A 102889-nucleotide genomic window follows, 5' to 3' on the forward strand; every position below is an offset into this window, starting at 1 on the left:
CATTTGTAATTAAGCACCAAGAAAAAAGAAAAGAAAAGTACTATGTTGTTGGATGAGTGAAATAGTAAAAAAGTAATTAAGCACCAAAAGTACTTTTGGGAGAGGAAAAACTAAAAATTTCAGCCAAAAGTAACTTGTTTAGCACAGCTTTTCTTCCAAAAGTACTTTTGGAGTCAGAAGTATTTTTTTAAGCAATGAAGAACAGGCCCTTAATCATCTCTGTTTCACATATGATTGAAGTTATGCAACATCCTAGTGCAATCAAACATTGTTTATTTTTTTTGATACTTTACTAATGTGATGTTTGATGTTGTTAATATGATAAATATTTTTTTACATCGATAAATGTCTTTTCAACCACATTTCAAGGCATTGAATATCACATATTAAATAGTTTGCGAGCTATCTTTTATGCCTATGTCTAGTATCATTCTTTCAAATGGTATCCTACTCTTCCATATAATGCAATAAAATATTTTCTATTTGCACAACTAACATCGACTTTATAATATTTGAATTTACAATCCAATTAATCTATCACTTTAATTATAAAACTTAAATATACTTATTTTTATAATATGCAAATTAAGTAAAAATAATATAAAATCTATAAGGTGTAACCTTTATAAGAAAGGCTTTATAAATTGTCCAAAAATAAGTTATGATTAAAAATAACAATAACATTTTCTCTACAAATAAGTATATTATTTTTATAATATATATATCATGAACATTGAAATAATAGATTTATTGGCCATAAGTTTTTATACATAAATATATTATAGCACTTTTATAGCATGTAAATTATTTTTATAATAAATTTATTGATCATAACTTTAGAATTTCCTGGGATTTAAATAATATAATTTTTTTTCATAACTTTACAAAAGTTATGTTGTCAATGGATAGAGCATAAATAGGGTTGTAGTTGTCAGTGGTTATGTGGGCACGACAACGAGTTATTCTCATCAAAAGAGGATAATTTACAAAACTCATACACAAGCACGAAGAAGAAAAACACATTGGCGTTTCATTATAATCAGGTAATACATTTTATTCATCACCACCAAAAGCGGTGACCCTGTTGTTATAACTTGTGACAGAATTGGGGTGTAACAAATTATACTAACAAGGTCAACACCTTCGGTGAAGATGGACAACACAATTTACTTGATTATACTGGAAGACCCATTGTGTTTTCCTTCCTTGCACTTATGTATGGGTTTTATGACGCATGCTTATCTGATGAAGAGAATCTCGTTGTCGTGCCCACATTAGCACCGTCAACTACGACCCCGATTATGCTTTATCCTTTGATAATCTCTGTAAACTTGAAACCTTAGTTACACTTCAACCCGAGATGGTACAATCACCGTCAACTTAGACCTCGAGTTGTAAAGCGGTCCTAACTTCTCAGGTGATGGCTTTAGTGTGTCACTCACGAAAGATATTGGAGGAAATGTAGAAATTGCGAACTCAATGACTTTAGTGTACCACTTACAACCAAATCTAATATTCTGGGTTAAACAGCCCCATAGACCCGACCAATGAGTTATTGGCGGAGCATACTGCGTAGACTTGAGACAAATGACCTGTGACTGTGAGAGATTTCAAAAGCTTCGTTATTCATGCACGCATACAATTGCGGCATGGGCCTCAGCACGTGTAGATTGCATAACCTATGTTGACGAAGTTTACAATCTTTAATGCGCGTATAATGTTCGAAAATCTGAATTCCCACTTGTCCCAGATGAAAACATGTGGCTGCTTACCTCGTATGGTCCTTTTGAGTTGGTATCGGATAAGAACTCATGGCGTAAGCCAAAAGGTTAGCTGAACTCAACTCGAATACGAGACAATATGGATATTCAGAAGCGGGGAGACACAACAAGGTTATGCAGTTACTGTAGGAGCTCAAGGCATACGAAGCCAACATGTCCACACAACCTAGAAACATATTGAAGAAAAGCTAATTAAAAGACTAACTCATGCAATGAAAACACAAACCAAAGTTTTAATCTTTTTCCGTACCTTTTGAGCAATTCTTTGCTCTCTCAAAATATTGTATTGAACAAATGGGCGGAGAAAAACTTAAATGAAAAAGTAACAGAAATAATTGTAAAATTTAAACTCACAATATGATATGGTACAAAACAAACCAATTTAATAAGCAAATTTCGTATATTGTAAATAAGTGTACATTTGGGATGTAAAACAAATATTCAATTTGAAAAAATTACAAAAAAAAACATAATCATCGGCATCCCGAATGTCTATTGAGTATTTGGTTGAAAATAATGAAGTTTAGAGGGATTTATATAGAAAGATTATTGGCTTTTGGAATCATTTTAGCCATTAGAAAAGTTAACATTGAAATTGTTACCGAAAACACATTTTCAAGAGAGAAAATAAAAACACATCGTACTGAACGCAGTTTCATCTTTATTTCCAAAAATAACGTACATAAAAATAATAATTTCTTAAATAATTTTATAAATAAATTTTTGGGCATATTTGTAAAATTCTGCCCCACCCAATTTTATTCTCGGTATTGATTTTAAAAATATATATAAAATCAAGTTAATTTTCTTATTTGCAGTAATTTTATCTTTGATCTTATATAGAATAAATTTGATATATATATATATATATATTAAGATTTATAAATAAATTAAAACTTAAAATTCAATTTAATTAAAACACTATTCAATTTTTTTGAATATTTTATATAATTATTTTATTTAATATATTTTAATTAATTAAAACACTTAACTAATAATATTAATTCCTTTAAAAGATAATATTATTACATTTTATTTGAATCATATAATTTCGTTCCTAATCTTTTTGTCACAATTTACTTATTAAATTGTTTTGAGAACTAATTTTGATGCAAATTTTCTTAATTACTCTTTTGATTAATAATAAACATTTACTTTATATTAATAATATTCCAAAACATTTTCCGTTAAAGTGAACTATACTTGTAGTAATTTCTTTTTGTCATCCAACAATTAATATATATATTTATTTTTATTTAATTATTTAATTTTGTCATTTTGGTCATCACCTAGTTAACGGTGGCAACTTTTAAAGTTGTCATAATAACAATTTAACTCTCAACACTTATACACTGTGTCAATTTAATATTGATTATGAAAAATCTAACCCTAAACATTTACACATTGTATAATTTAGTTTTTTACAATTTTATTTTTCTTTGTGATCTTTTCACCTAAAAAGCTAAAAAATAAAATTATCAACTAAAATGATTGAAAATATACACATAAAAATCTAAGGTAATAATTTTCATATTTTCTCATTCATTTAAAATTTCTCCTCAATGCAAAAAAATAACAAACAAACCATATTACACAATGTGTAAATATTAAAGGTTAATTTATTTTAAAATCAAGACTAAATTGAGATAATTTATAAATATTGAGTGTTAAAATTACTATCAATATTATCCAAATGATGATTAAAAGGACAAAATTAAATTATTAAGTTACCATTTACGTAATTAAATTACCAATAGTTGAGTGGTAGTGTGTACCACGTAGTTTCCTCTTATCGAATAGTAAGCGGTGGAACCAATAATTTAAGGCCTATTTTTTTTTCTTTTAAAATTTAAAGAAATTATTATTGAATAAAACAATTGAAAAATAAAATCTAAAAAATCCCACCCATAATTTACCTTGTTCTCTGCTTTCGTTTCAGATTCCAGATCTGATCAAAGAACAACCAAACAAACAGGGTGAGAAGCTAAACCTAAATTTTTCTAAAAAGGAAACCGATGCTCAAATTTCTTTTCATTTATTTATTTCTGTTTGTTTCCTGAGAAAATCCTGATTGTATTCGATCTGTTTTTTCCGCTTTATGCTCTAATAACATGGCGTTATGCATTCGCGAACTATATTTTTTCCGCTTTATGCTTTGACATGGTGTTGTACATTCCGGGTCGATATTGTATGATGAAACGTTAGGCATTTGGCTTTCTTTTTCTTTTTTTCTTAAATCTTCTTGAAAATGTTTTTGAATCTCATTTATGTAATTGCATCTGGCTTTTTTAGATCTTTTGTTGATGATTTGCTTGTTAAGTTTCACATCAAACAGAAAATTTCAGCTCAATGTGAGACTTTGAATCAGATTGGATTTGGGTTTACTAGCGGGCTATTCTTGATTAAATGACATTTTTTTAATGGGAATCCTACTGCATTATGTGTTGGATTTTACCTAATCTAATCTGTAATTAGTTTCATTTCTGAAACTTGAATTGAAGTTTGGGATTTTGTAGATAACCATGTTACTTTGGAAACATTAAGTAAATCCATGTCAGAACTCACTTTGAGTCCGAGCAATATACGTAAATGGTTCTTGTTAATTTTTTTTTCAGTTTATAACTATAGATCTATTGGTGTTTACTGGAATATTTGTTTCTCCATGAATTAGTTGCTTAGAAGTCCCAAGTTAGAGAACATGGGTCGTGGAGTCAGCAGTGGTGGGGGACAGAGTTCTTTGGGTTACCTTTTCGGGAGCGGAGAAGCTTCACCTCCGAAACCAACCAATGTCACGAGTACTGGCACCACCAGTAGTGAAGTTCCTCAGAAGCAGATTGAGGTTGTGAAGGAAACCGTGCAAAAACCGACCACTGCTTCACCATCATCGGGTGATGCTAAGGAGATCCCTGCAGGTGTTCCAGGGAGCAAAACGAACAACTATTTCCGAGCTGATGGCCAGAATTGTGGCAACTTTCTTACGGTAGAATACTAGTCTCAATTCTCTTTAAATGGTGACTTAGTAATGTTTAATCAAATGTCTGCAGTTGATCTACACAAAGAATTGATGAATTACATTTTGCTTAAATTTCACCATCTATAATATCATACTCACTTTCAAAAATGATGCTAATACTTTATGATTGTCTATATCTCATATATAATTAGAACAGAAAGAAAAAATCACATCTGGCAATTATGTTCTGCTTTGCAGTTTGCATAAAATTAAAATCATATGCTGAAGCTCCTAGATGAGTTCATTTGACATAAATGATTAGGAAATAAAATGTTAGGATTCAGGAGGAGCATTTCCTTTTTTTCTTTTCTCTAACTAGGAGTTTTGAGACTAATCCCTGTTGGGCCAAAAGTGTATAAGGTAAAGCCCTCTCAACAAGCGTGCTTCTCATATTGGATTTTTGAGTCTTTCTATTTTTTCTGCGTATATTTTCAATCAAATTTTAGCTAAGAAATTTATTTTTTAGCTTTTTAGGTGAAAGGGTCATAAAGAAAAGCAAAATTGCAAAAAAAAGACCAAATTACACTAAGTGTAAATGGTATGATTTTTCATAATCAAGACTAAATTGACATAATGTATAAATATTGAGGGTTAAAGTTGTTATTATGCCAACTTTAAAAGCTGCAACCGTTAGTTAGATGATGATAAAAAAAGGATAAAATTGAATAATTGAGGAACCATTTTGTGACTTTTCATAGTCAGGTGACCGAAAAAATAAATGTACTAATAGTTGAGTGACTATTATTATAGTTGACCCTAAGAAAAAATGTTTTGGAATATTTAATATACAGTAAATGTTTATTAGGGGTGAGGTCCTCACCACCTCAACTGACTGTTGGTTGACCTCTGTTTATATTTAATATAAAGTAAATGTTTTGGAATCATAATCTATTGTAGGGAAGTTGACCTCTGTCGCCAGGGGTGGATCCAAAGGGTAGGATCCTCGGCCTGGTTAAAAAGAAAAAAAAATCATTTTGGCCCCTTTTAAGAAATAATAATTCAATTTTGATATTTTTAACATAAACTCTCAAGTTTTATAAATTTATCTTGACCCTAACACAAAATTTCTGACTTCATCCGTGTTTATTACTAAATTATGAAAGCTTGGGTCAGGGAATTGCCAACTTTACATTGTTTTCCCTTTCTTCGGTTATATGATTTAGCGGTCTGAACTTTGCGTGCACCAGTATCATGTAGGGATATGGATATGAATATCCGTATGCTGAGATCAAAATTAAATTATAAGTTTTTATCATCGTATTAGCTTATAATTTTATAGTTTCTAGCATGCCCCTCAAAGGGTTTTCTTGTTACTTATGTTTGGCAAAATCATGCATGCATCACACATGCTTATAACATTCATGCTTAAAATTCGATACCATTTATTTTCTTTGAAGTAATGCATAAACTAAATAATTGGATAACTTTGTCTGGGCAGGAGCGCCGGACAACTAAGGTTCACGCCGCGCCTGGCGGTGGGTCTTCCTTGGATTACCTGTTTGGTGGCAGTGAGAAGTGATATGTGAGATATTAAATGTTGGAACCACTGCTTATGGTTGTCCTAAAAGGTTTGGGACAGAAAATATTTAAGTATAAACAATATGTTGGTTTCCCTTCCATCCTGGACTTTCTGGAAACTTCAAATTAAGCTTTTTCCTATCTAAGCAACTGCTTACTATTAGTTAACCATGCTTATCCAATCCTTTCATCAAGTGTTATAAGTATCTTTTATCATATATTAAAGTAATATATTCAAGCAAAAATGGAAACTTGCTTACATGGGGGCGCATATTTGTGATAAAGTGGTATGTTTTATCGATTTGAATATTAATGTCTGCTGTCTAAATTTTTTTAATTTTTTAAGGGTGTTTTTAGTTGGGTGGAAAAGTGAAGGATTGAGAGGAGGAAATGGAAAAGTGGGAAGAGAATAATTTGAGTGTGCTAAGGAATATAAGTGAGAGGAAAGAAAATAGGAGGATGATTATTTTTCATCTTAATGTATTAAAATTAATTTTTTTAAATTGAAATGATAAGAGGAGAGAAAATGAGAAAGAAGTATATGCTAGTTTAAAATTATGTATTTTTTAAATGTTTTATTTTGTTTTGTTTTAATTTTTAATTCTATCAAGTAATGGTTCGAAAGAAACATTTTTGTTATTTTATTTTTTGTTTTTCTTATCAAGCACACTTATGGAATGGTCTATCTTTCTATTCCTTCAATTTTTTCCACTCTACCAAGGAAAATTTTAGGGTGTGTTTGTTTTGGGTAGAAAAGTTGAGGGATAAGAGAAGGGAGTGGAAAATTGGAAAGAAAATAAATTTAAGTGGACTTGATAGAGAAGAAAATATTTCATTCTAACACATAAAAGAATTTTTTTCAAGTTGGAATGATGAGAAGAGAAAATGAGAAAGATTTATATGTTAGTCCAAAGTAAACTAATGCATTTTTAAAATTACTTTTTCTTCTATTTTTTATCCTTCCTATGAAGCATGCTTATAAATTTTATTTTTATTTTGTATTTTTATCATTCAATTCTTTATCTTTTCAATTTTCTTTTCATTCTCCCACGCAAATGCCTATAGTCTTTTCATTCAAGGAAGAAATATACAAATTTTCTTTTAATTTTGATAATCTTAAGGTCTTACTTTTCATTTCTAATTTTTGAAAAATATAGTTGCTGAAACGTAAAAAGATTTGTTGACTTCGTTTTATTTAATGAATTAAACTTGGTTTGGTCTAAAAGGTTGTGATTATTTTTTGTTCTCATAGTTTTTATATGATTAAAATTTTCATCATAGTTCTCACTGTTTTCCATGATGCAAGTTTAGTATACTTTTAATAAATTTGCAGATTAAAATTTCTCATAAAAACAACAAATTTGATTCCGCCGGCAACATCCAATGGTATTACTAAATTGGTTGTTGACAAATGGCTGCCAATGCAAGCCCTATAAGGCTATTAAACCATATTATTTCTAGTAATAAATGTATTTTTTTTATAACAGAAAATTAGGGTTTTAAAGATTTCCTCACATTCACATCCACCGTTTCTTTTTTTCTTTTTTGCCTCATTTAGGGGTTTTTCCTCTCTTGAAAAGCTGCTCTTCTTAAGGTTTCCCTAAGCTTCTCCAATTTGCTGATTGAATTAGACATTTAGGAGTTAAGAAAGGTAGTAAAGTATAATTGGCAATTTTTCAGTAATGACTAAACTGAATTTTATGAAATAGGAGCGAGTTAAGGTGCGATTTTCCTATTAAGTAAAAAGGGACTAAAATTGCGAATAATGGCTGGGTTAAACTGTGATGATATTATATGTTGGAAGAAAAAAGTTATCGACGATTATGAAGCGAGTAGGTGTTAGGTGTCATTTGGTGGATTAAGGTGAAAAGTGAGTAAGGTGTTAGCTTAATTAAACAAGCTTTACATTTCATGCTTGTTTTCTTAGTGGACAATTGAATGGAGCAAAAGAATTAGCCAAATTTGCTATCATTCGGTGGAGAAAGAAGAGAAAATTTACAACAAAGTTACTATCATTCGATCAAGGCGAAAAAGGTAAGAAGTTTGCATAGCGCTTAATTTTTTATGAAAGCTATTCTTAAATTTATGTAAACTTGATGTTGTTAAAAATTTAAGGAAAGCTAAAGCAATCATAACTAAGGTCCTAAGAGAGTAAAGGTGAGAAAGTTGGTCATTACAAGTTTGAATTGCGTAAGTTTTATCCAGAAACAGTGCTAAATATTAAGGAGGGATTATAGCTCACTTTAAAGAGAGAATGAAATGAAATGCTAAATAAAAGATTGAGAATGAAGTGTAGGGAGGTTTGGCTATTCTAGAGTCGTTTGAAATAGAACTAGTTGGTTGGTTAAAGATTCTATTAGTTGGTTAAATAATAGTTTCTCTCATTCTATATGTGTATATATACTCTCTTCTATCTCAATAATATTCAAGCTAAAATTTCTGATTCATTCATGAGTAAACAAAGTGTGTATTCTTGCATTTGTATGTGAGTTACTTTCATGGTATCAAGAGCTCTTTTCTAGGTTGCTTTTTGTTGTGCTTGATGGCTGTAACTTTGCATGATGTGTCTGCCAATGAAGCAATTTCTCCAAGAAATTCTGCTCCTGTTCACAAATCCTCGTCACTATGTTTTCCAGATAGAGAAAGGGTCCACCGAGTTGTTCAATCTTTCCCTCGCCATGATACAGGGAAGCTTAAAGATGATACTTTTGTTCAATGGCAACATCAACTGAGGCTTATCATCGATGGATATGGACTTACTCACTACGTCAATGGTACTATTCCAACTCCATCTCGATTTGTGCCGGATTAGAAAGGGAAGTTGATTTATAACCCAGGCTTTGTATCTTACCATCAACAAGATAAACTTCTTGCATCTTGGCTATTATCCACAGTTAGTGGCGATCTTTTATCGCATTTTACAAGTGCCAACACAACTCATGAAGTATGGAGCACGACGTGCCATTTGTTTGCCGCAGCTTTTAGTGCCAAGATCTCTCAGGTCTATGAAGGTTTTTCGGTGGCTGCCCCGAACCTTAATGCTTTTTCTCCTCATGGGTTTTCATCACAAATTCATTTGTCCTATGGTCCGTTTTCCCATGTTTTATCTGCTGGCCCATTATCACAAGCTAGCCTCATGGCCCAAGTGAATCAGGTAACTTATTTGCCAAAGTCGAGTGGGTCAATGACATATGGGCCTCCTACTATGTTTGGGTCTGTTGCTCCGCCCTATGGGCCTGCTGTTATTAGTTCTTCTGCACTTGCTTTGCCCAATTCTATTGGGCCTTGTTTGTCGAATGTTGCTACTGCTGGGACTTATTTGCCGGATACTGCTGGACTAGTAAATGTTTCGTCCAACCAACCTATGTCTTTCCTATCTACCTCCACCGAAATGTCTGTTTGGTACCCCGACTCTGGTGCTACAATTCACGTCTATCATGAGGCTTCCATATTGAGTAATACGAGTGAATATTCAAATAAAATTCCTCTCCTTATGAGTGATGGTTCTTGTGCTACTATTGCGCGCTTAAGCCATAGTGCCATTTCTACTTCCCGTAAATTATTGCACTTAACAATTGTGTTACATGTACCTACTATTCGTAAAAATTTACACTCGATTTCTCAGTTTGCTCAAGATAATAATGTGTTTTCATCCATTTTATTGTCTTGTAAAGGATATACATACCAAAGAAATTTTGCTTCGAGGCCACACACATGAAGGATTATATCAGTTTTCTCCGGTGTCTTCTTCCGACAATATAGGTTTAGTTCAAAGTTCTGACATTTCTCTCCATAATGCAGAATTGGGCATTAGTTCTTCCTTGACTACTAAGAGTAATTTATTTGAGTTGTGGCATCGCCGACTTGGACACCCGTCGTTGAGTATTCTCCAGTTTCTTTTACAATCTTGTAATGTTTCTGTTCCTACTAATAAAATGCAACATGTATGTTCTGATTGTCAACAAGGGAAATCACACAAGTTACCATTTTCGGCTTCTACCATCGTGTATCATCATTCATTTGATCTAGTTGTTTCTGATCTATGGGGTCCTGCCCTTGTTAGTTTCGGGACTAGTTGGTATTATGTTTCATTTGTTGATGTTTGTAGTAGATTTACATGGTTGTTTTTCATTCAAAAGAAATATCAAGCTGTTGATTGTTTTATGTGATTTCAAAAATTGGTGAAAATTCAGTTTGGCAAAGACATAAAGTAGTTTTAAAGTGACTGGGGTGGTGAATTTCGCCCATTTACTTCCTTGTTGGCTCAACATGACATTATCCATTGTGTTACATGTCTACACACATCCGAGCAAAATGGGATCGTCGAACAAAAGCACTGTCATATAGTTGAAGTTGGGTTTACATTACTAGCTCAAGCTCATTGGTATTGGGGATATGCCTTCTCATATGCTGTTCATTGATAAATTGGTTGCCCACTCTAATTTTTCAAAACCAGTCTCTGTATTCGGTGCTTTATGGTACTTATCCAGAATATAATTACCTTAATGTATTTGGGGGTTGTTGCTACCCGTACCTTCAACCGTGTAATCAACATAAATTGGAGTTTTGGTCCCAACCGTGTACTTTTCTTGGCTATAGCTTTCAACACAAAGGTTATCACTATCTTGCTTCAGATGGACGGATGTTTATTTCTTGACATGTGGTGTTCGATGAGGATCACTTCTTGTTTGCTGCTTCTAGTGCTCCATTGACATCTCCAACGTCAGATCGAGTTACCACATTTTGCCCTATCATTCACTCCTCTTTTTCACTCAAGGTTTCCTCAAATGTTGCTCCATTGATTCAACCGAAGGTTTCTTCCTTCGAGCCAGTCCCAACCACTTTATTTCAGAACTTGAATCCTGATGCCTTCCAACTATGCTAGTCCTTGTTTCGACAGTAACTTCAACACTTCCTCTCCTACACAAGTAGTTCTCGTTTCTATTGATTATCTTCAGCCTTAGCCTGTCAATACTCATTCTATGGTCACTCGATCGAAGGCAGATATCTTTAAACCGAAGGTGTTGACAGTTGAACTTACTAAACAAGAGCCTCATAATACTGATGAATCCTTTTCTAGTATGAAATGGAGGATGATTGCTCAGGAGGAATATGATGCTTTGCTTCATAACAACACTTGGGCTTTACTTCCTTTACCTCCGAGACGAAAGACAATTGGTTGCAAATGGTTTTTTAAAATCAAACAGAATCCGGATGGTATAGTGGTTCGCCAGAAAGGGCAGTTGGTTGCCAAAGGGTGTTCTCAAGTTCGTTGGTGTCATTTTCGTGAAACATTAACAGTGCGTTTGGTTCGCTGTATTGGATTAGAGGTGTATTGGATTAGAGGTGTAATAGCAAATCAACTGTTTGGTTGAATGTAATGGAATAGAGGCGTAATAGTAATCTTGTGTTTGGTTGAATGGAATAGAGGTGTAATAGCATAATGGAAAAAACTAAAATGACTAGAATACCCTTAGCATAAATTTGTTTTGGTAAATGATTATTGTTATTGTTATATAAATTTTAATAAGGTTATTATTATCAATAATAAATATTTTAATCATATTTAACCATAATTATTATTAAACCCATTTTAATTAAAATATATAATTTCATAAAATTCTTAATAATTAGCGAAATTTGTTTTGGTAATTATTGTTATTGTTATTTAAATTTTAATAAGATTATTAATATCAATAATAAATAATTTAATCATATTTAAACATAATTATTATTAAATATATTATAATTAAAATATATAATTTAATAAAATTCTTAATGATTAATATTCTTATATGAATTTACTCAAATCATAATATATGATCTTGTAAAATATAAATTAACATAATTATTATTAAATATATTATAATTAAAATATATAATTTAATAAAATTCTTAATAATTAATATTCTTATATGAATTTACTCAAATCATAATATATGATCTTGTAAAATATAAATTAACATAATTATTATTAAATATATTATAATTAAAATATATAATTTAATAAAATTCTTAATAATTAATATTCTTATATGAATTTACTCAAATCATAATATATGATACTGTAAAATATAAATTAACATAATTATTATTAAATATATTATAATTAAAATATATAATTTAATAAAATTCTTAATAATTAATATTCTTATATGAATTTACTCAAATCATAATATATGATACTATAAATGAAAATTTGAAATAATTAATATTAAATATATTTTATTTAAAATATATGATTTAATAAAATTTAAAATAATTATAACTAATAAATTATATTTTATGAATTTGTATAATTTAAAATAATAATTATTACATATAATTTAATAATTAATATTAAATTTCATAAAATTCTTGATAATAAATTTTCAATTATGAATTTATACAATTTAAAATAATTAATATTAAATATAATTTAACAGTGATATATAATTTCATAAAATTCTTAATAATAAAATGTTCTTATATGAATTTACTAAAATCAATATATAACTTGAGAATTATATTCTGCATAAACATAATTAACTTATATTAAGAAAATGTTAGATGAAAATGAAATTGTACATCATAATCCATATGTTATATAGTTTTACAACATGAAAAAGTTTGAACATTGATATTTAATGGTGAGAAAGAAATCTTCTGACCCATTCCAATCGGGCAACAGAAGGTAAACTAAAGAAAACGATCATTTGAGTTGGATGATCGGGAATTTTACTCAAAGCATCATACCGCTGATCGTTGGTTAAACCTTCAATTGACCATAAGGCTGAATATAAATTTGCAGCTTTCTCTTCCATCTTTTCCTCTGACTTCTGCTGAACTACCACCTCGGAGGCCATAGTCCTACTGATTTGATCGCCAACGGCCTGGATTTTTTCCCCCAACAAAGTGGCAGCCTCCTCAAATGAAGAATACACATTATCACGAGCATCAGATTTCTTCTTTCTGTTGTTTGAAGATGAGGAACCCCCTTGGTCTCTATCTCCTCGCGGATCTGTGCGAAACATCCATGTCGTCTAAAGAGACGTCGACCATGATCATAGAATGTGTTTCTCTCTTCATTCATATCTCAGTAATACGTTCATCCTCAGATGTATTTCTTCAAGAACATCGCAATTGTTTGAGCGTCTTTCCTGTTCGATCTCTTGCGTATATCGCGAGAAGTGGTTGTAGTAAGGAAAAACGATGTCCGAATCGAGAGGCTTCTTTGTGACTCTAAAAAATGAGGAAATCATATTAGTTATAAGTTTTGTAAAAAACAAATAAATACTTGATAATACATTTTACCTTTACATAGGATTCCTAAAGCGCATCTTGACAACAACGAGTACGCTTATGCTCGTCCCAACCAAAACCACTGTTGTTTTGGCCATTAAGCATATCGTAGACGACTGACCATTCCCTTTTTAGGCACCTAATCCGAGATTCAATATTTGGTTTCGCCTTCAACATTGCTCTTGGTAAAGCCTTTTCTAGCATTTTCTCTAGCTCGTACAAATAACCGGCTTTGAACCCGGTATCAGCATTAAATGTTCCTACATTGTGCAAATCCACCATGCAAGAAACCAAGGCTGCATCCTCCTCTGGAACCCATTTTCTTTTGCTTCCTCGAGAAGCTTGAGAAGAAGCACCCGTTGGTGGAACACCTGACATATTGTTCTTAAGAAAAAAAAACAAATTAACATTATTTACTATTTTGAATATCATTTAATTGTTGGTGAACAGTTTATAATATTATATCGGTAGTTCAATACTAAATTTAAATTTATAACACATACTTAATGAAAAGATAATTACATTATAATTCAACAAAGTTTAGTACAATACAAAATTTTAATCAAAGACCACCAAAGTTTCATAAAGTAGATACATAAAATAACATCAACAAATCAATTCAAACTGAATTTGTCCCTAAACCTAACTAATTTTTAGATGCTTGCCATTCATCGAACATTTGGTTGGCTAGTTCCATCCTCCAAGTTGCCCAAGCATCCGATGGATGAATATTTGTGATATTCGGTTCATCGTCATCCACCACATTAGTAGGTAATCCTTCTCCCACCTCCGCTTCAATGGGATCAATACTCATATGGGTTCGAATAAAATTATGGAGCAAACAACATGCAATAATAATTCTATTGTGCACCCATACAGGATAAAACGATGGACTCCTAAGTATTCCCCATCTAAGTTTTAATAAGCCAAAGCATCTTTCAATGACATTACGTCTTTGAGGCATGTTTCATATTAAAAAACTCTTACGGAGAACTTGGCTGATAACCCTGACGCCACTCGTTCAGATGATATCGCTGTCCTCTAAATGGTGCAAGAAATCCCTCACAATTTGTGTATCCAGCATCAACTAGATAATAACAACATATAAAATAAATTGGCTAAAAAATGATTAATTCAGCAAACAAAGTTTGATCTTAATGAATAATTCAAATTCCTCTAAGTATACACTGTACCATGAGGAACTTTTAGTCCATGTCTTCTACTAATGGCATCTCGAAGCACCCGTCCATCGGCAACTGAACCTTCCCAACCAGAAAGAACATAAACAAATTGCATCTCAGGTGTACAAACACCTAGCATATTTGTTGCTATGTCACATTTTCGGGTTCGATATCTAGGTTTATCAACTGTTGGCACCCTAATCTTTATGTGGGTTCCATCAAGAGCACCTAAGCAATTCTATATCACATGATATAAAACCTTGTGTTAGAATACTAATTTAAACCTAAGTCAACTAAATGTTGTACAAGCTATATATAAAACTCAGTCTACTACCTTAAACCATTTTCACCTTGTGTCAGAAGAATCAGCTGTAATTGGCTCCGGCTTTTTAAATAAGACATCTTGTAAGTGTATGACAGCATTTAAAACACTATGAAATGCTCTGCTTACAGTTTCCCCGGACCTTCTAAAGTGATGCTTGATAACTCGATTTTTCAGGTGATGGGAGATGATATGTAAAAACATTGCTACTTGCTCATCAACAAGCATGAACCTTGACGACTTCAATCCCCCTATCGATTCTAACATCTCACATAGTTTAAAAAAGGCAGTTCTATTCATCCTAACTTGTTCAATACAAGTCTCGTCACTAGCATATACAAGCCTCTTCACATAATCCCATTTTGTATAAAAATCTAAGGTATATGACCTAATCCTTGGTCTATAAGTCTGTAGGCTAAGGCTAGCACCCATTCTAAACAAGAACCAAATCGCAATTCTACAGATTTCTAACCATATTGTCAATGCAAGACCAATTCTTCTACGCCTCACACTTTGTGCAATTAAAGGCAGACGAGCCATTACTGCAACATATTAAAATTAGAACACACTATCAATGAATTGAAGTTGCAATTACACATTATCAAATAAAAATAAACAATACAAATTTAGAACACACGAAGCAAAATGGTATCTACTAAATGATATCGTTGCAACAAAGTTAGATATTTTGGTTGGCCACATTTTAAAAAAAAAAATCCTAATTATTAATAAATTGTATTACTAAATAATTAGAAGGTTAAAAAGTGAAAAGATTTTCTAAGCAACATTATTTTTTTGGATTGTATGAGGATTTGCTTTAATGATCTTCTTTCTCTTGTTTTAAAACTTTTATAATATTTTAAATTTAAATTGAAGTTATTAAAATATTAAATTTCGTGATTTTTAATAAAATATTAAAGTCCTTATTTTAATTATTGATTAGTCCTTATTTTAATAAAATATTAAAGTCCTTATTTTAATTATTGATTAGTCCTTATAGCAATATAATATTAAAGTCCTTATTTTAATTATTGATTAGTCCTTATTTTAATAAAATATTAAAGTCCTTATTTTAATTATTGATTAGTCCTTATAGCAATAAAATATTAAAGTCCTTATTTTAATTATTGATGTAATTTTTAAAATCAAATGACTCAACTAAAATTATTATAGAATACAACTTATTTTAAAATATACATTTTATCAATGAATGTTTAATTTTTTTTCAATTTTATTTTCCGAGTTACAAGATCCCATTAGCTATAAATAATGTTACATTTTATCGATTATATTAGAATTTTAACTTCCACTCTCAAAATAACTTTTATTATTATAATTTATGATTCATAAATTTGTTAAGAAATGTATAAATAATTTAATCAACAATTATAACTTAAATATGGAAGCTCCACTTTCAAATAAATTTATCAAACAAGACACTAATTGCAACATGTACTGATTTCTTGAAAAGTTGTTTGAGTAAAGATATCATTGAACTTTGTCAAGATTTTAAGATCGAGCAAAATCTGATTCCATTCGAAAAAGATAATTCAAAATTAGATTTTCATCAAATCAAGTTATTCAAAAATTTCAAGTTAACTCAAATAAACTGTTTGAGCTTTGATTTCAAGTCAAATTAAAATTTTACAATTCAAATAATTCGAATAACAAATTGGAATAAATGCTCTTTTCGTCCCTGTCAGTATTGAAAATGTATAAATTGGTCACTCTCTCAGCAAAAATGTAACACCCTTAACCCTTATTAATAACTTTTTAAAACTAGTCATGACCCACAACCGAATAACTAAGATCAAAATAACATATACAATATTGAACTTTTCAAAGAACCAAAAATTATACCTTTTATTTATTTACTAACTTGTGCACATACACATATAAATGTGTGCCACTTACCATTTCTCAAATCCATAATCCAAGTAAATTTATACATATACGGTCATTATAAAACTCTCAAACCATAGTAAGTATGTGTTTTCATGATATTCACCAAAACATATACTTATATATATGTGTCATTAGTAATTCATGCTTTAGCCGATTTTACCATTTTATCTATTAAGGCAGGTACATGCTTATGAAATATAAACACCAATCCAAATCACATAGTCCCATACATCTTCTAAACAAGTATGTTCAAATTTTCCTATTTATTAAATACTATATTCCCAAATACCGAATGATCTCATATCAATACCTTAATTAACTTAAACCACTGTTGCACCAAACATGTACAACTTGAATAGCAATTTATTGAACTATACATACAAGTTATCGATTAACATATGAATTTCGGCCTAAAACTTACAAATTCATAAATTGCATTTCACCTAAAACCATGCATTATATCACTCAAAAGGAATCAAGTACAAAACCAAATATATATACTTACCAACTAGCATTCTTCCTCTAACAAAAAATAGTTACATTTCCATATAGACACAGATTTGCCAACTTCACATGATACTGAATTTTAACAAGAGAAACGGCCATTCTTTAAACCAATCATCCATCATTTTGATTATATTATAACAAAAGACCACTTATCACACACACCCACACAAAATTCCAAACACATGCTTTCAGTTGTTTCACGCTCTTAGGAGAATACCCTAAACACTATGTTCGAATCTTGTCATCCGTAGAAAAATCAAAATCAACAATTAACACAATTAATCAGAAGACTACAAGTTTGCACATTATTTTGAGCATTACTGCCATTGATAAGCAATCCAGGCAGCAATTAACATAATCAATCACGCGACCGGAAAGCAAGAAAAAACAGACTAAGACGAACTCAACAACCATTCAGAAAATTTGCTCAGAGCTAAGATCTTTTGAGCTCTAATGCTTAGTTACCAATAACAAATTAAATTATTAAATTCCCTTGCACTTAAAATAGGAGAATAAAGATTTAACAAGCATATAGAACCATCATGATCTACCAGATTAAAGATAAAATAGAAATTGGAGAACAAAGAAACAAAAATTGACATTCCCATCAGGCAATTAGATCAAAACAAGAATTAAGCAAAAAAAACAAAACAAAACCCATTAAAACTAACAAAATCAAGCATACCCAGATCAATAAACATGAAATCAAACACGATAAAATGGAGATCCAAACGAGTTATAACCCAAAAAACTAGCCAAAAACAAAAGTTACCTTCAAAGAGAATACTCCTACTAGTATTGGAGATAAAAAAAGGACTCGAAAATTACAACAGAACAAACAAAAATCCAAGATTAGAAGAGAAGAGAGAACAAAAATCCGACTATTGTTTTCAAAGGATTGTCAGTCCTATGCTGATGAATAAAGACATACATGCATAATTTTCCCTACAATATCCATAATAACAATATCAACAAAAAACAGTATGCATTTCGGGTAGCCTAACCAACAAATGTTCCTACATTTCAATCACACCCGTCCATCCAAACAAAAAAACTATGGAAAACTAACCTGTTAATCAGCAAATCGGGGCACAATGAAGAAGAACCTGTAATGAGAAAAGGGGAAACCGATTAGATAAAAACAATAGAAAAGGTTGACCTCGAATTCGACAGAGAGGAAAACTAACCGATGACGCAAATCGACAGAGAGCAAATCGACAGAGAGCAAATCGGCCGAAAAAGAAAAGAAATGAAACGAGGGGAGCAAGCTTGAAGGAACGGAAGAGGAATACAGGGGATAGGGGGAGGGTAAAACAGGGAGGGTTTGCTGAAGCCGTTCCTAATCTGGGCAGAAGGGGGGGAATAGAAATCGGTGCTTTTCACCGATTAGGAAAGTAACGGGATACACGCGTATTAGCAATACGCTGAACCAAACGGCGGATTAGAGAGGTATTATGTGGGGCCCATCGATTAGGGGTGTATTGGCATAGCCAATACACCAAACCAAACAAGCTCTAAGTCTAGTAGTCAAACCTGCTACAATTCACACCATTCTGTCTATTGCGATCACTAAACAGTGGCCATTGCAACAAATTGACGTGAAGATTTAAATTTATCTAAAACCCTAATTAATCTTATGAAAGAACTTAAGAATCGAAATTAGAACCCCTAATCAAGTCTTATGAACCATAATTAATGCTTGGAAATGTTATTGCTCAAAAGGCTTGTCTATCTCTATCTATATACAAATGAGGAAGGGTGTATTCCTTTATATAGGCTAAGGCCCTCTGATCTTACAACTAGGATTTAATACATTTGATGATTAAGATTGAGTCTCTAGAACATTCTCTACAAGTCTATACTTGCCTAGGCTATTATAGAGATTTTGAAATGTTCTACTTGGTTCCATAAGGTTTAGGTCTCTTTCTTGGACTTCCGAACTTTTTCGAGCCTTCTAGACTCTTTTGATGTGTTCTAGAAGTGTGCGTTACATTCCTAGAGACATGGGTGTAATAAAGCCTATATATAATGAATCCAAGATTAGCATTAACTAAGAATATGTATCCATTATTGTTATATTTAATTTTATAAATAAATTTATATTTTTAAAAAGTTATATTTCAGAAATATATACTTTTTAATGATATTTCATACATATATTTAAATAAATACCTATAAGAGAGTGATGTCGTGACACTAAGAGTCAGAATACTCAAGGTCGTGACATTAACTCCCCCAGGTCACAATACCGAAGTTGCATGCTTGATTCCTTTGTTCTTATCCATCAGTTAAGTCCTTGAAAGTGCATCAAACATATACTTGTAACAGAATTAAGAAAAAGCGATAAAAAGACTCGAACAATACTCGAAAACAAGCTCTTTAGGTGTGGAAAGAGATTAATTTGTCGTATTGAAATACAACGTATCAACAACTTAGTACTAGTTAAACATAAGGTAATTAGTGAGTCAATATTTTCTTACATTTTACTTTGCATGTAAAAACCATCAAGGATAAGTACAAAATGATATTAATGTGAATAATGAAATTTTATTTAAACCAATTTGTTCAAAAAATTAAAAATATATATAATGCAAAATTATACTAAAGGCACTGGATCTCAATAGCCTATTAATTGATTATGTTTATTTTGTGTCTTATTATTATTATTTTTAATTGTATTCATTGTAAATTTTCATTCACTTTGCATCATGAACTTAGGGTGGGTTTGGATGGGCAATTGGGTGCGGTGCAGTGCGTTTAGTTTACTATTTGTCTCACGCTACAGTATCGCTACAGTATCTAATCTCACTACCACTGCTGTTTTTACAATAACCGTAGGTAAACGCATCGCCCATCCAAACTCACCCTTAATCCTACACCTAGATCTGATTTACTAAGAGGAGTGGCCTTGGGCTTTCGTGTGGTCTTTGTTACCACATTAGTTCGAGGATCATTTCATGGTTAAGACTTACTTAGCGTTCGTGTGACACTATCACTGCATTCGCTATAGACGTATTGCCACCCAATAGTTAACTTTTATAAAGGGGAACCCATTCGTCAACAAATGATGTTCTTTTAAACTTGGACTTCTTGCATTGGAGTTAGTTGAAAGCTAACCTATAGTAACTATTTTAGTTTTTAAAACTTAAATTTAAGAGTCGTACCCTGCCTTTGTAGCTAAACCCTACCAACTCATCTTCATTCCTTTAATGAAATTGTTTTACTATATTTTTTTCTTCTTGTTACTAGAATATTGCTTTTGTTTTGCTAATTCATTTGTGTTTTTGTCTTTTTTTTTGTGCTTGTATCATTTTACATCCATCATCACAACATTCGAAAAATATTAAACCGGTCTACTTTCGACTCATATCAATTTTAGGGGAAATTTTTTAATACCATGTAATCACACTCTCCAACATGAGATGTTTGGTTTAAGAAACAAACTCCATGTTATTTGAACTTTCAATAATAAAATTTAAATGTAGCATTAAATATAGATAATTCGAGAGTGTATATTTTAATGGGAAATAGTTTATTAAATCGTAACATATTTAAAAAAAAACAATCTTTTTATAATAATCTATTGCTATTTAAAATCGTCGAATCACTTAATACTACAGTGAAGAGATTTGAAGAGGCCTAAAAGCATCACCAAAAGGCCATACGATTGCTAAATTAGTATTGGCATTACCAAAAGACTTTAGTTTCATTAATTCGTAGCGTTAGGCTTGGGTGTTACGCTAACAAATGCCTGAATCAACTCTAACAAGCATGTTAAGAGAGCACACAAACAACACTTTGAGAGTTGAGAAATTTCTTGGAAGTGTTATTTTTGAAAAAAGTTGTCTATCTCTATCTATGTACGAACGAGGGAGGGTGCCTTCTATTATATAAGTTAATGCCCTTTGATCTTAAGACTAGGATTTGATACATCTGATGGTTAAGCTCACGTCTTTAGAACTTTATCTACATTCTATACAAGTTTATACATGGTTAGAATATTTTAGAGTTTTCGAAATGTTCTACTTGGTTCCACAGGAATTAGATCTCTTTCTTAGATTTCTAAACTTTTTTAACCTTCCAAACTCTTTTAACATGTTCTAAAACTATTTACCACGTTCCGAAAATATTTGAGATTTTTTTTTAAGAGTGCTCCATTTTGAAATATTGATGAGACATGTGACTCGTAAAGTCTATGCCTAATGAATATGATATTAGCATTAGATTGGAGTATGTAACCATTATTGTTATATTTAATTTTTATTTTTAGAAAGTTATATTTCATAAATGATATTTCATATATATATAAATAATTATGTATATAAGGGTAGTCGAAGGGAAATCTTCAGATTATAGCTTAGATTCTAAACTATTACTCGATTTTCAAATAATGTAATTCAATCATTAAAATATTAATATAATATTAATCAAAATTTTTCATCAACCAAATCCATTTTCAAAACTATAGAATACTTACGGGATGTTTAGTTCACTGTAATGGGTATGCTATTACAGCCCTATTTCGTGGGCCCCACCTATTCTGTCGTTTGGTTGGGTGTAATGCCCTATTACGGGCTTATTACATTACCCCTATTCAGTGCAATTTGCTACTTTCTATTCCCGAAGGAAAGCTCAGTTTTGCTTCCGTTTTGTTTCTCCCAATTTCTTCTGCCCTATTTTACCCTCCCAACCCGAAAGCCACCTCCACCCTCTCCCTCGCAACATCAATCAGAACCACCCCTTACATTTTCCTTCTTTTGTTCCTGAAGGTAACTACGATCAAAACTAGAGGATCGGCCACACCAAAAAGTGAGTTTTTCTCAAATCTGATAACTCCCCCTCTTTTTTCCCGCAATGAATCAATTCAATTAATAATTTTGAGGCCCATCAATTTTTCTGCTTGTTTATTGTTTAAGTTCCAGGAAAATCGAAGAGGCCTCATTGTTTTCCAGCAGGAACTAGAGCTCTGACAAGGTTTTTGATCTCAAAATTCTGACAAGGTTGCCTGTAAGTGGGGGTGTTTCTTTAACTTCAAACCTTGCAAATTGAGTCTCTTGTTTTAACTTTCTTGTTTGGTTCTTGATTAGGTCTCAAGATTTCCTTGATCTCCATCCTTTCTGGGTATGTTTTGAATTCCTTTTTGTCTGAAACTTGTAAAAAATAGTGTTTGCTTTTACCAATTGCATTGGTTTATTGATTGATTTTCATAGAAATTGAATGGTGTTGTTTGGTTTTATTGAAATATGGATCCCTTTTTGTTCATCCTTTCTGTATGTCTTCGATTCTTATATGGCTCCAACTCTTCATTTTTCTTGAAATTTTCGTGTTCGACATGTTTTTAGACATGGGTTCGGGGTATCAAACATTTATACCCGAATCTGAGCAACATAACTTTGATGTGCCTGTGATAATATTTTGTGTGTTTTATGTAAATTTTCTGAATAGTCTTTCTATTTTTAGTTGCAACATATTCTTGCTTAATTTTGGATATTCCGTGGACTTTGTTGTTCGGTTCTTGATTGGCGTCAACTTCGTTTGCAGTAATTCTTGATTTTAGTTTATGCACATGCGTCTGAGCGATTCTTTGCAGTATATGTAACTGTAATATTATTATGGTCAATTGAGATTAAAATAAGCTCTATTGGCTATGAGTGCATGAGTTATGGTTGAATTTGATTAAATGAAGCATCTTATTAAATTTCTATATTTGACTCTAAAATTTTACATTTAGCTGATATTAACATCTCTGTAGTGACTTATCCAAATCATCTCTGCGCAAATTATGCAGCACCTTTCAGCTAAGCATTGTTATGATTTATGAGGCTTAACCAGAAGGTATTGATGTTCTATGTGAAATTTTATAGGTAAGAGCTATTAGCTACCGATTTGCTCCAGACATAAATCGTTGGCAAGCTGAAGCTCTAGTTGCAATTCAAGAGGTTGGTTAACTTATCCAATCTTCTAAACTAAAGAAAAATTGTAAGACTTCAAAATCAAATACAGAGAAACACAGTAAAACACATATATGCTGATTTTTTGCATATGGTTGTGGATGTGTTTGGTCTGTTATAAATCATGCTTCCTGACCTCCATATTATCATGAATGCATAATATTCACATGCAAATTATTTTACCCTTATTATCATGTATGCATCGGTTGTCCATAAAATGAACTTGCGTCGAGTGGTATGATTATGCTAAATTGCTAATTTCCATTTGCAGAATTGAACTGTATGATTATGATGAGCTGTAGTCTGTTCAGTTTGTCATAGATCATTTGAAAATAAGTAACATATATTGTCTTTCTGGTCTATGGTATATGCAGCAATTCATCATGTGCATTTTTTAGGCTATTAGTGAAATATGTTGTTAGATTAAGCTGTGTTGTGGATCCTGTGAGTTGTACATGTTGCTTTTGTTGAAGAGCCAAGCCTTTTTCATTTTCTGTGCTGTCATATTGCCATGTATTCACATACAAGCCTTCTATATTCTTCTTATTTCAGGGGCTATAGATTTTAGCAATTAATTGAACTTAATTTTAAAGCACAAGTTTGAATGAATTCCTTCTATTTTGCTTGTTTGTATGCATGTTACTTTGGTTTTGCTGGAATTCTTTGTTGTGAATGTAAGGGATATAAGAAGACGTTTGATACCTCTGTTATAAGCATTGGCTTAGACGATAAAGTGATAGATGTTGCTCCCTTAAGGAGTTATATTGACCATGATGAGTATTTAAGGCATCATGGGCTCAATTACGATAATTCATCATTTAGCTCAAGTTTCGGTGTCTATGAGAACTATATGTTCTGTTTTTTTATGGTTTACTCCATAGTAATGTTTTTCTTTATATTTTGTAAGTGGTGATGTAATAAGTTGATTTTTATTGGTATTGAAAATTTTGAATTTGGGATCAAATTTCTTAAGTTGAGCTAGTTCGAAAATTTTAATCGAGCAATTACAAGACCTGTACGAAATTATAGGATCAAACCACTAGTGATTACTTAGATGAGCCGTTAGATATAATACAATGAATAAATTGTAAGGTGATTAAAATTGAAGGAATTAATTAGAAATATTTTATTAAAATAAAACTAATTAAATGTGTATATTCATATACAACGATTAATTAAAAATATTTTAAATAATTAAATTTAAAATATTATTTTAATAATATTACAAATATATATCAACTTTTGAACCATTATAAATTAAACCCAATCCAATCATGAGTAAATAAAATAAAATAAAAATTGGATCATTAGATCTAATCAAGTAAACAACTTGATTAAAAACCAATTATTCAATATATTAGTGGTAAAAAATTTCAAATCCACATTGAAGTTGAGAAACAATCACTTTATTCTTAATTTTCATTTAATAATAAAAATAAATAATGAGACACATGTTGATTTCATAATTTTGGTTGTGGTACCAAATAATAATCATAATTAAAATTAATTAAAATGCTGGATAAATTACTTGTATAGTGGATTTTTTTATTTTGATAAGATTAAAAAATCATATTTAAAAGATGCAAAATGGTAGTAGTTCGCCTTGGTTGGCTTGTGTCAAATGATATTAGGTTGGTCTGTCCGATATGAATTTAAATAAAATAATTTTAAAATTTATTTTATATAAATTTAATTAAAATGTTAATATAAAACTATATATTTTTAATATTTTAGCATTTTAAGAAATTTAAATGAAGTTTTAGGTGTCTCAAGTTGAGTTCCAAATCGAGCTTAAGTACTAATTATTCATTGTTGTTATGATTGAAAGTGCTTTTAAAAATTGTTTAAAGAAAAATGTGGTTTGTTAATGTTAAATTTGTAACATTGTTGTCAAAAATATGGTTAAATGTTAAAATGTTCTTCTTAGAGATGATAGTGTAAAGTAAAAATAGTTAAGTTACATGAGATTTAAATAATTTAATACAATGATACAAGAGATATAAATTTTAAATATTTTTTAAGTAATTAATATAAATTGCAAAGATAATTTTAATTTCTATTTTTCGCTTCGTAAAGATTCTAAATCTATATTGTTCATTTTTCTTTGATAGTGTGTTATTGCTTCCTATTGAAGCGGCTTGTTTGATTGCTTCCTCCACCCACAGTTGAGCGTCTTCTTTTCACACAACCACTGTAAGTTCTTTGGCAATAAAATTATTTAATTTTATTTTACTGTTATTGAAATTATGATTGGAGAAATGTGACCCTTTTAGTACGATTTGACAATATGGAACACATTAATATCTTGCAGTAATGGCTCGCCTGCCTTTAATTGCACAAAGTGTGAGGCGTAAAAGAATTGGTATTGCATTGACAATATGGTTGCAAATCTGTAGAATTGCGAGTTGGTTCTTACTTACATTGGGTGCCAGCCATAGCCTACATACTTATAGACCAAGGATTAGGTCCTATATTTTAGATTTTTATGCACAACGGGATTATGTGAAAAGACTTATATATGCTAGTGACGAGACCTGTACTGAACAAGTTAGGATGAATAGATTTGCCTTTTTTAAACTATGTGAGATGTTACAAATGTTAGGGGGATTGAAGTCGTCAAGGAACATGCTTGTTGATGAGCAAGTGGCAATGTTTTTACATATCATTTCCCATCACCTTAAAAATCGAGTTATCAAGCATCACTTCAATAGGTCCGGGGAAACTGTTAGTAGATCATTTCATAGTGTTTTAAATGTTGTCATACGCTTACAAGATGTGATATTATCTAGTTGATGCTGGATACACAAATTGTGAGGGACTTCTTGCACCTTTTAGAGGACAACGATATCATTTCAACGAGTGGCGTCAGGGTTATCAGCCAAGTACTCCGCAAGAATTTTTTAATATGAAACATGCCTCAGCACGTAATGTTATTGAAAGATGCTTTGGGTTATTAAAACTTAGATGGGGAATACTTAGGAGTCCATCATTCTATCTTATAAGGGTGCACAATAGAATCATTATTGCATGTTGTTTGCTCCATAATTTTATTCGAACCCATATGAGTATTGATCCTATTGAAGCGGATATAGGAGAAGGATTACCTAGTAATGTGGTAGATGACGATGAACCGAATATCGTAAATATTCATCCATCGGATGCTTGGGCTACTTGGAGGATGGAACTAGCCAACCAAATGTTCAATGAATGGTAAGCATCTAGAAATTAGTTAGTTTTAGGGGCAAAATGAGTTTGAGTTAATTTGTTTATGTTATTTTATGTATCTAGTTTGTGAAACTTTGGTGGTGTTTGAATTGTTTTTTGTATTGTACTAAACTTGTTGAATTATAATTTAATTTCTTTTCATTCATCATTGGTTATAATTTTATACAGTGTTGAGCTTTTAATTCATGATATTGAACTTAATTTTAATTTTATAAAGTGTTCACCTTTTGATTCATGATATTAATAGTAATTAATATAATTTTTTTTTGTTAAGATAATTATGTCAGGTGTTTCAGAATCAAATGTTTCTTCCCAAGTTTCTCGAGGAACCAAAAAGAAATGGGTTCCAGAAGAAGATGCAGCATTGGTTTCCTGCAGGTGGACTTGCACAATGTTGGAACTTTTAATGCTGATGCTGGGTTCAAAGCTGGTTATTTAAACGAGTTAGAAAAAATGCTAGAAAAGGCTTTACCTAATGCAATGTTGAAGGCTAGATCTAATATTCAATCGAGGATTAGGTTACTAAAAAGGGATTGGTCAATCGTGTATGACATGCTTAATGGCCAAAACAATAGCGGTTTTGGTTGGGATGAGTATAGGCAGCTCGTTGTTGCTTTATTATCTTATTTTTACCAAACTTATAACTAATATGATTTCCTCATTTTTATAGAGTCATAAGGAAGCCGGTTAATTCAGACATCGTAGTTTCCCTTACTACGACCAACTTACTGTCATATACGCAAGAGATCGAGCTACTGGGAAAGATGCTCAAACAGCCACTGATGTTATTGAAGAAATAGATGTTCAGGATGTACCTACTGCAGATATTAATGAAGAAAGAAACGAATTCTATGACTGCGAAGCTGATGTCTCTTTGGATGACATGGATGTTTCTGCTACGGAGCCGCAAACAGATAGAAACCAAGGGGGTTCCTCATCTTTAAAGAAGAAAAAAAAGAATTCTGATGCAACTGATCATTTTTCTTCTTCATTTCATGATGCTGCCACTTTATTGGCAGAAAACATGCGGGCCATTGGCGAACAAATTAGTAGGAGTATTGCCTCCGATGTGGTAGTTCAACAAAAGTCAGAAGAATTCCAGATCATCCAAGAAAAAGCTACAAATTTATATTCAACCTTATGTGAAATAGAAGGTTTAACAGTGGATGAGCGGTATCGAGCATTGAGTAAAATTCCAGATCATCCAACTCAAATGCTCGTTTTCTTTAGTTTACCTTCGATGTGCGATTGGAATGGGTCAAGATTTCTTCTTGACCATTAAACTTCTTATTTCATTGATGATATTTTCGTAACTTTTTCATTTGTAATATTTGGGATGGTATGTCATTACAATCTTCTAACTTTTGATGTTCTAAAAGCGTATAACATATGGATTATGACATAGAATTTCATGAATTTCATTTAACCTTTTGTTAATATATGAAAATTATGTTTATGCAAAATATAATTCTCAAGTTATTTATTACTGCTAATATTTTTTATTGTAGAATAATTAAATTATTTGTTCCACTAATGATATTTTAGCACATTAAAATATGTATTGCGTTTAGATATAATAAAGTAGATTATAAATTATATTTAATAATAATTATTTTAAATTATATTTTATAGTATTATATATTATGATTTTAGTAAATTTATATAAGAATATTTAATACTAAGAATTTTATTAAATTATATTTTATAGTATTATATATTATGATCTTAGTAAATTAATAAGAGACTAGAAATTGGTTGGGTCTTGGGTGGAACATGATTGATTGTCCAATGTCAAAATCAAGCAGGTGGTGGGGCACTGCACTTCACTAATGGAAACAATAGAGAACAGAACATCAACGATGACGACACAGGGCATGAGCTTGTTTGTGGGACACTTCCAAGACTGTGCTGCTGGTGGTGGTGACGGTGGACCCACACCTTTCTCTTTTTGTTGAAAGCTTATTGTTATAAACATCATCCAAATTGAATCAGTCAGCAAAACTTTTGCCGGCTTTGAAGGGGGAATTTTGATATTACAAACAAAATTATGACTGCGTTTGGAAATTTCGTAGCCAATATTTACACTTCTTATTCCTACGGGTAAGAAAGAGTTGAAAAAACTGATCACAACACCTAAATCAATGCCCAACATTTTTGTGGTCAAGAGTTCGATAAATGATATTTTTTGGGGGGTAAATTCAGCTTCTAAACTCCTCTTGAAAAATTGAGTCAACATGGAATATCCAATGAGACGTCAATGCTAACCCAACCAAATTCATAACCAGGGCCTACAGAATTTGATAATCAAATTCGAATTCAAATAAAATCGGAATATTTGAATTAGAAAAAGAAGCCCAAAAGCTTTACCCTTTCCTCAACATTCAGACCAAAAACAAAATTTTCAAACAAAAGAGATTTTAATTAATTGAAATGCAATCATCTGAATTAAAAACTATAGAAGCTAACTCTCAAAGTCTAATACAATACATAAAACCATAAATTTCTTATTGTTCAGCTAAGCTCAGTAAATATGATAAAATACTATGAGATATGTAGTAACATACATAAATGGTTCTCCCTCCAACCTGCAAAATAGGCGTTTCACACAATGATGTGTTTTCACTTGGAAGCACCATTAGGAATCTTGGCGGATATATCGCCCGATGGGTTCAGTTCATCCCAAGCTTCAATCCATGTCACCATAGCATCCGCCAGCTTATTGAAGTAGTCATCGACCTTGCCGAGTTTCGCCTTCACTTGCTTGGAGATCTCAATGTAGCATTTCTGAACGGTGGTGCAGTCCTTCGGAAGGGCAACGGATTGGAAGAACGGAATCAACTCTTCTTGCCAGTAAATTCCTTTGTATTCTTTCTTAAGGTTCACAAACGGGTTGCTCGCTTTGCTGTGCCAAATGTAGGGAAGTCCGGTCTTCACTCCCCATCCGAGGTGATCGCAAATAACCTGGTATTCGAACAATGCAGTTTAATCATAAGCTTATAGGGGAGAAAAAGATTAAGTAGACGCTAGCGTGAAAGATAAGATAAGATACCTTCGTGCACCAGCCAGCCCACATATCATCGTATCGTCCAATTGGTTGACCATCTCCCATGAGTCCAAAGTACATTGCAGGGCCGATCAATTCTCGGTTAAATGCCAGATTCATTCCGCACATGGGGAACAAGGTTCCCTTCGGAATCGTCATTATTGCGTCAACATACCTGATATGGAATTCAACATATGATTTAGATTTCATTCAAATGAGTAGACATATAAGTAGCACACAATGTGGAGGATTATACTAGTATATATATACCTGGTGTTCCTCTCGAGTGGCTTGACAAGCTGTGTGGGAGCATCATAATCCGGGATGTTGAGCCAGAGACCGTGTGAGACGGCAGTGGGAACACCCTCACGGAGGCTGAAAGGGTAGCCACGAACGAAGTCAGCACCGGATCGGTATGGGTCATAAAGAGTGTTGAAGAAAAATGGAGTGGATGGACTCAGCAGGTTCTGTATGTGCTGCTCCAATGCATTGATGTCTTTGCCAGATGGATCTTTAGCAACCTGCAAAACCGGAACCGGAACCCCTCAAACTTCCGATTTTCGTATATTGCCGATGTATTGAATGTAAACCACCAGACATTTGATTCTCAGATCTCATGAAAATGCATCAAAATACAGCTAAATCTAAATCACATTCTAAAATGTAAGCTCTAAAATCATCTCCAAAGCAATTAGACACACATAATATGCATCCAAAAATCGACCAACATTTCAAGATTTACAAATCAAACATGAAAGACAATAAAAAAGAAGAAAACACTATGTTTCATAACATTGTTAGGAAAGGCAGCTAAGGCTTATATTAAATTGGTAAATGACTAAATTTTGGACAAACCAAAGCAGGAATTGAGTTGAAAACATACCATGGAACACAGATCAAAAGATGTTATGTAATTGCAGATCCAAATAGCAAATAAAAGATAGGAAACTACATTAAAGAAAACAGCTTTTTAAAGTGACCAAAACAGCAAACAAGATGCAAAATTCCCAAATCAAAGTCAAGATCTAAACATCCATACATCAAGATCCGAAACTTAAAACCAAAAGTAAAACAGTATTAAAAAAGTTGGATCAAACGCAGATCTTTAAAATGATGACTGTTTTCGGAGAAACCCACCAAAACCCAAAATTCAAAAACAAAAAATAGAAGAGGGAAGAGACGAGGGTTGAGCTTACAAAGCAGTCATCATCAATGGTATAGATGTATTTCTTCTTGGAAACCATGTACCCAAAGCACCTACAAGCAGAATCCTTGAAAGAGATACAAGAAGCCTTAGGACCCAAAATCCTGTTGATGTCGTTCCTATTGTAAAGCTCATAATCGAAGCCTTCAGGGACCTTGATAGTCTTGGTAGGATCACCATCTTGAACAATGATGAGATGGTAAGGCTGGAAAAAGGGTCTCCACATCTCCAAAAAGTCCAAGTTCCTAATCGTGGGAATCACGATGTCGAGCTCATCTTTCAACAGAGGAGTTGGAGAGACGGTCGCCATTGGAGAAAAACTTGGACTTTTCAGAGCAAAGCAGGGAGAGGGGATGGAAGGTCGAGTGTGAGAGGGGAGGAAAGGGGGAAACGGGGGTTTGTATAGGGGAGGAAAGAGCATGGGTGGCACGTGCAAAGTAAATGAGGTGGCGTTTTAATTGGAAAGTATGGAAAACACATCCGCTAGATTCATTGTGTCATGTTCTTTTGGGGAAGTCATTTAATTTGCATAAAAATATCTATTTTTTCATACTATGATTTTAAATCCTTTCTATATTTGATGAAAAATTCGTTTAATAAATTAAATTATAAATTTCATTATTTTTTAATTAATGAGTTCAAACTACACCATTATTTTTTCATTAATTTTTAATATACCTGTAATTACATTTCAAAAATAATTTTCATATTTAATATACAGTTCCTACGCATTTGAATGATGATAATAATTACATTAAATATTAATGGATAAAAAGTAATAGAGTGTACATTAATCTTTAATGTAAGTTTGTTTGAAGTTAGATAAATTGTTAGGATTAAAATTATAAAGAATACATTTGAATAACCATAATCAAAATTAATCTTTATAAAGTATGATCAAATTGGTAACTGAAATATATCTAGATCTGTACTAGAATAAATATTTATAAGGTCCATATATGGTAGAACATAAACCAATATAAATATAGTTTAAGAACCTGCACATGATTTTCACGGAGTGAGACTCGAACTTTGGATCTCATGGGCATTTGGTGTTTTCTCATGTTATGATTCAAATAGAATCGATTCATTGAAATATGATTTATGGGAATGTCATTTCTAGAAAAGTTACATTAATATGTTTGGTACATCCAATATTTTTTTTGCAAATGTGGCTGCCCCTCCCAACAATTATGTCTCTAATGTTCAAAACCCATTCTCCCCTTGAGAATGTAATGTGCTCCGCTATTCCACCCAAAACTTGTTGGTCATTTATATTAATTTTTTAACAATCTTTTTTATTTACAAAAATTTAAATTAATTTAAGCTCACAAAAAGAATGGATTATGACCGACAAAGATGAAGAAAATAAAGCTCTAATTAATTTTTTTATTGATTTGATGCTTGAATATATATATTTTGTTATAATGTTCTTAATGTGTTTATAAATTAGGGAATTCATTTGTAGTCATTTGAAGTCGTTGGAATCAAAATATGGTCATTACAATGTGAAAAATTGTGTTGAAAAGTGTCTTGCAGCCTGTGGTATCGATACTTCTAATGAAGATATTGATACCTTTAAAAAATTATAGGTGTTAGTAGTTGTTAGTGTTAGTGTTAGTTTTACCTGCCAACTACAATGTCAAGTTACAACTTGGGGCATAGTTGTTAGTATGATAAAACTTGCCTTATTTGTTGGCAATTTTGGCCAATGTATCTTAATTATTTACTTGCATATTTTGAGAATTTTGAACAGTAAATGACAATATTATAATTGGAAAATAGATTGGATTAAACAATGTTAGTTTTCAAGAGTCCTAGCGTGATCTGTTTATTTTATATATTGAAATATGCAATCACAAGAAGATGTGAGCTGACTTTGTAAAGACTTATCTCAAAATTTTGTATTATATATTAAGGGTAATTGATTTGGTGAGGTCTAGGAAAATCAAAATGAATTGAAGATTACTTAGTAACGCTAGACTCTAGCTTTTTATATGTAAGTGTTGTTCAACTTTGGAAGTGGTTGTTAGTGTCAGTTATAATTGTCGGCTGCTATGCCAATTGAAACTTAAAGAAAACTAACTGAGCATCACAACTTGCTTATTTTATTGGTGTATTTTGATCTAATTATTGTGATTACTTTTGTGCATTTCTTAAGGAATATTGTGAAGTACACTTTCTGGTTTACTAGAGGAATAATTTAGTTAAGCAAGTACAACTTAAAGAAGTTTAGTGTGATTATCTTTCCACGAATAAAGAAATATGTGATCAAGGAAAATTCGAAAAATATATCTCAAGATCATCTTTTGCCTCAATGGTGTTTGATATGAACGAAATCCTTGTAATTAAATTAGATCACATTAGTTGGGTTGATTTGGGCTACAAAGATTTGTATATTGAATACTTGTATTTTTGTTTGTGGTATGAATTTAGAGAGAATTCAATTTGTTCATTGTGACATTAGTAAATTGTGTAACTATACTTTCACCAAGGAAAGTCATAGTGGGAGAGTGATCCTAGTTGAATATATATGAGTGGGGTTGCAACTTGACGAGTGAGTTGAACTTAAATCATATAATGTACTATTGATTCATAGTGGATATCTCTCTAGATAAGGCGACTTTTCAATGTCCATCTATATTTTCCTTATAGTAGTTACTTGGATCAATTGCAACTTGATGTATATCTAGTGAGCAAAATTCAATAATTTTTCGATTATACACTTAAGTATCGATACCATGAAGCAAGGTATCAATATTTTTCCCTTCTAGAGTTGGCTGTGATTATTGATTTCTCAATATATTGATATTTTGAATAATGTTTTGATATTTAAACACTTGACATTGATATTTAGTCATTAAATTGTTTTAAAATAATCTTAAACACTTTAAATCGATGAATCCAAAAATTTTAGAATAAGATAAAATATATTAGAACATATTTTTAAGCATTTTAAAATCTTGAAAATGCTTAGTGAGATAAAATAATCCAAGATGTAAATATGGAAAATATATTTTAAATGTTATTATATTAAAAAAAAAATCAAAACTAGTCAATAAGTACCACATTCGGCACAAATTAGGTTTGTTAAATGTTTTTGGTACAATTTGTTTATGAATTAAATGCCACTTGATTATTTTTGGCCATTCGTTTGCACATCCTAATTTCATAGTCTATGGTAATTCGAGGTGTTAGATGTTCGTAGATGGGTAAACTTGAAATTTTTGGTTTAGTAATTCAGAACAATTATATAAAAAAAGAGATTAATACGTGTTTAAAAGTATTTAATTGGTATCTGAATTTTTTAATTTAATTAGGTATGTGGAGTTGCACTGACATAACATTTGGTTAACCTGATAATGACATCTGACAACTTCTCAATAGTATATGTGGTAGACAAAATTAAAAAATTAAAATTATTTTAAATATATATATTTTAAACAAATCCATATACCAACTTAAATAAGTTAAGAAAATATATTAAACCATAAAAATTATCAATTAAAACATGTAACATTTTAAAAGAATTTTTAAATTGAGAAATTGGAGTAGGGCTGTTTAGGTTACTTGAAGATTTAAACACAAATAATTTATTTTAATTAAAAATATAAATATAGTGAAACAAGAGTATATAATAATATCAAATATGGCAGGGCAGAAGAAAATTTATATGGAAGAATATTCTTTTCTCTTATACTCTTCCTACAAACATATGCTTCTTTTATTTTGATTAATCAAAGCCCACAAACTAAAATTTAATATTGTTTTATTATTTTAATATCAAGATTTATTTATTTTATTTAGATTCGAATAAAATTACTTTAAAATAAAATTCAGAATATTTATATGTTTTTTCCCTTAAAAATAAGAATCAATCAATTCTTTTCATAATTATTCATTTGTTTTCTCAACGACCATTTTTCAGTTAAACAAAACAATTCATAAAAATAGTGTGTCAAATAATTTTAATAATTAAATTAAGAACAATTCACAAAATTAGATAAATTTATAATAAGAATAAAAATAATTATTTTCTTAAAAATATCTCTATTCACTATATACTTTATTTATGTAATATTCATTATAATACAATAATTAAAATTTGCTCACAAAATGCGACAAATATTAATTATTATTTAGTTTGATTTTTATTTCAAGTAGTCAATTGAAATTTATATTATTTAACGCTAATTTATTAGGCGGAGACATTTATTATTAGTGTAAGTTACATCTAAAGTCACTAAACTATTAGTATGTCTACATTTTGGTCACTTAGCTTCACACTGTTATAAAATGGTCACTAAATTATTCGAAAGTTTTTATTTAAATCACTAAGTTGTTAAAATAGTTGCTATATAGCCTTCTCTATTTGTATCGTTTACACCAATCGAAAGTTTTCTTTTCCATTCTCTTATATAGTTTTATTTTTCCATGAAATAACTTTGAACGTATAAAATCTACAGACCAAAATCTAAACAACCTTTTTCTTTGATCTCTGACACTAACCATTAGATCAATTTGGATCTAATGTATATTTTTTTACTCATCGATAGGTACTAATTCATCATAACTACCGTCAACTCATCACTTGAAACTCATTAACTAAATAACTTAAATAAAAGTTTTTGAATAATTTAGTGACTTAGATAAAAAAATTGTGACTAGTTAATAATCATTTCGTAACTTTTTGAAGTTAAATAATTAAATATAAATATAATAAATAAAATATTTAAAATTTAAATTTTAGCGATAATTTTGGAAAATTGTCTAATAAATAAAATAAAATAAACAGGGGATGGGAAAAAACGATAGTGGCGTGTCTGAAGGGTGTATCTCACGCGCGGGTGGGTGACGCATTTCAAATTTCAAAGTCACCGTTGGCTTTAATAATTGTACCCGAAATGTGTCTAGCGATTAGGCCAACGAAGCACACGTGGCACATCTGTACTCGAAGGTCAACAGTTTTATTTTTTTCTTCATTATTGCTATCGGTTGCTTTCGTATTCCTAAAACCAAATAAAAAGGGAAATTAAACGTTACTTTTGCGTTTCACTATCATAACATAAAATTTATTTGTTTACGTCAAAATTATATATTTTTATAATAGTAAAAGTATAAATTTATCATTTTAATAGTGAATATTTTTATAAATTTTAAAAATTGATTAAATTTTTATTAATTTTTAGAAGGTCAAAATATAATTATATCATTACTAATTTAAAATTTTATAAATTATAAAGAGTTTAAATAGAACATTTTTCATTTTAAGAGGGGCGAGCCTAACCCCTAGCTTTGCCATTGGGCACATCATATTAATATATCTTTTTATTTTTAATGAAGTTTTCATTTTATATCAAGTTTAATACATAATTTAGTATTAAAGTTTGACATCTTCTTTTAACATTCATATTATATTACATCTTCTTTTAATATTCATATTATATTTAGTCTAATGTGGTAAGCTGTATTTGACACTAGTTATAAATTTGAGCATTTAAAAATAACAATGTTACTTTTTTAATGTTTAATTTGGATTTTAAATTTGATTTAATGAAAATTCATAATTAGCTACTAATTTAACAATTAACTTTTATCAAATCAACCCTAAAACTTAAATTAAATCACAAACTAAACTAAGGGCAAATTCATAGTTGACATAATTCATTCTAGGTAAACTGTAATAGAGATCACCCAACTATGTTTCTTTTCTTTTTGGTCTCCAAATTATGCAAAGTTACAAAATATTAAACATACTTTGTAATATATGGTGTAGTTGGTTTGTATATACATTAAAAGCTATATGTAAAAGGTCATTTTGGTACACTTATTTAGAATGGTGGAATGGATTGGTAATGGTTGACATTAGATAGTTATTTTATCTAAGTTTGGTGATTGAGTAGTGGCATATTAGCCTTGTTTTGGTGGATTTTGTTTTAGTATGAATTGAGGTGCTTTCAAATGGCAATTGATTGAACTTTTTTGGTGTATACTTTGTGGTACCAATGAGGGTACACTGGTTGAATAATGGAAATGTGTTGTATATATGATGATTTTAGGATGTTTTGGTCTTGTTGAAGTGTGTTTAGGGCTTTTGAGTGTGGGTGAAATTGGTGTAGCTTATAGGACAATATTTGATCTTAAAATGGCTTGTTTTAGAAGTTAATTATGGAGCACACGGCTTGAGATACGGGCTATCACATGGTCATATGACACACACGGTCGGACTACACGATTGTGTGACACACACGGTCTAACTACACGGCTGTGTGTCATTTTTTTATTTTAGGTGCAAGTTATACACGGCCTGCGACATGGCCGTGTGACCCAAGTCAGTGAGTTACTCGATCTGGCACACGGCTTGCAACATGGCTGTGTGACATAAGTTAGTGAGCTACACGATTTGAGACATGGGCTGGGACATGGCCGTGTGTCCTATTGTTCGAATGCCCACACGGTTTGAGCTATGTCACACGGGCGTGTGACTTCTGTTTCCAAATTTTCAACTTTTTCCTTGATTTTCTGAATTATTTTAAATTAGTATCGGGTTGATCCCGAAGTGTTTTTAAGGTCTCAGAGGCTCAATTTAAGGCCCAAATGTGTATGTTTGCTAGGTTTGTAATGAGATTTAGGTAATTAATATAAAATGACATTATTGATCTACTTTGAAGTCAATTGTCCTGATTTGTATGGTAATACTCCGTAACCCTAATTTGGCAATGGAGACGAGATAGGGGTGTCACACAATCAAGATGTTGGGACAACTTAGTGGTTTTATTTGTTGGCTTATTTGACTTGGGCTTTTTTCATGCATGTAATGTTTCCAAAAGCAAATGGACTTCCAAGATGTGTTTTATTGTTCCTCAAGTCATGGTCGAATTTGAAGTCTTGAAGAGGTTGAGATTGACTTGACTTTGTGGATAAAGCTTGTGCTTATCCTTTATCCTTATCCTGACAAATTTATGTGCTAACTTTCAGGAGATTATTCTTATTTATCTTAAGATAAGATTGGAGTCTGTTTATCCTAATTATTATATTGAAGAAGAAAAAGAGTTTATGTTGGACTATGTTAATCGAATAGGCTACCATATTAAGCCTATAAATAGGCAGGCAATGCATATGGAAGATTTTTATTAAGAGAGTGCTATGTCAATTTGCTAAGTTATTTTGTTATTTTTCTTCGTATTTTCGTACTCTATTATTAGGTGTTATTTATGAGAGATTGAACCTTTGTAAGTGAGGTTTTGGGGTGAGTGGTTGTAACAAGTTGGGATTAACTATTGGTGTTGCAATTACTTCTTTGTAGAAGGGTAGATTTGATTTTAGCCAATAGGTGGTTGGAGCAATTGTAGAATGAAAACCATTCAGTGAGCAAGGCTTCGCAGATTAAGAATATTTTTGAACTGCGTTAACGAATGGTTGTGTGTAAATCTCTGTTTACTCTTTCTATTTTCATTCCTGTTTCGTTGTCCGTTCAAACTCATGATTGAACATGTGTTTAGACAGTCGTTTGAACTTGTCACAAACTGGCTAATTATTTCAAAGTCTAAGGGTTGGGTTGAAAAGTTTCCATCTTGGCTAATGTTCATCTTGAACAAGGATGATTTGTCATGTCCTCATTAGATTATTTTAAAATATCGTTAGGTTTTGAGTAATATCAACCAAATTAAAACTTAATCAATTAAATTAAAAGAAAAACCTATCAATTATCAACATTTTGAAGGATAGAGAACAAAAAGTTATGCAATGATTTGATTTGAAATGCTGGTGAAACAATAATATGAAGCCTGGCAGCTCATCTTATATCCAAAAGAAGGTTTAGATGAAAGAATATATAATTTTGGGTGTCTTATTATTAATTAAACAAATTAATGTTTTAAGGAACGAATTATTAGTTTGATATGATTTATAAAATTGCATATTATTTTTCATACAATAATTGAATTTAAAATGTTTAAATTTATCATATTCACTCCTGTATTTTTATTAGTTTTAAAATTTAATAGATTAGTATTGTTGTTTTTTTATCATGCATCTACAAGCCACCGACAGTATTAACCATTTTTCTTTTCAAAATAAAATTCAAATGTATCATTAATCACAATATATTATATAAATAAATTTATATAACTATAGTTTATACTCTTTTATTTTAAGGAATTTAGTAACTCAATATTTTAACATTGTTAAAAATCTTTTATTAATTTTTTTTGTTACATGGCTATTAGGTGAGTTTTTTTTAATTTCAAAATGTCGCTCCAACGGATTTAACATTAAAATTTTATCAATGTTAATAATTAAATTTGAATTTTGAAATCAGAAAAGTAGAGTGACTAAATTCTTAGAAATAGAAGTAGAAAAACTAAATCTAAAAAGTTCGAAAAATATCAACTTTTTCATCGGATAAAATAAAAATTAAATAATATTGCATCATTGAATAGAAATGAATGTTTTCGGGGTAAAAGTACTATAGAAGTCTTTGTACTAGGAGTTTGCTTGTATTTTGCCCCATCTATTAAACAAATTAGTCTATGTACGTTAGATGAAAGAGAAAAATAGTCCTTCTGCTAAAAGTTCCATCAATTTCTCCTGTTACTAGTTGATTCTTATATGTCAAAATGAAATACTCATGACATCCTTTACATAACTATAAAGTATTCCAAAGCAATAAGTTTTGAAGTAATAATCAACAAAAAATAATGCAATGATTCCTGTCGGTGTATATTCTAAAACACATGAATCTATAAATATATGTATGTTATAAGGTTATGAAACAGTGGTGGAGCCAAAAAAAATTTTTAGGGGCCGAAATTAAATTGTATGTTTTACGATAGTAAAAATATAATTTCACTATTTTAATAGATTATATTTTTATAATTTTAAAAGATTAAATCAAATTTTATTATTTTGTAGGACAAAGTACAATTCTACTATTATTAATTTAAAATTTTATAAATTATAAAAGTCATAAATAAAAAATTTTCTATTTTAGAGAAATCGAGTACTTGGCTCCGCCATAGTTATGAAGGTTACTTTATAACACTCTCGAATCCCAATATTATTGGCACCTCAAACTAGAGGTGCTCATGGGCTGGGCCCAGAAAAAATTTTGACCCATGTCCTAGGCTCGGCCCGAAATATGGGCCTGAAATTTTGTCCAGGCCCAGCTCGGGAAAAATTCCTAAGCCCAAGCCCGGCCTGGCCCGGCCCTTTTTTAATAAACACCAAAAATTTATTTTAAAAATAATAAAAAATTATTTTAAAATAAAAAATAAAAAAAATATATTTATTATATTCGGACCTGGCCGGGCCGGGCCCGGGCTAAAAAAGTGGTGCCTCATTTTTTTGCCCAAACCCATATTTCGGGCCTACATTTTTACCCGAATCCTCTCATATTTCGGACGGGCCGTCAGGCCGGACCGGCCCATGAGCACCTCTACGTCAAACTCCTTATTTATTATTGTCTTCACCGACAATATCACAGTACTATATATTATATTAGTTCTCTAGCTGTGCGACACATTGCATTATTCCATGTATTATATATTAGGTGAGTTATTACAAATTTGTATTAATTATTTTAAAATTTACTATTATTTTGTTTAAAAAATTGATTTTTGCAAACGTGATCATTTTAGTTAGTATCAAGTTAAACAACAACATATATACATATATAATTAAACCAATTATTTATATTTTAAATATGTGATCCAACATCCTTCATTTTCTACCCTGCAAGTTCTTCAAATTATTAATACAAGATTATGTTTTGAATGGTTACCGGCCCTCCAATTAACTTTCTTTGAATTTCTTTTTTCCAATTGAGCCTATGAATTAATAAAATTAATCTAATAAACCCTTTGACTGATGCTAATCATAAGCATTTAACGACAACATTGACGTGATGGTTAATAGATGCCATGTCATTGTTGATTTCTAATGGGATTGTGCCATATCAACAGAAAATAAAAAAATTCAAAAAAATGTACTTACACAATGAATTTGGACAGATTGTTGTCTAGGTTTATTTAAATCTGAACACCCATTTATCCAAATACATTATAAAATTATAAAACATAAAAAATCATACAAAATATATATAAAAAGACATTATGAATTAATTAAAATCATAAAATTTTATAAAATCTATAAAAATAATTTATTATTTTAATATTTTAAATAAAAATGAATATCAACAACTTATATCATAACATCAAGATTAACAATTTTTTGTTATATTTTGCCTCAATATTTTTAATTTGCACAAGTTATATTAGTCGAATAATTTAATCAAAATGTGGAAAATAGTTTTATAAATTTTATAAGAAATAATTTAATTGTTTGTAAAATTTTATGGTTTTAAATTAATTTCTAATATATTTTACAAATGATTTTTAATAAATTTTATGGTTTTAGTAAATTGTTTTTTATAAGTTTTATGGTTTTAATTAATTTTATTGATTTTAGTAAAATTTAATGGTTTTTTTATAATTTTTATATGTTTTTATGATTCTAGAAGGAAATTAGACAAATGTATGTTAAAATTCAAATGACTTTGGACAACCATTTGTCTAGATCTATTGTGTATTTATTTTAAAAATAACTTATTTATTTTTGCTGATGTAGCACTTCTGCATTAACATTTGATGTTGACGTGACATTTATTAATGGCCATATCAGCGTTACTATTAAATATTAACTGTCAATGTTGGTTAAAACTTAAAAAGCCTATTTAGCCAATTTTATTAGTTCAAAGCTCAATTGAGTGAGAAAATTTTAAAAGGATTTAAAAAAAAATCGAAGACTTATTTTACCAGTTACGAATATTTTGGAAGTTTAAATGGTTTTTTGAATGAAATCTTTGTTTATTAAGTTTCCTAAGGTGGTAGTTACTATTGTAATAGTAAGATAAATAATTACTTGGATTGTAATGTGATTAAAAGTTGAATGGAATTAAGGCCCCATTTTGCATTCTCTTCCAACGTAGAGATGTTTATGTAACATGTTATTAAAACATTTTATGTTTGTTTAAGTTATAGATTTAACATTTTGTCTAAATTTATTCGTATTTGTAAATGTATAAATCAATATTATTTTTTAAAATTTTTTAAAAATATTTATATGATTTTTAATTTAATATTTTTATATATTTTTCATTTATTAAAATTTTATATATAAACATCTTAACTTTTTTAAATATTTATATTATAGTAATATATATTACTATAAATTTAATTTTTATGTGTTATAAATTATATAATATATTATAAACATAGAAATTTGGTCGGTCCTTGAGTGTTTAAGCCCATACTGGAACCATATTTTAAATAGGTCTATTTTTTGCTCAAGCCCATTTTTCGAGCCTAATTTTAGGAAACTTTTGGACTTGAGCAGGTAGCTCGACTCACTAACAAGTCTATCCAAAAGCATTTTTCAACTCCAAAAGCAATGCCAAATACTTGGCTTTTAGAGTTAAAAGTGTGTGTTTTCTCAAAAAAATTGAATACTCTAATTCAATTAAAAACATCCAAGAAAATCGAACCAAATCAAGCGGATGTAACTATTTACCTTAAACAAATCTCTATACATAATAGTTTTCGTTCTACTCTTCACCATAGCTAAATTCAATAAATGAAATCATTTTAAATTTTCATAATTTTGTTTTCTATATTTATTATGTCACTTGCTTTAATTATAAATCTTAAACTAGCCCAAGTCTAAAAAAGATAAAATGTTAGACTGCAAAATCATTCACCAAATAACAAAACCTCAACTCCTATTTATTACATTTTTTCCCTTTGCAAAATAGCACTCTTTTTATTATTGTTATTATAAATCTTTAAGTATGAAATTGTCATCTAATATTAAAAACATAATATTAGGTAAATATATTTCATTATTTTAATTAATGATGTTTAAAAATGGAATGTCCATGTATCTTTTATAATATATATAAAAAAAATCAAATATTAACTTCTGCAAATGTTTTCTTATATTGTTTATTCATTAACTTCAAACTTATTTTACCAATTAAATTACGACATAATTCGAATATGTTACAAAAATTTGACCAATGCTATACTACTATTGTACAAGCCCAAATATGCCCGAGCCTAAACTAATAAACAGGCCCAAACTATCCCAAGCTCGAAATCAAGAAGCATCAGGAAACCCTAGTGACGGCCTCCAGCATTCCATCCGCCGCACGATTTATAAAAACAGATTTACGATTGGTGTTCAAAAAATTGGGAAGTCAAATTTCGACATATTCAGATAAATATCAATAAAGTTGCTGATTGTATAGCTAAGACAGAAGGAGGCATAATTTGGACAGCTGGTTATGTTGGAACATCCTTTGCATTATGTGAGATGTTGGCTTGAAGAAGATATTAGATAGTCGCAGGTGACTTTACGACTTATGCTCACTTAATTTTCTAAGCTTATGTTCAACCAAAAAAAAAATAACAATATCAATTATTTTTAAAGAAAATCTAGCATGCATATTTATTGCATTATAGAAACGGCCAAAATATATTAAAGAGCAAGAATACTCCCATTTCAGATTATCCCCGACCCTTTGCATGCCTGGAAAAGAATCGCTTCAGATTTCTGATCGTCTTGAATTGCTCTAAATCTCGACCATTCTGGTATAACTCTTAATTTCGATTTCGAGATTACTAATCATTCTTCAACACAGTCAAGGTTAATATTTAAATTTATTTAACAATCTACATTCACCCATCAATAATTAAAATTAAATTAGAAACTTTATAAAAATAGAATTTTCACAATCTATTATTATAATATTTATATTTTAAAATTATTTCAAAATATTGTTTATTTAAATTCAGTCTAGTTTTAATTTAAACTTATATACTATTATGTTTTAATTTTGCAGCCATATTATTAATAAAATGATACAAATATTACGAAAATTTTAAGAAATAATTAAATGCAATATAAATAATGCATACAATCAACTTGTACATCGCACGGATAAATAAAATTAGTTATAATATAAATGAGGACATAATTTAGGAATGAAGAGTATTAATTTTAGATTTTGAATTAATAACTGGATTCACGCTTGAACTTTTAATAATATTAACAGTTGGGTGTAGTCATAAGACACATTACACTTTCAGAGAGAACTCATGTTCAAACCCTAGAGATGACTATGTTTAGAGTGACATATACATGAACCTCGAAAGGATTATCTTCATGAAACTTAAAACAAACATGAAGTACACTTCAGTTATACAAAAGAAAATCATAGTCGTATGTTTTTCTATCTTAAACTAGGTAAATATATTCTTAGTTTGGAGTAATATTGTTGAGGAGGGCCAGCTCATTCGGGAAAAATCTTCAAAGTGTTCACGGAGAGATTAATGGATGGGGAGGGCCCTATAAGCCTCAGATTGATGATTCGAGTCGCCCCGTACTTAGGTAGCTCCATAATTATCCACAAGTCTTATACTAACACCTTTCTCAAGTCTTGTAGGTCATATCTCTATCAATCGATGCACTTTCTTTTGTGAACCGTACATGACACACCACAAAGATTAAAAACAAAATTTCGACATGGGAATAATACCTTCAATTGTTAGGAGTCTAATCGGTACTGCTTGGTGGAGGAGATGGATGGTGAAAAGATGATTGATACATTCATAGATAGACAAACACCAACAACAAAAATGTGGATTCTAAATTGAAAAGGAGCCGCCTAAAAAGAATATTATTTAGGAATTGAATTATTGAATATAACATATGGTTTGACTTTTAAAATCTACTTATAGCTTATTTTTTTCTTTGATGCCGCGTTTAAAAATTCGATTAGATTTTATTTATTATATAAATGGTTGAGTTGACATTCAATATATTTTAAAAACATTTTAAGAATTTTCAATTTATTATTATATCTAGTAAATAAGAAATTGTAATAAATATTACATTTCTATAGTTAAATTTTAAAATTTTCAGAACCCTGATTTGAAATTTTATTTTTGATTTTGACATAGCAAACTTGAAAGCATAAATAATTGTGTCTTGTAATATTAAATTTTTTATACTAAATAGTAATTCTAAACAGATCAAGTATCCAACACTAAGATACTAAGATAATGGAGAAAAGGACAGGAGAATCAAAGAAGACAGTAGCCAACAAAATTTGAGAAGCTAACATTTGCATAAATGCATGCTCATCACCGAGCAAAGGCCTCACATTTAAGTATGCATTTTCAAAGATTTATTCTTCTATTTTCTTTCACCATGATGTCTAGTTTGGCAGCTTATGATTTACTGGACCCTAATGGGAGCATCAATATTATTTGGGATATCATGTCTTGGAAACCAGATGGCTATTTGGTGAGTTTCACCTCATTTTTTGCTTTATTTCTTTTTCTCTCACCATTTCTTACTAATAACAATTAGAAATCTGGAACCCTAATAACAAACCCAATGAACAGAACCATTTGTGCTTTAAATTTGGCTGCCTTCTTTTATCATTTCCATGATTCAATATTTACTATAAGCTGATTTTAGTCTAATTGGGTTAACATAATAGCTTTTAAGAGGTCATCAATGATAAGTTTGGGAGTTTTGTTGGAGCAGTTTTAGGTGAAATATATCAAGATATGTCAAAACTTATTCAGAACAATGGTTAAAACTTTTATCTGACAACATGAGTTCAAATCCTATCATTCCCTCTTATTATAGAAGAAAATTTATCTAGAATTTTTTTTTAAATTTTTAATTATCAAACTTTTGTCATATGTATAGGCATAGAGAAAGGATAGGTCGAGCTCACAAACCCAAAATCTCAAACTATGTTCTATAACCCTCAAGATATGTATATGGTCTAGTTAGTAGATTTTTGAAAATAAAATTAGCTTAGGTTTTGGCGTGAGATTGTGCAGGTGAAAATAAAAGTTGAGTGGGAGAGACCGGGCACACAAAAATAAATATGGTACCAGGAAAAACCTCACTAAATACTGATTCAAATTCTACTATACATTTACCTCATTTCTCAGGCAACAGTGAGAATAAGCAACCTACAAATGTATCGACAAATAAGGAGCCCTGGTTGGACCATAGGGTGGACATGGGCTAACAAAGAAGTCATCTGGTCAATGGTGGGAGCTCAAGCCATTGATCGAGGAGACTGTTCCAACTTCAAAACCAACATTCCCCACAGTTGCGAAACCAGTCCAGCAATCGTAGATTTGCTCCCAGGAAGTGTCCCTCAAAACCAGCAGCTTCCCAACTGTTGCAAGGGTGGCGTGCTCGGTTCTTGGGGACAACGAGACAAGGCAGCGACGGTGTCGTGGTTTCAAGTTAGTGTAGGGCATTCAGGTACGTCGAGGAAAACGGTGAAAGTGCCAAAGGGTTTTTATTTGCTTGGTCCGGGAGCTGGATATGCATGCAGTTCAGCCGTTGTTGTCCCACCGTCTGTTTTCTTATCAGCTGATGGGCGGCGAAAAACTCGAGCAATGAGTGAGTTGGGTTTTACTCTTAGTCATGTGTGTGCTGTTTATGCTTTAAAATTCCATGCTGCGATAGTGTTGTCATTCTCTTCTAACGTATTTTCCAATCAATATTTGCAGTGACATGGACAGTTACATGTACATATTCACCGACGCTTGCTTCCAAGAATCCCAATTGTTGTGTCTCATTATCTTCATTTTATAACCCTATGATCACACCATGTTCAACCTGTGCTTGTGGTCGCAAAGATAAACATAATTGCACTAAGTAAGTATAATTTCAACCAGCTATGTTAATCAAAGGTAAAAAGAAATCTCTCCAATACCTTTCAGTTATTAAGGACAAGTAGGAGACGTTAATATTTTCTATCAATCATATGTAATTTTGATAGCTAAAGTAACAAATTTAGCTCTAAAAGTTTAGACATTTTGTCAACGTGGTCCCGGTTTAACAAATTTAGCATGCAATATTTGTGTAAATGTGTAAATATTGAGGCTAAATTTGTTGAATTATTTAGAAACAAGACCAAATTGGTAAAACATGTAAACATTAAGAGCTAAATTTGTTGTTATACTAATCAAAATTATGTACAGTTGACAAAAGACATTAACACCTTGATTAATTGTCCTTAGTTGCTCACTTTCAAAATTGATAATGATTAAATTGCTCTAATTTTTTTGAGAGGGACTAATTTGCTCAATTTAAAAATTGAAAAGATGCGCAGAGATTTTTCACTGTTCATCAGCATGTTTCAACCTAGACAATTTGATACTTTAATTTAAACTATAAAAGTAGTTAATAATTAAAAGAAAGCATTTGCAGGAGAGATTCTGAAATATCAACTCTTTTGAAACCAAACTTGGTGATGGATGGCGAAACTCAGCTGCTGCAATGCACGCAACACATGTGCCCAATTCAAGTGCATTGGCATTTTAAGGTGAATTACAAGAAGCATTGGCGAGTGAAGATCAGCATCACCAACTTCAATTACTGGTTGAATTACTCGCATTGGAATCTTGTTGTTCAACATCCAAATCTCAACAATGTCACTCTTGTTTACAACTTCACTTACAAGCTACTCCCTTACCATTCCACGAGTAAGTTCATTTAATCACAGTATCGGATATAGATATATGCTTCACGCAAAAATATGTTGGCTTGCAGGTGATACCGGTGTGTTTTATGGTGTGAAAGAAGGCAATGAACTACTGATGGAAGCTGAAAATGTTCAATCAGAGATGATTTTTGGGAAAGATGAAAAGGAATTTACACTGGATCAAGGATGGGTTTTTCCTCGAAAAGTTTATTTCAATGGCGATGAATGCCTTATGCCTCCTCCTAATTCTTACCCATTTTTGCCCAAATCTCCCAATCCAATTCATCCTTTATTGTTTGCTGCTGCTTTGCTTTTGGTCTTGCTAGCCTTTTGTTCTTTTTGGTGTAATTCGAAAATTGAATCCCAGAAAACCCAAAGAAAAGGGCCCCAGCTGCTAAGATGAAGAACCCTATATATAAAAACTTTGTTTTTTTTTTCTTTTTCGGTAAGCCTCATAAATTTTATTCATAATCACAAAAAGATTGATGCAATGCAAAAAACCACACTGTTATCCGTACATAAAGTAAAAACTACAGCCGAACATAAATAACAAAACAGAGGCTATGAACTCATTGATTGCCAAGAACCTCTGCCATAATCCCATCATAACGATTCCTTTCGATCGGTGTTGATAGCTCAAATAAAGACTTAAAATCTCAAACGACTCTACAGGATAGGGGTAGCAGTGCCTTAGAGCATACGTATCGGTAGCCAAGAGATAGATGTCAATACCTTGTTCCTAAACAAAAACTTTGTTTCACTACAGACCTCAGTGGATAACGGTACCCATTGAATACGAATCGGTATTTAAGTTGTGATATCGATACCACAAACCGAAGTATTAATACAAGATTCGTCCAAAACTTTATTTGGTCACTGATTTGCATAAATACCTAACTATAAGAACAATAAATTCTAATCTAATTACTTATAACTCATTCCAAACATATCTAAATCATTTGTAAAGTATTCCAAACAAAATTTGTGTCATTAATGCACTTATTCAAGTCCACTATATATATATATATGGTTTAGACACGCTTACTTTATCAATATACTCACATTGTTATAGCATCTCGAAGCATACAACTACATTTATACACTTGATAGCATTTTAAATTCATTATATCTATCCATACTTATAATTTAACCAAGTTCAAATGTTATTAGTTAACTCATTAACCATGCTTAACTTACTAACCAAGATTTCAAACCTTTACATTAGCTTATCAATTCTTATGAAACCTAGTATATCCTAAACCACACAATTACCACATTTATAAGGTTAGATGGTCTTCAAAACAGCACTTGAGTTCTCTAACTCAAATTTGGGAGAAAATGAAAATGAAAATTTTATTTTATATATTTTAAATTTTTTGAAAATAACTATTTTATATAAAATAAATCTCTCTTCATCCACTAAAACTCCAAAAAGAAAACTTAACCCTTCTATTTTCTTTCGATGCTTATTACTTCCTCTCAAATTTCTCTTACTCTCTCATCCTCTCTCTAGAATTTTTACAAGATAAATGATCAATCTTTTAATACTTTCAAGTGGTTCTCTCTAATTTGATAACTATTCTTCTTTTCTTTTTAAGTTTTATTGCTTAGTCTCTATAATATTAGGATTGTGGCTTTTCTTGAGATAATTTTGGGATATTAATTTTATATGAGATTACTAATGTCTTGATTAATACAAATCTTTTAAGAAATTAGGATTGAGTTGTATTCTTATTACTAGTGCGATTGTTTTGAATCTTGTGTTAGTAAATGTTTTAATAACAAGGAAACAATACAAAAAGGAGTGGGCAGGTATAAACCACTTTGAAAAAGGGTGAAAGAGTAAATTTGAATTGAATTACTTTTATAAATATTTTTATTTTTAAAATATTGAGCCCACAATTTAAATTCCTTTGGAAAGACCCACACTTCTCTTCATTTCACTCAACCACCTTTTTCTTGCCTCCATTAGCGCTAGCTCCTCCTTACTCAACAGCTTTCTCTTCAAAAAACACAAGAAAATACACTTACCAATCAATACTCTCAATAAGGCTATATCATCAAAACTTGAAAGTAAATGCAACTTCGCCCTGGCGATTCTCACCTTCCACTAGAGGCGAGCAATTAATTCCACTAAAAATGTTGAGAGTTCTAATGTTTTCTGGAAAAAGAAGAAAATGAGGAGTTAAATTTTTTTTTTTGTATAATGTTAGAAAAATAATGTATAAAAAAAATAGATTAACTTGTTGTTTTATTTAAAATACAATGTATTTTTATATATTTTAAAAATAATTATGCATTATATATATATTAGAATTAGGAGATAATATGTAATGTTTAATGTTATTTTCCTTAAAATATGACTAAATTGATATAATATGTAAAAGTTGGAGGATAAATTCATTATTATACCAACGATTCTGGAAAAGGACTAAAAGAAATAAATCCAATTAGGTGAATGACCATTTTAAAACACCAAAAATAAATTATACACTGACGTATTTTACCCTTTTATACTTTACCTAATGAAAATAAACTATAGGAACACAAACTCTTATAAATGGGCTATGGCTAACAATAGTCCAATACTATTGGGCTGCCAAACCACAGGACTCGTGAATATAAGCTAAATAGAGTATAGCAATGGCGGCCTTCAACGCTCACTTCACACTCTGCTCCTCGCTCATCTGTTTCAAAATAGTTGAAAACAAAATCCCTTTCTGATCCTGTCAACGTTAATAGAGCAAAGAGTTAGGGTTAACAAAGGGTTTTAATAATGGAAGGCAATAATTTGGAGAAAACACTCCAAGAAGGGAACCTTTTCAGGCAACTCAATTGCCTTATCGTTGCTCATCTTCGCCATCACAATCTCACCCAAGTAAGTATATAACTTCTTCAAGTTCTGCGTACTTTTGGGTTCCTTTTTTCAATTCTCAAATTTATCGAACCTTTTTTCCTTTATTATTTTTTAAGGCTGCAAGAGCAGTGGCTTCAGCAACAATGACGCCTTTAGACGTTGAAGCCCCTCCTAATAAGCTTCTTGAGCTTGTTGCCAAGGTGGGTTCTTTTTCTTTTTGTTTGGTTTGGTTTGAAGGAAAGACAAGAAATAAAAAGCATACAAAAAATCAATTCTTTTTTTTAGTTCTAAAGTGATAACAGGGTATTGCAGTGGAGAAAGATGAGACATTACGAGGGGTTCTTTCTTCTACATTATTTGATTTAGGGACTGCTTTGGGTTATGGCTTGAATCCGGATCCTCGGGTTTCTTCTGTTGATTTCAGGCAATACCCTTTGGCTAAATTCCCTTGCTTTTTTCCTTGGAATTAGTTTTCTATGATTTTTCTCTTTTTTTTTTGGCACAAAGGAGTGGATTTATCGTTTGTTACTTGGACTGAGTGTGAGTGTTCATATGATTAGGTAAGCAACGAAGTTATATTGGTGTTCACGAGCTACTCTGAGTTTAACTTGAACAAAAGTTATTGATAGAGTCGGATTTAGTAATACCCGGCGCAAAGAGCTCGAATGCTTTATAGAGCTTTTCATTTTTAATATATATGTTTAAATATTTTATATTATTAAATTACATTATGACACATACGAGTTTAATCAAGCTCAAGTTCAAGCTTGAGTACGAAAATTAATAAACAAATCAAGGTCGAGCTTGAGCATAAAAGTAGATGTTATCAAGCTCCTAATTTCGAGTCAAGCTTGAGCTCGAGCTTGCCAGTATTTGAGCTTGGCTAGGCGCAGTTACACCCCTACTTGCCACCAAGCTTCCGTAAGAGGAGCCCATAAAGGTTGGGATGGTCTTTTGGATATGGTCTTCCCGATGAGGATAGGCCAGGAGAAAGAGCATACCTAAGATGGCGGTTGTGGAATATGGACAAAGATAGGTTTTAAAAAGAACATATTTAGCCTGGCTCATGAAGGATTGGGCTGGGGAAGATGATGTAGTGATGCTAGATGAACAATCTATTTTAACAATTTCTTTTTTTGCTGTAAGTCGGATGGCGGGCCCTTGCCACCAAGCTTCCATAAAAGGAGTTCGGAAAGGTCGGCACGGAGATACGGCTTTGACTATAACAAATCCGGGTATTTGGAGTTACGAAGGTGTGGCCGGAGCACATATTGTGTTTTCTGGCTTAGATTTCCCTTTTGGTTCTGGTCTTGCCGAGGAGGGTAGGCCGGACGGAAGAGCATGCCTGGGAAGACGGTGGCGGAATACGGAATAGACAAAGATAGGTTTTTAAAGAACATATTTGGTCTGGCTTATGGAGGATTGGGCTAGGAAAAATGATGTAGTGATGCTAGATGACAATCTTTTTTTAGCAATTTCTTTTGAAATCGTGATATTAATATGTCGTTTAAGAATTTGAGCATTTCTAAGTTTGAAATTCCTTCATATTAATTGACATAAACTCATGATGAATGTCTATTGTGAAATCAGTGCTGTGCAAGATACAAAAGGCTCATCAAAGAGCTTTCCAAAGCACGAGACAAGGCATCTTTCTGAACACAAGGTTGGTTACCATAGGTCTGCAATATTCGTAAAAAAATAGAATAATCGAACTGATCTAACAGTTCAAATCTTCTTTAGAATATTGCTAGGTGTGCAAGGTTTAGTCCTGATGGGAAGTTTGTTGCTACTGGAAGTGCCGACACATCAATAAAACTTTTTGAAGTAATGGTTCTTGTATTAGTACATTTCATTTTTCCTCACTGTAGACTGTATCTAACTTGGTATTTAAATTGGCACAGATATCGAAAATAAAGCAAATGATGCTGCCAGATTCAAAAGAAGGTCCTGTGCGACCTGTTATAAGGACATTTTACGACCATGTGCAGGTATTGTTGAATTGTTTTTCAAGAAGTATGCTTAAGGTCAATGGAAACTATTCCCATAATTATGAACATTTATTTTTATTATGTTTAATTTAGTTCTGACCCCTAATTTTTGTGCATTATATTTCCTCCTTTCTTTCATTTCAATCTTTTTTCTGCTTGACTTCTCCATAATTTTTCTGGGGGTTTTTTTTTTTTCAATTTATTTATTTTGGTCTTTTTCAATCGAAATGGTCTCAAAAATCAAAACCCATTGATCTGCAACTAACATTGGCTAGTGTCTAAAATATATCAACGGTATTTGCATGATTGTTTATTTTGGGATCAAGGAAGACATTAAGGAACTGATACTTTTAGTTTCATTTCCTTTTTTATATATTATTAGTACATTTTTCTAATAATTTGTGTCTGAAATGAGAACCTCTTGATTTTCTTATAATTTGCCGTTCAAATATCTGATGAGGGTTTAAAAGTAAAAGGATCATCTTCTTTGTATTAGATGTGAATGTGAACAATTACTTCATATTTTAATATTTTGTGTATATTATCTTTCCCGTTAACTCTAAAAACCTATTAAAGATGCTTGACGTTTTCTTTAGCATGGTCTAATTCTTTTTTGCTCAAATGCAGCCCATAAACGATTTGGATTTTCATCCTCAGAGTACCGTGCTCATATCTGGGGCAAAAGATAACACAATAAAGTACAACTTTTATTCCAAACCTAATCAGTCTCGGGATTTCTCTTAGTTTATTTTTTTCTTATTTTGTCTTGTGTTTCATTCCTCAGTTCATCAGTTTTTACTTATAGATATGGGGAAAATCGATGTTTCGTTTTTGGAGTTGAGCTAACTGACATTTTTACGTTATGCTTAAAATGTGTTCACAGATTCTTTGATTTTTCCAAAGCTACTGCAAAGAGAGCCTTCAGAGTTATCCAGGTTTTTCTTGGATATTTTTACACTGTTTCAATCATGGTTTCTGATCTAAGCTGATTTTAATGTAATTATGACATCATAGTAAATTTTGTACGAATGATGACTTAGGATACTCACAACGTACGGTCTGTATCTTTCCATCCATCTGGTGATTTCCTTCTAGCAGGTAAACTATTTGAATCATATTTCTCATGTTTTGATACTTTTGCATGCCTGTTTTGTCATGCAGCATTGTTATACTTGAAGCTTAGATGAATATTCTAGTTGAAGACTAGGATACATTGAAACTTAGAAATGATTTGTTCTAATGAAACTACTCTAGTTGAATATTTGAGTTTGGTATTTTACTATAATTTGACTGCTTACAAGTTTCAGACAAAAACTAACAGGAACTGATCATTCAATAGCACATTTATACGATGTTAATACCTTCCAATGTTATCTATCTGCAAATACCCCTGAGATTGGTGTTAATGGAGCCATAAACCAGGTATAAAATATCACCATCTTCAAAACATAAGGATCTTTCTTCCATTTGTTAAAAGATAAATCAAGACAATTTAGTCCGTAACTCAATCTGTTTCATGCACAGGTAAGATATTCTTCTACTGGCGGCATGTATGTTACTGCTTCTAAAGATGGTGCTATTCGGTTGTGGGATGGAGTAAGTGCCAGTTGTGTGCGAGCCATTGCTGATGCTCATGGAACAGCAGAGGCCACTAGTGCATGTTTTACAAAGGATCAAAGGTGCGGATGTTTTACTCAGTGGGATGTGCTTCAATTTATAAACGAAATAGGCTACAAATTATAGAATATAAGAGGAGAAAATGTAATACGGTGCTATGTTAATCAGATATGCGTTGTATTCCAAGTTTTCTCCATGTATTTGGAGGGTGATTATATTCTCGTACCCATTTCAGGATATATGTGATGTGCTTCATATACTTTACATGATTTATATGCATTAGTATCTTGGTATGTTTTAAGAAACTTGAGCATGGTATCGATTTTCTAGGTTTGTTCTTTCCTGCGGAAAGGATTCAGCAGTGAAGCTTTGGGAGATTGGCACTGGAAGATTGGTAAAGCAATATCTTGGAGCTACTCGCATGCAATTCCGGTGCCAGGTATGTGATGGTGGTTTTCTATTTAGTCTAAAACAGAGTTATCACTGGATTTGTAAATTTCTAGTTGAAACAATGCTCGCTATCTACTGGATGCATCCGTGTTTTCAAGTAGATCATAACTACTAAATACTTCGATATGGTGTCTGCAGGCTGTTTTTAATGATACTGAAGAGTTTGTGCTATCCATAGATGAACCTAGCAATGAGGTTTGTCGGATTCCCCAAGTGTAGTGGCAATGATATAATCTTTATACTTTCGGCCTCTGCTAACTACTCTGTGTTACGACAGATTGTTATTTGGGATGCTTTAACGGCTGACAAAGTGGCAAAGTGGCCTTCCAACCATATCGGTGCGCCTCGTTGGATCGAGCACTCACCAACTGAGGCCGCCTTCATTTCCTGTGGGACCGACAGATCTGTCCGGTTCTGGAAGGAAAATCTCTGAGCACACGGAATAATCTTGGAACTTAATTGACCCGACTTGGTAAAAGCTATGTGAATTATGAGCGCCTCTGGTTCCGCGTCTGGCTTGAAACTCATCTGCAGATTTGGAGTTTATATCGAGGCACATCGTTGGAGTGACTGTACAAATCGTGAATCATTGCCGAGCCCCCGTATTTCTGTAGTCTTTTCTTCACCTAATGGAGAGAAACACACGCACAAAAATTGCACTTTGTTTAATTTCCATTTGGTTGAAGTTATTAATGTTTGATTAGTCTTTTAGTTATTTTGGTTTGTGTAGAAGGAAATAAGTGAAATGAAATGTAACATATTTACAGTTTGATTAATTTCATATGCTTAAGATTAGGGTTTCGTGGACCTGCCTGCCCATATATGTATTAAAAAGAAACACATACAACTCGAGGAAAAATATGACGTCAAGTATATTAAAATTTATGTTATACGTAGTATTAGACTTGAATCTCTTCCAAAACCTAGAAAGCAAAAGGAAATCAAAGAGGAGGGCTGTTTTAGGCAGTTGTTGAAACCGAATTGGAATGACCGGTTGAATTAAGATTCTCAAATAATGGTGGTTTTGAATCAGTTGAACGGTGGAATTGGGTTTTCTTTAAAATGTATATTTTTTGTATTTTTAATAATTTCTAATTGAATCAATTGGATTGGTCAAATCAATAACTTAATTGATTCAACCACTAGTCCGATTTACAAGTCATTTTGGTGAACATGGTGCATCATTATTCATTAGGTATCAAAACAAGTGTAGTTTGCTTCAATTGGTGCACTGTTTTAGCAATAAATTAATGCAATCAACTTTGTTTTCCACACCAGTTAGAGTTTTAGTTCATATTGGTTGCACCAGCTCATTTTGCCCAATTTCAATTGCACCTCGAAACATTATGCATTGGTTGGTGTATGAATAATATTAAAACATATAATTTTTTTTAACTTTTTACCATTATCGTAATGAATAATAAACTTTGAAATTGGTACACACTAATTTCAATAAAAAAAAATACAACCAACGATGCGATACTAACTACCTTAATCAAAACTCTCAAAAAAAGTAATCAACAACGTAATACCGAATATAATACTCTCAGAAGACAAAAAAAAAAAGAGAGTATAAAATAGGATATGATAAAAAATACCAACATGTTAAAATGTATTATTATTATTATTATTTATTATTATTATTAAAATAGCATCACGGATTGAATGGGCCAAAAGAAATTGACATTAAGTTTTCAACCATTGAATGACCTTTATTTTTTGTTAAAATATATTGTTAGTCTCTGATTTTGTACAGGATTTGAGATGTAGTTTTTTATATTTTTAAAATTAAAATTTAATCCTCTTATATCTTCAAATTAAAAATTTTAGTCCTCTGTTAAAATATATCACTTTATTATATTTATTTTCTGTCAATTATATACCATGTTATATGAAAATTTCTTAATCAAAATTTAAAGTTCGATAAATTTTAACAGAAAATATTTACAATTTTAACAATTGAATTAATATTTTTAAATAAAAAATAGACTCAACTTTTAACATTTTAAATATAGAGAGTAACTCTTAAATTTTGTGAAAGTACATGAACTAATAACATATTTTGACATTTATTATTTCCCCTATTTAAAAATTATATCAATAAAAACATAATTTAAACACAAAATATGCGGACAGCAGTAGAGTAGAGAAACGACCAAATTGAAAATTCCCCATTGAGAACAAAAACATTACGTAGGTGATGACGAATTGATGCATGTCTGGGTTCATTCATGTGACTCAAACGAGACTCTCCCCAAGTCAAGACAGGGACTCCGACTCCAATAATTTCTCTCTCTCTCTTTCTTTATAAAATCGAAGGGGTCAATCATGAAATAATGCTCACATTCTGATTTCGTAGTGAACTCTTTCAGCTTCTTCACCCACTTCCATTTCAAATCCCTTTTCTACATTATATATAAATACTGCATTTATCTTTGCTCCCATTCACCTTTCATTCACAGCTTTTCTGGGATGCATTTCGGTAGAAGTGAGAGAGCTCCTCTGTTAGACCGAGGAGTAAGTTCCTTTGTTTATATTGCCTTTCCATATTGTTGGGACTTTTGGGTTTCATGTTTTGAATGTGTTAGTTTCAATATTCACTTTAGTTCTGCTTTTTAATTCTCACTGGTTAATCAAATCTCTTTTTCTATATACTTTGAGGATCAGACCCTCAACTCATGTCCAAATACGTGGTAAAAGTGTAATATGGAGCACTGGATTGCATTTTGAACTTATCACCTCTACTCAAAACATAGTAAATTAGTTCTTTTAAATTAGATCAAAATTAAAGAGTAAATTCTCTTAAAATTTTCATCTTGGTAAAAAATAGTCATTGCACCTTAACATGAGTTACACTTGGCATACTGTATTTAACTATCTGGTTATTCTATAAATCGCACTAGCTTTTAACATCGGAGGCTAGTTTGCTCTTTAATTATGGACTAATTTATTCATTTTTTGGTAAAAGGTAAAATACAATCGGACTCCAAAGAGTTTCGATGGTACTCTTCCCAAATATGTATGGATAGGGGTGTTGAATACATTTGCAGTCATCGATTTGGAGATATAACCTTCCAAACACATAGAAAATGTTGAACATACCCGTATCTGATAATATGCGTATCGACATTCACATCCGAGCCCAGCTAAGTGTTGTATTATCTAACATGAATTATATCCATACATAGGGGAGAAGAAAGGCGAATGGAAACACAGATGATAATTTGACAGACCTTGAGCATGGGGATGCAATACCGGTAAATATCAGTTTTTTGTTTGTTTAATGTCACCTTAGATTCTATATTAACTTAGATGTTAATAAGTGATGATTTCTTGTAATTTTCAGGCTGCAAATGTGAGTTTCACTAGAGTACTCTCACTTGTAAGTGGCTGAACTTCAGCATTTTGTTATTATTTAGAGCCATTAACATGGATTGTTTTTTGGAATTTCTAACCTTGCATCATATGACAGGCAAAGCCTGATGCAGGGAAACTTATAGTAGCAACGATTGCTCTCTTGATTGCATCCACTTCAAGCATACTGATTGTATGTACCTTTTCTATACTACATATCAATTCTCTCGATTTTAAAGACATGGAAAGAGAAATTTAGATAACCAAGCTTATTGTTGGTGATGTGAATGGTTTGTTTCTACAGCCAAAGTTCGGAGGGAGGATAATCGATATTGTATCGGGAGATATTGGAATGCCGGAACAAAAAGTTGAAGCATTAGCTGCAATTAGAAACACCATACTAGACATTTTTCTGATTGTTATAGTCGGGTATGGTTTCTACTTTTATGCTACTATATAACCTATATGTTCGGTTTCGGTAGAAGCAAATCGATATTTTCAATTCAAGAGCATCTTCAGGGTTCATCTTTGCATTACTTCTATTTTCTGATTTCAGTTCAGTTTGCACCGCACTCCGAGCGTGGTTATTTTCTTCAGCTAGTGAAAGGGTCGTCGCTCGACTGAGAAAGAACTTGTTTAGTCATCTTATTAACCAGGTAAAAACATTATTAAACTAGTGTGACAGATATCCATCATATGAACTATTGTTTACAATGGTTGCTGAGTTTTGCAGGAGATAGCCTTCTTCGATATTACTCGAACAGGTGAACTTTTGAGCAGGCTATCGGAAGATACGCAGATCATTAAGAATGCTGCAACTACCAATCTCTCCGAGGCCCTAAGAAACTTGTCGACTACATTCATTGGCCTCGGTTTCATGTTTGCAACATCTTGGAAACTAACATGTAATAGTTCTTTTTCATCCTCAAAGCAGTGTTTTGAAGTTGTATTTATTTAAATTTGACCCTACATAATTATACCTTGTTTTATGTGTTCTAGTGCTGGCTTTGGTTGTTGTTCCTGCAATTTCTATTGCTGTTCGTCAATTCGGTCGCTTTCTTCGCGAACTCTCTCACAAGACTCAAGTGGCAGCTGCAGCAGCTGCTTCGGTTGCTGAGGTTTGTCTGACACAGTTGAACCTTTATAGGAATTGTTTCGTCACATCTATATAATTTCCAGACACAAATTTGAGCACTATTCTATCACTTAGTGAGTTTTTGGTTGCCATAGCATCTTTTCTGCTGTAGTTTGAGGATATACAAGGAACTAGGTTCTCTATCTATGTTACTTGGACTTGAGTTTAAGTGTCGGAAAAGTGTGTGTATCTAACAGGGGGTATGTTCAGTCTTCTTCTCTAAGTCTTTTCATGTATTCCAAGGGTCTTAGGATGTTTATATCCTCCACACCCATGTCAAATTTGGATACTTAAAGCAAAAATGAGGAGTTGAAGCAGCTACTGTTCTATTGCTTCCTTTTGTTGAAAATCAAACACAGTTTTTCAATTGTTGTTTAGGAATCATTTGGAGCAATTCGAACGGTGAGATCTTTTGCACAGGAAGAGTATGAGATATCTCGTTACTCTCAGAAAGTGGACGAGACACTGAATCTTGGACTTAAACAAGCAGTGAGTTCCCTACTGTTATTGATTCCTATCTCTTTTTCTCCTCTTCCCCTGCCCCAGCGAATGTGGCTAATAATCTCATCTTTTGATTGCAACAGAAAGTGGTCGGACTCTTCTTCGGAGGTCTAAATGCTGCATCAACGTTATCAGTTATCGTGGTAGTTATATATGGAGCTAATTTGACAATCACAGGCTTGATGACCCCTGGTGCTCTGACGTCCTTCATTCTTTATAGTCTCACGGGTATGCCCCTTGTTTCCATCTTCAAGTTTGGCATCTTCTGTGCTGGTTTTCTACTTTCATTAATTCATTTCAGTTATTTGCACATGCAGTTGGATCCTCTGTGTCCGGACTCTCAGGGTTATACACTGTTGCAATGAAAGCTGCAGGAGCAAGCAGGCGTGTTTTCCAGCTTCTGGATCGAGTCTCATCGATGCCAAAATCAGGAAATAAGTGTCCATTGGGGTTAGTCTATTCTTTCTCAACATGTTTGTTATATGAATTTGTGATGAAGCCAATGGTGGGTTATCAGCTTCACTCTTGGAAAATATAATGCTAAAAGGGATAAGAGGCATTTTTCTTTTATTAGTGATCAAGATGAAGTACAGTTGGACGATGTCTGGTTTGCCTATCCTTCCCGTCCGAACCATATGGTACTCAAGGTATTCATCATTTCATACTTATCGTAACAATCAATGTCAGGAAATAAACTGTATTCTGATTAGTATTACCTGATGCATTCAATTTTTTTCAGGGAATAACACTTAAACTGCAACCAGGATCAAAAGTTGCTCTTGTTGGCCCTAGTGGTGGAGGAAAAGTAATATCTTTATCCGAAGCTTTTGCACCGTTTATAAACATTTTCAGCATATGTTCGAACACTATTTTGTTGCAGAAGATTTTATCATCTGTTTTACTTTGTCTGCTCAGAGCACGATCGCAAACTTGATCGAAAGATTTTATGATCCAATTAAGGGAAAAATTCTATTGAATGGGGTTCCTTTGCTAGAAATATCACATGAACATCTTCATAGAAAGGTAATTTTGATGTTGCTCGGATCTAAAAGTCAACCCGAAAACATATTAATTTATAGCATTCTTATACATTTTGGGGTCCTTTGATGATCAGATCAGCATAGTAAGCCAGGAACCTGTCCTTTTCAACTGCTCAATAGAGAAAAACATAGCTTACGGATGCGAAGGCCGAGTCAATATTACCGATATTGAAAACGCAGCAGTAAGTTTTTCTGCATCTTCAAGATTATATAGGAACCTCTATACCAGGTTGCATTGACATTTGAATGTTGAGAAATTGCAGAAAATGGCCAATGCACATGAATTCATATCGAAGTTCCCAGACAAGTATCAAACTCATGTCGGAGAGCGCGGAGTACGACTTTCTGGTGGACAGAAGCAGAGGGTAGCGATAGCGAGAGCATTACTGATGGATCCAAAGATTCTCCTACTTGATGAAGCCACAAGTGCTCTAGATGCTGAAAGCGAATACCTCGTGCAGGTGAGAATATCTCATTATCCGAATCCAAATCTTGTTCATTTAAGAAACTGTGTTCTTTAACTTGTTTAGTCTATAATTCTCAGGTTCTCTCCTCGTAGGTATATTGCATAGGCTGCCATGATTCTATAATGAGAATATCGCATTATCTGAATCTGAATCTGAATCTTATCATTTAAGAAACCTTACTTAGACTATAATTTTTGGGTTATCTCTGTATTTTATGTAGGATGCCATGGATTCTCTGATGAAGGGAAGAACAGTTTTAGTGATAGCTCATCGGCTATCAACGGTCCAAAGTGCAGATACTGTGGCAGTTGTTTCTGATGGCCAAATTGTTGAAAGTGGCAACCATGAAGAGCTTCTTAGCAAAGACGGTGTTTACACTGCATTAGTCCGAAGACAATTACAGGCAACTAAAACAAACTTGTAGATTGAATTATATGTATGCAAAAAATTGGCGCATGTTATTCCGATTTAGTCGCAAGTACAATTTATGGATATGTGTCAGATATGTTCATTTTCAATTTTTTCAAGCTTTTTTTAAGTGTTGTTGTAGATGGCTTATAACTTCGTACTCTAATTCTAATACCCTGGACACAAATAATTCAATAGGATAATCGAACTGGAATACTGATGTGATTGTTTGTTATTTATGGTACTTGCAACAAATACTAGCATCAAAGAAAACTAGTTTTCAATTTTTGGAAAATGACTTTTGAAAAATAGATTGATTTTAGGAAAATTAATATATATATATATATATATATGTGTGTGTGTGTGTGTGTTTGGACGATTTTGTGTATTGTTTGATAAAATTTTTAAAATCATTTTGAAAAAAATTTCAATGAAGCAAACAGTCTTAACCTAAGATATTTCTTCTGTCATAATTAATGTAGAAATTGTTGATTAATTTAATCAATAAACATTAGTTTGAAATGTTTTTTATTAATATTTTAAAATTAAATTTAAATAATAATGCATTTATGACATGCTATACCGATATACGATACTAGTAAAAGATGAGATTTAAGTTCACTTAAATAGCTACGTCTCTCAAAATTCACGTGAATTTTGCTTTGAAGGAAAAATAATCAACGGGTCGTCCAACTTTTAGAATTTGTGCACATTAACATATACATTAGTGCACGAGGCCGTTATGATTATTACGTAACATTTATAAATGATTATTTCAGATTTGTATGTGTATATAATGTGCCGCAAAAGCAAAACTTTCGATAAATTCTAGAAGTTTCATGCGGAAGTGGAAAAATAATTAAGTTTACCCATTAATGCACTTCAATCTTATTAGAATGGAGAATATTTATTAGATGAGTTCTTAAATACCTCTTAGAGAATGAGATATTATGTTGGTTAATGAATATTTCACAACAAAGTGAAAGAAAAAGTTTGTTAAATATGTTTCGTTCAATATTAAATTATTCACAATTATCAATATGCACAATATCTAAAACTCCATATAAATTATGGCACAGCAGAAAATCAAACCAAAATCATTTTTAAGATTTAGGATTTGAGAAAACCCGACTCACAAACTCGAAAAATATGTGAAAAAGTTTAATTCATGAAAAAATTATACATATTTGTCGGTTATCCTAAAAGAATTAAGGCTACTCTGAATATTCTATCTACAATCAATCAACATCATAGGAAGCTTTGATGGCAGTGAGAAAATCAATCTTGAAAAGACCTGATTCCTTATAAACTGACAGAAAGTGTTTTGAACATCGAATCTTGAAAATCTTGGATTTTATGCAGAGCATTTGAGGTTGCGAGGCTGGTTTCCCATTAGTTTATATGGGTTATTTTGCCTTTGTAGGGCTTTAAGTAATTTGACCCGACTTAGTTTGATCAACATTGTCTTTAAGTTTAGCCCATTTTACTTCGTAGTTTGAATACATAGATTTGAGCCTGTATTCCTGTAATTTAATAATATTATTTTGCTTTGGAGTAAAATTCCATTATTTAAATAGTTAGTGGTGCTTATAGATCGGATCAGGTTGGACCTAAGTATAATATTAACATATTTTATACTTGTCTAAGTCCAGTCCAACTCAGATGGGCCTTAAATTTTGCCCAAACTCGCTCATATTTGCAAATGGCTAATTCAATCTCATTTTATGACCACTCATATTATTTTTTAATTAAAAAGTATTTATTTTATATATTTAATAATTTTTTATATTTTTTATTTATTGTAACTTTTTATATAGTCATCTTAATATTATTTTAATGTTTACATCAGAGTAGTATTATATATTTAGTATAACTTTATTTTTTAATGTGTTCTAAATAAATTATATATAAAAACAACATAATATAAAGTACTTTAAACTTAAAAATGGGTTTTGTCGGGCTAGGCCCAATCATTGAATGTTCAAATTCAAGTTGGACCCATAATTTAAATGGGCCTATTTTTTAGGTCTAATATTTTGTCCAAACCCTCCTAAATTTCAGACGAATCTCCAGGCTTGAACGAGTAGCCCGACCCATGAACAAATCTAATACTAATTTAACTAGACTCAATTCGAATATGAGTATTAAAACAATTTTAAAACCTCACAACGGTTTAGCACAACTAGACTTGAACATAAGGTCAAACTAGACTATGACTCGAATTTTGTTTATATTTGTTGCCAACATTCAAGTAATGTTTTTAGAATCGAATCAATAATCAAATAAATTAGATTATCAATTTTTAATTTAATAGGTTTGTTTAGTTTAATAAATAAATCATTAAAAAATATTAAATAAAAAATATTAGAAAAATAGAGAAAATTGATTCAAATGGTTCGCAGTCATCTAATCTAAGCTCTCACTCAAAACTGATATCCTAGTTGATTTCCAATCCAACTAGTCCGACTTGGTTTAAACAACATTGGTTAATTGAGTTAAATATAATATTTATTTAATATTAAAAAATTAAAATCTTTTTAATTAATAATAGTAATTTTGGTTAAACTTTTTGGGTAAACTACACCATTAGTCACTAAACTATGGGTAAAATTTTATTTTGATCACTTAACTAAAAAAAAGTTATAAATTATTCATTAAACTATTCAAAAGTTTTCATTTAAGTCATTGGACTGTTAAAATCGATGCTATATGGCTTTCTTTTTCCACACTGCTTGCACTAATCGAAAGTTCTCTTTCCCTTTCTATTTTGCAATTCAATTTTTTTTTCATAAAACAACTTTGGAAGTCACGAATTTGTGAACTAAAATTCAAACAACTTTTTCTCTAATTTTTGACACTGATCATCAGGTTAACTTAGATCTAAGGCATGTTCTTCTACTAATCGAGGGGTACTGATCCACTATACCAATCGTCGAACTGCTGTTTAGAATTTGTTGGCAAAACTTAAAAAAAAATTCTTAACAACTCAGTGACTTGAATAAAAACTTTTGAATAGTTACTGACTTAAATGAAAACTTTCGAATAGTTCAATGACTAAATTATAACTTTTTTTTTAGTTAAGTACATATAATTTAGTAAGTAATAGTGTTTTACGTTAATTCCGGTTAAAATAAAATAGGTTGAAAAATCAAAACTGTATTGGTCTAAGCCCCTATAGGGCCGGAGCCTCCGACAGTTCACCAATTAAAAGGTTTAAAATGAATATGAATTTGTAAACACCGTACAATGGGCCCGCACCAAAAATAACTAAAGCAAAAACGAAAGCTGGGAACAAATTAAATCCACGCTGCAATGTATAGCCGGAGACAATAACGACTGTTGCAGGCGATTGAGCCAATAAAAATTCGACAACTCTTTTGACGAAACCACCCTTGTTTTCAAATACCACCCCTTTCTTTTTACATCCAAATCTCATTTCCTTTCTCCAAAGTAGTTTCCATTTTTTTCCACATATATATACACAGACACACACTTACACCATTCTCTCTATCTGCTTTTCATCTCCAGCATTCGTTTTAAAGATCTTGGCTAGCAACCCAAAGCGATAATAAGGGAACCACTGATAAAAGATACCCAGAGAGACTTGTCATATTTTTACATATATCAACCCTTCTTCTTCTTCTTTAATCTCTCTATTTTTTTTTCTGGGTTTTTCTATTTAAGGGTCGAAATTTGGAAGAAAAAGAAGGGGATATCAGCATGGGGAGGGGTAGGGTTCAGTTGAAGAGAATTGAAAACAAGATCAACAGGCAAGTCACTTTCTCAAAGAGAAGGTCTGGTTTATTGAAGAAAGCCCATGAAATCTCTGTGCTTTGTGATGCTGAAGTTGCTTTGATTGTTTTCTCAACTAAAGGGAAGCTCTTTGAATACTCATCAGATTCTTGGTACGTCATCCTTCTTATATTTTCTTTCTTTTTATTTGATTTTTGTTGGATGAACATGAATGATATTGTTAAATTTTATGTTTCCCAGTTTTTGATTGCTCATAACAACATTAAACTGCCCTTCTTTTAACTTCATTTTTTGTCGATTCACTGTATACAAACAGAAGAAAAAAAAACCAGCTGGGGAAATAATTACTCCATAAATAAGTTATTTCCTGTAAGTTATACTGGTATAATTTGCTTGAGACTTTCGTTTTTGGATAAAATTCTTAAAAAAAAAGAGTATATAAAACAAAAAGTCGATTAACAGTCATGTTGGACAAGAAAAGCAAGAAAAAAATTACAACTGCTAAAGTTGAGAATTTTCTTGTTAAGGAAAACAAACAGAAAATTGGGCACATTTAACAAGAAAATAGTTGAAAGTCATGATAGTTTTTTATCAGCTTCCCACCTGACGATTACTATGCTTAAGATGAGATTGTATGTGATAGGACACTTGATAGAATTTCAAAGCATGCATATGTTGAGGGCATTTATGGGCTTTATTTTGGGAGTAAATATTTATGGTTATTAACTTTTGGATAATGTTCTCTTTTTAGTTAAAATAGAAAAATTTTACTGCCAACACTTTATGTTTTTATCCCATCCTTTTAGTTATGAAAATGATAGATATGCATCTAATTTATTCCAATAGTAGCATAATCTTATGGTTGAGAGGGATTACTATTGAGTTGCCATTTTACCTCAATGGTTGATACAGAAAATTGATTTAAAATTTTCCTCCTTCCTTTTGAAAAGTGTAGCTTAATAGTGGATTAGAATAGTATTAAAATTTAAAAGGTTTCTTGGTTCTGTCCTCCAACTTTAAAATTATTGTTTTATTATATATGACAAACTAATCTTTTGTACTAGCGTAAAATAAATAGTTTTCTATTCATTCATAACTTATTTATTTTTATGATTGTGGTTGAATTTATTAATGTAATTATGCTTTACATGCAATTGAATAATTTATAATATTATCTTTATTAATGCATATTTAACGGTTAAATTTTTTTATATAAAACAAATAGTTAAATGATTTAAATTAATTAAAACTTGAATGAAATATGATGGTGAATTATTAAAATATTCACTATACAAAATATTATGAAATATGTAAAACTACTATGATTTCACACAGTGAATCTCTCCCTTTAATACATATGTATTAGATTCTCCTTTCTTTATATATATATATATATATATTTTATATTATCCATTCTAAAGAATTATTGCTTAAGTTAGTGTAAAATTAAATTAATTTTTCATAATTTTTTAACAATTCAACCATTAAATTTATTAATATAATTGTGTTCATTATTCAAGTAAAATTTTATTTAGATATGATCTCTTTCACATCAATATAAAAATATATACAACTATTTTACTTTACACTTATATAAATGGATAAAAGCATAAAATAATAAGCAGCGACTACTTGCTAACATGAACCCAAGAGTAGGGTGGAAGTAGATAAAGCTGAACTTAAAACTAAAACTATTTCAATTAAAAAAAATTCTGTAGTTTAAGTTTTTGGTATTAGACAGTGTGTTACATGCATAGATGGGACCTCCATAATATGATTACTTGGATTCAACGTTGAAGGTAGAAATATATGAGTGGAAGTACGAAGCAAAATGGAAGATAGGGAAGTAATAGGGTATATATATGTAAACTAGGATTTCCTTGCTTCTATTACAAAGTGATGGACAATGGTGATAAACCATTAAAACTCCTTCCATTAATGTAATAAATATCTAAATGCAAAGTCTAAGAAGATATGTTGTCGTGTTATCTTCCCACCATTTCATTACGTGAGTGAAGTAGGTGTAGCTGTATTTGAATATACTATGTTCCTGTTAAAATGGACGATTATTATTGACTTTTATGGTGCTGCTACTTTTTATTCTATTTGAAGCTGGGGTAAATTAGATTTAGTAGTCACTCAATTATGGATTTTTTTCTTTTTTGATCACTTAACTATGAAAAATTACAAAATGATCATTTAACTATTCAATTATTTCCTTTTTGGTCACCCAACTTCGATTTTTGGATGTTTTTATTTTTACGTTAGTCAGCTGATGACCTAAAAAGACAATTGAATAGTTGGGTGATCATTTTGTAACTTTTCATAGTTTGATGACCAAAAAAAATTTTACTAATTAGGTGACCATTTTATAACTTTTCATAGTTAGATGACAAAAAAAAAGAATAGAAAATTCCATAATTTACCCTTAAATCTAACACCCATAATAGTTGACATTTTTGAAATCTTGATCAAAATAAAACTCACATTATTTGGTATAATTTAAAATTAGAATATTACATATCAATTGATATAGATATGATACTGATCATCATGTCCTCTAGGCCGGTTCAAAATGAGCCGTGGTATAATTCGTAGAAAGTTTCATGCCCATGTTTGAAATTGTCATGTCTTATCAAGTTATTTTATTTAATGAATAAAATATCAAAAATACTTTATTTTAATATATATTTAAATTTAAATAAAATATCTTTTAATTTAATTTGGGGATACGTTTAACTATGACTAACTTGTTTGTAGTTCCATAAGGGCACATCTATTTGTGAAATATATGCATGACCAATCTTAGTAATCATCGAGTATGGATATGGTTGCGGTAAAATACTCTAGTAAATGTCTAGTAGGAAAAAAATAAGGGAAAGATTTGATTTTTGGAGAGTATATTTTTTGAACTCATTAAGTAAATTTAAGAAATCAACACTTCGTCATTAATTTATGTTACGAGTGTTGATTGGAGTTGGCCTTTTGGGAAAGGCTTTCAAAGTATTGTCTGTCGGGTAATTGATCGAACCCCCAACAATCGAAGGTCAAGGGAGTTTTGTTTCCCATGCTTTGTCGAGAGCTAGTGTGCCGCGAGCGGCTGCCTAGAGGGCCTAGTTCACATAGCCAAGAGTGCCTCAACCATATGTGGATATATGACCACCCACTAAGGTGATGTGACCATCTCTCTAGCCTAAATGGTACCATATTCCCCAACAAGTGACCTACATGCCACAGGTTAGGGGTTTGAACCGCACCAAGGGTGAGATGCTCACGACACATTGGTGGGTGGTCGTATGTCCGCATACAGTCGATATGCTCTTGGCTTTGTGAACCAGGCCCTTAGGGCAATTGTTCATGGCACATTTGCTCCCGACAGAGCATGGTAGACAAATCCCCTTAGGGGTGAATACTTTTGGTTGTTGGGGGTCCGATCAACTACTCGACGAGTGACACTTCAAAGATTTGTCTAGAAGTAGTCGACCCCCTTAACAATAAAAGGTAGCTTAAGTGGTATCATATTCTCCAACAAGTGATCTATATGCCATAAGCTAGGGATTTGAATCCTACCAACGACGAGTGCCTTGGTGGGTGGCCGTATATTCACATACAGTTGAGACACTCCTAGCTTTGTGAATTAGGCTCTCAGAGCAACTGCTCACAACATGTTGGCTCTTGGCAAAGCATGAGAGACAAAACTTCTCTCGGGGGACAATACCTTTGGTTGTTGAGTGCTTGATGGATTGCCCGACAAACGACACTTCAAAGACTTCTCTTAAAGGAGTTGGTTCTTTTCAACAATGAGACATGTGGTGCTTTTTTAACTAAAGTTGAGACACTCTCAACTCTGTGAACTAGACCCTTAGAGTAGCTGCTCACAGCATGTTTGCTCTTGGCAAAGCACGGGAAACAAAGTCTCTTTTGGGGGAGACTATCTTCAGTTGTTAGGGATTTGATCTGTTGCCTGACTGATAGTATTTCGAAGACTTCTTTAAAAGGAGTCGACCCGCCTTAATAATGAGACATGTGATGCCTTTTTAACTCCAGTTGTGGAGTTAAAAAATTCTACCATCAAGGTATCAAATAATAATATTTAAACAATTTCTTTACTGATTTAATCTAAAGAACAATTATTTTATTATTTTATTTTAAATTTAAATAACTAGACTTGCACATCTATTCACAAAATGATTTGCAATTGGTACTTGATATGTTTGAAAAGTTTTATTTTGTTTATTTTAAACTAGGTATATAAAAGATATGTTAATTCAATCGAGAAAAAAGTGTTTTTTTTAATTTTCAAATGATTCTTATGAATCAATTTAAAATCTGTACACAATCTTAAATATTATAATTTAATTTCATAAATAATAAAAGTTATTACTTCATAAAATTTAATTTTAGAGACTTTAACTATTAACTAAATAAAAATATACTAAAAACCCCGCATTAGTGAGGAGAAAATGCTAGTATAATATAATAAAAGTACAAAACGGATACTTTCGATAAAAAATATTTTCATACTTGGTCTCCTTTTTCTTCTTTTACCACCTCAGGATGATTTCTCCTTTATTTTCAATCCCTGAAGGGTATCAAGCTTTGACTCTTTTTTCTTATTGTTTCTCTTTCTCTCTGTTTTTCTTTTAAATGAATTTCAAGTATTAGAGTCTTTTAAGATAATTGTGTTTAGATACGTCTTGGACATGTCCTACATGGGATAATTCAGAAAAATATATTGATTATACCTAAGGTTACAGTCGTGGGTTGTAGGTGCACTTGTGGTTATACCATGTTTATTGTAGTTGTAGGTGTAATAAATATTAATTAAAATTATGATCCCATCCCTTGAAAAATTACACTTATAAAAACTTAATCAGTAATTAAATTTTAGTTAAGATGATATAGTACTCGAGGTATAAACATTTTATATAAACAAAAAAAACATTATATTAATATTTTATCCTTTTAAGTTATTTCCAACTGTTATATTTAATATTCAATTTTTTATTAAAATTTTTTTAAAGTAATTTTCTGTCCTCGACATCAATTCAATCCAAGTATAAATTTCTCATTTCACCCGTATTAACTTTTTTGGCAATCTTCAAAACAAAACAAAAAAAAAAAACTTACAATCCTGAAAGTTCTTATGTTTACGATGGTCTGGTTTTTTGCTTAGTTGCTAATACGCTATAAACCTTAAAAGACAATTAAACATACAGGGATAATATATGTATATATGTACCTTGTATTCACACCTAAACCCATTTTGTATGGAACAAGTATACAGGCTAAGAAGTTTAGCTGTAATTGAGAAAGAATAAATTTTATTTTCATTAATTTATGCTTGAGGATTCCATAAATTATGTTTTATCTGTTGTGCAGCATGGAGAGGATCCTCGAACGGTATGAAAGATATTCTTATGCAGAGAGGCAACTTGCTGCAAATGAAAATGAACGAACTGTAAACCCCAAACCCACTTCCTTTCCCAAATTTCCAGTTTCCGAATAGTTTCAAACATTCATCCTTAGAAATGCCACTGTCTATTGTATTGTTGAATGACATTCATTGCTTCTAATCTGAGTTGATGCATGTTCCAATAATTATACCTCCATAAACCCTTAATTCATGGACAAACTTTTAAAAGTTGAACATACTCGTGCATTCAACATTCACACTTGAATCTCCACTAACATAGCATTGAATGAAGCTTGTTTTTTATGGTGCTTTTAGCCTTTTGTCATATATTATATGATAATTCCAATATGTTTTTACAGGGTAGTTGGACTTTGGAACATGCAAAACTTAAAGCCAGGATGGAGGTTTTACAAAGAAACCAAAGGTGTCGAATTGATTGTTTTCAACATTAAAAGGCAGAAATCAAATTTCTTGATTTTTTTTGTCAATATATAATATATAAATATTTGCAGGCATTATATGGGAGAAGATCTTGAGAATTTGAGTCTTAGAGAGCTTCAGAACTTGGAGCACCAACTTGATTCTGCCCTTAAACACATACGTTCAAGAAAGGTAAATATCACTTCAAGAATATAAAATTTTTTTATGGTTCTGTAACTTAGCTTAGAAAATGATTTGGCATTGAAAATGTTTCACTTGCAGAATCAGCTCATGTTTGAATCCATTTCCGAGCTTCAGAAAAAGGTAAGCCTTTGCATCTCATGAAATTATCTTATCTTTGCCATAAGTAGCAAGTCCAAAACAGTCTTAATTATGTAAAGAGATAAAGTTGCAAGATTAACAATGGTGTGCTTTATTGCATAACTTCCTACACCCATCAAAAGCTGTAACACCCCCATACTCGATTCGGTCGTCGAGTTAAGGCATCAAGATGTCACATTTGTTGTCAAAGTAACTATTAAAAATTTCAGATCAATGTACCATATTATTTAATTAATATAGATCATTAACTCATTTCAGTAATAATTGAATTTACGATAGAATTAATTACGAGTTAAAGGAGCTCATTAAAACATTCACAATTGATCAAAGGCCAAATTGTATAGTTCATAAAAAAATTTGAATTGCTGTCCCGACTTTTGGGTTTCCACGTCGTGACATAACAAACTTGTCATCGTGACGTTGTCTCCATTTTCCTACAAGTTCTATGCTTTATTTTTATTTTTTTATTTATTTTATATCATTACCTAAACCGTATTCAGATGTCATAATTGCCACTTCATTTTACATATCATCTACTTACATGTATTTCTAATCTCAAGTTCTCATAAAACATGACATTCAATCAAAGATAATAAAGTTTATAAAATTAACACAAATATTAAAATTTTACAAATAAGACCATTGGAGGACTTGTGTAACGGGACTAGATCTTTCATCTCGCAATTCCTGCGGCCTTAGGCGATCCATTCGCTTTAAACTCGCCTAAAACAACCTTTACCCCCAAAAGTGAGAATTCTCTTAAAATTTCTCTAAGGCACCAATTTGTATAGCGGAAGCAATTGTGCCAAAAGAAGCTACAGATGAACAATAGAAAGCCAAAGAAAGAATGCACACAAAATGTTTGAGTAACTACTCAAAGAATTCTATTACTTTTAAGAATTCAACACAATGGATGATATACAAATGAGGGGAGGCTCTCTATTTATAGTTGAGCTCCCCTAAAACCGACGGTTAATATCAAATTACATCGACAAACGAGATTAACCTATCCCTTGATTTTAGGGATTTACAAGATTACATCATATGAAATCAAATCTACAAGATATGATTCCGCTACTTACTAAAAATAGCCTAAGTTGCCATATCTTCATTATTAGGCCAACCAGGCTTCTCCAACAGTTCTTTGAATCTGGCTAGTTCTCATGGGCTAAATGTTCCCCATCTAATCGATAGGCCTCTATGGGACGCATCTTGTGCCATGGTTACGGGCTTTGCACTTTGGCCCATGGCATTCTCCTTCGCCCATTCTCGCAACGCCCTCGTTGCGACTTCTGAATAACACTAACTTAATTCATCTTGGAACTTTCTCGTTGCCTTGGCTTCTTCCCACTTGTCTTGCGATCGGGTTGTCCCTTCCTTCAGAACTTTTACCTCGGCTTCCGTTGCCTCTTAACTTGAACCGTTGCACTCATTGGTACATCCCGTTGGCAAGAAGTTTCCGCTCTAACTTGCCCTAATTTTGACTTGTTCCTATTGAAATCCCCTAGATTCTCACATATTGGCTTCGTACCGCTCACAGTCTCTCGGCCTTCTTGCTTAAGAATTTTAAAAGGGCCCCTACGACATTGCCAAGCCAACAAGTCAGAATTCAAAACACTATCAGAATGTTTGCAATGTACCTTACTCGCAGCATTTACTCGTTTCGACTGCTTTTGTATTGCTTCTTTTCCCTCGAAGTCCGGTACACAATCCACCTTCCCCAAAAGTGACGGCTCCACAGTCGACTCCACAGGTCTCATATCAGTCTCATGCTCCACTAACTTTTTTGATGGGGCTTTTGGAGCATTCTATTCTATCGAGTTAGTGTTTCTTCAATACGAAACATTTTCGACTAGTTGGATTGACGACAACACTTTGGTCCCAACCTTCATATCCCGATGCACTGGCATAACTATATTTGATAATGGACCGGTGACTATGAATTTGATCGGCCCATGGAAATAGAAATGTCTGAATCCTGTCAAGGAAGTTTAAGCCAAGTACATAATCGTAATGATCTAATTGGATTACCTCAAAGTCTTCCTTGCCCTTCCATTCGGTGATTTGTAGCTCCACATTACGAACTACTCCCACAGTTGGGGCCTCCTCGGAATTTACTGTCTTGATCTTCTTATTCGATTTGTTAATCAACAGACCAAGCTTTTTCGCAGTCTTTTTCGATACGAACAAGTCCGATACTCCCGTATCAATAAGAGCACTCCACTTTTGACTCGCAATGTTGATGTCTACAAACATCAACCCTTCTTCACCATTCCTTTTTTTAAGAATGAGCACCATCGAATTGACCCTCGGTGTCTTTCCTTCAATAGGTTTTGCCTGTTCCTTCGGCTCATCTTTCTATTTGATTGTCGAAATCATCGATTTCTTCGGACATTTTCGCGCCATGTGTGGTCCTTGACAAATGAAGCATTTTATCCTCTTCCCCTTGTCTCTTGGGTTGTTGGATCCCTGCTTCGCATCTCGTGGTTTCTCATTGCCACTTATGCTATTGATACTGTAGCCATCATCGCTATGTCCCTATTCATCTTCCTCATGGTTTCCCTTACCATTGCCCTTTCTATTGGGCTTAGACGACTCGAACTTGTCTTTCGTTAGACCAAGCTCAACAAAGGACTTTGCTTCGACCATGGCTATAGTAAGTTCGGTGATTCTTTGCCTACGCAACTCATGTTTTGCCCACAACTTTAACCAATCATCGAACCAATAGAATGCTTCTTTCTCGCTCAAGTCGGAGATTTAAAGCATCAACTCGCTAAATGCCCGAACATACTCCCGAACTGTACCTTATTACGTGAGATGACGCAACTTAGCTCGAGCCTCATTCTCGGCATACTGTGGGTAAAACTGCTTCTTAAACTCTCTTTGAAACTCCTCTCAAGTCCCAATTGCGTTCCCACCATGTTTCTCATCCGTGGACTTACGATGCCATTACAAGAGAGCCACATCAGTAAAATAGATTAAAGCAATGTTTACCTTAATGACATCCTCGATGCCTATCGCTCGGAAGTATTACTCCATTTCCCACAAGAAGTCCACATCCCTTGCGGACCTTGCACCCTTGAACTTTTCCGGTTTGGGAACATCCATTGCCTGTTGCTTCGGCCTTGAAGACATCTCATTACTCAAATTCAGCTTTGTAAATCGTGAGCTCCCCCTTAAGCTCTTCAATTTCCTTCTTTATAGCGGACACCATATCCTCGAGATTCTCATCCCTCCCTGCCAGCTTTTCTGTAGTGGAATTGACTAATTCATTCATTCATCTTTTCTGAATTGCTCTTTTATTGAGTCAAACTCATCTCTGTGTCTGTCAACCAACTCAAGCATCTCCTTCATGTTCCCTACGGACTCCTCGAGATTAACCACTTAATTTTCTAAAGCTGTCAACATGCCCCTCGATAGACTTGTTTTTTTTTCCCTCCCATGGATCTGCATTGGCTCATTCTTTCGACATCCCAATGGTGCCTTTGAACCAATAGCTCTGATACCACTTGTCACGGGGCCATATCTTTCGTTTCGCAATTCGTGCGGTCTTAGGCGATCCATTTGCTCCAAACCCGCCTAAGTCAGCCTTTACTCCCAAAAGTGAAGATTCCTTTAGAATTTCTCTAAGGCACAAACTTGTAACACCCCTAACCCGAATTTGTCGCCGGAATAGGGTTACGGAGCATTACCAAAATTTACAAATTAATTTTCAGACATTTTATTTCATCTAGCATTCATATTTGAAACCAACCAACATCAAAACATTAATGAGCCAACGTTGGCCAAATTAACTTATACATACCATTATAACCAAAATCAAATCATCCAAAATTACCGATAGAACCAATGGATAGTGTGATTTATCTCTGACAAGCTTCCAACCCAATCGAGCTTCCAATTATCTGTAGGGTAAATAAAAAAAAACAAATACGTAAGCAATGGATGCTTAGTAAGCTCGTGTAGTCTTTAATCATATTAGTTCATTTAAAATATAAAATCTATACATATCAAGAATAATCCAATATTAATACCATAGTACTCATGAAGCTATATTCATCAACTCACAAGGTGAATAAATTCACAGTATCACTTACATATTATCCCAAGCTTAGTAGGACTTTATATAACTTTAACTCTTCATAATTTCTTTATTTTCATTTGCATTTCTTTACTTTCCACACTTATTCCATATGCGTGACACACAAGTCATAAACATATCATTCAATCATAGTCACAAGCTAGTGCATTTAACTAAAGCTTTTTCCGAATTGATTACATGATAAGTCATTTCATAAGAAATTGCATAATTTAAACCATACCACTTTTTCATGAACACTAGCATATTTTCCCTCAAATATTTATCAATTCAATGCTTCCATTAAATAATCATATTACTATTCAACCAATAGCTTGGCACTTGCCTAAACATCAAGCAACAACACTGGTTAGTGTACTTGCACACATTACATAAACTCATCATGCATAATTTTCTTGTATCAACATATTAAAGATAATCATACATTTACATGTCATGATACATATCATTCTCTTATCGTTTCTTCATAGGTATATATCATTCATTTCATTATTTCGATATTTCATATACCATCATTTTCATGAATTTTGCGTACATACCGGTAATAGTTCATTTCAAACTCATGTTATCTCACTTCAGAACTTTACCCGTTATATCATTTAAATATCAATGGTTACATTTATTTTAGATCAATACCAATAATAATCTATAAATCTTTCAATTCAACCACATAAGTCTTTTACCGTTTCTTTCTGTATGGAAGAACGACTTACGGATATGAGTACATCATTTTCAGAAGCCTGAAAGCTGAACTTAAGTTCATGACATGAAAGTCCGCAACAAATGTTGAACCTCGGTTTACTTGGGTAATTTGCTGTCAATTCATCCTTTACATTTGTAATGCCATCACCTAGTTATGGTCTTATCCGTTAATTCATCCTTTGGCACAGAACGATTGTACTCAATCCCGCGTTCAATCCAAACTGGGTATTAAATTCGATAATATATTTCCAATAATAATTCAATTCCATGTTTTCTATTACCCTTATTATTTTCCATATTTATCCAATTGAATTTCTTAGAATTTTGATGGATTTTCAGAGGTACACTTTTAGCGTACAAATCTAGGTTCATCAATTCATATTCATGTACGCACATTTACATTTTAGAGAGCACACTTCCGCGAACCTTATCCTTACAGCGGGATTACTAGTCCAGGCTAAATCCCCTGTAATATAAACTCATAGAGTATTGTCAGGATTACCGGTCCAGGATAAATCCCCTGCAATGACAATTACTCTAATAATCTTGGATCTGAATTACCAGTCCAGGCTAAATTCAGACCCTAATTCGGATTACCCGTCCGGGCTAAATCCATTTCCACATATTTTTCGGGAGGGCTATATCAGGATAGGATCACCCGTCCGTGTTAGATCCTTTTTACCATAAATTCCTTTTCAGATATCCATTGAATTTTCTTTTCATTCAACCGGGATTTTTTTCCCTTCTTATCAAATATATCAATGTTTCATCAATTTTCATACAATGAACATTCAAATCATATTCACATCAATAACAAATATTTCAAGCATTTAAGAATATAAATCAAGTTACACAAACTTACCGGGCTAAATTGTAGAAATACCAAAATTCAGGGGCATTTTGGTAATTTTCCATTTTCCTTGAATTTTCACCAAATCTTGATCTAAATTAACATTTCATTCAATTTATAATAAAACAATCCATTTCATGCAATTTGGTCATTTTTGACATTTTACAAAATTACCCTTAAAATTTCACTTTTATTCAATTTAGTCCCTAAATCTAAAATATGTAAATTAGCTATTTTAAAATAAACTCATATTAGCTGAATATTCACATATATTTTTCCTCCTCCACTCCATTCCACATTCTTGATATATACATAATACCACTATTTACTTGTTTACTCATAAAAGCTGTTCACTTGAGTCATAGTCACTAAATTAATTATATCTTAAGCTACAGAACTCTGAATTAAGATCTACAAATTTTCTCTAAAACTAGACTCACATATCTTCTTACCATAAAATTTTTAGAATTTTGGTTTAGCCAATAAATACAGTTTATTCTTTAAAATTTCCCTGTTTCACTATTTGACAGTTCCGACTCCTATTCACTAAAAATTAATTATCTCTTTGTACAAAATTCGGATGATGTTTCTGTTTCTTTCTATTGAAAATAGACTCATTCAAGATTTTAAACATATAAATTTAAGCCTCTAATTATTTTTATTCAATTTTTGATGATTTTCCAAAGTCAGAACAGGGGAACCCGAATTAATTCTGACATTGTCTCACAAAATTTATAATATCTCATGATTTACAATTCCATTACTTACACCGTTTCTTCTATGATAAACTAGACTCAATAAGATTTAATTTCATATTTTGTTAATCCTCTAATTCGATTTCCACGATTTATAGTGATTTTCTAAAGTTAACCTACTGCTGCTGTCCAAAACTGTTTTAGTGCAAGATGTTGATTACTATGTTTATAACCCTCTTATTCCCTTTCTCTATAATATTTCTCATCACTTTCACTTATTTCCTTTACTAATATATCAAGAACACAATATCTTATATAAGAAAACTCTACTATAACATTAATTTCCTACTTTTTCAATAATATCAAACTCAAAAATATATTAAAATCTTGATGTTCTTACCTTGTGCTATTGATTTCAATCTTTAACTTGATTTTCTCTCTCCTCCAGCCTCTATTTCTTGAATCTAACTTGATATTCTAGCTCCCCATTGTCTTCTTATTATTTTTCTCTCTTGGAAGCTATGAAAATACTTTTGATTTCTAAGTGAAAATAGTGAATTTTTGGTAAAAGACCAAATTGTAAAGAAAGGAAAATTTTTTCTTTTCCTCTCTTCTCACGTTGGTTGCATGGAAAATATGATGAATTCTCTTCATCTTTCCTCCCTTTTATATTAATCATTTAGTAATAAAATAATACTAAAAATCTTAATAAAATATTAATTAAATAACATTTATCTAATTAATTAATAAAAATATCACCAACGTCATCATTACCTTTTAGAGTTTTCTCTCTCTAATTGACCATTTTGCCCTTTATAATCTTTTAAAATTCCATTCTTGAGTCAGCACTTAATTTGGTAAAATTACGATTTAGTCCCTCAAAATTCTTCACCTTTTTCAATTTGGTCCTAATCCATCCATTTTCCTTAGTTTCTAGATCATTCCACCCTTAAAATATTTACACTTTTGGTCCTTCAACTTTTTCTTATTTACACTTTAACCCTTCAAATTTTTAGTATTTACTCTTAGACAACAAAACTTTTCTCCTTTTTATGATTTAATCCTTTCTTGAATTAATATGTCATAATATACTTCCCAATGTTAACATAACTCAAAATTACCCTTTTTATTACTTTATTTCCTTATTTTACTATATTAGAGATATTATCTTACTTTCCTTACTGTAGAAATTTTCGGGGTATTACACCAACTTGTATAGCGAAAGCGATTATGCTAAAAGAAGCTACAGATGAACAATAAAAAACCAAATAAAGAATGCACACAAAGTGTTTGAGTAAATGCTCAAAGAATTCTATTACTCTTAAGAATCCAACATACAATGGATGATATACAAATGAGGTAGAGGCTCTCTATTTATAGTTGAGCTCCCCCAAAATTGACGGTTAAGATCAAATTACATCGACGAATGAGATTAGTCTATCCTTTTATTTTTGGGATTTACAAGATTACATCATATGAAATCAAATTTACAAGATATGATTCTGTTACTTACTAAAAATAGCCTAATTTGCCATATTTTCATTATCGGGCAAACCAAGCTTCAATCTGATAGGCTTCTCCAATAGTTCTTTGAATCGAGCCAGTTCTCGTGGGCTAAATGTTTCCCATCTAATCGGTAGACCTCCATGGGGCGCATCTTGTGCCATGGTCACGGGCTTTGCATTTTGGCCCGTGACACTTGCACTTTCAAAGTAGTTTACCCACTTTTTGTATATTTCATATTTATTTCTAAATTGTTCCAATCAATTTTATTCTTCATAAAATTTTAACAAAAATTCAATATCACATCAATTAACAATTACTCACTTATTATTTTATCAATTCGTTTAAATATATTCACATGTATTAATCATTCCATCACTTACAACCATTTCGAAACATTTCAAATTCATCTACTATATATATATTAATATATTTTTCCTTCTCATCCTCTCCATTCTACATCCTTTATATATATTTATTAGAATCTTTAGCTTTTAGTATATAACATGCTTATATGTAACATTGTCTATTATTCCACTATTTACTTATATGTTCATATTAAAGCTATCCACTTGAGTCATAGTCACTAAATTATTTATATCTTGAGCTACAAAATTCAAATTAAGATCCGCTTGATGTTTTTGAAACTAGGCTCAATATCTTTTACCATAAAATTTTAGAATTTACAATTTAGCCAATCAAGACAAAGAAATTATTATAATTTATCCCTATTCTATTGCTTGACAACTTTGACCTTTCTTTACTAAAATTAATTATCTATTAGTACGGGTTTGGATGATTTTTTCATTTGTTTTATTGAAATAGACTCATTAATAATTTAAAATATAAATTTAAACTCATAATAATTTTTTTACAATTTTTATGATTTTCCAAAGTCGTAAGAGAACTCGAATCCACTCGACCTTATTTTATGGAAATTAATATATCTCAAACTATAAAATCCGTTTCTTTCATCGTTTCTTCCATATGAAACTAGACTCAATAAGCTTTAATTTCATATTTAATTAAATCTCTAACTAAATTTCTATAATTTTAGGTGAATTTTCAAAGTTAAATCATTGCTGCTGTCCAAATTGTTTTAATGAAAATATTTTCTTTCCAAGGTTCTTTGCACTATCTTTCATTCAATCACACATAATTGCCATACCTTTTATTACTAAACAATGTTTATGTGTAGATTACATATTCGTTTCTTAATCTTAGTACTTTTCACCATACAAATCACATTCTCTCTTACCAATTTAGTGTTTTAAGTATCTATTCTTCATCAAATACTTTCTATTTCTAGTATTTAAATTAAATACATGTTTCATACATCTTACTCAAAACATTTTATCTCAATCTATTGAAATGCAAGTAGGTTTAGCATGAAACTTACCTCCTTTGTCAAGAATTTCTTCATTTCTTTTCATCTCCATGCATTTCTCATATTCACCACTTTCCTTCCTTTTTCTTCTCATTTTCTCCACTTTCATCTACTATTTTCTTACTTCAAAATTGATGAACATATTCTCTAGAATCTCTACTTCATCTTCTCTTTTTAATATCTAAGGAAAATTTCAAAATTTTGGGTAAAATGTAGGTTTTCATGAAAAAAATTTCCTTCATCCTTCCTTTCTTTTTATACTACCATATTCGAATAAAATAATAATAAATATCTATGTAAAATATTCATAAAATAATGTTTAACTAATTAATTAAAAAAATCACCAAAATATCATCAACATCATCATTACATTCTAGAATTCTCCTCTTACTAATTGACCATTTTACCCTTTATGATCTTTCAAAATTTCATCCTTGAATCATCACTTAATTTGATAAAATTACAATTTAGTCCCCACAATTCTTCACCTATTCAATTTGGTCCTTGCATGCCAATTCCATATATTAGTAAATTGAATTGTTTTCACTTTTGGTCCTTCAATTTTCTCATTTTTACACTTTGATCCCTTAAATTTTGAATACTTACATTTGAGCCAAGAACTTTTCTCATATTTACGATTTAGTCCCTTCCATAGTACATCATGTCATGTTTCTTGATTTAACTCTCTTTTGATATATTGCAATTTTCATTTTCTTTAATCTTATATCTTATTTCAGTAAGATGTTATCTTATATTATTTATGACCAAGGGGATTTTGAGAATGTTACAAAAGCAGCTTTAGTAGTACTTATCAGTTCGAAGGTCATGCAGTCTAGGTATAAGGGAAAATGTTACCTCTGCCTACTAGATGATTTGTGACTATATGAATCAATTGAATTTTGTGTTTACAGTTTTCTAGAGGGTTAAATATATATTTTGTTCCATGAACTTGGTTTTAAGGTTCAAATTGGTAGCTAAGATTTTTTTTTTCAATTAAGTTCCTAAACTTGGCCTCAAGGTTCAATTTGCTACCTAAACCTTTTTTGGTTCAATTAGGTATATGAACCTGGCTTTTTGGTTCAATTTAGTACTGAACTTGGCTTCATAATTTAAATTGGTTCAAATAAGTCATTTAACGAAGCCAAGTTCAATTACCAATTCGAACCAAGAGGCCAAGTTCAGGTACCTAATTGGACCAAAATAAACTTTAGATACCAAATTAAACATTAAAACCAAGTGCAAGTACTTAATTAGATAAAAAAAGACTTAGGTAACCTTGAAGCTAAATTCAGGTACTGAAATATATATTTACCCGTTTAGAAATATTATACTTTCAAGTGCAAGGTTTGTGAGTTAAGAAAGTACCCAAAGCAATATTAAGAAAAAAGGTTTTTTACTTTTAGGTTGCATAAATCAATTGAGTTAATTTTTGGGTTTGCGTTTTAAAAGTGTTATACTGTCTTGTTTGCAGTTTTAGTAGTGTTATACCATATTGGTGTTACCTTGAAGTGCTTAAGGTTTTGTCAATTTAAGAAAGTACCCAATTTAATGTGAAAAAGAAATGTTTAAAATGTTTTTGTGGAGCTAGAGTCATGGTAGAGATTGCTTGACATCTTCCACATGCAGGATAAAGCATTACAAGAGCAGAACAATGTCCTTGCAAAGAAGGTAAAACAGTTAAATTCAATATCAACAAATTTTAATCCAATGAATCTGTTTCTGAAATTATACATCTTTATTGTGTAATGAGTACCAAAAAATGTTGTTTGATCCAAAAATAGGTAAAGGAAAAGGAGAAGGAGAAGGAAAAGGAGAAGGAGAAGGAAATGACCCATCAGCCACAACAAAACAATTGCCAAGATTCATCCTCAATGCTTCCACAACCACTGCAGTCCTTGAACATCAGGTTTCTCTTTTCTCTCTCTTTGTTAAAATGGAAAGTTGATGGTATTTGGATTCGGGTGCTAGTGTTAGATTGAAAAATGGGGGGGGGGGGGTTTAATCTTTTAATATATCTAGAGGATTTTCGAATAATCTTATCTCCATACTGTATCTCTATGAATCAAACGTAGATACTTAAAAAAGGGATAATCATTTTAAAACATGGTCCAGTGACACATATGAAGCAAGGAGCAATGGAAGAGAAGAGGGTAATCCTAGTGCAGCACAACATCGCAACTCCAATGTGCTATTGCCACCGTGGATGATTCCTCGTATTGAGTAATTAAAACAAGTAAAAGTCTCTCCTCTAATTAGTATGCAATTTAATGCATTTACATATAAAATATGTATATATGTGTTTATATATGCATGCGACAAACTGATGTGTGACCTGCATCTATGTGTAATCCCAGTGATGTAATTATCAAGGAGGGTTTTGTTGATACGAATTATAATATAATGTAAAATATGAATTTAACTACGAAATCATATTATCAGTTCAGCAGGAAAGATGTATTTTTATCTTTATTAAATGCTATCCTTTTGAAATTACATTTCCAATTTAGAGAATAATTTAATGTTTGTGGTATTTGCATTCCAATGCAATAAGGAAGGTATTTATCTATTCATACTGTCTTATTTTTCTTGCCTAAAAACTTATATAAATTTATGTATTTTTTTTTTTTTGGTTGGAGAAGTAGCATCTCTTGAAATAAAATCTTTGTACCAATACAATGGAGAAAATGAGTTGAAATGACTGAAGAGAAAATTAGACCTTTTTGGGATGGGGATAATTTTGATCATGTCTTTTCTCCTTCGGATGAGAAATCAGGAGGTTTGGTCATCATATGGAATAGGAATACTTCAGACCAGAGTTGAAGTTAGTTTCGAGTAGGTATGTTCTGATTAAAATTAATTTTGGCTAGAGGAAAATTTTGAAGTGTGATACTTAACGATAATGCCTCTTGTGCAATGGAAGATCAATCGATGTTGTGGGAGGAGATGTTGAAATTAAAATCTTTAGTTTCTCGGAATTGGTTTGTAGTTGTGATTTTTATGCTATGATTATCGAGGTATTTGAATTTAAGATATTTAGAAAATTAAAATTACTTTTCTAACTCTTAAATAGGAGGATAAATATGTATTAATGTGCTCAAACCAGCCTCAATAAATGAGGGTGAATTTTTTAATTCAAGTGGCATGATAGAGACAATAAGAAAAGTTGCTTGGATCATTTTTTTGTTTGTAGGGATTGACCATTTTTCTAATAATTTTAATTGACAATCTAGAATATAAGAGATTGGTTCATGTGTGGAGTTTAATAAATTGCGGATTGAAGGCTTGTTTGATGTAGAGGAGATTAAGGGAATTGCGATGATGCAAAAGCCCTGATGGTTTTAAAAGGTGACGGAGTTTGTTTTTGTTGGCAAAATTCTTTTAAGACAAGAAAGGTGGAAAAAGGGATTAATTCTGAAAGGATGTCAGTCCATTGAAGTTGGGTGCTTCCGTCTTTTGCAAATGATACACAAAGTTAGATTTCTTATAGCATCCGAGATTTTCTCTGGGTTGAAAAATAATTTCTCTAAATCTAAGATGTTTGGTTTTGGTTGTGAAGAAGATGTTGGCTGCGGGATTATAGCTCGCCTTTTAAATATTTTGGTTCTAATTTGAGGATATTAGGAGTTGGGAAAAATTTAGGGAAAAAAACTCTCTATGGAAAGGAATATCGCTTTTGTTTGTAAGAGTTATCTTTTAGGTTCCTAAGGGAGTTGTTAAGAAAATCAGCAACATCTGACATTCTTTCTTATAAAGTGGGTAAAATGGGAAAAAGGAAGATTGCGAAAGAGTGTTAGAGGCGACTGTGTTTACCTAAGAAGTTTTAGGGATTGGGAGCAATCAACTTGAAGTTCAAAAAAATGAGGTTGAAAGTTTGCCGTAGAGAAGAATGCATTCTAGGAGAGAGCTTTTATCGGCTAAATATGGGGAGGATATGTGTAATACCCTATACCAGACTCGATCGTCAAATCCGAGTGTCGAGATGTTACATTTGTTGCCGGAGTAACTACAAACAGTTACCATTCTATTTAACCTTTGCTGTTAAGATTATTACACACTCATAACATGATTCATATCTTGCCTACTTGGGCTTTATATTTTTCATTTTCATCTATATCACTTATCATTTAATGGCATATGAAACTTTATACTCTTACAATTTAGTCCTTATTTTCATAAAAAAATCAATATTCATTAAATTAACACTTTAATATCACTTAGAATTAAATTCACTATCATAATTACTTCACTAAAATTATCCATAAATTAACACTTTAATATCACTTAGAATTATTTTGGTCATTTTTCTATCTAGTCTTCTTTGCATAAACTTCACTCTATTTACCCTACAATCTTTTTATTTAGTCCCTACTAGCATATATTTTCATTAATCATCATCCTCTCACTTAGTATTCACTTTACTTCTATATATCATTACACTTGAATATGTTATTTCAAAATCTTAATACGCTTAGTCACTTTTGTATATTTTATGATTTGGCCCTTTTCAATATAAAATTCAAGTATTACTAGAAATTCACTTAAATATCACTTTGTAATTATTTCACTAACACTCAACACTTCGGGTCTGTTTGATAAGGGAAAATATTTTCCGGAATTGGTTTTCCACATTTTCCGGTGTTTGATTGGGGTAAAATGATTTCCTATTGTAAAATATTTTACAAAACACGGGAAAAGGAGTTCTTATTTTAGGAAAACGTCTTACCGTTTTGAATTCGGTAAGACATTTTCCGGAAAATGACCCATTCTTCTCCCCTTTCCCCTTTCCCCTTCTCCTTCCCTTTCCCGTTTCGAAGCCTACAATCGTCTCCAAGCCGTGGCAGTGGCCTTCGGAGAGAAGTTGCCGATTCTCAAAAATTGTAGCCCTCGGCAGTCAATCTAATGGAAAAAGCTCTCTCCTTGAAGCTTTGCTTGGATTCCGTTTTGCTTTTGCCCAAAATCCATTCGATGCGTCGTTTCGCCCCCGCTATGGGAGAAGCTTTAGAGGGATCTCGGTTCTGGTAATGCCCGAGGCGCCATGACCTCGATCTCTTAAGCCCAAGATGGTATCCATCCCGTCCACTTCGTCGGTTCGAGCGGGCGCACCGACTCGGCAATCAAGATCCGAAGGTGTTTGGGATTTCGTAAGAAAAACGTGAAGAAGATCATGGCAATAAGGGAGCAAGTGAATGACATCGAGCGTAGTGTTTCCAAGACGAGACTGTGGAATTGATTCGGAATGACCCAAAGTAGAGATTGAAAGTGAACGAGAATCGATGAGCTTGCTTTTCAAATTGGATTCGTTAAAGGAGTGGATTCTTGTGTTAGGGATTTCTGAAACCGTTATTAAAAAGACGATTGCGTTACAAGAGATGGTTGACGCCATTATTTCGGTAACCATCCGTGGATTCCAACAATAATGCGAAGTAATTGACCAAAATCAAGGTATTATCGATTCTTCGGATAAAAGCAATCAAATTTTAGAGTGGGAAGCAGAGAGGATCTTGAATGTGGCTAATTTGAGTGAATCGGAAGGAAGTTTTATTGCAATCGGAGGGAATGAGGAGAAGATATTGGAAAGCAAAGTGGGAATGAGAGTCAAAGCAATTGGTTAGGAGATGAAGAAGGTGAAAATAGAAGAGGGCGGTCGATAATTGCTCTCTTTTGTTCTCTCGATAATAGAAGAGGCATCTGAAAATAGAAGTGGGAATGAGAGTCAAAGCAATTGGTTAGAGTCAAAGCAATTGCTCTCTTTGTTCCAAAAATCAAGAACGAATCATTGTATACACACCCTAGAATATCATGTCTTATATCCAACATCATTTTGGCATCACATATCCCATGTCTTGAATCCAAAATCATATCTTCAACCTCAAGTAAACTGGGCTTATTGGGATCCATCTAGAGTTTATAATTTCCTTATTACTTTTATAAGTAATATATTTTAAGAAATAATATTTAACTTTTATAATTTCCCTTATATTAATATATGTAAAAACAACTTTTTCGGAAAATATTTTCAGAAATCGCCAAAAAAATGAGAAAATATTTTACAGATTCAATCAAACATCGTAAAATATTTTCCAAGAAATTATTTTACGAAAAGTAAAACATTTTCCGTAAATCATTTTACGGAAAACATTTTATCGGCAATCAAATGACCCTTCATTTAAGCTGTTTATCATAGTATTTTATTTCAAACTTAAACTTTTGTACACTTTTCAATTTAGTCCCTATTTCCATGAAATTTATTTTTCACTAGATAACCACTTTAAATCAATTTTCTTCCATGTAACACTTCACTTGAATAATTCTTTCTAGCGTTTTTAGTACTTGTTTTCATTTCTAAGTATCTTGCAATTTGGTTCTTAACATTAGGAAAATTCAATAAATATTTTAGTATTCTTCTAACTTCACCTTTCACTCAAATTTACTATCGCATAACACTTTAATCAAATAATTTATTATAATATCTTATTTCAAAAATCAAATTTTATGCACTTCACTTCTCTTTTTCAATTATAAATTTCTCAAAGTTCACAATTTAGTCCTTAGCATAATGAAAATTCATTATTTACTATAATCCCACTTTAATAAAGATCTTATGATTAATTCACTACTATTTCACACTTCAATTTAGTTATCTATTATAATATTTTATTTTATATATTAAAATGATTTTACACTTTATTTTACTAAATTACCACAAATTTCATAAAGTTTACATTTTAGTCCTTAGGTAACAAGAAATTCGAGGGTACTTACTTCTCTTCAATCTTTAATCACTTGTTTTTCTCTTTTCTTTGCCACTTGAATCACTTCCTCTATCTCTCTCTTCAATATTATGTCAAGAACATGAAACTTTTCATGAGAATTCTCTACTTTAATATCACTTCCTTACTTTTCTAGCAAGATTAAATTTAAAAACATGATGAAACCTTGAAATTCATACATTGTTCTATTAATTTCAAGCCTTAGCTTGATTTTCTCTCTCCTCCAATTCTGTCTTTCTTGAATCCAAATTGATATTCATGTTTACCATAATCTTCTTATCATTTTTCCCTCTTGGTGGCTATGAAAATTCTTTTGACTTTTAGTTGAAAATGGTAAATTTTGATGGAAATGACCAAATTGCAAAATAAAAAAACTCTTTTATTCAAGAATGATGGACATGAGCTTGAAAGAAAGATGAAGAAATGTCCATCATCTTTTCTTTTTGTTTTCTTAACCATTAATTAAATAAAATACCTTATATTAAAATAATAAAATAATATTAAAATAATCTCAACTAGTTAAAATCTAACACCAATATTCATAATCATAATAATGTTTCATGATAGTATCCTAATTGATAAATGACTATTTTACCCTCCAACATTCTCTACAATTCCCTTATTGAATCATCATTTAATCTGTAAAATTATGATTTAGTCCATATTTCTTCACTCATTTAATTTAGTCCCTACTTACCAATTTTGGGTCACAAGAAATTGAGTTATTTTCACATATGATCCTTCAACTTTCTAATATTTACATTTCAACCCTCAAATTTTAAATAATTATACTTGAGTCCCAAAACTTTTCACATCTTTACTATTTAATCCATGCCTTAAATTAATATATATCACAAATTATTAATTAAACTTCCTTGGCACCCACCAACCTTCTCTTTTATCAATTATATTTCTTATTTTACTTTAATGAGGAAGTCATTATGCACGAATTTCACTTTATACTTTTATAACGTAATGATTTTAGGGTTGTTACAATATGCAATCTTGGCTGCTGCCTAAGCCTAAGTGCAACAAGGTTTCTTTTACGTTGAAAGGAATTGTGAGAAATTTGAAAAATCTAAGAATGGAAATATATAGGTGTTGAGAATTTTCATCAGAAGGTGTGTGACGATGACCGTGCCCCAACGTGCGTGCGTTGATGCTTAAACGTATGCAATTAGATATGTAAATGTAAAGTGCGATATATACAAGCGAACATGTTAGATTGTAATATAGTTTAAGTTTACAATGAAACACCGAGAAGTATTTGGAGGATCGTATTGAAAGGATTGCTAGATTGGAGAAAATTATTACTAAATTAATTATCTGGAAATAATTACTAATCTAGTCGAGTTGTGAATTAGTAGTGCAAATTCCAAATTGATTGAAAACAAAACTAAATTAAATTGAAACTAAACCTAGGTTAAACTTTCAAAAATTCCTATTCCTAGTTTCAATGATGCAAACTGCTCAGCCTAGAATCGATTGAATCACTAATTACTAATTAAGTTGATAACTACCCTTAATTGAATTATTTACCACTCTTAACTAGGAATACCCTTTTGGTTTCTTCTTCGCTAAGAGTTACTACCTAAGATACCATTTTGGTCTCACCTAGGCATACTAATACCCTGTCGGTCTCATTGCTTAACACAAGTCTAGTAAAGACTTACCCAAAGGGATACCCTTTCGGTCTCACCTGTCTAGATATTTTACCAGGGTCGTCAATCTTAGTATACTAAGTTCTTTAGCAAACTTGAATAAATACTCAATTTTAGATAGTTCTTCACTTAATCGATTAATCAACTAACCAATTGATTCATGTGAGATGTATATAAAAGCGTAAGTTTATTCTAATATTTATATAAACATTCAATTAAAAAATTAATGAAAGAGATATAAATAAAAAAAATGAGAAAAAGAATGCTTATTGATGAATCAAGTTAACATGAATTCGGAACATTCTATGTTCACAGTCATCTCAACTTCAAAATAGAAATCTTTTGGCTAAGAAAACATAAAAGCAAAACCCCTAATTTTGCTAACAGCTAAATTGAAATTCGTGTAAAGAAATCTGTAGAAAAAAGTCCCCTAATCTATTGTTTTGAGCTTATATATATAGTGTTGAGTAGTATGACTTAATCAGGTTAATTACAGGCTGATTAACAAGTTAAATATGATTGTATGGACAAAAACACCCTTGCATTATGTTTTGGACTTCGTCGAACTAGTGTCGCAACACCATATAGCTGGTATCACAACATTGCACACCAAATGCTCCCTCTTTCAGTTCGAAGTTGGGTGTCGTGACATTGCTTTATGGTTGTTACAACATCGATTGTCGTAGCTATCACACCTGGTTTCTATTAAGGTCTAGAAATTAAGGAAGATTTGAGAGTTAATTGAAAGAGAAAGTAAGTTCGGCGGATTCTATTGAAAAATCTAGAAATTTTAAAGGATGAATGGTAAATAGTTGGGTCTCAAATCTGGTTTAGTTACATTGGAACTGACTGATTATCGATGGATGGTAATTTGGGAATTTGGTGACCGTGTGTGAAAGTTTATATATTTGTATGAGAAACATTATTCTGCGAACATAATTCTTCTCATTTTTGTTTTGTTTTCTTCTCTTCTATAATATCTTATTTGGTTGCTCCGAAGAAGAGAAAGTTGAGGAAGGCTGTATATGGGGCAATGATCGTGAAGTTTGAGTCTGGAAAGTAGAGAATCCAGTGAGCTGGTAAGCTTCTTTACCTCTATGTATTCATGAATTTGTAGACGAATGATAGCATGTGAGCTTCTGTACTCAACTATTTGAGCGTTGCTCTTGTTTGTTCTGGTTGCTGTGTTGTTTGTTTGTTCTAAACTGAGTTCAGTCGAGTCTATTGTCTACATATATAATCGTTTCTAATTGGAAAGGTTATGTTTGCATATGGCTGTACGATTGTACGATTGTTGCAAGCATGTTCTCTAAATGTATGACATGGTTGTGTATCTATAAACTATTATATGGCGAACTTTATGTTATGTTAGTGAATGTGATGATATGCGTGATATGCATTTTATAAAATGCGGAGTATGGAGGAAATTATTGGCGAGTTAGTTAAAGATAAGAAATTTAGCGTAATAGAGGAACAGACAAATTGAAAAGGGATTCAAGGAGGATTGATTGGAAATAACCTACAGGCTTTATAGAATGACAACATGAAAATGGTTATCTACAAACTCTATGGAGTGACACCATGAAAATGGTTATTGACTCATTAGAGTCGAAAGACCATGGCTAGCTATGGCATGACCCAGTGGTAAACAGGTACGCCTTATGGTGAATAGAGTCTGCCAGGATAGTAAGTAGGGAAGCCGTCTAGGCATATAAGTGGAAATCACTGTATGATTTGTGTGGTGAAAAGTCTGACATAATGGTTATGGCGCTTTTGGGAACACATACAAACATGCTAATAAGAAGTTCTGCCAAAATGCAAAGGTAAGAGAAATATGTGGAAGTGTCTTGTACGCGGGTATATGTTGAAGAAATGGGTATTTCCTTCAAGGTATTTTCAAATAAGTATCCACCAATAAGAGTTTGCCAGAGGTGATGGACAAGTCAACATGGGTTATGAGAAAGTGAGACGATTCTCCAGATCTTATTCCTAAATGTATATTGGCAGCGATGTCTCCAGAAAAGGGAAGTCTGCCAAATGCTACCTTATATGGAAAGTCTACCACGTATTATCATATGTAGAATATCCGCTAAATACTAACTTGAAGACAAAGGTGTTTGCAAGGATCAACAAATGTAAAAGGACGTCTACTGGGACTATCTAACGTGGAGAAGTCTGTTAAAGACTATCTTATAAAGAGGGAAGTCCACCTTACATGATTTAGCAAGGAGATAGTCTGTTTGGAGCTATCGGTGGCTAGGAAGTCTATTGAGACTAACTAATTAAGGAAATATCTATTCGAACTATCTTATAAGTACAGTTTCATAATAAAAGCATAGTGTTTGATTATCTGCCAAATCTTATACTCGAAGGCCTCATACGAGGAGGTAGGCAAACATGTATAGGTTGTTACAGTAGCTCATCCTATGGATTTGTGCTCGAAATTCTTCTAAATGTTGAGGCTAGCTTCATTGTCGCGTCATTCCCTCTAGATGTTGCAACATCCGGGACAATCCATCGACTCTTTGGCTTAAGTTGTTGTCCTACATACTCAATCAACTTGTTAGTTCTTTCTTAGGCCCGGATCGACCTAGAGTCATAAAAAACATTAAAAGCTCAATCTTATTCAATATAAATTAAAACTAAATAATTCTAGAAATAAACATAAAAGACATAAAATTACTTGGATACAAGCTCCTTAAGTAATGAAAAGGGTTTAATTTTTCACACTAAATTGTAGTAGATTAGACGGTAAGAGCATTCTTTTCTGGATTGATATTTGGTGTGGTGACAAGTCCTTTAAGAATAATTTTCCTAGACTTCTTTAGTTTGCTAAAGATGAGTAAAAAAATGTTGTTGCTAAAGATGAATAAATTTTGTTGAAGGGATAACTCTGTAAAGGAGTTGCAGATAGGAAAATTGAATTTGCTTGAAGTTCTCAAGAGTCTCATTAAAGATGTCGTACTTGTAACACCCCTATGCCTGACCCGATCGTCAAGTTCGAGCTACAGGATGCTATATTCGTTGCCGGAGCAATTATGATAATTTATAATCTATTTAATATTATTAAACATTCAAATATGGATAACATATGTGTATAATATGATCAATAATCATTTTCAAGTTTTACACGAGCTTATGAAAGCTCTTTTGCTAACTCGAGATCAAAATAGGATCAAATTGAAAAGATTACAAAATTTTGGGTTGACGTCGCAACTTTGGAGGTTCTTTGTCGCTACATAACTTATTGACTAGGTCTCGTCACGATGACAAATGCTTGATCTTTTGACGTGACCGTATGTTTTGAAAATGGCCAAAATGGTACCAACTTACATTACCTAAAAGTTCATTTCCATCAATACCAATTTCCATTTCAACCAAAAAACATACATTTCCAATATGTTCCATCAATCATATGATCATTTGTAATCTATAATTATTCAATTTCATATTTGACAACTATGCAACTTCAAAGTATTACCACTTGGACATATACTATTAAGTATGAACACAAGTATTTCAACTACCCATATAGAACATCTATTTTCCAATTTCATCTATACAAACCAACCATTAACCATTTCTAGATCATCAATCTAAGTCTTAAAATGACTTGATCAAGTATTGAGCAAAACCAACCCAACTTAGGTACATGCCATGTAACAGCCCGATTTTGGGCCTAGTCGGAACAGTGGTTTCAGACCACAAATCCGACAAGTAAATATTTATTTTTATTATATTTTATGGTCTACAATGATTTTGTGAAAATTTCGTTCGAAAATTTCGACGTTTGGGCACTCAATTTAGTAAAAAGGACTAAATTATAAAAGTACAAAAGTTGAGTTCTACATGTTAGAGGTGTCCAATTGTTATGAAATTTTAAATTGGAGGTCTTTATATGATGATTAGACCATTGGTTAAGTTATGGACAAAAATGGACATGAGATAAGTGAAAAAGGAAATTTTTAAGTTAGGGGTAATTTGGTAATTTAGTAATAAAAAGAAATAAAAAGGAAAAAAAAAGATGACAAAATGTGCTCATCTTCTCCATGGTGGCTGAATATAGGAAGGGGGAAGTCATAGTTAGGGTTTTCAAGCTTCCAAGCTCTATAGTAAGTGATTCCAAGCCCCGTTTTTAATCTTCTTTACGTTTTTGGAGTCCCGGTAACTTGATTTAGCTTATTCTAGCAATAATTTAACCTAGAGTTCATATTTGGAAAAATACCCATAGGTGAAATGTGTTTATTTTGATGTTTTGTGATGGAATATGAAGCTTAAAATTATGTTAGACAACTTTTGCTAGGCGATTTTAAGTGAAAACAAGTGCAATGACAAAATCGGTAAAAATACCTAATGTTCATAAGTAAGTGTTAGAGTGGGAATTTGATGTTTCCATAGAAGGGAAAAATGTTCAGCATGTCATAAAACATAAGAATAAGGGATGAAGTTTTATTTCCGAGATTTAGGGTAAAAATGTAAATATGCAAAAGTTTAGGGGCAAAATCATAATTTTGCCAAAGTTTGAGTCAATGACTGTTTTGATAAATGTGAGTGTTAAATAAGCTAAATTTGCTATTATAAAACAAGAAAGACGAGAAATTGACCTTGATCAGTGAAATAGAGTAAGTGAAATTATGAAAGGAGTAAATTTAGCAACCAAACAGTTTTGGACAGCAACAGTTGTGTGACTTTGAAAAATCACAAAAAAATAGTGGAAATAAAATTAGAGGTTTAATAATATATAGAATTAAATTTGAATGAGTCTATTTTCACATAAAAGAAACAGAGTAAGCAAAAGAGTTATATATTTTGAGATATTTGAATTTTAGTAAGACAGGGTCAGAATGATTTTGGAATCCCCTGTTCTGACTTTGGAAAATCATTAAAATTTTTAAAAATATTTATGAGTTATAATTTATATGTTTGAAATCCTGAAAGAGTCTATTTTCAAGATAAACAAACAATAATGTCATCTGAACTCTGTACAATGAGATAATTAATTTTTAGTGAAGAAAGGTCAGAACTGCTAAATAGTGAAACAGGGGAGATTTTAAAGAATAAACTGTACTTATTGGCTAAGCTAAAAATTCTGAAAATTTTATGGTAAGACGATATATGAGTCTAGTTTCTGGAAAAATTAACGGATCTTAATTTGGAGCTCTGTAGCTCAAGATATAAATAATTTAGTGACTCTGAGTCGGATAGAAAATTTTGAATTTACATATAAGTAAACAGTGAAAATATAGTTAATGTTGTTTAAGCGTGTTATATACATTAAGGATGTGGAATGGAGAGGAGGAGCAAGACAATAAAATATATAAATGAATTGTGTATAAATGGTTATATGCCCAATTATAATCGGTAAATGTTAAATTGAATGGTAAATACGTATTGATATTGAAATAATTATTGCGGTATTGAAAAGCAATTGATCAAATGTTTAAGAAATTTAATCATGGTATATATATGTCTGGTAATTTTGATATATGGATGTATTTTGGTTGTGTATTGATCTTGATGATAAAGTTTAGGTATATTTGGTCTATTAAGTGACATAATTGAGAAGTACGATAGGTGAGTCATTTTATGTGTGAGATGATGATATGATTTGGCTTGGTTAAGTAAGTTAAAAGGATGATTACATCATTGAGGTTGCATTGATTAATTCGGTAACTAGGTGAGGTGAATTATGATTTCTGAAGCATATCTATATTCGGCAATAATAGATAAAATATATTTATGTCATGGGTGAATGGTTAAACACTTGGGCTAGTATAATGTGTATATTTAGTAATGTTAGTTGGTAATGAAATAACAGGTTTTGGTTTAACATCGAATATAGAAAATTTGTACTATATTTGTGGCTAATATTGATAGCTAAATGGGGGATGAATGGATAATATATATGTGACACTTAGCTTATGAGATATTAAGTAATTGATATATTACAATAGTTAAGTAGGAAAAATGTGACGATATGAGAATATGTAATGATATGAATCAATTCAGGCACTCGTGATGAAATCAACAAGTAACTGAAAATTTATAAATTCATATGACGAGGAAGTGAAAAATTGTGAATATATTGGGTCACGTAAACCCTAATTAGCGACTCAAGAATAACAATTTGAAAGCTTTAATTTATATGAAATTTTACAACTCGGTTTAATACGGTTAAAAGTGTATGTGTTCTGGTAATACGTCGTACTCTATTCCGGCATCGAATACGGGTAAGGAGTGTTACATGCCATATAACGAACAAAAAGAAACTTTACAAACATTAGTGAGTCGGGGATTTCTGAATGGATGCTGAAATCATTTCTCGAGACCTGCGTACGGGAAAAATAAATTGTACGCTGAACAATAGAGCTCAATAGTATTTTCATGATTCAATAAAATATAATGCAAGTTAAATCAATTGCATACATTCAATTCAAATATCATTTTCATCCAACTAATATGCCATTCATATAAATTCTCAATCAACATGGCAATTAACATAGGTAATCAAAAGTACCAATTATACTGTATGAATCAATTTATACATGTTTCAAGTAACCAATCTAAAAATTATACCATACTAACATATTAGCATCATTGATTTTCATCTTTCTAATCAATTCATAACATTTGATCATATTAACATTCTATTTCCGAATCATAAAAATACAAATCAAGTTTCCACATCACTCGTCGTCAGCTCTCGCCTTTCCTTTCCCTCTCAATGTCATATTTAGATACTAATAATAATTCAACAAATTCCATCCAAATTACTGTCAAATACAAAGCCAAACATAATTTGCAATTTATTCAATTTAGTCCCTAAACCAGGGACAATCATAATTTTCGATCTAGAGCTTCGAATTAATCCAATTTCACACATATTCATTAGGGACCTCCTACTTTCTATTCCTACCGAAATTTCATAGCATTTTTTCAATTTATTCAATCTAGTCCCTAATGTACGAAACTAACAATTAAACTTTATAATTCAGTCATTTTCATAACCTAAGCTTAATTTCTATCAATTCACACCAAGTTCATATATTTTTAAACAATTGAAACTTCCAAAAACTTTAATTATTTTACAAATGGGTAAACGGGATAGCTAAATCAAGCTCCCATAACCTCAAATCTATAAAAGTTACAAGAAAAGGACTTGAATTTCATGCCTAAATCAATGACTAAATGCTTGAAGGACTTTGAAGCTTTCTTAAGTTTCCTATTAATGGTGGACAGTAGAAGAAATGAGAAAAATGGTGAATTTTCCACTAGCTTTCTCTTTTATCCTATAGTTAACCATTAATTAATCTTGATTAATTTAATTAAACATAGTTTAACTAACCTTTAATCACAATTAGTGGAAGATGTCATCATTATCATGTGTATTGTGATTTTTTTTTGTATCCTCTTTGATTGTTTTATAGTTCATGTTCAAGGTAAATGGTATCCTCTCCCAACTGGGATGGAAAAGCTTAAACTGCACGATGAATTTTGAACCAATCCGCTCCATATAGAGCATATTTTTTTTTTAAAGTGGATGCAACATAGGGTGAGGAGGATGTTTTCTTTTGGATAGTGGGTATGGAGCAATTATAGTAATTGCTTGCCTTGCCCTGACACGTTCCACTGTATGACATCATCATTTTATCCTTATATATTAAACTATTAAAAAGGTAAAAATGTAATAACGTAATATAAAAATCATATAGTCTATGTTTAAATATGTTTTTAAAGAATTATGTTTAAATATTTAATTTTAAAAATATTAAAAATATTAAATATAAGTAGCAAAAATTAAATTGAAGTAGAGTAGGGTAGGGAATGGATGGATGCATCCAACATTTTTGGAAGTTGTAGTGGTTTTCAAGATCATGCTCCATAAGTGGAGCGGGACGGCTGGTGGAGCAGAGTGTGCCAACTACGGAGCGGTGGTGATTTTAGCAATATGCGCCCCTTTTCGCTACATTATCATGCCTACTCTCGACAATGTTGTCTCTAAGGTTCGAACTTACGTTCTCTTATTGAGAAAACAATGTGCATTACTATTGCACTTAACACTTAGTATTTATATTGTGGTTTTGACATGTAGCATTGCATATTTTTGCATTTCCTCCTTGTCGAAACTATTTTTATTTTGAAAAACGGGGTCAACTTTTAAAACAAAAATGGAGTCGCCAGCCATCTTTTTTCGAGGTGTGATCGGTCACCTTGAGATTAATCATTTTAATAAAATATTTTGATTTATTAAAATAATGATTTTGGTCTATAAAATTTGAGAAAACGGGCTTGGGAGTCGGTTACGCATGAGGAAAGATTAGCACCCTCGTAACGCCCAAAAATTAGTACCTAATTGATTAATTAACATCCTAATGTCGAAAATTTGAAAAGATTTTAAAATACGATCCTCTTTAAAAACCCGAATAAATCAAATTTGATGTTAAGACCTCATTGTCCCGAAGCAATAAGATGTCACATCCAGTAAGTTAGGACACGACATTTTAACCCTCGAAACTAAGCTTGTCTCATGCATTAAAGTTTAAAAATGATATTCGGTTATTTGGATCAAAAAAATTGAAACCCAGTAAGTTAGGGTACGATTTTCTCAAAGCTCCAAAGTACCGAATATTGCCTTATTTTTAAAAGTTTTTTTTTTAAAATTTGGGAAAATTGAAGCAATATTAAAACGATGCGTAAAAACTTTGATAAAAAAACGGCAATATGAAAATACAAATAAACAATTTATAAAACACATAATGGCAATTATTTAAATACTAGCATCAATAATCAAAGACCAATGAATTTAAAACAAAGAGTATAAAATAAAAAAAATATAAGGCAAAATAAAATGTAAACAAATTTAAAAATAATGAATTTGAAAATGAATAATAAGGGAAAAAGAAATTTGAAATCAACAATATACAAATCAATAAATAAATTATATATATATAAAAAAAAGTAGGTAATATATGTATAAGTTTGGAATAAATAATATATAAAAAATGAAAATAGGTAATATATAAAGTAATAATATATAAATGAGTTTAAAAATAAATATTGTGTAATAAGGAATTTAGAACAAGTTATACACAAAACATCTTAAAATAAATGGTATATAAAATAGATAGTATAAAAAATTTGCAATTGATAATATATGGAAACAAATTTAAAGCAAATAATCAAACAATTTAAAATGGATGATTTATAACACGAGTTTTAAAAATAAACAACATGTGTGACATAATATTAAAAACAAATAAAGTATATAATTAATGTAAGAAAATAAAAGAATGATAAGAATGGTTAAATGAATGAATAATATGTAAATAAGAAAGTTGATGGAAAAATAAACGAATAAAAGTAAAAGAATAATTAATGATTAAACAATTAAATGGATAAATAAAAAAGGTTTAAAAAAAATGCTTAAGTCAGCCTAACTCTCACAATATGAAGATTCAACGAAATTCCTCCACCAAAATCCAACTCAAATGAAAGCAACTTAAAAAGAAACGAAGATGAACGAAGAACAAAATAAGAACAAGCCACAGAAAATAAGAACGCAAGAGAGGGAAAATTTTGAGTGAATGCTCTTAAAAATTATTATTGCTCCAAACTCAAGTTTTTCAATGAAGGAAGATGCCTCTATTTATAATTGAGCCTCCTCAAATCTAACGGTACAGATCAATTACATCAACGGCTAAGATTAAAGGGTATCTACAAATTAAATCTCTAATATTACAAAATCATATATTTTAATATTGCATATCCTTGAAGATTATGTTTCTATATGCGTCAAGCTTGTAGATGGACCTTCAACCTTTTCAAGTAATGAGTCATTCCGATCGGGTCAAATGGCATAATTTTGGACTGGACTTGGACTTTGGTTTATTATTTTGAGTTTTTTTTGAGAGCCCGGGCGAAATTGGCCTATTACACTCTTTTGATAAAATTATTCATTTTTGCTAAGAAAAAAATGCAAAAAATAAAAATAAAAATAAAAATATACGGTTAATATAATAAAATTTAATTATTTTTAATATATTGAATCATTTGCGTTGTATTTATAATTAAAAACATAAGATGAAATGCATAATAATAATTATTTATGCAAGCGCCAACTATATGCAAAAATACTTAAAAAAAAAAAAGTTCTGACCTTATATTGAATTGATATTAGTAAATAAACTTAACCACTCTCTTAATTCAGTTATATGGATGGATTTTGTGTCCCCAAATACAAGCGTGAAGTGCCTCTAATTGGTGAGCCACTTAGACAAAAACATATTTTTATAAGATGTACCAACCATCATATTTATTGATATTTTACTAAAGACATGCATGCATGTCACTTGGCAATTATTTTGCCTCTCTTGCCTTCTGGATATTCATATTTCATTAAACAATATATTGATTTTGGCTTCCGGCTTTGGACAGTTTTTTTAACCCATCCAATTAGTATTTAATAATAAAATATAAGCTTGAATTTGACAATTTTTTTAATTTAGTATTTAACTTCTTCATTTTTTCAATTTAACACCTCAATTTGACAAATGTAATATAAGTTACTCCAGTATACTAACAAGATTATGGATGTAACCAATATATGACTGATTTACATAGCTATTTTTGTTTTGTTGAGGCAAGTTTTCAAAGTGGTTGGCAAAGTGTCGGCGGTAGTGGTCACTATGACTAGCACTTTGATAGACTCTATTTCTTTCCGCGTTTGGAGTTAACTAATTTTGAAATAAAATCTTTGGGTTGAAAACGACGCTGATATTGGGGATGTATGAAAGCTTCTCTACGAATATCAATCCATTCAAAGCAACTTATCTTGAAGATTGGACTGGATCATATTGAGATATCAGATCCCTTGAATTATGGAAGTTGGATTGAGACAAGTTTTGAAGGCATATCTCCAACAGTCCAATTTATCTTAGTCTTTATTATTATTTCAACTACTGTTATTAAGGGATTTGAGTGTAATTGGTCTAGTATGTTAGTAAGTCTTGAAACATGAATTTAGTATTTCTTATTTGGATTTGTGGCATGAGAAGCTTAGTCACATTCATTACAAAGGACTTCATAAAGATTGGTTCGATATGATGCTGCGAGGGGAATCCCAAAACTGAGTGGTGTCATTCTTAAAGCCTGTAGTAGATGCTTGAAAGGGAAGCAACACAGGTAGATTCATCAACAATTTATGAATGAAATAAGACAAACCATTATGATGATTAGAAGAATTAGAAGTGACTATGGACGTGAGTTTGAGAATTAAGATTTTTCCAATTTCTATGATGAGAAAGGGATCAAACATGAATTTTCCACTTCCAAGACACCACAACAAAATGGATTTGCGGAAAGCAAGAATTGCACCATACAGGAGATGACAGGAATGATGTTCAACGACAATGGAGTTGCTCATAGTTTTTGGGTTGAGGCTGTGAACATTGCAACCTATGTGATTAACAAGGTTCTTATCCGACCAAAGGCTCATATGACACCTTACGAGATGTGAAAACGGAGAAAGCCAAATGGTATTTCCATGTGTTTGGAAGTACCTGCTACATTTTGAAGGATCGTGAATATCAGAGGAAGTTTGATTCAAAGACTGATGAAGGGTTCTTTTTGGGATATTCGAGTAATATTAAGGCCTTTTGAGCTTATAATAAAAGAACTTAGAAGGTTATGAAATCTTTCAATGTTGTGGTGAATGATGATGGAGCTGGAGAAGAAAAAAAGATAAAGTTGTTGAAGTATCACTTGCAGTGCTAGTTGAAGTGGCCACTACACATGGCATTGAGAATGTTCCTAATAAACATGTTGAAACACATGAAATTGAAGTTGTTGATTTAATTGATGATCAAAATGAAGATGTTGAGCTACCTTAACCCCTTTCCAAGGTCAGAATGAATCATTCAGTTGATGACATCATTGGAGATATCAATGATGGGATTCGAACCAGAGGGAGACCAAGGCAAAACTATTGAGATATGATGAGACTTTCCTTCTATACATTTCAGATTGAACCTAAACATGTTGAAGATGACTTGGAGGATGCAGATTGATTCAAGCTATGTAGCAGAAGCTTTAACAGTTCGAAAGGAGCAAAGTTTGACAACTTGTGCCAAGGCCTACTGATTGGAGCATCATTGGCACAAAGTGGATTTTCGAGAATAAACTGATGAAAATGAGAATATTACATGCAACAAAGCAAGATTTGTGGTCTAGCGATACACTAAATTAGTTGAAGGGATAGATTTCAATGAGATCTTTACACTTATTGCAAGACTTGAAGCCATCAGAATGTTACTTGTTATAACCATTTATCTTAACATCAAGTTGTACCAGAATTCCTTTCTCAATGGTTTTTGAAGGGGGAGGTTTAGGTGGTTCAACCAAAACGCTTTGAAGACCCAAACTGTTCAGACTATGTGTGCAAGTTGAGTGAGGTTGTTATACCGGAGTATGATAGGGCTTCAATCACTTTTTGTATTGATATTAAAGATAGTAAATTTGTTCGCTGAGCTAGACTCTAAAAATGTAGAAAAACTAAACTATGTAAATAGCCTTGTGTGTTCTTGTATTTGTTGTTGTTGTTGTCGCAATGCGACTTCAGTAAGCACTACAGCTAGCACTTCCATTCATGTATTTTGTTTTTCTAAAAAAATTATCAATTGTCCGTTTCAATATATATTTTAAATTACCTATTACTTTTATTTTATTTTAACGCATTTTATTTTAGGTCTATAAAATCATTCATTCTCCATCTTCCATTCATTTAACACTTTCTCTCCATTTGCTCTCTTAAAAAAATTCTCATTAAAATTTTTTAACTCAAACCTTCATTCTCCTTCTTATGAAAAACCCAGAAGCTTCATATTTGAGACCCCCAAAATTCCAAATCGAAAGAAGACCACTAAACTCAACAACAAAACTCATTAAATTTCATTGAAACATAATTTTCCATGAAATTCGCATTTTATAATTTTTAATTGTGTTTTTTTTGTTAAAATTGATAAAAATTTATAAGAAAAGCTTTGGTTTAAAAATTTTCAATGCGAAGACAAGATCAATTTGCTTTAATTTAATTATTTTTCCTTGTTCTCATTTAAAATTTTAACCCAAAGCTTCTTCTGGTTTATGGTTAAAAAAATCATTATAAAATGGGTTGGGAAACATATGATAAGATAAAAGAAAAGAGATTCTCAAACAAGAGATATATAAAACATAAATCCCCTATCAAAATATTAATTTCTTTCTTGGATGCTGAAGAAAACCAAAGTGACATTTCTAACATTTTTTCAAGGAAAATATAAGAAGTTAAAATTAATTAAAAATTTAAAAATAAAAACTTCTATGTATTTTTCGATGTATTCAATTCGGTTTGAGTTTTGTATTGTTTGGTTCAGTTTAGGTTGGTGTTATCACCCAAACTGCACAATTTAATTTGGGTTCAATTGTTTCACATGAAACCCATTTTATCCAAATCACGCTGAATGAAAAACAATATATGTATAAAGGACTAATTCGTTAACCTTATTATTAACAACAACAACAACCAGATAAGATCATACAAAAAGATAAAGTTATGACAATATTTCATAAAAGAAAGTTATAAAAGTGTAGTTTTATATTAGAGTAAGTGAACCATTTCTTAAATATTATAATTGTAAGCATAATTCTAATTTTAAGAAAATAGTTTATTTTATTTATAAAATAAATGACTTTTCACAATTATATATGTTTGATAGTTATGAATTTAATCGATTATATGGCATATTGTAGTCACACAATTATAGCTAATTAAAAATAACACAGAAAAATATTACCTTTCGTTTTAACAACTTTGAATGATTTATCAACTTAATAGCTTAACTTAAAATAAATTTTAAATAGTCTTATTGATGATTATAATATCAATTTAATTTATAAATATATAAATAAATCGGTTCAATTCAATTTTT

The 102889-nt window shown here is 31.5% G+C and overlaps 6 protein-coding genes and 1 long non-coding RNA gene across 9 annotated transcripts; 6 read left to right on the plus strand and 1 right to left on the minus strand.

Moving 5' to 3' along the window:
* The first annotated feature begins 3602 nt into the window (after positions 1-3602).
* On the plus strand, positions 3603-6480 carry LOC105788078 (protein SPIRAL1-like 3). Its single transcript, XM_012614796.2, has 3 exons — positions 3603-3757; positions 4453-4761; positions 6233-6480. The coding sequence occupies exons 2-3, from the start codon at positions 4480-4482 to the stop codon at positions 6311-6313; spliced, it is 363 nt and encodes a 120-aa protein (XP_012470250.1). The 5' UTR covers positions 3603-3757; positions 4453-4479; the 3' UTR covers positions 6314-6480.
* A 15652-nt stretch (positions 6481-22132) lies between these two features.
* On the plus strand, positions 22133-27140 carry LOC105788066 (uncharacterized). 2 transcript variants are annotated; one of them, XR_001131858.2, is made up of 6 exons: positions 22133-22317; positions 22425-22515; positions 22596-22629; positions 23373-23447; positions 25571-25652; positions 26959-27140. It is a non-coding gene; the product is annotated as an uncharacterized LOC105788066 (long non-coding RNA). The 2 variants fall into 2 exon arrangements; XR_008197832.1 differs by having other exon boundaries at positions 22425-22629.
* Positions 27141-29082: 1942 nt separating this feature from the next.
* LOC105788061 (probable UDP-arabinopyranose mutase 2) lies at positions 29083-31332 on the minus strand. Its single transcript, XM_012614763.1, has 4 exons — positions 30924-31332; positions 29998-30248; positions 29734-29902; positions 29083-29645 (listed from the first exon to the last, which is right to left on the minus strand). The coding sequence occupies exons 1-4, from the start codon at positions 31239-31241 to the stop codon at positions 29304-29306; spliced, it is 1080 nt and encodes a 359-aa protein (XP_012470217.1). The 5' UTR covers positions 31242-31332; the 3' UTR covers positions 29083-29303.
* A 13736-nt stretch (positions 31333-45068) lies between these two features.
* Positions 45069-47948, plus strand: LOC105803553 (COBRA-like protein 4). Its single transcript, XM_012635798.2, has 5 exons — positions 45069-45295; positions 45961-46423; positions 46534-46681; positions 47237-47511; positions 47579-47948. Exons 1-5 carry the CDS (start codon positions 45122-45124, stop codon positions 47911-47913), a joined length of 1395 nt encoding a protein of 464 aa, XP_012491252.2. The 5' UTR covers positions 45069-45121; the 3' UTR covers positions 47914-47948.
* Positions 47949-50151: 2203 nt separating this feature from the next.
* LOC105788053 (cleavage stimulation factor subunit 50) lies at positions 50152-55229 on the plus strand. Of its 2 annotated transcripts, XM_012614737.2 has the most exons (14): positions 50152-50388; positions 50484-50567; positions 50670-50791; positions 51958-52030; positions 52108-52191; positions 52269-52355; positions 52983-53053; positions 53239-53290; positions 53396-53453; positions 53677-53777; positions 53880-54034; positions 54303-54411; positions 54561-54617; positions 54700-55229. In XM_012614737.2, the coding sequence occupies exons 1-14, from the start codon at positions 50287-50289 to the stop codon at positions 54853-54855; spliced, it is 1311 nt and encodes a 436-aa protein (XP_012470191.1). In that variant the 5' UTR covers positions 50152-50286; the 3' UTR covers positions 54856-55229. The 2 variants fall into 2 exon arrangements, with proteins under 2 accessions (XP_012470191.1, XP_012470207.1); XM_012614753.2 differs by lacking the exons at positions 50152-50388; positions 50484-50567 and having other exon boundaries at positions 50791-50927.
* Positions 55230-56750: 1521 nt separating this feature from the next.
* On the plus strand, positions 56751-61437 carry LOC105788052 (ABC transporter B family member 25). The gene is made up of 17 exons (XM_012614736.2): positions 56751-56939; positions 57611-57679; positions 57769-57804; positions 57895-57969; positions 58081-58205; positions 58333-58432; positions 58510-58681; positions 58776-58894; positions 59290-59400; positions 59496-59640; positions 59730-59862; positions 59987-60059; positions 60152-60217; positions 60328-60435; positions 60527-60634; positions 60716-60913; positions 61140-61437. The coding sequence occupies exons 1-17, from the start codon at positions 56895-56897 to the stop codon at positions 61341-61343; spliced, it is 1887 nt and encodes a 628-aa protein (XP_012470190.2). The 5' UTR covers positions 56751-56894; the 3' UTR covers positions 61344-61437.
* Positions 61438-64739: 3302 nt separating this feature from the next.
* On the plus strand, positions 64740-82987 carry LOC105788039 (truncated transcription factor CAULIFLOWER A). The gene is made up of 8 exons (XM_012614720.2): positions 64740-65232; positions 70463-70541; positions 70856-70920; positions 71009-71108; positions 71199-71240; positions 82121-82162; positions 82276-82400; positions 82607-82987. The coding sequence occupies exons 1-8, from the start codon at positions 65048-65050 to the stop codon at positions 82716-82718; spliced, it is 750 nt and encodes a 249-aa protein (XP_012470174.1). The 5' UTR covers positions 64740-65047; the 3' UTR covers positions 82719-82987.
* The last annotated feature ends 19902 nt before the right edge of the window (positions 82988-102889 follow it).

Source organism: Gossypium raimondii, chromosome 7 (genome assembly GCF_025698545.1).
Source record: "Gossypium raimondii isolate GPD5lz chromosome 7, ASM2569854v1, whole genome shotgun sequence".
Taxonomy (NCBI): Eukaryota; Viridiplantae; Streptophyta; class Magnoliopsida; order Malvales; family Malvaceae; genus Gossypium; species Gossypium raimondii.

Bases quoted from the DNA above. Each gene is read 5' to 3' on its own strand.
- LOC105788078 (XM_012614796.2), top strand. From the start codon at position 4,480: ATGGGTCGTGGAGTCAGCAGTGGTGGGGGACAGAGTTCTTTGGGTTAC. The intron at 4,762-6,232 runs GTAGAATACTAG...TTGTCTGGGCAG, and splicing joins ATTGTGGCAACTTTCTTACG to GAGCGCCGGACAACTAAGGT.
- LOC105788061 (XM_012614763.1), bottom strand. From the start codon at position 31,241: ATGGCGACCGTCTCTCCAACTCCTCTGTTGAAAGATGAGCTCGACATC. The intron at 30,249-30,923 runs GTAAGCTCAACC...CCGGTTTTGCAG, and splicing joins CCATTGATGATGACTGCTTT to GTTGCTAAAGATCCATCTGG. The intron at 29,646-29,733 runs GTATCTTATCTT...TTCGAATACCAG, and splicing joins GGGCTGGCTGGTGCACGAAG to GTTATTTGCGATCACCTCGG.
- LOC105803553 (XM_012635798.2), top strand. From the start codon at position 45,122: ATGCATGCTCATCACCGAGCAAAGGCCTCACATTTAAGTATGCATTTT. The intron at 45,296-45,960 runs GTGAGTTTCACC...CTCATTTCTCAG, and splicing joins GGAAACCAGATGGCTATTTG to GCAACAGTGAGAATAAGCAA. The intron at 46,424-46,533 runs GTGAGTTGGGTT...CAATATTTGCAG, and splicing joins GCGAAAAACTCGAGCAATGA to TGACATGGACAGTTACATGT.
- LOC105788053 (XM_012614737.2), top strand. From the start codon at position 50,287: ATGGAAGGCAATAATTTGGAGAAAACACTCCAAGAAGGGAACCTTTTC. The intron at 50,568-50,669 runs GTGGGTTCTTTT...AAGTGATAACAG, and splicing joins TTCTTGAGCTTGTTGCCAAG to GGTATTGCAGTGGAGAAAGA. The intron at 52,031-52,107 runs GTTGGTTACCAT...AATCTTCTTTAG, and splicing joins GGCATCTTTCTGAACACAAG to AATATTGCTAGGTGTGCAAG.
- LOC105788052 (XM_012614736.2), top strand. From the start codon at position 56,895: ATGCATTTCGGTAGAAGTGAGAGAGCTCCTCTGTTAGACCGAGGA. The intron at 56,940-57,610 runs GTAAGTTCCTTT...ATCCATACATAG, and splicing joins CTCCTCTGTTAGACCGAGGA to GGGAGAAGAAAGGCGAATGG. The intron at 58,895-59,289 runs GTTTGTCTGACA...ATTGTTGTTTAG, and splicing joins CAGCTGCTTCGGTTGCTGAG to GAATCATTTGGAGCAATTCG.
- LOC105788039 (XM_012614720.2), top strand. From the start codon at position 65,048: ATGGGGAGGGGTAGGGTTCAGTTGAAGAGAATTGAAAACAAGATCAAC. The intron at 71,109-71,198 runs GTAAATATCACT...TTTCACTTGCAG, and splicing joins AACACATACGTTCAAGAAAG to AATCAGCTCATGTTTGAATC. The intron at 82,163-82,275 runs GTAAAACAGTTA...ATCCAAAAATAG, and splicing joins ACAATGTCCTTGCAAAGAAG to GTAAAGGAAAAGGAGAAGGA.